This window comes from Nilaparvata lugens, chromosome 4 (assembly GCF_014356525.2).
Source record: "Nilaparvata lugens isolate BPH chromosome 4, ASM1435652v1, whole genome shotgun sequence".
Classification (NCBI taxonomy): domain Eukaryota; kingdom Metazoa; phylum Arthropoda; class Insecta; order Hemiptera; family Delphacidae; genus Nilaparvata; species Nilaparvata lugens.
Genome location: NC_052507.1, coordinates 73,845,369 through 73,989,547, shown reverse-complemented (window position 1 = coordinate 73,989,547; position 144,179 = coordinate 73,845,369). Strand labels below are relative to the sequence as shown.

Below are 144,179 nucleotides of genomic sequence, written 5' to 3'. Positions count from 1 at the left end.
TTGAATAAAATTATTGATTGATTGATTGAATCTGACAATCTGACTTTGAAACTAAATTCCTATATTACGTTACAGAATGAAGTCAAAGTTGGAGTCCGGTTTGTATTCCTCATACCATTCTTAGGGTACAAATAGAACGGTAATTTATTTACAATCACAAACAATAAAATAACAATAAAATACAGATCAGCAAGATAGAGAATGTATCAGGTAATAACTATACAATGGACAATAATGATTGAGCACCGGTATGGTCTATCAGGACAATATTCATGAAGTAGGAATGAAGAATACTACTTTCTGGAAGTATGCAATAATCTTCGTCTGTTAAACGTTAAAACCGTCTCAGTTAATCCAAATATCGGGGACCGAGCTTCGCTCTGGAGTACAAAAGCATAAACAATTTATAAAGAAAGAAGAAATTATAATAACATTCATACAGAAATGTTCTATCTAATCACTCACAGTAAATTGAGATTAATTCCCAGAGGAATGGAAAAATTTCCCTCACAAAGGGAAATTCCCTCACAAATTTCCCTCACGTTGCATAAAAGCCGGTTAAATTTTAATCCTGATTAACTTCACGTGGACCAAATCAGAGAAGACCATTTCGATTAGATGGATCCACTGGAATTAATCAGGATTCAAAATAACCCGGCTTTTTTGCAACCGGCACTAAGTACCTGATAGATTTATTACAAAAGTTCAACAGCTGAGTCATAACTTTGACACAGTCCCACACACCTAAACTCGCTCACTCACTTCCATCATCAACAGACGATTAAATAATTATCAGCTGATTTTCCAAGGATGAATTATAATTATCCTTCTAATGTTCTTCAGCGAGTTTTCCCAGGGATGAGACCTAGTTCGATTGAATCTTTATATTATAAACCTATTATGTTCTGAATTTCGTTAGAATTGTTAGAGCCGTATTCGAGATCCGATGAAATACAAACATAAAAACATATAAACATCTAAACTTCCAAACATCTAAACATATAAACAGAAGTTGCTCGTTTAATAGAATAGGATAATATAACTGAATTCAAATGTTTTTATCATTACACACCTGTTTAGTGGCATCAACCTTCACCGCGACTTACTGTCTTTTAGCTCCTTTGGAATTTGTCATACAGCTATGCATCACTTGAAACTACAAAGCCTCTTCTAATAATATTTAAGCTCTTTCATATTGAAATTCCTTATCAATTCCATTCTTGAGAGATAAATTACACATTAAAACAGATTCATAAACATTATTCTGCTCAACTTTCAGTCGACGTGTGAACCAACAACCAATGTTGATAAAAAGTCGATTCTGTCGTCTGCCCGATACGAAAATACCCCTTTAGACATTAATTTTAATACTCGTATATGACATGGTGTGAAAAATGTTCCTTCCGGACCAATGACCATGTAGCTATTTCACAGTCAGTCGAGCATGTACTAATATTAGTACAGTAAGTACCATCTACGCCTGCTCGGCACAAATAAACTTGATTGATTGATTTTACGCACACTGTCTATACCCTTTTAAATTGTTGGTTTTATCTTATTATTATTTTTTCAGATTGTGATCTGGTGTAGAAATTGAAATGGACATAACCTTTGGACAATTTGAAACTAAATTAGGAAATTGAAGAAGTTTTGGGCAATAGCCTGTTTTTACTTTTCCGATCGTTGTATTGTTTGTGCTAACACAATAAATAAATATTCTCGAATCCTATTATATAAAGCGAGCAATTTCTTTATTTTTATATATTTATATCAGGTTATTTATGTTCAACGGATTTCGATATCGGCTCTAACGATTTTTTACGAAATTTGGAACATAGTAGGTTTATGATATAAAAACTCGATTGCACTAGGTCTCATCCTTGGGAAAACTTGCTGAACGACATTAACAGGATAATTCATCCTTGGCTGAAACAGCTGTGGATAGTAAAAAAGTGAGTGAGCGAGTGAGTATGTAAAAAATCAAAATATCGCATCCCCGAAATTCATAGAATGACATATAGACAGCTGTGAAATACAGTATATCACGATCATTTTACAGTGTTATCTAAAAAATTTCAATTGTGTTCTGTTATCAATAAATTGAAATAACGAGCGAAGCTTGGTGCCCCGATATTTAATATTATTCACCGATAATTAGTAATTATAATATTAAGTAATGTATAAGTTGTATTACAGCATGAAGCCCTCAATATATCACAGCACACTGTTCCTTGCCAATTAGGAGAATTATAAGTATGAAGTTTCAAATTAAGTTGAACTACAAACTGTCGGCTGAAGTTGGAGCAGCAAAACTTTAAGATGAGTTTGTTGACAACTTGTTCCATCACTGAAAAGCATCAGATCAGGGAGGACTTGATCACATCGCCGTAGATCTTTGAAGTGTTCAACATTTTCCAAGATATTACTTGAATTGGAGAATTATATTTAAACGATTTGATATTTCAAACTCATAAAATTCCACATTAATTGGAGAGTATTTTATTTTTCAAACTCATTAAACTCCTCATTAATAGGCTTGTGTATAATATTGTTGAGTAGAAGAACTTCGTATTTTACTCATTTCACTATTTCACAAGTTATGAAAAAAAATCTCATTGCATTGCATCTCCATTTCAGAAATAAAAAATGAGATTCAAATTTTTCACAGAGTATTTATTTTCAAATAGATATAAATTCAATGCAGAAGGAAATTTTCAATTTGTGCATGTCAATGGCAATGACATAGAGTTTATAATTCAGAAACAATGGAAACAACTAGGACAATGAAAAATGATCCATTTTTTAACATGCTTAGTTAATTAAGATTAAATAGAAATACAAATCTCAGTAGCCTTTTAAATTATTTTATTACATGTTTTGGACATTAATGCCATTTTCAAGTGATTTGAGATAAATAAATCCTTATTTATTAGTATTTATTAATGAGTATTTATTTATTTCAAATCACTTGAAAATGTCATATAATGTCCAAGACATGTAGTGATAAAATAATTTAAAAGGGTACTGAGATTTTCATTTCTATTAAAATTAAAAGTAGCCCTAATGAAAAAAGACAATAATTGAGATTAAATGTGTCTTATTTTAATTAGTGAAACACCACTAATTCAGTCTTATCTTTGAAGCAATAGTTGTGGTTCTATCTTCTTGCTATTTCAATTTTGAATATGACCTTTGCTTCCTCCTTCATATCAATGTTTCACTTTGGTTTTTCATTTTTGTTTCATTCATTCTCATATTGTCCATTTAGTTTTGCTAGTTAGTAGTTATTAAGTTTCTCTTAATTTGTTGTTGTTCAACGCTTCTCATGACCATATTTGGAATACTTGGGAGTGTCTAGTCTCGGCCAATGACAGTAGAGCTCAACGTTCATTGGTCAACAGCATATGACCAATCGTAGGGCTTCACCCATTCTACTGCTTTGCTTTCAAGCTACAGCTTCCAGTTAATTCAGAAGCTTCAAGTGAGTTTGCTGTTCAAGCTTCCAGATTGATAGTGGCGTAACAACCAAAACTAATATTCCAAATTTTTTTATTAAATCGGTGATTTTGGAAATAATTATCATTTCGAATGCATTACCTACATAATTTGTTCACTTCTTGTGTGTAATTCAGCTTTTGTTTCCAGTAGTTCTGTGAACAGTAGACCTCACGCAGTATTCTCACCCACAAGTACCTGATTGAAACTATAGACCTTATGGAAATACAGCAATAGACTGGCTTCTCCACAAATCTGAGTAATCACTTGTCAGCTGATTTATGATGAATAATTCTACAGTCTGATTTTTAATCTAATATTGGTGTATGAATGAGGCTCCTTTTTCCTTTTATATTATCCTTGAAATGCAAAATTTCACAAAACCTTGTATATACGTCGACGCGCAATTAAAAAAGGAACATAACTGTCAAATTTCATGAAAATCTATCACCGTGTTTCGCCGTAAATGCGCAACATATAAACATTTAAACATTAAGAGAAATGCCAAACCGTCGACTTGAATCTTAGGCCTCATTCGCTCGGTCAATTATGCTATCTTAATAGCTGGAGACATTATTCTCACTTCATTGTTTCATTCTAGATTGAATATTGGTCGAGTAGTATGGAACAAAGAGTATAAATCCTTCGAAAAAAAATGTTGGATACAATACAACTTTGAACTCAACTCTCATGATTATAAAATGCCTATGAACAACCCATTGTGGGTTTATTATGTGATGACAATAAACTCAAGTTTATTCTGTGAATATTGAAGTCCCATATTCAAAAATTAGTAAGTGAATTCTAACAAGTCTTGGAAAATTTACTTCTACTTGAATATCATTTGCCTATAAAGATGCTCTAATGTGGGTGCTGGAGGTGAGGCATAGGCACTTTAGTGGACTCAGCAAAAATGGAGCTTTGGCAGAATTCCAGGGCACCCCAAATCTCTTTCCATTATATGAAGGGCCAAGCTGAACTCATTAATAATTGAAAAGATTCTCATGCATTGTTCAGCTCAATTAGTTCAGCCTATCACGCTACTGTATTTGCATATTGAATAGCTCACTAATTCCAGCTTAACTGAAACTCGTTTCCTCTAAATTCAAGGGAAAATAATAGCTTTTAGCTTCGAAAAAAATCCGAATGAAGAGGCAATCGCAGTTTTCAAATGTTCTATTGTTTGATTCGATAAAATGCAAACTGTAAAAACTGTAGATGCATAGATATGCTCACTGTGTTCTATATTACAACAACTATGTTGAACAGTTGAAAACATATGAAACTCATAGGCCTAACAATATTGAAAAATTCTCTATTATTATCAATTATGAATACTGTATTGAATATTACAAAAAACTATGTTGAACAGTTAAAAAGTATGAAACATATTATAACACTATGAAACAATCAATTTTTATTATGAATTCTAAATTAATTACTAATGGAGTGATCCGTGATCTAGTGCAGGGCTCTCTAACCTACGACCCGCGGGCCACATCCGGCCCGCGGATAGATTTTATCCGGCCCGCCGAGAGTTATATTGCAACAGATTTAAAAAAAATATATATGTATACACATTTTTGACCTTGAACTTGCTAAATTCATGCATTGCCAAGTTTTCTTATGACCTTTTTATACTCAATAAATTGGACTGTGTATTAAAATGAAATAAATTTGCTTGTTTCCTGTGTTTTAATTAAACCTACTTAAAACTCCTCATATTATTTAAATGGAAATATAATAATTCTACACCCTCCAAATCTCCCGTCGTGTGTCCCCACAAGTCAAATTCACGTACATCCTTGTTATTGGCCCTCTAATCCTCCCAAGAATTAACAATGTGGCCCTTGTTTAAAAAAGGTTGGAGACCCCTGATCTAGTGGATAGAGTGCTTGCGTAGCAAGAGATCCCGGGTTCAAACCCGCTCATCACCACAAGTTTTCGACCAGGTCACACCCACCTCATCGGATAGGCACGTTAAACTGTCGAAGTATGATAAAGTATGATAGTCGTAAGGCCCATTGACGGCTTAAAATATATAAAAAGGCGAGTTTGGACCTACTAGTATTAGGAATAATTTTACAAAATAGACGCAACTGTGCAGTCATTCGAATATACTGCCGCCTGGAAGAAAGTCCAAAGCGATAGACCTACTGGAAATAGAGTTGTGGGGAGGTCAAGAAAGGATGGGTACCGGAACAGGTTAGTTAATAAACCTAATCCCAGAAGTGAAGATGATGAGTTGGGACCTTCCCGCAAGTGACTCCTCACCAAAGAATCAAATCGAATCAATTCATTTGTTGTCAAAAACACAACGTGTCACAACAACGTCAATACAATTTACATCAGTAACATAGAACAATATTCAGATCATGCGTATGGAACATAAATTCAGTCATTAAAATTAGTATTAAAAAATTGATGTACATTATATAGGCACCTCTTCATCAATAAAACTTTCAAATACTTTTCAAAACAGTGGATTTCCATTGTTTTCGCATTTCTCGGAAGAAAATTAAGAAGCCTTATTGACATATTATACTCTCAGTTCTTTTAAAAGTGAGTAGTATAGTCGCACTTTTTGATTCTCAAGTTATTTTTATCTCGTTTGAATTTGAATTTATTTATTTCCATGGAATAATACAACATATTATAGAATATAATACATACACAGTGTATAGCAACTACAAAAATTCAAATTGATTAAATAAAGCCATACATAATAGTGGAAATTATCCCCATTTCTCTGATAAACCCATTATCACTATTACTAAATACTATTATTACTAACTATTATAAATTATAGATCTATTAATATTATACAGAAATTTATTATTACGGTGAATGTGCAGCATACCAATACCCTGATCATGAAATAGTAATCGCCCACATTGACTAAAAAAGTCTGTTTGTGGGTCAATGAGTCCAGCACTTTGCCAATCCAAAATTAATTTTATTGCACTAATTATTAAACTAATGTTCAATGTTGAATTAACATAAACCATCCCTACAAGCTCTCCCCCCAAATCGTCACACACACACTATCTCACCCCCCCCCCTCGTATATCGTAGTTATGTACATTGCGATTGACCTCATATTGACAGATATTCCTCTTCATCATCCATGTCCAATCATCCAATGAGTTTATTTTAATTGCAAATGAATTTCTTATAATCGTGAATTTATTATAATTGGAAGTTGATTGATGGAGCTTACCTGTATCATGGGCAGAAAGTAGCAGAGGAAGCTGCCAAACACCCAGTTCTGCACGAGGAGCACGGTGAGCGATATGGGCAACACGAATAGACACTTGACAAGGTCAGCAAGCGCGAGGTTCACCAAGTAGACACACGTCTGGTCCTTGTAGAGCCGGTCACGGAACACGCTAAACACGAGCGCGATGTTGGCCGACGCGCCACCGAGAACAAGCAGTGCATACAGAGCGACAAACGCCCGGGTAGATGCGCGCGACCGACGGTCGCAGGTGTGGACGACTGTAGTCGCGCGAGTCGTTTCGCTGGCCGTTGATCACGTGGATCATGACTTCGAGCCACTTGTCGGGAGGCATTTCATCGTCGACGCCTCCTCGATCTTCTTCGTCGTCGTACAGACGAAGGGGGAGTGCCCAACCGCCACCGCCCTCCATCCTAAACAAACATACATTTTTTTAAAATTGGGGTAATACAGTAGATTCAATATGTACTCATAATGTACCAATATTGTAGACCCAAATCCGACCGAGCGAAGTGAGGTCTAAGATTCAAGTCGACGGTTTGGCATTTCTCTTAATGTTTAAATGTTTGAATGTTCATATGCTTTTATGTTGCGCATTTACGGCGAAACGCGGTAATAGATTTCTATGAAATTTGACAGGTATGTTCCTTTTTAAATTTCGCGTCGACGTATATACAAGGTTTTTGGAAATTTTGCATTTCAAGGATAATATAAAAGGAAAAAGGAGCCTCCTTTATACGCCAATATTACCGTAAAAATCAGACTAGAATTATGCATCATAAATCAGCTGTCTATACATGTGTTTTGTACTATAATACTACCCGTTCAAAAACATCGAACATCTTGAAAATGTATCTTTCTATTAACGTTAGTAGACAGTTGACTATAATACTACCCGTTCAAAAACATCGAACATCTTGAAAATTGTATCTTTCCATCAACGTTGTAGACAGTTGCAGCCAGACCTGATAACAGCGCTCACACTCACATTCCGGGACGACACGTCACGATACGATATAGGACAGAAAGCTCTATGTTTATTTAGGATTTTTCTAGACATTTTTAATTGATTAATCATTTATTAATTTTGAGAAAACATAACAACAGGTCAATGTAACTCACTGAGCGCGAGGTCTACTGTTCACAGAACTACTAGTATTATTCTATATCCTCAATATTATTTCATTCCTGCTCGCAGACGCAGACTGTTGTACTCAAGCAGTGTGTTTTATTGATGTTGCTTTCCATGACGAAACACTATATAATAACTTTGTTGTTCAAGACAATGTGTTACTTGTAAACAGTTGTCAGCCTCTTAGGCTGATGAAGCTCCTCTTCAGGAGTGAAATGCATTCCTCAATACTCCAACAAAAGTAAGTGTTTTTTAAATATTTACAAGTAACACAGTGTCTGAACTACAACAAATTTGGTATTTTTTAATCCTAATTCACAAAATAGTCCTGGTTTAGCATGTTCGAATCCTTCTCTGAAGTTATTGTTCAATAATTAGACTACTACGTACTTTATAATTGTTAGCTTATTACTCTAATCTTGTTAAGCTGTATGATATTTTTATCTTATGATTTGTGAACATTGTGAATTGGATTGAATAAATTTGAATTTGAATTTTATTTACAATCACAAGCAATAAAATACAGATCAGCAAGATAGAGAATGTATCAGGTAATAACTATACAATGGACAATAATGATTGAGCACCGGTATGTTCTATCAGGACGATATTTATGAAGTAGGAATAAAGAATACTACTTTCTGAAAGTATGCAATAATCTACGTCTGCAAGTAGGAATGATTAATCACTTATTAGTATAAAACAAGTTAAAACCGTCTCAGTTAATCCAAAATATCGGGGACCGAGCTTCGCTCTGGAGTACAAAAGCATAAACAATTTATAACGAAAGAAAAAATTATAATAACATTCATACAGAAATGTTCTATCTAATCACAGTAAACTGAGATTAATTTCCAGAGGAATGAAAAAATTTCCCTCACAAAGGCCCAGTTGCACAAAAGCCGGTTAGATTTAATCCTGATAACTTCACGTGAACCAAATCAGAGAAGACCATTTCGAAAAGATGGATCTACTGGAATTAATCAGGATTGAAACTAACCCGGCTTTTTTGCAACCGGCACTAAGTACCTGATTGAATGATTACAAAAGTTCTTTGACACAGTCCCACACACATGAACTCGCTCACTCACTTGCATCACAAACAGACGACGAAATAATTATTATCAGCTGTTTTTCCAAGGATGAATAATAATTATCCTTTTAATGTCCTCAGCGAATTTTCCCAGGGATGAGATCTAGTGCAATCGAATCTTCATATTATAGACCTACTATGTTCTGAATTTCGTGAGAATCATTAGAGCCGTTTTCGAGATACGGTGAAATACAAACATATAAACATAAAAACATCTAAACATCTAACCATCTAAACACCCAAACATATAATATGTTTATATGTTCATATGTTTCTATTAACATGAACTTTAGTATTAATAGAAATAATCTTCTATTTATATTTCGTTTTATATAAACAGAAGTTGCTCGTTTAATAGTATAGGATTAGGCTAGCTACACACACATCGATATTTGGTCGTACGATTTTTGTCGTCCTTGTGAATTCTATCAGATTGAACAGAACTTGACAAGCATCATCTGTTTAATCCAATAGAATTTATAAAAATACCATAAAAAATCTGGTGTGGCGCACTCACACAACTTTCCTTGCCGTTATGAAAATTCATCACCTGACGCTAGTGTTCCGCGCATCTCAAGTCTACTATTCAAAGATTTGAGCCAGCTGGTGACAGGGCAAAAAACGCTGGAGACACACGAGGTCTGCTATCTCTTCATAGTGAATCATTTAATAGAATCAACACTTGCCAACAGTTTGCAATTGGATAATCATTTTTTTCTCGAACTTCGAGCTTATTTTTAATTTTAGGTGAAAATGTTACTGAACATTTATTGTAGAGATTCTCATGCTGAATCTTTTCCACTCGAATTTTTTTGTTTAAATTGTATCTGAAGCCTGATTATTTAGAATCTAAAATCAAGCTTTGCATAGATGGGGCGGAGCTCCTGAAATTTTTACAGATATGGGATTTGTGGCAGTTGATAGAGCTTATCGATGACTAACTATTTCAGGTATAATTTCAATCAAAATCGTTGGAGCCGTTTTGAGAAAATCGCGAAAAACCCTGTTTTTGACAACATTTTCACCATTTTAGCCGCCATCTTGAGTCGCATTTGATCGAATTTGTTCGTGTCGGATCCTTATATTGTAAGGACCTTACATTCCAAATTTCAAGTCTTTCCGTTAATTGGGAGATGATATATCGTGTACACAGACGCACATACACTCATACACACACACACACACATACAGACCAATACCCAAAAACCACTTTTTGGACTCAGGGGACCTTGAAACGTATAGAAATTTAGAAATTGGGGAACCTTAATTTTTTTCGGAAAGCAATACTTTCCTTACCTATGGTAATAGGGCAAGGAAAGTAAAAATCAAATCGGCAAAATGGTTTAGATGCTATTATTATTCTAATATCAAGTGATACATTTGACACCTTGTGAGACCGGACTCCCCAAAATATCGTACGAACAAAAATCGATGTGTGTGTGTGGTGTGTGTGTGGGGGGCTATACTCGTCCGGAATAGGAGGGTTTCCGTTACAATATTACCGTATGAAAAAGATCATCACTGATCACTCTGTGGTGAAAATAAATTTAATAATATTATGGATTTCATTCTATTTGAATCATCTATATGGTTCCAGAATATATTGCCATAAAACTTGATAATAATCATATCTGTTCCAAATATATAGTCCAAAAATGTATCGTATGTTGCCTTTCAGCCTTGCAACAAACAATGTTATGGTCAGAGTTAATTGTAACCTGTTTAGTGATCATCAATCGCGTCACCACAAACCACAGATAGAGAGCAGCTGGAGTGCCTATTATTGAATATATCAGTCCCTTCCACACCAGCAAACCACCACTAATCATCAAGTGGGTTTAGATAGCATCACAAATGCTCTCTGTGCTGTGACATAACTCTGTGGGATGTTTCCGACACACATATTTTATGTGACTTTCATATCTTTCGATCTCATATTTCTGTTGTATAGTTTTCTCATTCAGTGTTTATGAACACTCTCTCACTCTCAAAATGAATACATTTTTCGGTCCCGGCTGAAGTATGACAGTCGTAAGACCGATTAATAGTTATTTGTGCATCTAGGGACTAAAGTGCAACTTTTTCTCCCTGAGGGAAACTGTTGTCAATTTCCCTGAGGGAGAATAAGTACTTTAGTCCCGTGATGCACACAACATTTTTCCTCACCTACACAATACCTATAACAATGAATAATTTTACTACATCTTCACGCTTTCACACTATTTTTTTAAAAACAAATTTAGCTCACCTCTGATAATAATTTGTTGATAGTTGCTAGTTGATAGTTGATAGTTGATAGTTTATAGTTTCCTTATGAGTCACAAAATTCCATATACTTTATTATACTTATAAATTATACTTTGCTTATACTTTTTTATACTTTTAAATGGCAATATTTTGATATTATTGAAAATGTTTATTTCTTTATTAATAAAGACAAATAATGAAAAGTTATTTAATCAGCTGTTTTAGCACACTTGAAATTTGGACAATATGAATGTCAACAATGCTTGCCGTCGTCGACTGCGGAAAAGTTCGCATAAACGAAAACGTACCTTTAGATGAACGCTCTCGTAGAGATGCCGATGACGTTAGAGGTGTGTACTTTTTCATATCCACCAACGGTTGAACATAACCTAACAATCGAAATAGAGCTACTTATTTCCTAGAGCTAAAATATTCCAAAGATCGAAATAGAGCTCTTTTACTTTTCCTCTACCGACCACGACAGTGTTGCCACATTCCTCATTCTTCAATCGCGGCGTTGTCGGACTTCTTCCCATGTAATCTTATGGGTTTATTTTTACTCCCTTGGGAGTAAAAGTGATCACTTTTCCCGCTGGGAATTATTTTTAGTCCCATGGGAGGAAAAGTAGTACTTTAGTATTCGATTCCAGGGTGTAAAATGAGACTTTTGATAGTAGGTGGAGGAAAATGATATATTCAACTCCGTCAGGAACTCCCACCAATAAAAGCCATACGAATATTATTATTAATACTTTTTGTCTATCCTAAACTCTTCTTAAACGCCTTTCCTCATCAAGTGGGTTTAGATAGCATCACAAATGCTCTCTGTGCTGTGACATAACTCTGTGGGATGTTTCCGACACACATATTTTATGTGTCTTTCATCTCTTTCGATCTCATATTTCTGTTGTATAGTTTTCCCATTCAGTCTTTATGAACACTCTCTCACTCTCAAAATGAATACATTTTTCGGTTCCGGCTGAAGTATGACAGTCGTAAGACCGATTAAATGATACATTCAACTTCCGTCAGGAACTCCACACCAATAAAAGCCATACGAATATTATTATTAATACTTTTTGTCTACCCTAAACTCTTCTTAAACATCTTTCCCATTACTTCTCATGGGTGCGAAAGGCAGGAAGATGTATTTTATGATACAAAAACGCCACATCCAGCTGTTCCACCTCTATGGTTGCCACAAACAATGGCTGAATTGCACTTTACTTTCGTGTTTCATCGAGATATTATACAACGATAAACCACCAACTCTGGCGGTTTATCCGTTCGGGACTCGTGAAGGTAATTTCTATCCCAATAATAATATCATCCACAGACGTCATGTGACCCTGAATTAAATGTGTCATTCATTTCACAGAATGTAGCATATTTGAGTGGTTTAAAGCTGCGTTCAAACCAAAATGATAATAACTTGAACCTTATAGATTATATTAGATATTAGATTGAGCATAATTTATCATACACTTGATGATCATATGTGTTTGTCAAGTTCAATCTAATAGAATCTATAAGGATTAAGTTATTAACATGTTGTTAATAACTTTGGTGTAAACGCAGCTTGAGAGGTTCTCCCCGATTATAATTCCTAAAATTGATTGATCAAATCTAGAACACATTCGTGTTTAGTTTTTTTCTTCCACTAAGTCGAAATTATTCATGAAGAGTGAGCAAAATTTTGATGATTTGAATAAAAACAAAATTGTTTGATATGAATAATCTTGAAGATGTAATGTAATGAAAAGTTATCGGACATATTGGAACATCAGACTCATGAGTTTCTAACTCATGTAATAGTATTAAGTAAATTCTTGTAAGAATGATGTTCACTGATATCACAGAATACAGCTGGAATTACAGTAATTTTCTCTGCTGATACTTATATTTTGGAATTGACATGTTTTGTATATAATACCGTTTCAAACAGCCTCTTCAAAGTTTGCTTATCCTATACTATTAAACGAGCAACTCCTGTGTATATACCGTATATGTTTAGATGTTTGGATGTTCATATGTTTGTATTTCACCGGATCTCGAAAACGGCTGAAACAATTCTCACGAAATTCAGAGCATAGTAGGTTTATAATATAAAGATTCGATTGCACTAGGTCTCATCCCTGGGAAAACTCGCTGAAGGACATTAAAAGGATAATTATTATTCATCCTTGGAAAAACAGCTGATAATTTATTATTTCGTCGTCTGTTGGTGATGGAAGTGAGCGAGTTAACGTGTGTGGGACAGAACAAAAAAGCTTCTATCGAATTCTCTGTGCGAGGCTTATTTAAATGTGTCGAAGAAATTTGGGGGGCTCTAGGGGTACCAGGGGGGTAAAATTTTCGTGATTTGGAGGTTTTCCCATAGCCTCCAGTGTGTTCTCTAACTGATTTTGATGTGGGTTTTCCGAGACATTCAGCCGTATTGGCTGAGAATTTTTCATATTTTTTTGGTTTTTGCAGCTTTAATATAATAAGAATTGAAGCCGGTTGCAAAAAAGCCGGGTTATTCTCAATCCTGATTAATTCCAGTAGATCCATCTTTTTGAAATGGTCTTCTCTAATTTAGTTCACGTGAAGTTAATCAGGATTGATATTTAACCGGCTTTTGTGCAACTGTGCCTTTGTGAGGGAAATTTTTGCATTCCTCTAGGAATAATTAATCTCAATTTCTGTGATTAGATAGAACATTTCTGTATGAATGTTATGAATTTTATTAAAATTTCCCCTTCTTTCGCAATTATTTTTTTATGTTTTTTACTCCAGAGCGAATCTCGGTCCCCGATATTTGTAGATTATTTGGTTCAATTAACAATTGTATTTCCTATTTGATATGTAAGATACAAATTGAGTGAAGTTGATTTCATCAAAATTTGTAAGCTCCAATCAATCTTTGATCACTGATTTCACATTCAAATTATGTTATACTCAGTGATAATGAAGTCAATGGAGAAATAAGTACTACAAGGAAAACTCGAGGACTTGAACAGCAGAAGAATATATATCTAATATATATAATATCTCTGACACGCTTCAACTAACAGAGAGAGTTCAGGTGATTGGATTTCATTTTGTTTTCCCTAATTACTCATACGCCACAGGTTCGAATTCGTTCGGATTGAATTACTAATCAATCGTTAATTTCTAATTAATTGTTGAAGGTGAGTGATATATCTAGTTATCAACATCATCATGACCAGCGAATCAAACAAGCAATGATCACGGTATGAATTGCTTGGACATATTAAATCCACATTCACGTATGTTGGTTGTTGTCTCATCAGCCATGGCTCAAATTAATTCAATTGTGTTCCCTTGTGAAAACTGTTGTCATAAAACTCTCCGTTGCTGAGGAATTAATTCCCTAATTATACTGTGTGCGATCAAATAATTATTTGTTTTGTATTCCGAATAAATTAATATGTTAATGATTGATTCCGTTCCAGGCAAGAGTTTTGAGCTTTGATATTTCAAAAACGTTATTTTATCTCATCAGCTACATTGTATGTATGCGTAATGATATTGAGTACACAAACGATTCCATCTCCAATGTAATTTTAATACAACAAATACTTGCTCATTTTCCAATTTTCCTTATTCTACTTGCTGTTTAATCTGGGATTTGATCATATTGAGAATATTTCTCATTTTCTTTGATTGTATCAATATCTATATTAATAAAATAATATTGACAAAGCGTGACTATGTATGTGAAATAGTTCATTCATTACAATAGATAATACCGTATGTAGACATATTTTATCAGTTGCTTAAAAAGTATTCATCATTTATTGATATTAGTCCAGTCAAGGAAAGGTTATAGAGGGAAAAGTTTGGAAGACAATTTTCGACCCCGCAGTTCTGTTTAGGGTAGTAAGGAGGTAAACATATCAAAAGTCCCCACCCCTACCAATTGTGCTAAGGGGGTAGGGGTGGTTTGAAGGCACCATTTTTTGGTTTCTCACATAAAACTCAACAACTATATATCTTAAGGACTTGACTGTCATATAAAAAATTGAAGCATACATAATTTCCTACAATATTCATTGCACAAATTTTTCTATATCTCCTCTAGTATTCGAGATATCCGCTCTTGAAGGTGTGATATTTAAAAAAAAAACACACACGTTTGCCAACAATTTTTTTTTCTATTTTTGCTCTTATAACTTTTTAAAAATCGATGGGAAAATCCATATTGATTATGAGCTTTTAGAGCATTGAATTTTCTTCAATTTGATGTATAATTTCACACTTTTACGAATTTCCCTACACCTTTTGCAGCAGCTTTAGTGTTGAGTGTGAAATCTCCATTATTGCAACAATAGACCAATTGACAAAGGAATTTGGAGGGAATGTTTTAAACAAAATTTTTGACTTTGCAGCTTTGTTGAGACTAGTTAGGAGGAGAACATATCAAAAGTTCCCATTCCTAACTCATGTTGAAAGGGGATGAAGGTGGTTTAAAAGTATCATTTTTCAGCGTATTGCGTTCACGCTTATATATTGAAAACAATGCCCTCAACGGACATAACTAACAATCCAAAAATGAAGCTTGATAAATTCTTCACACTTTTTGTTCAGTGGAATTTTGTGATATTCTCAATAATTCTCGAGATATTCGGTCTTGAAGGTGTGTAATTGTTAAAATAACAGGGCCTCCTAGATCAAAAATAAAGGCAGTCATTCTTTTCTATTCTATATCTGATAGTTAATTCTGATAATTATTGTTATAATTACACCATATTTGATCAGCAATTGTTTAGTTGGTAAAGAGAGATACGATGGGTGGGTGGTTTAATAACAGTGTAGGCTACTACTATTCTGTTGATAAGGGGTTGATATCGCATTTGATCTAAACAGGAGACAGCTGTTTACAATTTGTCATTTGGGGGAATGCTCGAGGCTACAAATTGAATGTTATTGTTTGTGAACATGTTTGCATGAACATGTATGTGTAAACGTCAGTGTGTGTGCTTGTGTGCTAGTCTGTATTATTATGTTAGATCGAGAGCGAATGATAAAGGATGGGGTACCGGCAAGCAAGCATGATACCCTGCAGTAAACCAGAGACTAGACCTGATTGATGACTGAACTATTATTTGATAGGCTTTGTTTTAACATACATAGAAACCACAATGAGACCGTTGTTGTTGTTGAAGACATGGGGTCTACTATAGTTAGTTAGCTATATTAATGAACAAGTACCTTGACCAGAATTTGATAAGGTTCATATGCACATTATGACGATTGAAACGAATCTGAGCACATACTTATTCAAACACTGTGAGAAAAGTAATAATTGACCGAACGTAGTGATACAACAAGTATGTTTTAACATAACAACAAGTATGTTTTAACTCGGATTTTCTTTTGTCTGTCTGTATGTAACGCGATTACGGCCAAACGCGTTGATAGAATTCGATGAGATTTGGCAGGGATATTCCTTTTTCAACTGCGCGTCGATCTATACACAAGGTTTTTTTTGAAATTTCACCTTTTAAGGATAATATGAAATGAAAAAGAATTCCTCCATACTCTGATATCACTATATATATATCATCCACTTTGAAGATAGGATCAATCAGACTATAGAATTATTCATAATCAATCAGCTGACAAATGGATTATTGATTGCATGCATTACACAGATGTCTGGTCGTGTCTATTTCTATAAGGTAGGATTTCAATATTTTTTATGATGCTTGCTCATCAGTATCAATATTCCCACATTTGAAAAAAAAAATTAGTAGCTGATTGAAAATATATTAAGAAATGTGTTTGTGTGTGTGTGTGTGTGTGTGTGTGTGGTGTGTGTGTGTGTGTGTGTGTGTGTGTGTGTGTATGAGTGTATGTGCGTCTGTGTACACGATATCTCATCTCCCAATTAACGGAATGACTTGAAATTTGGAACGTAAGGTCCTTACAATATAAGGATCCGACACGAACAATTTCGATCAAATGCGATTCAAGATGGCGGCTAAAATGACGAAAATGTTGTCAAAAACAGGGTTTTTTGCGATTTTCTCGAAAACGGCTCCAACGATTTTGATTAAAGTTATACCTACAATAGTCATCCATAAGCTCAATCAACTGCCACAAGTCCCATATCTGTAAAAATTTCAGGAGCTCCGCCCCATCTATGCAAAGTTTGATTTTAGATTATCAATTATCAGGCTTCAGATACATTTTAAACAAAAACTTTTGAGTGGAGAAGATTGAGCATGAGAATCGTCTCTACAATTATTAATACTCAGTAACATTTTCACCAAAAATTAAAGATAAGCTCGAAATTCGAGAAAATGTTATTATCCAATTGCAAACTGTTGGCAACTGTTGATTCTGATAAATGATTCACTAAGAAGAGATAGCAGACCTCGTGTGTCTCCAGCGTTATCGCCCTGTCACCAGCTGGCTCAAATCTTTGAATAATAGACTTGAGATGCGCGGGAACACTAGCGTCAGGTGATCAATTTACATAACGGCAAGGAAAGTTGTGTGAGGCGCCACACCAGATTTTTGGGTATTGGTCTGTATGTGTGTGTGTGTGTGTGTGTGTGTGTGTGTGTGTGTGTGTGTGTGTGTGTGTGTGTGTACACGATATCTCATCTCCCAATAAACGGAATGACTTGAAATTTGGAACTTAAGGTTCTTACACTATAAGGATCCGACACGAACAAGATCAAGATGGCGACTGAAATGGCGAAAATGTTGTCAAAAATAGGGGTTTTCGCGATTTTCTCAAAAATGGCTCCAACGATTTTGATAAAATTTATACCTATAATAGTCATTGATAAGCTATATCAACTGCCACAAGTCCCATATGTGTAAAAATTTCAGGAGATCCGCCTCATCTATGCAAAGTTTGATTTTAGATTTCCAATTATCAGGTCTCAGATATAATCTGAATGGAAAATTTCGAGTGGAAAAGATTGAGCATGAAAATCTCTTCAATTAATGTTCAGTAACATTTTCACCTAAAATTGAAAATAAGCTCGAAATTTGAGAAAATGTGATTATCCGATTGCAAACTATTGATTCTATTGAATCATTTACTATGAAGAGATAGCAGATCTTGTGTGTATCCAGTGTTACTGTCCTGTCACCATCTGGCTCAGATCTTTGAATAGTAGACTTGAGATGCGCGTGAACACTAGCGTCGGGTGATCAATTTTCATAACGGCAAGGAAAGTTGTGTGAGTGCGCCACACCAGATTTTTTCTATTGATTTATCTCGAAACAAGTAACAATTTAATAATATTTCACCGCTGTGTTTACAGTTTGAATCGCCATTTTGTAACGTTTGTATGTACCGCTAATTGTGAAGGGGTTTGCCAGACCAACGGCAGACTTTCACCTTGACACGTCACGGCTTCCACAGCTAATAGCAGTGCTCAACCGTTAGTATGATTACTGCTGCACTTTACTTCAGTATTAGTTTTCCAGAGATTTATAGTGGTTTAACAACCGGAACCGGTAACACGATTTTTGAAAGAAATGTGGTTTGACAATACCTTGACTTTTTATTCAATGAAATTATAATTAGGAACAAGAATGAATTTGAACTGTACTAGGACAGTTTTACACCTTGTATAGAATAAGTTACTCGTGTGAATAGTTGCTTGCAGCCATACAGATAACAGAGTAACAGATAAACAGAGTAAGTTACTGATTCCAGATAAAAGTTTAGATATCCGGTTCTAATATCCTTAATTATTAGAGAAATCAGATAATTTAATTAATCAAAAATACTACATAGTAAATAAAACTAAAACAATCTGGAAGGACAAGTATTGGATTCTGTGAATATTGATTACTATGATGAATAATAATAGATGATAATCAATTCCTTTTCAAATTATTACAAATTCAATAATACATTTAACCGGCTCAGGTCAGGTTCATAAGAGTGGCTGAGGTGGGCCCTCGCATTTTTCCAAAAAGACTTGACCCTCGCATTTTTCCAAAAAGACTAGACCCTCGCATTTTTCCAAAAAGACTTGACCCTCGCATTTTTTGCTATTTATCCTAAGGCATAGATAGTCTATCTATGATAATAATTATTGGATTTCAACTGATTCGAAATTGAATTTGGAATCGTAAATCTTAATCAGAGTTATATAACTATAATACCAACATTTAAGCAGAAAGAAGATGTTCTTATAAAGCGTCTAAAATAGAATCAACAATATTTCTTCAATTTCTAAATATATGTCCGGTTACACAGAAGCCTGTTTGATTTCAACCGTGATCAAATGCCACGATAACTAATCAAAAAGACTTATTTTCAAAAAACCTTCTCTACCGCCCAGTGTTTTTTAGAAGTTTAACTTTGGACAGGAACTGTAAAATCATTTACTTCAAATAATCTCTCATTCTATACCATCCTTATGGTTTCTATATTGGTGGATCAATCCAATCAATATGTTTGATTCTTTTCATTAACAGAGAATTATCCGGTTTCTGTTAATCTTATTGGATAGACTCATTTCCTTTTATTATAAACACCCATTCAAAACAATTTCAAAAACAAACTTTGAACATCAAGTTACCTTTTTCTCTCCTTGGTTTTCTACAAAACTTTTTCAACTTTCAGAAAAACCTTCATATTATCATGAGTTTGAGAAAAATAATCAGTTTTAAGAGCAAGTGTGTGCACTACAGGAGAACAGTGTGAAAACTATTTGCGAGAAATGATATGCCTATCGAGATTAGGTATCGTTTGAAGTTGTCGAAGTTTCGGCTGTTATCATTGTCGAGCGTGTGTTATCGGTTCGCGTCCGTTTCGTCAACTGATAAGCGTCAGGGTAGAATCCGTTCTGGAACGTCTCAATTAAAGACAGCACACCGCGGAGCATGCAGGTCTGCGCAGCTCTGTTACCTGTAGACAACACTCACAAGTCACAAGAGTAACAATGAACAGTTTTATTTGCACCTGTTCCCTGCGGTTATGTAGGGCTGTAAAAACGGTGTGACGATATGGAGCCACGGAAAGTGATATGCTCTCTGGAACTTTATACAGCTGAAACTTTCTTGGAGATTGTGGAAAGGAGATTAATCAACAAGTATTTTTACAAGATTTACTGGTATGACTACATCGGACTTTTTGCGACTCCCACCAGCAGTCAAAGACGTTTCTTTTTGCTGATGGTGCCTGAAAAAATTTTTAGTTTTTAGTTCACGGTAGTTAATTTTATTTTATTTTCTTGTAATAAGTGTTGATTTATTAACCTTGATTTGTTGCATTGTTAAATTCTGGCAATAAAGAATTGAATTGAATTGAATTGAATTGATTTGAATTGGATTGGATTGAATTTTCTATAATCATTCCTCCCAGAAATTATTACAATATTTCCGTCAATAGATAGATTATTATATAGATTATCAATAGATAGGTGGCCGGCCAGGATAGCCAAGACTACAATAGTCTTTATTGAATTATTTGATAATAAATAAATATCTAAATAATTACAAATGAATAAATATCTTATTTGTAAGTGACTTTATTACTTACAAATAAAGTTAAGTAATATAGATTGCTTCTATAATATTCTTTCTTTGATAGATACTGTAAGGCGTTGCGCCCTTCAGTCTGATAGCGCTACCTGCTGATCGTGGGTTCGAATGTTCGAATCCCACTGTAGGCATGGACGTTTGATGCTTTGATCGTCCTGTGTAGGTGTTCTAATCTTTGACGTGATCTTATGCATCATAAAGCTGCGTACACATATACGCGCCTCAAACCCGCACCGAGCACGCTCCGCCCTCGTTCCTCCATCGCACCACAGTCGCAGTCGCCCCCGCTCGGCAGTCGCACCCATCATGAACGTTACGGAAGATGTTAATGGAAACTTGTAATCAATCGCCTATCTAACCAATGCTTTTTATATGACGCCAATACTAAACACGTCACGTGACCTTGGGAAGTTCCAATCCTGGTCTTCTGATTGGCTCGTGGCAGGGAATGAGATCAATTGATCCGGATCATTAAAGTGATCCGAACCTACCATCAATACTATTACAATGCGGCGCTTCCTAACAAGATGGTGGATTTTAGCGTCAGGGTACTAGCCAAGTTTCCATACTGTATGTATACTGTGATGTTAGCTCTTCTCGCGTTCCCCGGTCGAACCACTCTTGCTCGCCGGTCGATCATCAATCGCTCTGCTGGAGTGACGTTCGGTTGCGGAGCAGAGCGAAAGTCTGTACGCACCTTAATATGTCCATGGATCAAGAAATATATCTATCTATCTATTAATCATCTCAGAAAATAACACATGCACTTCCCATTACCCACGCACAAGCTGGAAGCATATGTGAGCATCATCCGCAATAGAAAATTATCAATCGTTTAAAATAAATTGCTAGTAGTTCATCAAACGTCGTGTAATAGTTCTTTAAATAGGATATTATAATTATTATACTATGGCGTTTGAGGGCAGAAGGAAGAAATTTTTTTTCTTGATTGATACAATAATAATTAGTACATCATCAGAATGATAGGGAGAGAAAAAATAAGATAACCTTGTGCTATTCCTCTCCCAATTCAGAAAAGTTTGCACATAGTCCGAAATAGGTTAAGTCTTGTAGTTGTTCACTTCACAAAATTTTCAGTCCTTAACTATTTTCACAACGTAGATTTTCAAATTTAGATGCTTCAAAACCAAACATAGAAGAAATATTTCACATTATTATCACTAAAATAGGAATTATTCACATATGAAGGAAGAAGAAAGCTCAATAGAATTCTAAATTTAGCACATGATTGGTGCTTGGTGATCAGTATGCAACCAAATTGAATTGCTTTTATGATACTGAGCTTATCTCTATAGAAGTGGAATTATTGATTGAAACATGCAATTTGATGCTTAGAATATTGTGGTACCTCACAGATCACAAGCAAATCGAGATCGCAAGGTATTTAAGGGAGCTGGAATGCAGGGTTTCAAGTATAGTCAACTTCTGTCAAAGGAGTAAACCGTGTTCGCTAATTCTACGGTTCGATGGATGGATTGTTCCCTCTAGTCTACTCTATGGTTTCATGCAAATTTTCGATTGTTGCTGTGAGTCTAATTCAGTGATGTTCGATCATTTTGGATTATCCTAATTGCTAATTTATTATTCAACGATATTCATTAACATTGAAAATCTAATTTAAATCGGTTCAATTATTTGAATTGAAACCGATCATTCTTCATTCATTTTTCAACCTTGACGATAAAAATGTGAGGCTGAGTGGTAGAGAGGACTTAACTGTCCTCTCTCCACCAAATAAAAATAATTAATTACAGTTCATAAATTGGTGTAAAGAAACTCTCAAAATTCTCAATCCCGCCTTCCAGTTAAACCTCTGAATCAAATTTTTACTTTCCCAATCTTTTTTCTTCTGGAGTAAATGACAAACCTTATTCGCATTATTAACGTTGGATACACTCCTCAGGCCAATAACATGAAATTGATGGAGGAGTTGCTAAATTACTAGTTCACGCCTCCAAAACCAAGGAGCTGTCTGATTGGTCAATTGGTTGATAAGTCACCATTTTACCTTCACCGCTCACTACCAATAGGAAGCAAGCAGCTTGACAATGTCACAAGCAAGTCATTGACCAATGAGACTGCTCGTTGAATTAGTGTCGTGGCTTACATTAGGATAGCCGGGGGCGCGACAGTCGAGACCGACGACATTCGAGGCCTACGACCGTAGAGGAGTGCACTACGACTGTCGGGAGTGTACGAAAATTAGAGTGGCCTCAACTGTCGCCTAACGCAGGCGACATTCGAGGCCACTTTTTCAGGAGTCCTCTCCCGTCGTAGGTCTCTACTGTCGGGGCTGTACAAAAATTAGAGTGGCCTCAACTGTCGCCACACTCCCATATTTTTTGTGTCTGAAGTTAGTTCTTCCTTCTCCTCTAGAATTATTTTTCTCTAAAACTTTCGAAAATACCTGTACTGTATATTAAAAAAAATTACATTAATAATTATGAAGTTTCATTGTAATATGCATGGTGCTCAAACAATAATTGAGATAATAGGTCGGCTATATATTCCACTTGTACTCCATGTGTAATGTGCGTAATTTCTATTTTTAAAATATGATTTAGAAGAAAAACTCAAACTAGAGTAGTGGCGGAAGAAATTGGGCCTAGGAGTGCCGAATTGCTAAATCCGGTTTTGTTCAATTCCAGAAGCTGTAATTAGTTAATGAATTGAGATTATAATGAAATATTTCAGAATCGAATCTAGCAAAAGTATTCAAACTGAAGTGATCAGCGATCTCTATCAGCAATTCTCTTATTCAGTCACTTATAATCATGTTGAACTCACTAATAAATTATAGGCTTGTATGCTTGAACAATTACAAGAATTTAGCAGAAAATTTTGATGAATCAAGCTTCTCAATCACTACTTCACGTCTCCATTTCCATTTCCATGAACTTAGTTTTCATGATGATAAAGGAACTCAACTGTTCTATAAATAAAAACAGACATGTTACTCTCTCGTGTGACTTTCACTCTTGTTATTTTAGAATAGTACATCCAGTACATCCAACTGCATGGTTGATGGTCCTATCTCCTATGTAGATTTCCAATAATGATAGCGATGATAGGTAGTTGTTGTGGATATCGATTTTGAGCGTGGTGTTCTGAAATAGCAGCTCCTCTGTTCCAGCTCCTGTTCTCCATGCTCCAGCTCGACCATACCCCGACCTCGACGCATCGACTTGAACAGTTCCAATTTAACAAATCGAGCGAGTCGTTCACGAGGCGTAATGATTTCTACTCTTACTGGTCATGTCCAAAGCCAAAGTCAAAATTTTCTTTTAAGTGTCAAGCCAATGCTACGCAGCCTGTGTGTCTTATGTGTTATGTGTGATGTTAGGTGTATATGTATATAAGTCCGTATTTTATTTATTGTTCATGTGTCCAAAACACGCCTATTTGTCTATATGCGAATGTATGTTTTGACTCTATGTATATTCGTGACTATGTCTTGTCTAGGGCCGAATCAATTTTCAAAAAGAATGTGGCAAATTAAGACAAAAAAGGCTACACATGAAGAACTCAAGTAACAAATATAACTGTTTAGTATGTTTGTTGAGAGAAATTTAGTATTGATTATCAACTTTCATTTGTAAAGATTTGGGAGAAGACAGTTTTGGGCTATGCCTGTTGTCTTCTCCCAATCATATTATTGACCGAGCGAAGTGAGGTCTAAGATTCAAGTCAACGGTTTGGCATTTCTCTTAATGTTTAAATGTTTGAATGTTTAAATATTTAAATGTTCAAATGTTTATATGTTGCGCATTTATGGCTAAACGCGATAATGTATTTTAATGAAATTTGACAAGTAGTAGGTGTGTTCCTTTTTTAATTGCGCGTCGACGTATGTACAAGGTTTTCGGAAATTTTGCATTTCAACGATAATATAAAAGGAAAAAGGGGCCTCCTTCATACGCCAATAGGCTATAAGAGTGAAAATCAGACTATAGAATTATTCATCATAAATCAGCTGACAAGTGATTACACAGATGTGTGGAGAAGCCAGTCTATTGCTGTATTTCCATAAGGTCTATAGATTCAAGCAGGTACTTGTGGAAGAGAATACTGCGTGAGGTCTACTGTTCACAGAACTACTAGTCTATTATAATTATGATTTGTGATTGTCAATGAAATAAATATATAAATCATTGAAAAACTAAATCGTAGATCAAGCATGAAGAATTATATTATATACTTAAGATAATATAGTTCGCTTCAAACATAGAGCCTTGTGCACAAAGACCTTATCTCTTTGAGGTCTTTGCTTGTGCACATTAATTGTGCGATGGGGACAACGTCAGTAGAATTTGTGAACTTTTTAATTTCCAAAACGAAAGATTTTTTATTGTACAAATCATACCCAAATAGACTTTTGCTTGGGTGTTACGATGATGAGAGAAAAATGAATATAAAGAGATTCAAAAATAGGATTTTGCAGAATTGGCCTACATCAAGAAAGTATTTATAGTGAAGAAATTAGTAGGAGCTGATAACAAGGTTGGAAAAAAGTACAAGGCGAGCCTCCTTAACCTTTTCCAGGAAAGTTGGAAGAAGATTTGATGGAGAGCTTCGTATCATTGAACTCTGTTCTCCATCATGAATGTTTCATCCCACAATATTGTGAGAGCAAACACCTTTTTCAATAAAGGATAATCCTAGAGGACAGCGCCTCTCATCACAGATAAGATAGCCTGGTGCTACTTTCTCGGATCTGTGCTGTTTTTAGTGACCGGCAAGTGAGCGCCTGCGTTGCGGTTACCATAGCAACCATAACAGCCGATTCGGTTCTACAATGATGTGTGAGGAAGATCTTTTAAATGTCAAATGAAATAGTCCAAAGTAACAGGGAACATTCACTTACGGTTACGCCAAGCACACACGAGCATCACACTCGAATAGCATTGCTGGTGGCTTGTACATGCACATGCAAGGGTTAACCCTTACGCCAAACTTCCCTATTTGGAGTAAGATTGGAATAGTTGAGCGACTCAATCAAGTTCAACTCAATCACATTCGAAAGATGAGTTTATCGAGCCGAGTATTCAGCGGAACCTGATTTGTGGTGGCAAAAGGGTGAAATCAATTTAGGATATGGGGCGCACACAGGAAGCTGCAAACATGACATGTTTTGCACCGAAGGTCATCAAACCACTCACCTAATACGAGTTGACATTTGAGATTTGATCACATCTCGTAGAGAAATAAGATGACTGATCCAGTAGGAATCTTATTGAGGTTTCAAACTCTGTCAGAGAAGAAATCTTCAGAATAAAAATGTCCCTTATTTCTATCAGTATTTTTTGGATTTCCTAGGTTCAATCTCATCATCACCATCTTCACTTCAGGGATTAGGTTTATTAATTAGCCTGTTCCATAGCCTACTATAGATAGTAAACCATGCCTGTTCCGGTAACCAACTCTTTCTTGGCCTTACAACATCTCTTCCAATAGGTCTATAGTTTTGGACTTCAAGGGGCATTATTCCAGATGGCATTCTATTCAAATGACTGCACCAGTTACGGCTATTTTGTATAATTCTTTCATGCAGAGGAGCAACCGATAGAACCTGTCTTATATCAGTATTCCTGATTTTATCAATTATAGTGCAGCCACACTCCTTAGAAACGGAACCTATTTCTGCAGCTTGAATCCGAGACTTTGGTTTAATGTGTAGAGCGTATATTTTTGATGAGAACTTGGACCGACAGATGATAGAATATTATGTAGTGGAGTTCTCGTAAAACTGTCATCAAGGCCAGCAGTCTTCCCCATTTTCTGCAATGTTTGCTTATGAACCTTTTTCTCAGAAACCATTCTAGCTACATACACGAATTTTGACTCACTGTTTCTTAGTTATATTATGGAGATTTTAACCAGTTTATATCACCTTATAGAAAAGTTATGATTTTTTTATGAAAATCCTTATAAAAAGTTAATAATTTTACCCAAAATTGACCATAAAATGTGAATCAATTAGTATATTTCAATAATCTCTAGTTAAAATGCTCATCTAAATCATATTGATGGCTCTGTAAAATGTCATTACTGTGACATGGAGGGTTTTTGAGGAAAAGTTACATAAAGTTAAAAAAAAAGGTTTTTGAGATAATCGCTTGCGAAAATTTCTTTTACTAAAAACTTACATTCAATGCCGGTGCTGAAAAATTTGACACATATGTTGCTTTTTCTCATCAACAAACGATGATAAATACATATTGTTATACATCGTTACAAAGAGGAAAACGTAAGTTATCTACTAAAATCGAAAAGTCTATATTTTTATCGATTTTCACTGGACTGCTGGCCAAATCAGAAGCAACGTTACTGAATTTTTCTTACGATAGGACAACTATAAATCACCATCCGTTTTGATGGGACTATCATCTTCCAGCCGTCTTGAATTATTTAAATATATAATATCATCAAATAAATTGATGATAATGCTATTAGACCTAATAAACTAATAATGATCTTTTTTTCAAGCATGATTCTATTGTTCCTTGTGCATATATTTCCGAATTCCAAGTATATAACAAAAAACAGAAAGGTTTAGAGAAAATATTGTGCGAGCTTTAGAGATATATTATTGGAAATAAATGAGTCTCCACCATAAGTTTTGCAGAGGAAAATGTGGAAATCACCAATTGAATTCCCAATAATGTACCGTACAGTACCTTTCATTTTTATCACCAAAACTCACACAAATCTGGACCTTCAATGCAATATACAATCCCAATTCTTCGGGCAACCGGCGGTATCACGTGAGCCTCATCCCTACACTTCAGAGTGATTGCTCTCAATCAGTCATAGCTTTTGCGGCAATATTTCAGTGTCTGGAATCGACGAATACATTAGATTGTCCTGAGATATTGTCAGTCGAAAAAATCCTCAGACTTTGACAGATGGCTCCCCACCCCTCATCCTAGCAAAGCAAGCTATCACAAGGAGCATATACTGCGATTTCGCCGTGACTGGCACACAATATGTTTTTCACAAAACCGCCGTGATCCAATATCGTATTCCCAAAGGAGAACGCATCAAATTCTGCGCTATTAGTAAAACGCTATAGCAGACCGGGCAAACTCATGTGCTTCATGCTTCATCGCATCCATCAAGATCAGAATTGTTATTGCTTTTTTATATTAGTATTCTATTTCTTCCTGTAGAGAAACATGGATATTTGCTTTTGTTTCGCCGATCTCAAAGCTTTGTGGCTGAGATTGTCTTATGCAATATAACGAGGCCCTTCTCTACGACGGTGAGTACCAGTATTCTCAATAATGATATAAGTTCAAGGTTCTGGTGAACAACTTTACTCTACTTTATCCGGATCTACAGTCCTGGATGGACTTTTTTGGTATTAAGTTCAAGACTCACCTGAATCACATTTAAAAATGGTAGGAATCATTTTCCCTATCGCATACATGAATTCACAGAATCGACTGTATAAAACAGGTCACAAATATTATAGTAAATAATATAGAATTCTATGATTTTACCAAAAAATGATATTCAAACTATGAATATTCATTCAAAAACATTAATGTATTTTGATAGAATTCTGTTTAAAATATAATATTTTTTGAGCTCTCAGGGGGGCCATGCCCACTATTAAGTATACTTATTTTAACTATAACCACCATTATTAATTATAATACCTTTATAAAGGAACTGCCAGATAATGTAGTCAACCTCAATGTGAATATACTATACTATTGAGAATAGTATAGAATACTTATACTATTATAATATAATACTATAGAGCCGTGCTACAAAGTACACTTTTCGAATAACTGATGAATCGTCTACTATATTAACGTGGAATTTCAACTACTAAAAATTATTTTTTATACTGACAGAGCGCTCAAAAATTCCTCCTTATTGAATATCCATATCAATGAAGAACGAGCAAATCTCAGTAAAAATGAATATCTATTTTTAAGAAAATTTTAGAATAATATCATGGAGTGACCTTAGTATGAAATTTGATAAAACCTATAATGATTATTATAAAAATTGGCTAACAGCTGATCTAGTAACAGAATTACACATTTCGTTTATTGGCAACACTGGAACACTGCTTCAAGTTCAACCATCTTGTCTGTTATCTGTTTACTTTCTGTTTCTCTTATCTTTCTAGTTATATTTTTATTTCAATATTAGTAACAGCTCATAATCAGTATATAGATACTGTCACACTTATTATTACAATATGAATTGATAATTTTCAATTGTGATCTTCCAGTTTAACAAACTATTCGTGATATCAACAACATGGCAATGTCAACTTTTGCAATTAGACGCTTTGGAACATCAGCTATGCTATGCAAACCAAATAAGAATATCAAAAGTGGTGATTTTGACGTTATAATATCTGGAGGAGGAATGATTGGTTCATCTACTGCCTGTGCACTAGGTAAGAAATTCTTATCTGAATCCATTACTTTATAGCATTTGTTCTTAAAATCTTTCATAGCACGTTGGGCCACAGGTTGGTTGAAAAACTGTAACACATTTCGGCTAAAGTCAAGCCGGTGACTGTTATCTCAGTTATTACCTATTGAAGGTATCGACTCAATTTTTTAAATGAAAAAGGAAGAAAAAATAAAGTGCTCTAGCCTATTTTGATAAAATTTAATTTTAAAAATAGCTGTCTGAGAACTAACATTAGCTCTTAATATTACCGTAACTTATTTCGAAAAAAAGACAATAAATTCTAAATTATATCGATCACAGTAAATCTTGAAGTTTTTTTGCAATTTATGTTAAATTAATTAGTATTTTAATAAAAAAAGTTGCATTTAAATGTGTTTAAAGTGATAGGCTCCAATTTACAATTAGAATTGATATTATTAAAAATCGCCGTTATATCAGGTTAGTTTTCAAACAGTTATTTTTAATATTAAAATTGGATCAAACTGTATCAAAATAAACTTAACTCCTCTTTCATTAAAAAAATGAGTCGATATCTTTAATAATTACTGAGATAACAGAGGCTGCTCATCGGCTAGACTTTTGCCAAAACTTCTATTATTATGTACATGCTATAACATTGATTGAAGGAAAGAGATGCTATACATTGTTATTTTCAAAATTGAATGGATTGGATTTATTTGACCTGAAATGTTAAGCTTATAGGCCTACAGCCTAACACAGTAATTGCGCATGTACGGGCACAAATAATGTACGTCAGATCATTCATGAGCCAAAAAACAAAATCTTGAATGTGCCAATGAAAAACGTTGTGACTTGCATGTAAGTAACAATCAATGTTCATTTGTTAATCATTCATTTGCACAGAAAATAATTCGAATCTAGATTTAATAAGCCAACAACATGCTCATAGATTGAATTGATAGAGTTGGCAATTTTAGTTTAACCATCAAGAATCAAATTTATGGTTGCAATTTTGTTCTAAATCTGGAGTAGAATAGTGCTTCTTGTCTTCCAAGATTTAAGAACGCCTTCTGATTTAGTAGATTAGTTGGCTAATGAGAATGTGAATGTTTACCTTAAACTCTGCCTTCACTGAGTTTGCTGTTGGATTGTCAATCAAGTAAATTAATTATTTTCTACAATTATTTACTCAATTATTTTCTCCAATAGTCATGATTTGAAGTAATATATCTCTCATTTATAACTTTCACAGCTTTTAAGCTTGGTGGCTCTCCTCAGGGCTTATGACTTTATGAGGGTTTTAGAATTTAAACACTTACCTGAATCTACAATGAAAACTTGATTTTTTTCAGCTAAGTCTCCCTTACTGCAAGATTTGAAAGTTCTACTTATCGAAAAGGCTCCGAAATCCGTTTTTACCAGATCCGAAAAATTTAGTAACCGGGTCTCTGCCTTGAGCCCAGGATCAAAAAGGTTCTTGGAATCTCTCGGTATTTGGGATCACATTGCTGGTATCAGATACAAATGTGTCCGGAACATGAAGGTGAGTACATAATTTATAGTACCGGTAAGCCTAAATCAAAATGTCCCAATTTCAAACAATCGTATTTATTTAAAAAAAAACTTCACACAAAGCAATTTCACATCAAACTACTCAAAGAAACATCAAGTTTGCCCTTCTTCTGAGGCTTCGACACCTACAAAAAAGTAGGGTTCATCATTGTTTTTGAAATTTTTCAAAATCGTTTACTTTATGCTAATCTCATTGATAGCGATGAGGCAACGTATCATGTATGCGAAATGGAGGGTGAATCTCGTTCATACCCTTCTGTTTGATGAGAGCATTCTGTTCCCCATATTTATACAAACATTATGTCGATTGACTTCACCGTTTAGATGAAACGTTGCCTCATCGCTATAAACTAGATTTGCCTAAAGTGAACGTTTTTGTTAGTTTTCACAACCTTGGTGTATGGATCCTATTTTTTTTTTTTGTAGAAGTCCGAGCCTCAAAAGGAGGGCAAATACACCATCTTAAACTTAATGCTTCTGAGAGCAATTTGATACAAACTTTGTTTGCATTGTTCTATAAAAATAAATGTTAAGGTGCTCACTAGCACCTAGTGGTGCTTCTGGCGATATTTCAACTCTAAGGGTGTCGATATTTGGCGATATTCAAATCTTTCGGCGATATTTCAACTGTAAGGGTGGTCTTTAAGGGTTTGAAGTTCGTCTTTTAGCATGTATATTCTGCATTGTTCGAAATTGTTAAATTCATTTTAAATCACTCTGTATACTGCTCGGCTTTTTCAGAAATTCAAGCCTTCTTTTCAAATAAGATAGTGGGTTTTTCCTACACATCAAAAAAAATATATGTCATGATTCACAAATCATAATATGCATAATTACAAAAGAACTAACAGACTGGGCCCAAAACTGTTCCTTTTTTGAATTTTGATAGGAAATAATAACTTTACATAGCCTCTTGATTTTTTTTCTGAATTAAGGTTTGAACCAGTCATGGACATTTGAAAGATGTCCATAGATTAGGTTCGGATAGGGCATCATCTATGTTTTCTGAGTAGTTGTGAAGGTGATATTGTGGTAGCTATCCATGATGAATAGAAATATATAGTCTTTTTATTCAATATCTATGCCTTAGGAATTGAATGTTATTACAGGATTATTTAGTATATTATGTCTTATTAGTAAAGCTAACTTCTTGCAGGAAAAACATGCGTTACATCAATTTACATCTCAAGTATTAAACCTAATCAAATGAAGTAACACTTTTAAAAAGTAGAATGAAAACTATCGTGAGGCTAATGCTTGTAAAAGAATAGATTATAATAATATTATCATTTTTAAATTTGTATTTTGTTATCATTAAAGAAAATCTGGTGTGGCGCACTCACACAACTTTCATTGCCGTTATGAAAATTGATCACCTGACGCTAGTGTTCCCGCGCATCTCAAGTCTACTTATAAACAAAGATCTGAGCCAGCTGGTGACAGGACAATAACGCTGGAGACATACGAGGTCTGCTATCTCTTCATAGTGAATGATTTAATAGAATCAACAGTTTGCAATTGAATAATCACATTTTCTCAAATTTCAAGCTTATTTTCAATTTTAGGTGGAAATGTTAATTGGCATTAATTGAAGAGATGTTCATTCTCGAACTTTTCCACTTGAAATTTTTCGTTAAAATTATATCTGAGACCTGATAATTGAAAATCGAAAAATTGAAATGATAATTGGAAATCTAAAATCAAACTTGGCATAGATGGGGCGGAGCTCCTGAAATTTTTACAGATATGGGACTTGTGGCAGTTGATAATTTGATATAGCTTATCAATGACTATTTTAGGTATGAATTTGATCAAAATCGTTGGAGCCGTTTTCGAGAAAATCGCGAAAACCCCTGTTTTTGACAACATTTTCTCCATTTTAGCCGCCATCTTGAATCCCATTTGATCGAAATTGTTAGTGTCGGTTACTTATAGCTTAAAGACCTTGAGTTCCAAATTTCAAGTCATCCCGTTAATTGAGAGATGAGATATCGTGTACACACACACGCACACACACACCAATACCCCAAATCCACTTTTTTGGACTCCTGGACCTTGAAACGTATAGAAATTTAGAAATTGGGGTACCCTAATTTTTTCGGAAAGCAATACTTTCCTTACCTATGGTAATAGGGCAAGGAAAGTAATAAATCAATAATTGATCGCTTTAAATCTTCTCATAAGCTTTCTAATAATCCATATTGATCCTGATAAAATTTGGGGTTAAATTATTTCAATATTTAAAATAAGTAGCAGTTTAATATAATCAATAACAATGTAACTCCCTGGTGATCAATTTCTGTTTCCCGTTTATTGAAATGTTTCTATTATCTATAAATAAATAAACTCCCTAATGATCAATTCATGTTTTTTCCTTACAGGTCTGGGGTAGCGGATCTGAATCTGCCATCGATTTCTGCTCTAGCGGCACAGATGTTGCCTATATAGTTGAAAACAATGTAATTCTTGCAGCAATTGAAAACGAACTATCCAAATTAACAGACAAAGTTACTGTTTTAAATGGACGAAACGCAATTAAATATGAACTGCCACAATTCGAAACCCATTCTGATGCTTCATCAGTAAACGTTCAAATGGAAGATGGAAACAGATATTCTTGTAAACTTCTGGTGAGTATTACTATGTTATTTATCTATAATAAGAAACTGCATTTGGAGTATTGCGCTCTATGGTTCAGAAATCTGGACTATTGGAAAGGCAGAAGAAAGAGCACTAAATGCCTTTGAAGTATGGTGTTGGAGCACTACCTCCGTAAACAAATTCATAGTGCATTCGTGTGACGTCAGCACAGGTATGGCTCCTACACCAATAAAAATTTGTTGATTTCAGCTGATCTATAAATCAGCTAGTGTTTTTATTTGTGTAGCACACTCTACCTGTTTGTCAGCACACTCTACCTGTGCTGACGTCACACGAATGCACTACGGCTTTGTTTACGGAGGTAATTGTTTGTGTGTATTTCTATCAAGTTCTGACCAATTTTCTTATAAATAGCCGGATTTTTGAATCTTGAGAATATGTTCATTTCTAAGTTACGTATTACTAACTTGATGGATAGTTTGAGCTCAATTTTTCATCAATATGATAAACTTATAAAAACTTACAATATCAAATCATCAATTAGAATAGGAAAGAATTTATTACACATTTGCTTGCGATTGTAACTTATTCTTCAAATAACAGACTTTTAATATTTTCAGCTCGGTACTGATGGTTTCAACTCAAAAGTTAGAGAAGCAATGGGTGTCCAGTATATTTCATGGAAGTATAATCAATCTGCCGTTGTTGCCACATTGAAACTGAAGAAGGTAATCTCATGAAATTTCAATAAATCGCTATTTAAGTCAACTAAATTGAGAAGCCTTCCTCGTTGTGAACTGATAATATCATGTCATTTACTAGCCTGTTGAATTATTCTGAAGAGCCTGCATAAAATTATTGATTTTCGATTGATAGTTCTCTTCAAATCTGTTCTATAATACCTAATAAAGGAAAGAATTGGCTCATCAAAGAATTGGATAGGAAATTCACGAATGACGCATCATCACGGCTGAACTACTGGACTGATTAATTTGTAATTTTTCATATACAGATCCTTAATTTACCGAGGATGGTTATAGACTCATTTTAAATTTTTCAAGATTTCAGCAAGTCAATTTTTCAGTTAATCGAGTCTTGCGAAGCACGGGCTACATTCTAGTTTTATATAAAATAATCATCAGAATAATGAGCATAACATGTCTCAATTAACACTAGAATTAATTTTTTTTTAACAAGAATCAATAACTAATATTTTAAATTATTTTTCTATCGTTATAATTTGTGTTTTTCCAGTGGTTAATTTATTGTTATTGGTAGTGTATTTTATTTTAGAAGCCTCTTGCTGATGACAAAACACATGCATGTAGATACACCGTTAGTGTATACATGTGTTCTACCGTTGGTGGCCAGCCTAATGCCCGGTTGCAGAGTCGTTACATAAAATCAAACATAGCTATGTGAGACATAGTTTAAAATCACTGAAATAAATGGTTGGTCGTTTGCCAAAGCCCATTTAGCTATATCTCTAATTAACATCACACATAGGTCACACTGCATCTCTATTCACTTTTTTCCGTACATGCTTCTATCCAACCAATGTCTTGGCATCGGGCAAAGTTCCAATCGACATCACTGTGAACAGACCTAAAAGACCTCACATAACATTGAGAAACAATATGGAGACTCTTGACTTTTGTCGAGATTTCTCACCAAAGACCTTAAAGATGCATAGACTCACATGCAGCGCTAGTGTCGTACTTGGAATTGAAATCGGCCATTGAGGGGGCAACCCATAAGATTATTATATACCAATGCCTTTGTAATGTATAGTATTACAAATATATGTATATAATATCTCGTGCTAAAATACCTCAATGGCGGCCTTCAATTTCAAGTAAGAGCTATCATTGGGAAGGCATAGGCATTGTGGGTCTATATCTCTTTAAGGTCTTTGTTTCTCACCATATTTAGCGATTTGGAGATAATAAACAACTTGGAAAAACATAGGGAGAAATAAAATAATTTATATACAGATGGTTTTTCCTGAAGATCTTTCAAAAAAAGCTATCACAACGTCTAAAATGCATTTGGCGGGAGTAGATATTGGATTTAACAGCACGACTCCGGGCCCATAACTCAACTGACAGTTTTTAGCTATTGAAGACATAAATGAGCTCTTTCTGACGACTGTGCAACGAAGTTGTCTAATTGAGTGTTTTTAGTGTTATGGAAGCTACAGTATACTTTGACATTTGTGCAACGGAAAGTGAATTTATGGCTTCGTAGATGAGTTAACTGCCTGTTTTTAACTTTATGTGATGATTCTGAGCATTAGAGAGGTATTTACACTGGTTAATATCTTTAATATATCAATATAATACTTGTTAATATACAAGGTATAATCCTTGTTATCACCATCCAGTAGAATAAATTAATTAATTTGAATATCTAGTGTAGTTCTTTGTTCTTGATAGGATGAATCAGAATCGAACAGTACCGCTTGGCAAAGGTTCCTGCCCACCGGACCAATAGCACTTCTGCCTCTCACCGACGACACGAGCTCCTTGGTTTGGACCACCACACCCGACCTGGCGCAAAGTCTGCTGAGAGCCTCCGACGATGAATTCGTGGCCGCAATCAACAAGGCATTTACCGACGCCCCTCTCAAGAACAACCTGATCGAACTGACGCGGCCGGGCGTCGAGTTTGTGCTGAGAAGTGTTGGCCTGGACACCTCGAAACGTGAACCACCCTGTCCACCCAGAGTCGTATCTGTCGACGAGAAGAGTCGTGCCTCGTTCCCGTTGGGATTCGGCCATTCCACATCCTATACCAAGCCTGGTGCTATTTTATTGGGGTGAGTACAACACAATTTATGACTATGTCAAAATTGAAATTGAAATTATCTTTATTCTTCTTCTTAGAAAATACAAACAATATACAAAACTTGAAGAAGATTCTTCACATGGGCAAAGCCTGTGTCCAAGACTTTAAATAAATTATATAGATAAATATAAATATATTAATTGAATTATATAAATAAATTATAGTATAAATTTACATAGGGTGATCATAAAAGGACTTAACAACTTTGAAAGCACATAAATATTTACTAAAATTACTTACAGAATTGAGAAAGGTGTCATTTTGTTACAAAACACTTCAAGTTTAAGGTGTGGGTGTTATTTTTGATCGATGGGACAGCCATTGGAAATGCGACATACATACCACCGATAATCAATTTCTTGCCACACTCGTACCAGCTAATTCTCTAATGTCTAGAAAATCCTAAACTTCTCTGTGGAATTGGATAAATGGTGCACCGTCATGCTAAACAAGATGAACAAGTGCCCTTTTAATTTTAGCATGACGTGCACCAGCTCATTTCCACTGAGAAGTTCGAGATTTTCTAGACATTAGAAAAGTAGTTGGTACGAGTGCGTGGTAAGAAATCGATTATCGGTGGTATGTATGTCGCTTGCATAATAATTATGTATGTCGCTCGTACCAATTGCATGGCCACCTCGCTCGCCGGATTTAACATCGATAGATTTCTTCCATTGGGTTTTCATTAAGGATAAACTTCATGTTCCGTCTCTACCTGATAATCTTAATGACCTCCTAAATCGGATCACATTTGGATCGCTGCGGTGCACAAGTTACGCCTGATATGCTGGTACGAGTGTGGCAAGAAATCGATTATCATTGGGATGAATGGCGCATTACCAAAACGGCTGTTACATCGAACCAAAATAACACCCACACCTTGAACTTGAAGTGTTTTGTAACAAATGACACCTTTCTCAATTCTGTAAGTAATTTCAATAAATGTGCTTTCAAAGTTGTATAGTCCTTTCATAATCACTCTGTATTTATTTATGTCGTTTATATTTTCAAATGAGTGCAGTATTTCTCAAGTTTCCAATTTATAGTTTTCTTTGGTACACTCATTTATTCTATTCATTTAAAGTTGAAAATTAGAATAATAAACCTTTAATATTAAAAAATTTCAAATAACTAATCCTGGACCGAAAATTGAGTTGCGAAGCAGTGTAAACATAAAGAATGAAATTGAATTGAATTCCTTGAAAGTTGGAAATTAAAATATTCAACCTTAAAAATTCAAATCCTGGACCGAAAATTTAGTGGTGAAGCAGTGATGAATGAGTATGATATTGATGTCATAACCTAATAATACATTGGGCAACTACACAGTTTTATTCGGTACACGACAATGGTTTCGTGACCACACCGGTCACATTTTCAAGTTGACTGAAGTCGCTTGACTGAGTCATTGTCAATATTGTAGAACCGTTCCATAATTGAATAAAAACACAAATATGTTGTCAAATTCTACACTGTTTTATTTGGTACACGACCATGGTTTCGTGACCACACCGGTCACATTTTTAAGTTGACTGAAAATGTCAAGTGACTTCAGTCAACTTGGTAATGTGACCGGTGTGGTCACGAAACCATGGTCGTGTACCAAATAAAACAGTGTAGAATTTGACAACATATTTGTGTTTTTATTCAATTATGGAACGGTTCTACAATATTGACAATGACTCAGTCAAGCGACTTCAGTCAACTTGAAAATGTGACCGGTGTGGTCACGAAACCATGGTCGTGTACCGAATAAAACTGTGTAGAATTTGACAACATATTTGTGTTTTTATTCAATTATGGAACGGTTCTACAATATTGACAATGACTCAGTCGAATTTTTACTTTGTTGTGCTTCCTTCAGTGTGACTGCCGGTAGTATCAGGAGCGTTTGTTTCTCCATCATTATTTTCCCTCATTATTTGTGGTGGGAATCGAAGTTGTACCATAGATAAAGGATAAGCATAAGATTATTCTATATTTCTTGTCTCTGGTTGTACTTACATCTTGATGATTTGCCACACTGCGTCTTCTGCTTGCATTTCTTTTCAGTAGGTTTCATTAGGGATCCTATTTGAAATGAAAAATTACTGTGTCTCTTCAACATTTACATTGTCCCTCTTATTAATCCAAATTCATTTTAAATTAGAAGGTTGTCATGTGATGAATGATATCGATAGAGAGTTCCGAGAGAAAATGAATGGCGAAAATCGCACATTGATATCTCAAACCTTCTCAGTTTGTTGATGTATAAGTTGTATATTATGTTGTATATATGTTGTTTAATAACCAGCTGAAATCATGTGTCAGCGCATAAAGGACTGTCTGTGTGATAGCTCCCAAATAGCCTCAGCTGATGTTATGAACGAATGAATAAAAAAAGTAATTTATTGTATGCAATGAATACTCCATCTGATGAGCCGATTAAATGATAAATCACAACATTTTTTTTGTAATGCACTTTCAATGTTATTTGTTATATCCTGAAAAAAGATAAAGGAGTTGGTAAATTATGGTGTCCAACATACTTCATTTGTAAAAAGTGTCGAGGAATATGTGTTCAAAATTTAAAGCTGTTTGATCAAGTCTTTGATAAGTTGTTATTGTCGAACCCACACACAGACGGAAAATGACTTTGGCCTTGAGTCAAAAGTAAAAACTCTCTAAAGCTCGTTCAATGAAATAAATAAAAATATAATTATTAGTTTAATATGAAGCAATACAAAGAAGTTACTTTATTGGGGTAGATATAATATAACATAGCACGGAGTGAAGAACAACGTTCAAAGGACAAGGAGTACTTCTTCATTCCGTGCTTGGATGTTATGTTATAATTTTTGTGTTAACAGAGACCGCCTGGGTTGAAGAACTCGCTCATGAACAATTGTATTGATCTCTGAGATCCGCAACTTGTAATTATACAAAGTTGGTGAGAATTATTATGGAAATGGCTAAATATATATTTTACAAGTATGATATGACAGTAGTAGTATTACATGGGGATCCTATTCCAATTGAAAAAATAATACTTTTTGTCGCTTCAAAAATTTTGTCCGCCATCTTTGGATCCGTCATATGGATCCAACTTCATTTCGAATCCAGCTTGATTTTGAAAACAAATTCATTTTTTCAAATGGTGAGAAAATTTGTGGTCTTGTGATACATGATTTCGATACAGAATTTCACAGGAAAATTAATGGCGAAACTCGCACATCGATATCCCAAACCGTTTCAATGATCGCAACATTTGAAAATACTAATAAATGATTGAAAAATGAAGTGTTAAATGTGAAATGTTAGTGAACACTAATAGTACCCTCTACCATAGAGAAACATTAGCGTAAGTAGATATCCCATGGTATAGGACGTTTATGTTGCAACTTTTTATCTCAAGCCGATTATTGTCGATTTTTACTGTTTTTACTGTTTTATGAGAGACTACCAGTGTCACACAGCTTCACGGGAAAGAACTACGTGGACTATCGGCTTGAGATAACAGTAAAAGTTGCGACATAAACGTCCTATACCATGGGACATCTACTCACGCTATTGTTTCTCTATGCTTCTATTCACAAATTCAACACATTGCCGATTGCACAAAAGCCGGTTAAATTTGAATCGTGATTAATTTCACGAGAACCAATCAGAGAAGACGTCTTATCAAAAAGGTTTTCTCTTATTGGTTATCGTGAAATTAATCACGGTTAAACGTTAACCGGATTTTGTGCAACCGGGCCTTTGAAAAAAAAAATTGTCATTGCAGCTGCTATCACAAGTAGTATTATTAATTACGTGTATGTTACAGACAGACAGACAGACGTTAACGGAAGCGAGCTAATATAGAACTTATAAATTAATGTTGTGTATTATTCAGCTAGAAATCATGTGTCCGTCTGTCTGACAGTCTGTGTGATGATATCTCCCTAATAGCGTCAGCTTTTTTTAAATGAATGGAAAAATTAAAGAAATATCATGCTATTAATTCCAGCTGACTAAATAATAGAATCAAAACAATTTTTTTTCTCATGCACTTTCAATATTATTTTTATATCCTGAAAAAGGATAAAGGAATTAGTCAGTTTTGTTGTCCAACGAACTTGACCTGTAAAAAGGTTCGAAGTATTCGTTTTCAAAATTTAAAGCTGATTGATCAATTCTCTCTAAAGTTATTGTCGAACATACAAACACTTTGGCCTTTAGTAAGTCAAAAGATAAAACTCGCTAACGCTCGTTCAATAAGTTTAATATTCATTTATAAATACCACGACACACATATCTTGTGCATGATCAGAAAAGATAAAATTCACCGAATGATTGGAGATTGAATAAGTTGTTGAACTGTGATTGCAGTGATGCAGCCCACAGAGTGCACCCTTTGGCTGGCCAGGGTGTCAACCTAGGATTTGGAGATGTGGAATGTTTGGCTCAAACCCTCTCAGAAGCCGTCCAACTAGGAAAGCCAATCTCGGCCAATTCATCGCTGTCACAATTCGAGAGCAATCGACAAAAGCACAATGTCCCCACCATGCTAGCTATCGATATGATCAACAAAATCTACTCCACTAATAATACTGCTGCGATGGCAGTTGGGAATCTGGCCATTCATCTCACAAACGCTCTCACTCCGTTCAAGAACTTGATGATCAAGCAGGCATCGGCTTGAATTGGATTAGTTGGAAAACAAGTCGTCTTTCGACCTAGTGATCCTACTCCAAGAAGTTGGAAGATGATCGTTCAGAAACAAATGTATTTAATATAGTTATACTGTGATGATTCTAACTATTTTATAATGTATGTAGAGGATAGAGTGGAAAAATAAAAGTGGAAAACTTCTGATAGAGACTGAAGATGTCTCTATTGAGCTGGATTCTCACACTATTAGTCCCGGTTTCTAGACTTTAAACAGCTGGAGTCAGAAAATTGGCTTTCCGAAACGGGGCGTAGATGTAGTCATTGTCATAGTCACATTTGAATTTAATTTCAAAAAACTAAAAAATTGAACACAATATAAAATAAATAGAAAATATTGTAAAGTTTCAAGTAAGTTATTTTGAATTATTTAGGAATGTTTAATTCCGTCAAGGAAAAACGTTTCCAATTATGAAAATGAGAAAATAAAAACTGCGACTACGCCCCGTTTTGGAAAGCCAATTTTCTGTCTCCAGCTATTTAAAGTCAAGGACTTAGCTAAATCTCGAGCTCGGAACCGGCCCTTATGGAAATCCACACAATTGGATTCATGGCCGTTTCACAATTAAAGCTTGAACTGAATTCAATCAGCTAGTGTCTTAAACCCAAAATGAACCACATTATAACTAGTAGCTCTGTGAACTGTAGACCTCACGCAGTATTCTCATCCACAAGTACCTGATTGAAACTATAGACCTTATGGAAATACAGCAATAGACTGGCTTCTCCACACATCTGTGTAATCACTTGTCAGCTGATTTATGATGAATAATAATTCTATAGTCTGATTTTTACTCTAATATTGGCGTATGAAGGAGGCTCCTTTTTCCTTTATGTTATCCTTAAAATGCAAAATTTTCAAAAACCTTGTATATACGTCGACGCGCAATTAAAAAAGGAACATACCTGTCAAATTTCATGAAAATCTATTACCGCGTTTCGCCATAAATGCGCAACATATAAACATTTAAACATTAAGAGAAATGCCGACATTTAAACGTCGACTTGAATCTTAGACCTCACTTCGCTCGGTCAATGAACAAGACTTGATATGGATTTAATAGAATTTAAAATAAAATTTAGTTTAAACTGAAATTGTGTAACGGTACTTAGAGTTACCAAATTTGCATATATGTTCACATGACTGTAGATGTGACAAATGTCTCTTTGACATTGATGTAACTGCAAGAGTGAACAGTGAAACTGTGGTTCCCACAAATTCAAATTGGACGGTTCACACTCAGAACTGCCGAGTATGAAAAGTCCTACTAGAACTCATAGAACTATATGTTACACGGTTCACTGTAACAGTTACATCAAAGTCAAAGTGGCAAAGTTACATATGTAACTCTTGTAAATTTTAAGATGGATTACCACACAACAGTGTAAGTGAACAGTGAAAATTTATAACGAACTCTTATTGGACTATTCACACTCAGCTCTGTCGAGTGAGTATGAATAATCCCATTGGAAGTTATGGGAATCATATTTTCACTGTCACTGTTGTTTGGGATTCCAACTCAAGAGTTGCAAAAGTTAGAGATGTGATGAATGTGTTTCCTTCGCATAAGGGCCCGGCCATACAGACAGCTTTCTCCAATCCTATAGGTTTCTATATCTAAAATATGCGATCTTCAATTGAATTGAATAATTGCCTAGTTGAATAGTTGTTTGATGTAGATATAGAAACCCGTGGGAACGCAGTTAGCTCTCTGTGTGACCGGGTCTAAAGAGTTGTATTTGAGGACCTCCTAAATACCGGACCTGCGCCTGTGTGAAAATCTAGGTAAAATGGCGCCGATATGTGGTGGAATCTAAACTCAGCTGACACTGATAAGCTGTCATCAGTTTTTATTATTTAGTTGTAGTTAAGTGAAGTTTGTTTACAAATATCATGGGCTTTATAATATTTGCGAGCTTTATAATTATTGATCAATTATCTTTCTATAATTGATTATTTAAGATGTACCGTAATAGAGATTCAAATTAGATTTTTTTAGTATTCAAAGTGTTTTGTAGGTGTTCAATGAATTCAAATTGTGAATAGTAAAGCTTTAAGAATTCAAAATGTATAGTGAGTGTTGAGTATTCGAAGTGCATTCAGTGTTCAAAGTGTTTTAATCAACAATAATTCTATAATATTAAACCGTATATTATTCGCTGTTTATTATCCGCTACTCAACATTTAGCTTTATACAACAACATGCTACAATGAGTATGAACAGTTTTAATTTAACATGCCTAGAAATTGTTGTGTCCCTGGGTGTAAAGTTAAAATTTTTGGGACAGAACATTTCAAATTCGGTAAGAGATAAATCCATGAGACTCAGAGGGTAGATTCTTCATGGTACCTTAATACCTTAATACCTTAATACCTTCAGCTTCATCCATTACCCACAATTGTGGGATCGATGGCGTCAAAAATCAAAACACGTACAAACACATGAAAAAAAAACTGTAACAGTTCAGATGGCAGTGATCCAGTGCTCATGCTCTCAATAAAAATTCAAATTATCACTCATAAATTCGTTCACACTGTAGTATGCCTTTGCACACAGTAGCTTCCGGACGGTTCTCCTGAAGGCGGCCTCATCCAATTGCTTCACACTATTAGGCAGCTTGTTGTAGAATTTCAGGGCTGAAATCCTGTAACTGGCCTGTGATCGGTGGAGGCGTCTCCTGGGGATATCCAACAGCTCACTGCGCCTGGTGTTGTGGCGGTGGATGTCACTACGGGCAGCTAGAGTATGCTGTATCTTCTTGACATACACCAAGCACAGGAGGATGTAATGGCTGAAGACAGTCAGTTCACCAAGGCGAGCAAAGATGGGCTTGCAGTGGGCAAGATGATCGCTGCCTGTTATAATTCTTATAGCCCTCTTTTGCAGTCTCAGCACATCAGCAGCCCCCGCTGAATGACCCCACAGAAGCAAGCCATAGGTAATGTGGCAATGGAAGAGCGCATGATACATCATTATCAGGTACTTCTCAGTCACCAGGCCCCTCATCTTGAGCAGCAGAAAGCAAATGCGGGAGAGTCGACTGGTTACTTGCTGTATATGACTGTTCCAGCTGAGTTTGCTGTCCAAGACAAAACCAGCAGCTTCACTGGATTCTGAGGGTCACGCGGCTCACGTGACAAGCTGCAGATGATCCTTTGGGTCTTGTCCTCATTCAGCTGGAATCGATTAGCCAGGAACCATGAAGTGGCAGACCGAAGATGCTCCGCAGATGCCTCCAAAACCCGCTCAAGCTCAGCACCCGATGACAGTAGAGATGCATCATCCGCGAACATCAGAGAGGAACCGTGGTCGTCGAGGTCATTTATCATGACAAGAAACAGTGTAGGCCCCAGCACCGATCCCTGAGGAACACCAAAAGTTACCGGAAGTGTCCGGGAGTCAGCACCACTGAGGGAGACAAGCTGAGTCCTTCCAGAAAGGTAAGAGCCCAAGATGGAAAGGGCAGAGTCTCTAAGACCATAAAAGCTCAGCTTTCTAAGAAGAATGCCATGGTCCACGCAGTCAAAGGCTCGGCTCAGATCACAAAGAGCAAGAGCAAGAGACTCACCATCCTTGAAGGCAGCATCAATCCGCTCAGCCACATGGTCGACTGCACCCACTGTTGATCTCCCAACTCGGAAACCAAACTGCATGTTGGAGAACAGGCCATTCTCCTCGAAAAAGGCCTCCAGCTGAGGCTTTATCACTGCCTCAATCACCTTGCCAAAGACAGGAGTTATGGAGATTGGCCTGAAGCTACGAAGGTTCTCACGATCACCCTTCTTGAAGACTGGGACAGTTCTTGATGTTTTCAAGAAATCAGGAAAATTTCCAGACCTCAAGCACTCATTGACAGATGCAGAGAGAGGAACTGCAATGGCATCAACAACCTCTCGAAGCATACTCACAGACATGCCAAACACATCTGGACTTTTTGAGGGTTTGAAAGAGCGTATGATCCTCCTCAAGGCAGCTGGTGTGGTGGGGCGAAAGAAGGAGAGATGCTCCTGTCCCGGCTGGATTCTTCCTTCCAACAGATCAATTGGATCAATGGCAGTATCAGGCAGGGAATCCACTATATCCTGAACCGAACCCACAAAGAAGCCATTAAAATCATCCGGGCTTGCAAAGTCGATCTTTTTCCGTGGCATGGATCTGTTTGTATTTATCACATCCCAGGCAGCTTTGCATTGGTTAGGTGCATCCTCGATCTGTCGCTCAGTTGCCAACTCTTAGCCAACTCGATCCTCCTCTTGTAGAATTGTTTAAAGTTTCTATATCTAGCAGAGCTGTCAGCATCACCATCCTCACATCGGTTCTTGAGAGCGAGCATGAGTCCCTTAAGTCTGGCCAGATCATCAGTATACCACTCCCTGTGGCCATCCAGATGTCTAGGTCTCCTCCTTAGTGCCTGGGGCGGTGAGGCCTGACAATCTCAAAAAAAGAAATCGAATCTGTCACGAAAATATTGAAAAAAAGCTGCAAACAATCAGTACCACCTGAGGAGAGGAAAATATCATTCCATGGTATTGTTGATATAGTAAAATAGAAATTTTCTGAAAATATCAATTTTTAAGATAGTTATTCAATTTACTAAAAATAACCAAAAATAACTTTTATTTGAGCTATTTTTGGTAAATTGAATAACTTTTTCAAAAATTGATATTTTCAAAAAAAATTTGTTTAACTAGATCAACAATACCATGAAGAATCATCCTCTTGACAATCATACCATAGAGGATTCATCCTCTAAATCTCATGGATTTATCTCTCACCGAATTTGAAATGTTCTGTCCCAAAAATTCAAACTTCAGGCGCTCATATCTCAAAAAGTGTAATGATCGTAAAAAAATGTTTTCCTGAGAAAACTTTTTCCTTTTGATAGCTTGATGATATACAAATCAAAAAACTTTAAAAAATATCACGAGTAAAAAGTTAATTTTTAGCCTTTGCACAGCCTTAAAGATTCCATCAGGTCAAGGTTTTAATTAGACCCTTTCGGAGCACAATAATGTATAGTTGAATACGCGTGTTCGTAGCGCATAAGTCTGTACACACCTTTATATGAGAGCAATTTTCTTTTCAATTGATTATAACTTACTAGTACTAGGACTAACGATCAGTTTATTTCTATCCTAAATTAATACTTCAAGTCATTAATTTTACAAGAAGAATCTTGTTATAGCTTTTCCTTGAAACCAAAGAGCTATAAGAGGAAAGTTTATTCTCATAGTCATTCATAACATTTTAGATTATCTGTTATTGTGTTTATAGTTTTGTGTATCTATAGTATTGTTCTGTTGATAATAAAATTCTATTTGCTGAACAAATGGAACTTATTCTAATTTTATACTGAAATGCATTATACTTATTCCTGAGTGGTAAAATATTATCTGTTACTAATAGCATAGAGAAACAATAGCGTAAGCTATTGTTTCTCTATGCTAATAGTCTAATCCTCTCTAAACCTCTGTCCAATAGTAAGACCTCTTTCTAATATTTCTGTTGAATAATCAATTAACACTCTTGATTTGTGAAAGAATTATAATTTGCACCAAGCAAGATCATTTTTTATCCAGGATCATCGTAATTTTTACTATACTACGTCTGGTTTACTGCAAACCAGCGTAATTCAAATTTATTATAATACATTTCAATGTGATTAGAGCAAATTCCAAAGCACAAAAGTTGGTTAATTTATTTATTTATTAGGTTAGCACAAACAATACAATGATCGGAAAAGAAAAAACAGGCTATTGCCCAAAACTTTTTCAATTTCCTAATTTAGTTTCAAATTGTCCAAATATTATACATAGGTTATGTCCGTTTCAATTTTCTACACCAAATCACAATGGATAAACAGTCAGGTAATGTCTTCAACAACTTTCGTAAAACTTACTTGAAACTTCATTATTAACAGTAGTTAATGTAGTAACAGCTCATCACAATAGTTCTTATAAGAGAGCTCTTGCGTTGATTTGACTCCTTTTTTAAATCTTGATTCTACTAATTGTCTAGTTGTACAAAATCTTATTCAATAAGAATGTATTGTCATTCCTTATTTTGGTGCTGCATTCATTGAGCTAGAATTTTACTCCAAACATTCCCATTTGGAAACTCATAATCGTTGATGGTCTCGGTCTTGAATTTTGTACTGTAGCCAGGCATCTGCTATAACAAAGAATTACTTTAATACGTTGCGAATTTAATCAATACAGTACTTCTAATTTATTCTACTCTTTGTGTAATGAATTCAATATATGACACAAAATTTGTTGGAGAATAACTGAGAATTCCATTACCTTCCATTGAAAATGTATCATAATCATCATTTTCTAAGGATTCGTTCATTATGCTAGTGACATTATGGCATATATAGCTTGTATAAAAACACTTCACTTATATGGGCTACTTTTGAACAAATTAATAAAAACAATATAGAACTTGTACCGTACCCTTTATTTTTTAAAAACTTTAAAATAGTTCAACGACTAGTTCCCTAGTCGTAGGGAACTAGTTGTAGTACACTAACTTAGGTAATTTCAACTTGAAAAGGGTAACTTGAAAATGACCTAAGTTAGGGTCGAAACTAGTCGTTGAACTATTTAAAAGTTTTTAAAAAATAAAGGGTACTACAAGATTTTTATATTGTTTTTATTAATAGCTTTTATAATATTTTTGACTAAGAGAAATCTTCAAATCTAGCCAAAGAAGAAATCTTAAGTCATATTCAGCATCTTAACTACACTGCGTGTCTCTAATAAGTCATACTAAAACAAACCTGCTTGGTATTTTCCAAACTTTATTAGACACTGACTTCATAAGCTAATAAAACAATTTATTTGTTTATTTATGTTACAAATGATACTGATGTAATAACATTGGTAGACAAAATACTATGAAAATCCCTGTGTAAAAATTTTTCTCAAGTAATAAACTATGGCGAGATAAAATCATAATATTCCTTTATCATTTGCAAGATTGCAAGCTGACATTATGAAGATCCACTCCTAAATTTAGGCCTATGATTTAATATCTTGAAATGGTGAATTTACATAGAAATTTTATAAAATTTTTAAAGTACCTAAATACTGAAAAAGTACATTGAAAAACGGTTCATTCATTCATTTATACAATGACTACATTATCGAAATGATAGGGAGAGGAAAAATAAGGTATCCTTGTGCTATTCCTCTCCCAAATTTAGATAACGTAACACATAGTCCGAAATATGTTAAGGCTGTGCAAAGGCTGAAAATAAACTTTCTACTGTTGACATTTTTCAAAGTTTTGCGATTTGCAAGCTATCAAAATGAAAAAGTTTTCTTGGGAAAACATTTTTTTTCGATCATTACTTTTTGAGATTATGGTTTTTTTGAGATATGAGCACCTAAAGTTTGAATTTTTGGGATAGGACATTTTAAATTCGGTAAGAGATAAATCCATGAGATTTAGAGGATAAATTCTTCATGGTATTGCTGATTGGATAAAACATTTTTTTTTTTTTTGAAAATATCAATTTTCGAGAAAGTTATTAAATTTACCAAAAATAACTCAACTAAAAGTTATTTTTGGTGATTTTTAGTAAATTGATAACTTTCTCAAAAATTGATATTTCCAAAAAAAATCTTATTCAATCAAATACCATGAAGAATTCATCCTCTAAATCTCATGGATTTATCTCTCACCGAATTTGAAATGTTCTGTCCCAAAAATTCAAACTTCAGGCGCTCATATCTCAAAAAGTAATGATCGGAAAAAAATATTTTTCTGAGAAAACTTTTCATTTTGACTGCTTGATGATATACAAATCGAATAACTTTGAATAATATCACCAGTAGAAAGTTTATTTTTAGCCTTTGCACAGCCTTAAGTCTTGTAGTTCTTCAATTATTCACAAAATATGTATATTGGTTCCAAAGAATTTATATTGGAAGGAATCGAATATAGGCTAATTATTGTAAAAGAATTTTCAAAATTTGCTTATTTTATTGATAAAAGGCGGTGAATCTTCACCGTAGTTTCAAACCCTATACTGTATAACTTATACAATAAGTTTCCTTGTAGGGCTTCTACTATTGATAGAATGAAATAGAACAACTACTTTCAAGTACCTTTTGAAATGATGGTGGTGACAATACTTGAGAATTTCGATTTCATTTTTGAAGTATCTCATTGAAATATGGCAGTGACTTACCAAAAAATTGAAAGTATGATCATTTATTCATTTACATTAGTATGAGAGCACAAGGGAAACCCCGTGTTTCAATTATTATTCATAAATTTGTTTATTAATTAATTATAATTAATAATGAACTCACCGTTGGCGCGACATAGTGTGTGAGATGGGAAAACAAGGGAAACCCCCTGCATGTTTTAATTATTATTCATAAATGTGTTTATCATTTATTCATTTTTTTATTATAATTGATAATGAACTCACCGTTGGCGCAACGTAGTGTGCATTTCTCATGAGAATTGTGTCCTCGAAATGATCGTGCTCTTGATCTACATATTCAATGAAGCGATCTTCCTTAGTTGCCGATAGGCTTATGTAGTCCCATGTCTGTAAAAGCTCCAGGAGCTCCGCCCAATCTATGCAAAGTTTGATTTTAGATTAACAATTTAGTTTGGCTTCAGATACAATTTAAACAAAAAAGATTGAGCATGAAAATCTCTACAATTTATGTTCAGTAATATTTTCACCTAATATTGAAAATAAACTCTAAATTCGAGAAAATGTGATAATTCAAAACAAATGCAAAACTTAATGAGAGACGCAACTGTTGATTCCAATGTACCTACTGTAGAATGTATTCTATTGAATCATTCACTGGAAGAGATAGCAGAATATTGATCTATTCAGCTGATTGATTTTTAATTAATTATAATAGGGATTTTCATAACGGCAAGGAAAGTTGTGTGTGAGTGCGCCACACCATATATTTATTTGTTGTTGGTTATCCATCTTGTTTTCACTATAATTATCACTACTAAATTTTATAAAACTTTTAAGTGAAAAAACACTCACATTATTTGATGTGGCGACGTCCGTTTCGTGCTGGTATCGCACATTTTCAAGCCAAACAGGAACTGAAGTGTTTAAGGTTATGAGGGTGAAATTTGGTTGGGGTGGAGGGGAGTTTTGGTGGTTAATGGAGGAGTATTTAAATGAGTTTGTCAAACAGGGTGTGGGAGGAAAAGTTGATTTGGTCATTTAGAATATTGCTTGGCTGTTGTTTGGTGTGTTTGTATATTTCAAACTGTTCTAGTACATTTAATTTTCTGTTTTTGTGGGAATAGTGGAGTATTTCGAGGTTGTTGTCTATGTCAGGGTGTGTGTGGTCAGAGGAGATGATGTGTTCTGCAAAGGTGGAATGGGAGGACGGATGGGTTATGGCTCTTGTGTGTTCTTTGAATCTTATATTGAAATTTCTAGCTGTTTTACCTATGTAGAATTTGCTGCAATCTCTACAATTTAGCTTATAAATTCCTGGTCTATTGTATTGATTTTGAGAGGTGTTGTGTGGGGACAAAAGTTTTTTCAGTGAGTTTTTTGTTCTGTATGCAACCTTGTATTTTATTTTCTTGAATGATGCTGCTATTTTGTATGTTTTATTGTTGTGGTATGTGAGGGTGACGAATGCTGTATGATTATCAGTGTTGTATTTGTCAGAGTTTTGTGGATTGTTCTTGTTGTTTTTAATTTTTTGTAGTAGTTTGTCAATCATTGAGGGTTTGTATCCATTTTGTTGTGCAATATATTTTATTGTGTGCAGTTCAGTGTTGTAATCTGTGGTTGTCATTGGGATATTTATTAATCTGTATAGCATGTGGTTGTAGGCTGCAAGTTTGTGTTGGATAGGGTGATTTGAAGTGCAATGGATTGTGGTGTCGGTTGTTGTGGGCTTTCTGTATATTTTGAATGTTTTGAATGATTGGTTCTGTTTTGTGATGGTGATATCCAGGAAATTTATGCTGTTGTTGGTTTCTAATTCAAGTGTGAACGTCAAATTTGGGTGTATGCGGTTGAGGTGGGTGTGTAGTGTTTCAAGTTGTCGTTTGTTCCCCCTGTATAGTATTAATATGTCATCTACATATCGGAACCAAGTGAGTATTCTATTGGATCAAATCACACATCCAATCCAATAGAATACTCACTTGGTTCCGATATGTAGATGACATATTAATACTATACAGGGGGAACAAACGACAACTTGAAACACTACACACCCACCTCAACCGCATACACCCAAATTTGACGTTCACACTTGAATTAGAAACCAACAACAGCATAAATTTCCTGGATATCACCATCACAAAACAGAACCAATCATTCAAAACATTCAAAATATACAGAAAGCCCACAACAACCGACACCACAATCCATTGCACTTCAAATCACCCTATCCAACACAAACTTGCAGCCTACAACCACATGCTATACAGATTAATAAATATCCCAATGACAACCACAGATTACAACACTGAACTGCACACAATAAAATATATTGCACAACAAAATGGATACAAACCCTCAATGATTGACAAACTACTACAAAAAATTAAAAACAACAAGAACAATCCACAAAACTCTGACAAATACAACACTGATAATCATACAGCATTCGTCACCCTCACATACCACAACAATAAAACATACAAAATAGCAGCATCATTCAAGAAAATAAAATACAAGGTTGCATACAGAACAAAAAACTCACTGAAAAAACTTTTGTCCCCACACAACACCTCTCAAAATCAATACAATAGACCAGGAATTTATAAGCTAAATTGTAGAGATTGCAGCAAATTCTACATAGGTAAAACAGCTAGAAATTTCAATATAAGATTCAAAGAACACACAAGAGCCATAACCCATCCGTCCTCCCATTCCACCTTTGCAGAACACATCATCTCCTCTGACCACACACACCCTGACATAGACAACAACCTCGAAATACTCCACTATTCCCACAAAAACAGAAAATTAAATGTACTAGAACAGTTTGAAATATACAAACACACCAAACAACAGCCAAGCAATATTCTAAATGACCAAATCAACTTTTCCTCCCACACCCTGTTTGACAAACTCATTTAAATACTCCTCCATTAACCACCAAAACTCCCCTCCACCCCAACCAAATTTCACCCTCATAACCTTAAACACTTCAGTTCCTGTTTGGCTTGAAAATGTGCGATACCAGCACGAAACGGACGTCGCCACATCAAATAATGTGAGTGTTTTTTCACTTAAAAGTTTTATAAAATTTAGTAGTGATGATATATTTATTGATAAAAGGCAGTGAATCTTCTCTGTAGTCTCAAACCCTACTGTATATACAATTTTCCTTGTAGGGCTACTGCTATTGATAAAGTGGAATGAAAATTCTCAAGTACTTTTTGAAATTTTTGTGGTATCGGTACTTGAGAACTTTAAATTCATTTTCAAAGTATCTCATTGAAATATGTCAGTGACTTTACCAAAAATTTGAAAGTATGATAATTTGTTTATTTATTTACATTAATATGAGAGCACAAGGGAAACCCCCGTGTTTTAATTATTATTCACAAATTTGTTGATTAATTATTCATTATTGATTATAATGAATAATGAACTCACCGTTGGCGCAACGTAGTGTGCATTTTTCATAAGAATTGATTCCTCGAAATGCTCATGCTCTTGGTCAACATATTCAATGAAGCGATCTTCATTGGTTGCCGATAGGCTTATGTAGTCGAATATCTGTAGATGCTGCACCATCTCACACAGGCCTACGCCTCCCGCATGCGGGCAAACTGGTACTGTAAATCCAATGAAATTAATTAAAATTAATATTGCAGAAACTACAGTAATCAATCTAGATAAATGTATCCAAAAAAACAACCTGCATGGAAACTTGTATTTGGTTTCTGATGTTTTCTCCATAATTGGTTTCTCCATAATATTGGTTTCTCCTTAATATGGTTTCTCCATAATTGAAAGAACACAGTTTGTTTTATTTTTGTCACATCCACATTTATTAGACTTGTACACAGGACTGTGACGTCATCACTACAGCTTCGGTCTCAACTCGAAACTGCAGTCTTATGTACAAGTCTGATAAATGTGGATATGTGACTAAAATAAAATTGTGTTTTCTCAATTATTCGGTTTCTGATGCTAATTTATTTTGTACCTTTACTGACATTGATTAATGGAGAAACGTAATTTTCACAATTTTTAGATCGATGCACTTCTTTGGTGGTTGCATTCACTTTTGAAGAGTCTGGAAAAATACATGAGGATCTTTCCAGCCTCAATTATCTTTTTCAAAACAATTGATAGTTGAACCACTATCATCTCAAGTGCAGAATTCCAAGATCTATACAATAATCTCTCTGATAACCAATAATACATAAATCGCTGCGTCAATTGAAATTGAAACAAATTCATTTATATAAAGATGAAGACTTTCCTCATTCAATTTTCATAGGCCTACATTATTTTTAATATTTAATGTTGTTAATATATTATTTTTAAACTTATTGATGTCTGTCATAATATCTATTAAAAAGAAATGCCATTAATCGGCTAGCGCACAAGTTTATACTTGCTAGTCGAGCCAAAATATGAATAATTATATTTGGCTTTTGCAAACAATGAGAATAATATTATACTGTAGGTACAATTATTCCAATCTCAATTATACCTCTCCCAATAACATTATGATCATTTATTACTGGAATATTCATGAATTGTGCGTTGTAGCATTGTCATTTGTATTGAAACTTTTGGCAAATAAATTTGATTCAATTAGAAATGAAGAAGAATGATAATGTGTAGAAATTTGAATGGACATAACCTATATAATATTTGGACAATTTAAAACTAAATTAGGAAATTGAAGAAGTTTTAGGCAATAGCCTGTTTTTTCTTTTCCGATTCTTGTATTTTTTTGCTAACCTTATAAATAAATAAATAATGCTGCATAAAACTGCCAAAGAATAAAAACTCTGATTTTTCAGTCAAATCCACTTTTATGAATCTAACTTTCCCAAAATAATACCGGTACTTAGAAGTGGTTCATTCATAACAAAAAACACTATAAATCCCATTTTCAATCACTCACCATTCAGTTTTTTGGCCATGAAATAGACAGCGAGGATTTCATTGACACCTCCCAACCGACATGAATCGATTTGACAGAAATGGAGCGCTTTCGTTTGCATGAACTGCTTGAACATAATCCTGTTTGAGCACATCTCACCGGTCGCCACTTTGATTCCAAATTCCTCCAAGCTCTATCAGTAAAAAGAGTAAATACGTAACTGCTCTTTATCTCAAATAGCAATGTGTAAATTGAATTAATATTACTGGTTCCTTTTTATGATTTAGTATTTTATAGTTTTTCCTGATTAGAAATTTAAAGATAAGTGAATCTTGCAAATGAAAAATCCTATGTTATGCGGTATCTGAATCATTAGCAGCTTCAGAGATTGAGTGTAAATTATATTTATGATAATAAACAAAACAAATAATGGGTTGATGAATTATCACTTGAAGATTTTCTTCAAATAATATAATTAGTAAAGTGGTTACCACTGGAAGATTTTTTTCGAATACTATCACATCATCAGTAATATGGTTAAACTTACCTCGGCAATTCTTTTGTGGCCCAATATGTCATCAGGTGAGGTGGGCTCTTCAATCCAATATGGTTTAAACTCGGCTAAACTTTTCATCCATACAATTGCCTCCTCAACATCCCAAACCTGATTGGCATCTGTCATCTGTCAAAATATTGTCTAAAAATAATTCATTCATTCATAGATACAATATCATTCTTAACTCATTGGGAAAGGAATAACAGGCTTAATTTATAATAAAAAACTATCCCATATTTTTGAATCAATCATTCAAACCTGGTTTCTAGGACATTCGAATAGACCATTAAATTCTATAGGTACTCCTTTGATGATCCATCATATTTAATTAGTGTAGTCTACTAGAAACCAGGCCCTTGACTATCTTAAACTTTTGCTCTATTGATATATAATAGTCAAATTCATCTTTATATTGATGGTTTCTATTCAATATTGGATGCATTTCGTCATACCTTCATTTAATTAAAATTGAATTAACGATTAGGATATAATCAGCCCATTGCCATATGTATGCTTAGTGAGTAGAAGTGCTGGTTGCATATTATAGTTTCAATATCGGGGCACCGAGCTTCGCTCGTTATTTTTATTTATTGATAAACAGAACACAATTCTCTAAAATGATCGTGTTTATATTTCACAGCTGGCTATACGTCATCTTATGAATTTCGGGGATGCGATATTTTGATTCAGCCATGGATGAATTATCCTTTCAATATCGTTCAGCGAGTTTTCTGAAGGATGATACCTAGTGCAATCGAATCTTTATATCATGAACCTACTATGTTCCAAATTTCGTAAAAATTGTTAAAGCCGTTTTCGAGATCCGTTAAACATAAATAACCAGATATAAAAATAACCTGATATATAAATACAGAAATTGCTCGCTTATATTATATATATATATATATTATATATATATATATATATATATATATATATATATATATATATATATATATATAATATATATATATATATATATATATATATATATATATATATATATATATAGTTTCATATCTATGACATAGCTATTTATACTATTTTGTGCAGTAAATGCAAGCAACACTAGAGGCTCGGTTGCACAAACGCGCCTGTTAAATTTCAACCGTGATTAAAGGTCACGAGAACCAAACAGAGAAGCCTCTATCTAAAAAAACCTTCTCTGATTGGTTCTCTTGGTATTTAATCATGATTAAAATTTAACAGGCTTTTGTGCAAGCGACACTGAACTAACAACATCGCTGGTGTCTATATATAAATTCACTAATAGCCTATATTTAATAAAATAGTTTATTTCACTGATACCATTTTCTTAGTCCATTTAATATTCATTTTAATCAATTTAATAACTTTTCAAAAATTATGTACATCTATGATGAAATCAGGAACGATTGGAAGAGATACCTGAGGATCTACTGTGTAGCAATCATGAATTTGGAATGAAGCAATAACCATCCGTTTTGGCATATTTATCCAGAGATGATTGGAAGTTATTTAGATTTTTACTGACACATTTACATACGGTAGCCTACAACACTGAAGAAGTTGAGTAAGTAAGTTGTCAATTAGTATAATATTTTTCTAGTTAAAAACAACTTCAGCAGTGTCAAAAAGATGACCAGGTTTCAAAAACTGTCTTTTTTAAGAGGGGAGAGTTATCAAATTGCTATTATAGCACTTGCTACAGTACTCTTGACTTGAAACGCAATTGTAAAGCCCTTCAAGGTAACACAAATTTCTTAAAATTACTAGCTTTGTAATGACATTATTTCTATTATATTTCAGGTTCCATAAAATAAAATCTTTCTGCCAATCTCAAAAGACAAAGAAATAAATATTGTTAAAATCCTCCATGGGTAACGATAAAATTGGTATTTTCCAAAACAAATTATGAGAAATATACGCATTTACCAGAATATTTTCCCAGCCAATTATATTTCGAACCATCTGACATCGCTCACGGTCACTTTCAAGGTCATTTCCCACTTTTATTTTGAAAGCTTTGAATCCCTTATCCATGTAGGCTTTACAAAGCTCTCTCACTTTTTCAGGTTTATAGCCCAACCATCCTGAAAAAGATCAATTATTGTTTTTGAGGATTCATGATAATTTTTAAGTACCGTATTAGTATAGCCTATGCAGTAGCCTGTATTATATTTACATGTTATGTTCTACATATTTTTTAAAATCTTTTGTAAGATATTTTTTGTGGGTATTTTAATTCTCTGAATTATTTCCTTCATCTCTTATTTGCGCCCTCAAAAATGTTGCGCCCTGGGTAAATGCCCAGTTTGCCCATTTATAGACCGGAGCCTGAGCCTATATGTGGAACTGCAAACAGTACAGTCGTATTCAGTGACAGACAATGATAGTAAGATAAAAACACTTGTAGGCAAGCAGTGTACTGAAAAATAGCTTTTATTTTAAAACACTCATTTCAAGAACACTCTCATTCTAAAGGATGACTTTTATTGTCTGTCACTGTTTAATTATTCTCTAGATTTTCTCACAAAATCAAAATATAGTAGGCGAATACCCCTATATGCCTACCTGGCTGTGTAGTATAGGCAGGGTATCCACCAGTTTTCATCTCGTCTTCTCTCTCTTTTTTCATCTTTTGTGAATCTTTCAACATACGAATTGCCTCTTCCTTCGTTACAACATCTGATCTGCAAAGAGAAACTTCTGCCTAAATGAATCATCCTTATTCGAAGCAGCTACTATTAACGCCCAGTCATTCAATGTATAAAACAAAATTTTGTTCCATAGATTTACCCTAGCATTTGTTACAAGCTTATTTTGTTTTTATTCAAAACTTGGAGAAAATTTGCACTGTTTCCCAGAATATCTCAAGAAGTCTTTCTTGTTATTTTTACTTGTTCTACAATTAGAACAAGAAAAAAATTTAACTTGATTTATGGAAATCTCATGGCTTTAAATTTCTCAAATTAGTGAATTATTTTTCAAGTTGCAACCTCTTTTCTTTGGCATATAAATTCATTAAATGAATTTAATGAATTTATACAGGGTGATTCATAATTATGGTAAAATATTTTCATACGTGATAGTAGAGGTAAAAATAAGAAAAAAAGTTCATATAAACATATATCCATAAACGCTTCATTAGCGAGCTATACAGAGTGAAAGATTTCGCCCAGAATTCAGTTCCTCTGGTGAAATACACCGATGCTGAATTGTTTGGGGACTAGTTATGGAAAAACTTATGCTGGATTCATATGGAAAAATATCTGAAAAATTGAATAAAACTAGTCTGGAAGCTGTAGTGTGAGTAGTTTTTGAGAAAAAAGTTGAAATATGCAAAAAATCTAAGCAGAAAAACACAGACTTCTACGTTTGTTGCCCAATAACTTTCTTTAATGACCAGTAAACAAATAGATTTTCGCAATAAAAATCGTAGAGAATTTAATTCTGAAAAGAATGATGTAAGCTGTGTAAACTAAATTCAAATAAAAGTTGAATAAAATGTATTCTTATGTAGTACATTACACCACAAAAATTTGCTGTTTTATGAGGAGAGAACTAATAACTCATAAGTTGTAGCTGATTGCAAATGAAATATTCGGTTTTTTATGAAACGTTTTTTTTTATACGAAAGTAGCATATCTAAATGACATTAAACTTATACTAAAAGACTAGTTGATTATGCCATTAAGCCTGGGAGGAAGCTCGAACAGAAGTAGATGGTCTCCTATGATTCCTGCCCAAATGTTTACTGAAAACTGATGTTGTGGAAGATTAGGATTGATGGCATGAGGATTCTCAGCTGCCCAAATATGTTGGTTGTGGACGTTAACGATAGCTGTTCTTGTAGAGTGTGCCTCGTCGGTAAATAAAACGGTTGTTGAAAAGTTTGGTTGTTTACCCAAATGGTTTTACTAAAAACCATCAGCAAATACCAGCACAGGGAATACAGTCTCGTGGCAATAGAGTATGAACTTTCTGGAGGTGGTATGGATGTAATTGTTGCTATTTTAGTATCCTCCAAATAATAGATTGATTGACATTAAACTGCACTGACAATTCTCTCGTGCTCTTCTCTGGATGCTCATAAATTTCATTAAGAACTTGTTCTTCTAACTCAACAGTCATAGTAGATCGGGGTCTGCCTGCATAAATGTGCTCTTTGGATATCAAAGAATCTGTTTCAGACAGACGTTGATGAATAGTGGCAAAAAACCTTGAACTTGGACATACTCGGTTAGGAAAGTTCTCTTGATACAAACATCTCGCTTCAGTACTATTACAGTTGTGTCCCATTCCATACATTTAATGCATGTCAGCTAATTCGGAGTATGAATAATGTCTAAGATTATCTGCCTTTTTTCAAAAGTTAACACTTAACACAAAAGCGAAGTGGAATGGTTACAAATAACTGGTTAATAGATTAAACAAAAAACACAACACAGTTACAGTAGGCCTAACTTACAGCAGTTTGTTTTTTTTTTTGTCCAACACAGCGAGCTAAAATATTTCTGAAAATAATTTTCAGCTGATAATTTCTTTTAAATATTTTCTTATTTAAAACATAATAAATCAGCTTTTTTGGAACAGCTGTTATTAGAATCCATGTTTTATTTGCAATCAGCTACAACATATGAGTTATTAGTTCTCTCCTCGTAAAACAGCAAATTTTTGTGGTGTAATGTACTACAGAAGAATACATTTTATTCAACTTTTATTTGAATTTAGTTTACACAGCTTTACATCATTCTTTTCAGAATTAAATTCTCAACGATTTTTATTGCGAAAATTTATTTGTTTACTGGTCATTAAAGAAAGTTATTGGGCATCAAACATAGAAATCTATGTTTTTCTACTTAGATTTTTTGCATATTTCAACTTTTTTCTCAAAAACTACTCACACTACAGCTTCCAGACTAGTTTTATTCAATTTTTTAGATATTTTTCCAAATGAATCCAGCATAAGTTTTTCAAAAACCAGTCCCCAAAGAATTCAGCATCGGTGTATTTCACCAGAGGAACTGAATATTCTGGGCGAAATCTTTCACTCTGTATAGCTCACTAATGAAGCGTTTATGGATATATGTTTATATGAACTTTTTTTCTCATTTTTACCTCTAGTATCACGTATTAAAATATTTTACCATAATTATGAATCACCCTGTATATTATTTTAATAAAAATAAATTTTTTTTTATATTCATCAACATTCCAAATTCAAAATAATCAAATTACTTTTCCTGGATCGAAAATTATGTGTTTAAACAGTGATGTGATTTTTAACCTCATTTGGACAATATGAACTTTCGATCTAAATTTGGGAGAGACATATAGTACATGATCAGCCTAGTTTTTTTCTCTCTGATCATAATATTATTATGATGGCAGCATATTGTACAATAAATTGATAAATATACGAATTTATATTAATAAATTAATAAGTATATTGCTTGTGACCATTTCCCTATGCAGAAAAGGAAATTTGGTCCCAGGATAAACAAAATGATTTTTCTTCATCATAATTTAAAACAAAATATATTATAATTCAAGTTTTATTTTTAGTTTATCATGTTCCTTTGCTTTAAAAATATTGCTGCAACTGCTACTTACTCTATTTATCTCTATCTATTTGCTATATTCATTCACTTTAGCTAATGAAATTCATGGTCATGTAACAAGGAGAAACCAGAATATATTCCAGTCAAGAGTCAGATTGGAGCGAACAAGTAGAAGCTTTCCCTTATCTGGTATTAGATTTTTTAATAAGAAGCCTGCCCCTTGTGACTTTCAATAAAAGGTTGTAGCATAGAGAAAAAATAGCATAAGTATATCATGTATCCCATGGTATAGGGCGTTTATGTCGCAACTTTTACTGTTGTCTCAAGCTGATAGTCCACGTAGTTCTCTCCTGTGAAGCTTTATGACGCTGGTAGTCTCTCATATTGTGCCGTTCATACACTCCTACCCGGTCTAAACAGTAAAAATCGACAGTAATCGGCTTGAGATAAGAGGAAAAGTTGCGACATAAACGCCCTATACCATGGGATATCTACTTACGCTATTGTTTCTCTATGGTTGTAGTCATGGTTGATTCCCAACCCCTTCTATTCTACTAATGAATTCAGGGAGGCCAACCTCAATTCGATGATTGCCAGCTCATCTGTACAGTAATTATTTTATCTATTATTTTCGCAAGTTAACCACATTTAATGTTTAGGCTGTTCTAATTTCATTTCTAATGATTAAAACGTATGAGTATTTTGCATGTATATTTCCGAAGACTAAGTTTAGTGCATCGTCTGTGATAATAATTTAAGTTTTACAATATATATGTTATTGTAATAATATGACTTTTAAGAGCCTAATATAGGCTACTTAATGTATTTTTTGGCTGAAATAAATCATTGAATCATTGAATATATATCTCCAATGGCTGTTCATCATCAGACGTCATGAACTCATAGTAATTATCCTCTAAATATTGGGTTTCTTTCAGTAACTTGAGAGTGAGTAAAGCACCTAAGCTAACTTATTCAAGGAAGGAAGCAGGGTGGATTGGTCTCATGAAAACATTTCACATTCAATCGAAAGTAAAGTTACATTTAACTGAGGTTTCAGTTGAAGCTACAGTTTTTATTTTAGATATATTTAACTTGAAGTTATAAATGGTTACTGTATTTGAATTGTTCTAGATATACTTCTAGTTCATTTAGAAGTACGGTTCCCACATTAAGGTGCGTACAGATATACGCGCCGCGAACATGAGCAATTCACTTTCAATCAGCTGACTATACCTGTATTTTTACAGAAACGGTAAGATAATTATAGGTATAAAAATCTTGGCATCAGCTGATTAAAAGTGAATTGCTCATGTTCGCGGCGCGTATATCTGTACCCACCTTAAGATGACTGGAGTCATTCATATCAATTCCAGATTCTTGCCCCTCGATTTTCTTTCTCCTGCTTTTTTTCATTAATTATTATCTTAAAAATTTGATCATTTCCTGCATGCAACAATGGGATACAGATAGGTGTTTGAAAATTCATATTTCTTGTGAATTCTGTGATAAGCCAAGTGTGATTCAACACTCACATGTATCTGAAATCCACTGTTGAAACTATTTTTTCTGGAGGAAGATCGACTAATAGCTTCCAAACAGGCTTATTCTCGAGGCGAGCCCATAAATCCCAAAGTGCATTTACGATGGCTGCAGTCGCCAGATGTATCACGCCTTTCTCTGGTCCAATCTTCCATGAAAACAACAGCATTCAACAAATTCATAAAAAAATATCATATAGGTACGAAAAATTATCATCATTTAACAAATTTATCAAAAAATATTATATAAGTTCAAATAGACATCTTAAGCTGGGTTTACACCAAAGTTATTAACAAAATGTTAATTACTTAATCATTATAGACTCTATTATATTGAACGGAACTTGACAAACACATATATTCATCATATGTATAATAAGTTATGTTCAATCTTATAGAATCTATAAGGATTGAGTTATTAACATTTCATTAATAACTTTGGTGTAAACGCAGTTTAAAGGCTTTAAGGCTTTATAGGCTTTAAGCTACTTTTGAACCAAAGTTGATAACAAAATGTTAATAACTTAATCCTTATAGATTCTATTAGATTGAACATAACTTATCATACACATGATGAACATATGTGTCTGTCAAGTTCCGTTCAATCTAATAGAATCTTTAAGTATTAAGCTATTAACTTTGGTGTAAAAAGCAGCTTAAGGTTTATGCAAGAAATTATGGTCAAGAGATTCTTCTCTGTGATATCAATTCAAATTTTCAAATAAAAGATCCCAGTATTTAAAATTTAACATATTTATCAATAAAAATACGAGTATCAGCTATCGTATCATACACTAGGTAGGAATATAATACAGGAATACTTCATTCTTCTGCTAGTATGCTCAGGGGATTTTTATCCTCTGTATGTAGTGTATCAATTCAAATTTCAAAAGAAGATATTCTTGTATTTTCAATTGTTGTTCGAGTCTCACAATTAATTGGAAATATATCTTATCTCAAATATCTATGACAAATTCATCAATAAAAATATCATAAAGGTAGAAATATATCATACAGGAATACTTCATTCTTTTCTTATAAATTATGCTCAAGAGGCTCTCATTCTCTGTGAAATTAATTAAAATTGCAAAACAAGAGACTAGCCTATTTTCAATTGTTGTTCGAGTCACACAATTCAGAATACGGTATATGTTACCTCAAATATTTTGGAGAGTTTTAGGGCCGGTTTCCGAGCTCGGGATTTGGCTAAGTTCTAGACTTTAAACAGCTGGAGTCAGAAAATTGGCTTTCCGAAACGGGGCGTAGTCGCAGTCATTGTCATAGTCACGTTTGAATTGAATTTCAAAAAGCTATAAAATTAAACACAGAATAAAATAAAGAGAAAATAGTGTGAAGTTTCAGCTATTTTGAATTATTTAGAAATGTTTAATTTCGTCAAGGAAAAACGTTTCCAATTATAGAAATGAGAAAATAAAAAGTGCGACTATACTGCTATAAAGACTTGCATATTATAGTGTGGAAGAGTTCCTCACTGATAGATAAATATTGTTTATTTCATAATGTCTGTAGTATTTAATACACGTGGTTGGATTGCTGGCTGTGACATGCTTATTCATTTGACATTCTTTTGGCTATTTTGAATTATTCTGACGATATATGTTAAGTTTTTGTGATATCTTTATATAGATTTTGTGTATTGTTTTACAATTTATTGTAAATATTGTCTTTTGACTTTTTAAATTATTGTAAATATTGACTTGGCCTGTACTTTCTTGTATTGTTTATGGCTTAATAAATATCTAATCTAATTTAATAAAACTGCGACTACTCCCCGTTTTGGAAAACTGATTTTCTGACTCCAACTGTTCAAAGTCTAGAACTTAGCTAAATCCCGAGCTCGGAAACCGGCCCATAAAGTTTTATAGAAATGCTATTGTTCAACAACTATAAACACTTTAATTATAGCCTATCCGTTTTCCATAAGTTATTATCATCATCTTGATAATTAAATTCTCAAACGTTTCATGTCACCAGTAGAATTGACTAATAAATTGAAAAAATAATAATAGGCGTATATATATTCTCAAGGTACGTATGCCTACTTATAAAATTGTACTTTTGTAGTACCTCTTCGTAAACTTTGCAACCCAATTATCCTCTACAGTTTTTCTTTCAAATTTCACTGTTACTGATAAACTACATCGAATTTTAATAATAATTACAGCATAAATTATAAATAAATAATAAAACTATTATTATTCTAATTTTTACAAGAAACACTGAATGGGAGAGAAAAACTAAGGATACTCCTGCACTATTATTGCATTGGACAATTGACTCACCCAGCGCAATTGTGACTCACTAGTGAGGGTTCTCCAAAATCCAGCAAAGTCATCATAAATATTATCCAAATTCTTACCCACTGCAAGCTGGCTCAGAGAATGTATTGCCTGAGTTACTGAAACAGAGTTCAAAATATATTTTTTTTTCATTAAAAAATAAGAGTATTATAAATAACATACAATAAGTACATACGAGTCTTAGAAAATAGTATAAAATTGTTTAGATAGCCTAAAACAATTTTCTCATTTAATATGAGATTTATAAATAATATTAAACTCAGAGCTAGAGCATTCTCCAAAAATGGATCCAGTCGTTTCAATGGCAATGCAAAAGTTGTTACTACTTCTATCACAGTTACCACAGATACAATTGTTTATTTATTTTATGCTCATATATTTCAATTAGAAATGGATCTTTAAACTATTGAGTTTCCTTATTTCATTGAAAATATTATTAAAATATCAGAAATGGTATTCTCCTTGTTGATACTTAATATTTAAGGAAATATATTGAAATTTTAAATGTATTTGCCAAAAAATTCATACATTACAAAAATTTGAAATAATTATAATAATTTATTATATAATATTCAATATTTGAATTGATTTTGAGGAAATTGATTTATAGACAATGAAGGGCGCTTATAAGTAGGCTCAGGCACATTTGGAATGAAGTAATTAAGACTCGAGTTAATGTGAAGTACAAATAAAAAAAATACATATTTCGAAAATTATATTCATGTTAAATGTGATACTGCAGTAGCTCATAATGTTTTTAGCCAAAGCTAAATCCAAATTTTGCGGTTTATATAGACGAGGCTTGTCCTGGTAGGACGGTAATAATAAAATCAGACAGTAAACTAATGTTTATTGTTTCTTAATACATTTTCTTCTTAATTTGAGATACGAGAAGTTTTGAGCTTGATGCTCTCTTCCAGTCATAACTACATGACTATTATGAATAAATGAATAAATAAATAAACATGGCAGGTTGATTGGTGATTCTAGGCCATTGGAGATGTTCAATAAATGAATAAATAAATAACTTGGAAGGTTGAATGGTGAGTCTAGGCCATTGGAGATGTTCAATAGGGTCACACGTTTATTATAATTCTGGGGGGAAATCAGGTCCTTAATTGGTCAAACTTGAAGCTACGAATACTTATGCCCATATTCGAATTCTCGGTTTAAACGGAGATTGATTGATTAACTGTTGCCTTAAACTAGGAATGTGACACGTTATAATAAATGCATCATATAACTTCATGTAAATCTAGACTAGCAAACGTTGGGGTGCATTTGACCCCATATTATATAAATTTATTACTATGTAATAGTAGTGTATTGGAAAAGGTGATTCCAATAATAATAATACTTGAGGAGACACGGAGTCTCACTGAGAGACTTCAGCAGACTTATATTTGTGATAATATATCTGTGAATTTGACTAACATTTTGGAAGCAGTAGAAAAGTCTTACCTACTTCGGTTCCTCTTCCCAGTGTAAAAGTCAACCCATAACCTTTGAAATCACTGTTCTTTAGATTTATTATAACATAGGCGCAGGAATAATCGGGGTCTCCATGCTGAAAAAAGGTTTTTGAAAAAGTTGCTATGATATGTAAATTCTATCTACTTATACATAGTCAAGGCATTAATTAACATACAAATTCATTAAGATCACTTCACTTGCATGGGCTACTTTATTCAAATTAATAAAAACAATATAAAAACTTGTAGTACCCTTTATTAAAAACTTTAAAATATTTTAACCACTAGTTTTGACCATAGGTCATTTTCAAAAAATTTCACATCATTGTAAAAAAGATAAATTTTAACTTGAAAATGACCTATGGTTGAAACTAGTCGTTAAAATATTTTAAAGTTTTTAATAAAGGGTACAGTACTACAAGTTTTTATATTGTTTTTATTAGATTCATTAAGTATTAATACACATATTCATCTAATTTAACATTATATATTGATGTTATACACATATTCATATCAATATTGATTTGATTTATGAATTGCATTACTACAAACGTGAACTATAGATTTGATTTTTCTCGTGCATGATTATATTGCATTATTAATAAATGACGGGGAAAAGTATTTCGTTATATGTTTGCTTAATACACATATTCATCTATCTACGCAACTTTTAATCCACTCGTCAACATTAATTTGATTGATGAATTGCATTACTACAAACGTGAACTATGGATTTGATTTTTCTCGGGCATGGTTATACTGCATTATTAAATAAAAGAGGGAAAAAGTATTTCTTTATATGTTTGCTTATACTCACCATAGCATCGGATCCATGGGCTTCTAGCGATGTTGGAAATCGGATATCTTTCACATCTAATGACGCAATTACTAGACCATATCCTGCCATAATTTATTTTCCTTTTATCTGTGAAAAATTATGAAATTATTTTGTTTATACACTGAAAATAGGACAATACGTAAGAATAAGAATAAGAATACTTTTATTCCATTAATGAAATGTCTTTAATGAAAATTACAAATTGAAAGTGCATTTTGATTGATGATTTTATTCAAATGTTAAATTCTTCTTGGAATAGCGGATAGGTTATTACAACTTACTCATAATAATTTGAAATCTAACACTTCTGTTATTCCTCAATGAATTCTTCAATTTCAATTTTTCCCAATCAGATAATTGACTTTGTCTTCCTATCTTCTCAAGTGAACGTTCTAATTGATTTTCTTTCACCGATGAAAATGAAAATTGTATTCAATTGAAATGTCTTTAATGAATTACAAATTGAAAGTACATTTTGATTGATGATTCTATTCAAATGTTAAATTTTTCTTGTGGTAGCGGATAGGTTATTACATCTTACTCATAATAATTTGAAATTAAAGCAATAACAGTGCAATAGGAAACGTCAATAAAATATAACAAGTCGATAAAACTCATTAATACTATTACACCATACAAAAAACAAAAAACGAACATTACAAAAAAATGAAATTGGCACTACGAGAATTGATAGAAACAGACCTAATTCATAATAATACGTAAAATACGTACTGAAATCTACGTCTATGGGTTGTGTGGCAGAGAGACTTAACACTGTAGAGGACCTGAAGTTCTAACTCCGTCCTAATAAAGGCAAACAATCAATCAATCTATCAATTTTTATTATAATTAAAAGTAATCTTCTATAACTGTACTTGTAAAATATTTTGTTAAATCCCTAGAAGTCTTCATTCACAGTAATCCTATTTAGGCCAGTTGGAAAGAATTTTGTATTATGTAACTTATAATAAATAACATGATTTACCGTAGCTATGTGAGCACCGCCGGTTTCCTTGATATATTTATTCACAATTCAGTGATTATACCAGTAAAAGTAACCAACACAAGTATAAATATGATGTATTAAATTTATTTTGGCATTCAAACGATATTCACCTTCTTTCATCAGTATATACTGGTGAAACGTGTAGTCAACTCAATATTATTTGCAAGTCATGCAGCATTTATCCTGAAAGTCTACGATTGAAACAAGTTATCAAAGTAGCTATAAAATTGAAATAAAATATTAATATTGCATTTTGAATTAAAAAAAACAACAATTTTTTTCATTCAATATGAATAATTACCACAATATCAACTTCTCAACTATACACAAAAATAAGGGGGGAAAATATTGCATTTCCACTCACCCTTAAGCTCCTTCCTGAATACTTTCTATATCCTTCTCAAGATATCTAGAGACCTTACAGGATAATTCGAATTATATTCATTACAAGTAGGAAGTACTGTTCGTTCTGCTTGATAATGCGTTAAAAAATAATTTCAAAAGCTATATCAAATTCAAATAAATTTGAAAATGAGATAGAGAATGAAACACGAGGTAAAAATACAGGATTATTCCAGTTCCCTATCCATAGACTGACTCTTCTCGAAAAGGGACCGTATTATTAAGGACTCAAGTGTTTTAATTGCATTCCTGAGGATATAAGGCTGTGTAGCAGCTATAAGTTATTCGTATCAAAGATAATTAGGACACTGGTAGAGGCTTGTCCTTATACCATTGAGGAGTGGTTTAGAGCATTCATGTGACTCCAATCCTGAAATGACATGTTGTATGCCACTTGAGCACTGCTCAGAATTTGTGGCTTCACACAACAAAAATAGAATAATAATAATTGGAAAATGTATTCTCAAACTGCTGCATTCAATCGTTGTTTATATCATTTGCCAAAATAATAAAATGTAGACCTATTTGATTCAACACATATTTAATATCTCTTCGATTCCTTTTTCCTCCCTATATAATAAGATGGCAAATTATAATTTTCCATATATTATTTTTGTTGTTAGTATCTTTTAGATAAACAAGTTCAATATGAAAGTAATAAATTCAAGAATATTGAAATTTAAATATGTGATATTATTGAATTTAGAATTGTCTGGATAGTACACCAACCTTTTAAAGTAGGCACTAAAAACGTATTCTCTTGAATAATTATTTTCCTTGCACCTCAAATGTAATATGATAACTAAACAGAAAATTGTAATAGTTGAGCTGTCGTGTTAAAATCCCTATTTATTTTTGTAGCTATCTCACACTAAATTCACATAGATAATAAGTCTTGGAGACAGTGATAAGAATATGGAACTCAGTTTGCTGCACTGTATATTATTTTTCTGGCGTAGAATGCCTTATCCAAACAGTATTCATTTTTATCAGTGTAACTAATTCAAAACAATTTCATTTCAACCTGAAAATTATGAAACCGCTGTACAGCATGCTCTTTCTTTGCTGAATCCAAATGAGGCTGTTCTGTACCGGTGTATTTATACTTGATTACATTTTACCTAAGATTGGAAAGGTTACAAGATCGGTTAAACCTCAAATTATGATATTCTGATTTTCTTCAAAAACATATAATTATTTATCTCTTTTCTGTATAGGGCTACTTGTAATATAAATAGAAATAAAAATAAAAATCTTAGTACCCTTTTTGAATTATTCAATCACAACATGTTTCAACATTGAGGCCTTTTTCAAGACTTGAAAATGGCATCAATGTTGAAATGAAACATGTTGTAATTAAATAATTCAAAAAGGGTACTGAGGCTTTTATTTTTCTTTCTATTTACATATTATTATATTTGGTTCTATAATCCTATAAAATACAGCATTACCTTAATGATATGTTGGTAGGTGAAAATTGGAGAATAATATTGATAGGTTTTTACTAGTTAATAATACAATTTATTGATAACAAATCAAATAGAAAATCTACATAATACAAACACAGTTCAAAGATATCAAATAATATTCACAGATTTTTATGTTTTGAGCAGATATAAAATTCATATAAATATGAACTATGTTGAGCTAATGCTAATTAGAAGCTTATTGTAGAGTAAAAATAATTGTTTCATCAATCTTGTTTAAATGCAAGTGAATGTGGGGCATGATATATTATTCATAGTAATATCATAGAGAAACAATAGCAAAAGTAGATTTCCCATGGTATAGGGCGTTTATGCCGTAATTTTTACTGTTATCTCAAGCCGCTATCAGTTCATGTAATTCTTTCCCGTGATGCTGTGTGACACTGGTAGTCTCTCATATTGTGCCATTCATACACTCTCACCCCAAAAATCAGTAAAATTCGACAATAATCAAGAGTAATCAGCTTGAGATAACAGTAAAAGTTGTGACATAAACGCCCTATACATGGGATATCTACTTACGCTATTGTTTCTCTATGGTTATATTCATGTAATATACCAATATCCTACATCGTAGAGTCATTGCTATAATATCTTATAAGTATTGTTACCTGTATCAATATTGGTTTGTTGGAGCTTCAATTGTTTTCTTGATAAGTAAGTTGTCTTGAATTATAGCACACAACTTCCAAATTTGTTCATAATAATGAATGGTAAACTGATAGTGTTCATTGTTTCTAAGCGATTATTATCTATTATAATAAAAATTTGATTTTCTGTGAAGCGATTGAAATTTTCTAAATATATTAAGCTCTATTTTCAACACTAGAATGCAATGACTAGGATAGTAAATGACACTACTCAACGTTCTCTTTCTTTCAGATTATTTCTCTGAATCAGTCAATATTTTTTGTGATTGATTAAGAATATGATTTATTATACAGAAAATGATTGACTTATATAAAATTGAATCGGAGGATTAATATTTGGATCCCGCTTTAGTGTTATGAATATCCATTGTTCATAATATAGTCACTCTGCTATGGTGACTGTAATATATATATATCGTATGAGATCGAGTACATCACATCATTTTATTTACCAAGTAAAAGTCACACATTTAAAATCAGTGCGTCAAGCCATTGGATGAAATTTGGTGTTGCTTGATGCACCTCGTCAATGTTTCCATTAAATTTGAAAATTGGACATTCTAACATTAAATGATTCATTGTCTGTGTCTCAGCGCCACATTCACATACAGCAGTGTCAGCAAAGCCCCATTTATACATCAGACCTCCACATCTTCCATGGCCAGTGCGCATTCGGTTCAACCGAGTCCATGTTCTTCGTGGCAATTCAAATCCTGCTGGTCTTATGGTTGGATCCAAATTCCAGGCACTGCCATTCTCAGCAAAATTATGCCAATGTTCTCTCCAGGCATTGGATAAGTCAAAGTTGGAGTCCACGGAATTGCATGGAGCATTCCTGGATTTAAGCCGCTGTCTTGGCATATTTTTAAGGTCTTTATGGATGGGTAGGGTCTGATTTTTATTTATTTCAGCAAACAAGCTTTTAAGAGCTTTATGACGTCTCAGTTGTGGTGGTGGAATATTACTCAACACAGGGAGCCACTCTCTAGGAGTTGACTTGACAGTGCCTGAGATCATCCTCATAGTTGAGTTCAAAGCTGTATCTATCTGCTTGGTGTGAGCACTGTTCATCCATACTGGAGAACAGTATTCTGCAACTGAATATACCAGGGCCAAACCAGCTGTTCTCATTGTGTCTGCTGAGGCACCCCAGGATGAGCCAACAAGTTTTTGCAATATGTTGTTTCTTGTATGCAATTTTGCTCTCAGCTTTTGAGTGTGGCATCTGTATGTGAGCGACCTGTCAAGTGTAATTCCTAAGTACTTAGGAGTAAAATTGTGTCTCAGTACTCTCCCATCAAGTGTAATATTCAGAGCAGTACCTGCCTCCTTATTATTTAGGTGACTGTAATAAGATTTGATATTATGAGGTAGGAAACATTCTCAATCAAAATCTACATAGGATATAGTTCCAGTTCATATGAACTCTAAACCTTCTCCTCAATGTCCATATAAAACCTCATTCACTTTATTTAACTATAACAAAAATCAATCAACAGCAAACTATATTCAAATAATGTTTGAACATTTCAGATTCTCTTTTTGATTTGTCTTCGCTCAGTGCTTCATTCAGTCTGTGAATCTCTATTCCACCCTTATCAGTTGACAACGCCTGAAAAGAAAACAAATTTATTTGTAGAAATTTATAATACTGTAATGTGAAATATTTCTTCTATGTTTGGTTTTGAAGCATCTAAATTTAAAAATCTACTTTGTGAAAATAATTGAGGACTGAAAATTTTGTGAAGTGAACAACTACAAGACTTTACCTATGTTGGACTATGTGTAACCTTATCTAAGTTTGGGAGAGGAATAGCACAAGGTTTCCTTATTTTTCTCTCCCTATCATTTTGATAATGTACTTATTGTATAAATCAATGAAGAATCACCCACTTATCATTGAAATGATATTGGAAGAGGAAAAGCATGCGAACCCTTTGATGTAAATTATAATAGCTTAACTTAAAAAGTTAAGCTATATAAACTATATATTATACGGTAACTCATTCATCAACAAACTGATATTAAGTATGAGTGAATATCATTAATGATATGAACACATAATTATAGAATGATTTAAATGAGAAAAAAACTGGCTCTGCTCTTACTATTCTCATTCCTGACTTTTCAGAATTGATAAAATATATAAATAGCCTATATATTTCCCGAGCAATTAGGTTCTACTAATAAATCTTGCATCATTTTAATTATTCTAATCAATATTATTTGTAGTATAAGCATAGATCATCACGATTTTTCCATAATTGAATCTTGTTAATTTTATCCTCCCTTTACAAGTTGGACAATAATTTGATAAATAATAATTATTAAACGAAAATCCAAAATCCATTAAAATATTTAAATTACTGAGTCTCACAAGCTATTCAAACCAATAACTGGAGTGAATAAATATATTAGTGATCAATTACGGCGGTAATTAAGTTTTTCCAATATTCAAATTTTCAATAATGATATTCGTATGGTTCTTGTTGGTAGGGAGTTCCCAACGTTTAGGTCCCACCTTACCTGATATATTATATTTTAGACGTCAATTATTAACCTCTCCACTGCTATGAGGTTTCATTATTCAACATTGTAGCTCATAGCATTTATATAACGGTATTATTTGAAAAAGAGAATTCACTTACTAGTACCTATTTTTATTACTAGTAGATGAATTCTATAAATTGAACCTATAATTGTATCAACAAACATTGAAGTTTATAGCATTTATATAACGGTTTTATTTGAAAAAGAGAATTCACTTACTAGTATTTTAATTACTAGTAGATGAATTCTATAAATTGAACCTATAATTGTATCAACAAACATTGAAGTTTATAGCATTTATATAACGGTATTATTTGAAAAAGAGAATTCACTTACTAGTATTTTTATTACCGTACTAGTACTGTAGATGAATTCTATAAATTGATCCTATAAGTGTATCAACAAACATTGGACGAAGTTTATAGCATTTATATAACGGTATTATTTGAAAAAGAGAATTCACTTACTAGTATTTTTATTACAAGTAGATGAATTCTATAAATTGAACCTATAATTGTATCAACAAACATTGAAGTTTATAGCATTTATATAACGGTATTATTTGAAAAAGAGAATTCACTTACTAGTATTTTCTATTACAAGTGGATGAATTCTATAAATATTCTGTAAAAACTATGCAGTTTTCTACTTACTAGGAGTGGTTCCTCTGCATGTGGAGATATGCTCATTGCAGTGATGGTTGACTCTGTTTTTGGGAGAGTAAAACGCGGGGAAAAGTCGCTGTAGCACAAGTCCCATACATGAATACTGAAAATCATCAAAATAGTCAATATGAAGCCAGGTTTGATAAAATTACATTACATACTTATTGCTTTTAGGACACTACTCATCATCAGTGATTGCATATGCTTACTTATACAAAATTCGCAAAGATCTTTATGGAACTTACTGAAAGATTGATGGATGTAAAAGGAAACATGAATGAATTTGAAACATGGAAATATAAAGAATATGTTTCAGGACAATTTATTTCTCATTAGTTTTATGTTATAGTTACTTACATTTTTTATCATTCTATAAGCATAGTAGCCTACAGCCTACAGTCATTATATTCTACTTTCAAAATGATTATCCAATTTCCAACACGAAAATGAAAAAAACATTACACCGGTAAATTCAACTTGCAAAAAACAACCAAAAATCCAAAATTATTTATTCAGTTTCAAAATCGTTCGTTGTCTTGCTCAGACTATGCTCATAATATTTTAAATGGGTCAACAATATTATATTTTTATTAGGATACCCAAAATAATCAGTTTCAGAATTCAGATCCATATACTCTTTAAAAGCTATCAACTACTACTATAACAACTTCAAACAATTTACTTCTATTTACAAACTACTCAAAATTACTAACTCTCAAAACTTTAAGGAAAATCTAATAAAAGCTGCTATATCAGTCTCATTAAAAAACTTTGGAAAATGCTTGATAATTTAAACAAAGTAGACTTACCTTGATTCTCCATCTAGTACGAAGAAAATGTTCTGCTTAACTGGTGACCAACAGATCGACTTGACTGGAGGCCCTGGGTCATTCACTGTTCCAATCAACTCAATCATTGGATTTCTAATTTTTCTTTGGAATAGATTCACTTTTCCGTCACTTGAGGCACTCTGTAAATAAATCAATATTAAATCCATAAATCCAAAAGTGATTATACATTATATTGAAATTTGTAATGTAATACTACCTACTCAATATTTAAATAATTAATTTGAAAGTATTAACTTTTTTATCCTTCTTTGGAATAGATTCACTTTTCCGTTACTTATATCACTCTGTAAATGAATAAATATCAACTTCATGAATCATCATATTCATAACTAGCAGGTGCTGCGAAAGGGTCTAATTAAAAACTTAACAGACTGAAAACTTGACGTACCTTATAAACTGGAAATAAGCCTATAACCATCTGCAGTAAATTAAGAAACAATAAATAACCTTTGCAAAATTTCAAGTTAATTAGTTGAGTAGTTGAGACTGATGATGCGTCATTCGTGAATTTCCTATCCCGAACATGTAAAAGCCAATTCTTCCTTTTATTATATTATAGAAGATAATTTATTCACAAGTGATGTTCATCACTGTTTCATAATAATTAACAGAATATTGAATCATTTTGAAGAACAACAGCAACAATTAATGAGCTGCTAATTTGTGAACATTCTCCTGCAGAAATGATTTACACATCAGGTAAAATAGGCCTTTTGTGAATTGACAACTAAATTTCCTGAATACAAAGTAGCTAATTTTTCCGTCTAGATATCAAAACAGCAGAATAATAAAAATATACTATTATTAACAAATTTGAATATCATTAAGGTATGGCACAGAGTAAAACTCTTTCTTTTCTGTGGGTATCCTATATACGTTAACATTGGTACGGTACGGTACATTGCATTGCTTCCCATCACAATATTGGACTTATTATCATTCCCCTAGTTACCTATAAACTTCCACTACAAACCTGCTTGTCAGCAACCTGCTTAGCAGCTTGTCTTATTTTACTCATGTAACAGACTACAGTGAGCGTACAAATATCATAATATGACATTCATTCATATCAAATCTATCATATATCTTGTTACCTATAGCTTGGTACAATACCGTACATCATTGCATCCTGCTTCTGTTCTTCCAATGCTAATAACGATTGGACTTAAACGTTTTGAGCTTATTGCTGATTAATTGGAAAAATTAGATACCGTACTCGATCACTAAATAAGTATAGTTTTTCTTTTTTTAATCATTTATGTACTTACTAGAAATAAAGGGTCACCAGTTGGAGAGGCTTCAATGCAACTGATTTCTGAAATTCCTTCTGCAAAAATAGAAAATTGAATTAAATTGAAATTCAATTAGCCATACTATGTGGCAACTGAGTATAATTTAATGAATCATGTTTCTACGGATTGAGAATGGAAAAATTATTAATAATGATTCTATTTTTTATTCGAAATGATATTGAAATCTCCTTTTTCGTTTCTTTTTTAATTTAAGAGAATGTATTTTCTTGTAATTTTAGAAGATAGGTACCGTAATCGAATATACTAGTGTTCTTACCTTTACTTGAGTAGTAACAAGGAGGTTGTCCTTTGCTATTTCCCTTTAAACAGTGAGTTATCATTCCAGTATTTGTTCCAACAAATAGATGGTTGCCACTTACTGAGAGCACCTTGCATTCCACATTCCCTATTAGACTCCTGCAAATAATCAAAGAGTTTCAATAAATAATAGAGTACCAACAATCAATTGATAATTTTCTAAACGATTGAAGCATATCAGTTAATATTTTTAGATTATACGTTCAACGCTTCGACGATTTATTCATATTTACACTAGCAATAAATACCCTGCAGAAGTCTTACGACAAGGATTATAAAGAATAGTATCTTTCATCATAAGGACGGGAAGGGGCCTTTTGCAGACGAGGATGATGTTTCTAGTCGAGGCGTTAGCCAAGACTAGAATTTCATTCGAGCACTGCAAGATACATTCACGTCCAAGTAACGTACACTATTTTTTGTCATAATAATCTTAAGAAGAATAATTGAGAAATAGAAAACATTACCCAATTGTGCTGAAGTTACTACATGCATTCTATAAACATAACCTAGTTTACAAATTCCGAATCAGGAATTTTGTGGAAGTTGATAAAACTTCCACCTGGAGCTCTGAAGGTGGATTTTTTTGTAGCATTTTTGCTGTTCGTATTTTGGAACTAGGAAACATACTCGACTGTAAAGAAAACATAATGGTTTCATTACAGTAGAGCTTAGACCAGTTATAGAATAGACACGCTGGGAAGTCTAGCCTCTGAAGCCAACATCTACTGCCATATCTCCAAATCGTGACGTCATCATCGAATAGAAAACTTTCAGATTGTGTTTATTTCAGAAGGATGTAAATTATTATTCATTAAAATGGTAAACTCCAGCTGCGCTCTCGCTGAAATAGACACAATCTGCTATGGAAAACAATGTAAACAAACTCTACAGAATAGTTTTCTATCTGATGCTGACGTCAAGATTTGGAGATATGGCAGTAGATGTTGGCTTCATCGACTTTCAGTATGAATATACAATAAGCCCTGTCTATTCTATAACTGGTCTAAGCAGTAGAGTATGCTGTAAAGAGAATCATTGACCGAGCGAAGTGAGGTCTAAGATTCAAGTCGACGGTTTGGCATTTCTCTTAATGTTTGAATGATGAATGTTTTAATGTTTGAATGTTTAAATGTTCAAATGTTTGAATGTTTAAATGTTTATATGTTGCGCATTTACAGCGAAACGCGGTAATAGATTCTCATGAAATTTGACAGGTATGTTCCTTTTTTGATAATTACAATAATTATTGTGCGTCGACGTATATACAAGGCTTTTGGAAATTTTGCATCTCAAGGATAATATAAAAGGGAGAAGGAGCCTCCTTTATACGCCAATATTAGAGTAAAAATCAGACTACAGAATAATATTCATCATAAATCAGATGACAAGTGATTACACAGAGGTGTGGAGAAGCCAGTCTATTGCTGTATTTCCGTAAGGTCTACAGTTTCAATCAGGTACTTGTGGATGAGAATACTGCGTGAGGTCTACTGTTCACAGAACTACTAGTAAAAAATGAAATTATTATTAAACGAGGATCCTAATTAAATTATGTAAATCACCCCCGAAGACTTCTGCTACTGCAAATATTGACAACAGGGGTAACAGCTAGATGGAAATTGGATAAGAGCTACTATCCAAGAATTATTTGTCTGTATTCCTGACTAGCAATTAGGAGGTACCAGGTTCGATTCCCGAGCTGGCAAATAATTGTTGTATAGAAGCTCTCATCCAATTTCCATCTAGCTGTTTACCCTGTTGACAATATTTGCAGTGGCAGAAGTCTTCGGGGGTGATTTACATAACTTAATCAGGATTTTCGTTCAATAATTATTCATTAATTATCATTTGAACAAATGCAATTTCTAATTTATTTCCATCTATAAAAAATATAATTTTAATTTATCTAGAGAATAATCATTACCTAGAAGTGAATTGCAACACGTTGATTGATACACTTGGTACCAGCCGCACATGTCCCCAGGGAGCAAGTCCTGCTACGGTTGTGTTTCCCATATTTTCACCACTATATTTCGACAGAATTAGGTGTACCACAGTCCATATAATGATGATGCCGTCCACTTCAAGTGAAGCTATCTAAAAAAAAGGGAGAATCAGACAGATATCCATGAAATAAAACATTCTTTATTTGGCGAAGTTAGGACTTTCCAGTCCTTTTTACCACTTATCCTTGATATTAAAAAATACAATAAAATCAACAGTAGCCTAACTTACTACAATAAATGAAAATACAGTGAATAATGTAGTATCACAAATTAATCTATTTCAACAATTAATCTATATTTATTTAGAAATAAATAATTTAATCATTGAAAAATACATATTTAGTAGCCTGTTCTGCTAATCTAAGAATAGAATAGAATAGAAACTTTATTGCAGCCATATAATAAATTAAATCTTTTCTCCCAAAGCCAATACGGTTTTCAACGAGGAAAATCGACAGAAGATGCTCTTTTCTATTTTTCCAACTTAATTTATTCTAGTTTTAATAATGGCAATAAAACAACCGGGCTATTTGTAGATTTCACAAAAGCTTCTGATCTTGTTAATCATGGAATTTTATTGATGAAGCTCGAAGCGGCTGGGATAAGGGGATTAGCGTTGCGGTGGTTCCGCAGCTTCCTGACTGGTAGGGAGCAGCGGGTGAGAGTGGGCAACTGCCTCAGCGAGCCTCTTCCAGTCACTGTCGGGGTACCTCAGGAATCCGTATCCTCTGCTATTTTATTCATTTTATTTATCAACGATTTGCTTACAAAAAACTTTCATGGTCACATTCAGGCTTTTGCTGACGATATTGCCTTTTTTTATTCCAATAAAAATAAAGAGACTCTACAAAATAATATTATCTATGACTTGAAAATCCGTCAAGAGTGGTGCACAATAAATAGAATGAGAGTAAACGGTGCAAAGACAAAATATATCAATTTCGATTTTAAGGCATTCATTTTTGCAGGCCCAATTATATATCATACACAAAATTGTGACAATCGTGATAATTGTGACTGTGAAGAAATTTAAAAGGTAAAGTCATTCAAGTACTTGGGTTTAACTTATGATGAGAAAATGTCATGGAAAACTCATATTCAAAATTTGCATGTAAATGTTAGAAGAGCAATAAGAAAGTTCTATTTCCTGACAAGCATCTGCGATGAGCAGCTAATGAAAACATTGTATTATGCTCTCATACACTCTCAATTACAGTATGGTTTGGTATGTTGGGGTGGAACTTTTAAAACTATTATTAATAGGTTAAGAATAACCCAGAATCATTATATAAGATTGATAATGTTTAAAAATGTAAGAGAGAGTTCTTTTCCTTTGTATGTAAATTTGAAAATAATGCCTATCCAAAATTTATTCGTTTTTAAAGTTTTAAAATTGTTTTATTTGAAAAGCGGAAACTGTGGTACGGGAAATCTTTATTACAATATGAGAAGCGTTAACCAGCTACTGTGTAGGACACCAAAGGTGAGCAGGGAAATTTTTAGGCACTCGTTTATGTACTTAGGACCTTATATTTACAATAAATTGCCAATTGAATTGAGAAGGTGTGATTCCTATATTATATTTTATGAGAGAGCAAAGAGCTGGTTATTTACAGTGAACGACGTATGGATGGTTAGAAATGTTGTTAGATAATGGTGCAGGTTAAGCTAGCATTGTTCAACGGCACCATTCTCATAAAAATATTATTATTCAATTGAATCACTATTCCACTAAGGCATGTACGGTATTATATTAATTATTACATTTAAATGCATTTCATTTATTCCAGTTTTTGGTTTTATGGGCTGTTTCAATTTATTTGTTTTTTATCTCATGCGCTACAGGCAGTAGTTTCAGTATTGTTTTAGCAATCTTAATCACCTAGACTAGTCTCACAGCTTTTATTTTTATTTTTTTTCATACAAGTTTATTTTTATTTTTATTATTTATTATTTAAGTTGATAATGTTTTTACCTTGTTAATTATACTTTGATTATCTGATCACACAACTGGATACGTGATCAGTATAATTCCCAAGATACTATTTAATTTCTAGTATTTTTGTTCAGAATGTACAAATTATGAGATTCCATTTATAGATCGTACTACATTCAAGTCACGGTCTCACAATTTGATCCCTGGACTGATTTACGAATCACATGTTCCACAGGATCAATACGCTGCAATAACATGCAGTCAACCACCTGAGTTATTGGTATTTAATTCAATCAGCCTATAGTACCTCGTGATTTTATAATTAGGAATTCAGCATTCAGGCATGCGCAGTTGGCTTCCTTCAACATTCGAACGCCCCACACCGAATAAGTAGGGAACAACTTGTGAGACCACATCTGTATGTGTGGATCCAAAAGCTTTACTTTACTATATGTTATTGTACACGTTTATCACGTTTGTTTTTGTACACGATATTATTTTCAATAATATTTCAAGTGAAAGTGACATAACCAACATTTTGATTTGGACAGTATAATATAAATTGGAAATGGGACAGTTTTGGGCATGAGCCTGTTGTGCCTTTCCTCATATTAAGTATTTGTACACAATATAAATAAATAAATAAATAAATAATAAATAAATATCTTGTTCTACTGTATGGTAATGGTTCGTGATTTTCACTTCTGACATATGAAATAATCCCTAAAATAATTTCTTTTTGTGAATTATTCACTCAACAATCATGTGTATAAATCTAATCTCTGTTCAATGTAGTATTTAGGCCTATATTTTCTGATAATATCTGACAAGTAGCCCGGAATCAACAAGATGTCAGAAAATATAAGTCCGGCGACACAAAGATATTTCAGTGTAGTAATTTCAATTTCATAATTTCTGAACAATCACTTACTTGTTATGAATGTTGGAGACCTTAAAGTGTGTTCCGAACCATGAAGTCCAGTACGCTGATGCCAGGCTGATTTCTCTCTCAAGTCCCATACACAAATCGACCTATAGCAAAAGGTAATCTTTTATTGCAATTCATGTATTATATATATCCTCAAAAGCCTTCAGTTTATTGCAGTTTCCTGTTATTTTTCCAGACATTCAGACTTATGCATAAGACTACGAGATGCATCACTTAGATAATATTGAATAAAAAGACAAAGAAATTGTCAACTACACAAAAAAAGACTTAAGACTCTTTGAAGACTTTAAAGACTTAAAAAAAGTCTTAAAAAAGACTTGACAAGTCATCAAAAAGACTTGTCAACTACACAAAAAAAGACTACACTTAAAAAGGGTTAGCTGCTAAGAAAACATTTGATATTTTTTTTAAAGTTCCATTCTCCATATTTCTTAGATGTTCAGGGAGTGAATTAAACTGCTGAATATCTATGTTTCTGGCTCTGCTTTTTATTACTCACTGAATTATTACAATGAATACTGAATAGTGTATGCCTGAAATTGGGTCAATGAATGAACATTTATTATGTATTGATATATAATTGGAAAGATTGTCTAAATTCATGTTCTCCGCTGTTATCTTGAGAAAATTTCAAGAATTTTTAGCAGTTTCCCAATTATGATAGGTACAAATAGCTATGAGAGTGATTTTATGATGTGAATATTATTTATTCAAGAGTTTTTCCATTGAGGAATCAGATTATTCTAGAACAAGCATAATATGCATCAATTCACCATAAATATTATGAGACACTGAATGTAGTGTAGATATGAATATCATGAAAACAGATGATATTATATCATGACTGTTGTAGATAAGAATTGGAACCGTTTTGGACTTCAGCTTGTGGTACTTTTCTGGGAGTTGGATAGTTCTAAATGTTTATTAAAATAAATAAGCATTGAGCTACAGTAGGGAGTGTAGTTGCTTTACCTGATAAGTAGAGGTTTCCTGAGCTTCTTCCTTTGTTTTATTTACACAACACTCAACAGAGACTACTGGACTCGTATGTGACGTTTCATTGAGAACTTTAGCTGCAAAAAAGGAAAGTGAGGATAAGTTTTGTGTTTTGATGTCACCTCAGTAAACTAAAATCATTTCTATTTTGGAATTCATTGCAATAACAGTCATGCGGGTGTTCAATGTTCTCATAGCCACATTTCAAACTACTCCTAAATTTCTAGTGTTTTTGTTCAGAATGTACAAATTATAGGATTCCATTTATAGATACTATAGTACTATAGTCAAGTCACGGTCTCACTATTTGATCCCTTGTCCGATTTAGGATTCACCCCTTCCACAGGATCAATACGCTACAATGCATAGCAATTACATCCAGTCAATCAGCTGAGTTATTGCTATTTAATTCAATCAGCCTAGCCACAGCCTACTATAGATAGCCATGATACTATTATCCAAAGTAAGCCATGCCCTAGCACCCCGTGATTTTATAATAAGGAATACAGCATTCAGGCATGCGCAGTTGTCTTCCTTCAACATTCGAACTAGGGGGATTCAACATCGAGGAACTAGGGATCAGCTTGTGAGACCACATCTGTATGTGTAAATCCAAAAACTTTCTCATACCGTATAATATGTTATTTTATTTTTATCGTTTAATAATATTTTGTTCTAAACAGTATAGTACTGAATCGTGATTTTCATTTCCGACTTATAAAATGATCCCAAAAATAATTTACATTTGTGAATTATTCACTCAACATTCTTTTGTGAATCTATTCAATGTTGTATTTATATTGTCTAATAATATCTGACAAGTTGTCAGGAATCAGTAAGATGTCAAAAAAGTTATATAAGTCGTATAAATAGGTATAGGACTGTAGGTCGTATAATAGAATAGTCACAATAGATATTTTGGTGCACTTTTTAAATTTTATTTTTCAATAATCACTTACTTGTTATGAATGTTGGAGACCTCAAAGTGTGTTCCGAACCATGAAGTCCAGTACGCTGATGCCATGCTGATTTCTCTCTCAAGTCCCATACACAAATCGACCTATAACAAAAGGTAATCTTTTATTGTAATTCATGTATTATATATATACTCAAAAGCCTTCAGTTTATTGCAGTTCCCTTTTATTTTTCCAGACATTCAGACTTATGCATAAGACTACGAGATGCATCACTTAGATAATATTGAATAAAAAGACTAAGAAATTGTCAACTACACAAAAAAAGACTTAGATGATAATTTTCAATGACAGTTGGCCTAGGCCTTGTAATTTTTCTAGTAAAAAATGTTCATTTAATGAAATCAGTTGAATTTAGAACTCTACTGACAATTCCATTGTATGTAGGCCTATATTATTCTCATTTATTCAATTAATTATTATTAATCGTTATAATGTTGTTATTATACATGTATTATAATATTAATGATTCATGAAAATAATCATAAAATGAAATTTCATAGATTTGGAAACACTTTACTTTACTTTGATCTGGTACTATCATACTCATTCTCTAGAATGAGTAGATATTTTTCAGATTCTCATAATATACCAAGAGGAGTCTTGTCAAACAAGCAGTCAAGCCAGTTGCATAGACGTGACACATACCTTATTTCAAATTTCAAGCTTGAAACAAATAATTCATAAATTGAGATCATAGATTAATAGAAGAAGAAGAAGAAGAAGAAGAAGAAGAAGAAGAAGAAGAAGAAGAAGAAGAAGAAGAAGAAGAAGAAGAAGAAGAAGAAGAAGAGTAACAGAAAGACAAGAGATGATGGATGAAAATAGAACGGAATTGAGAAAATGATTGTTACAATAATGTGAAATATTTCTTCTATGTTTAGTTTTAAAGCATCTACATTTGAAAATCTACTTTGTGAAAATATTTGAGGACTGAAAATTCTGAGAATTGAAGAAATACAAGACTTAACCTATTTCGGACTATGTGTTATCTGAATTTGGTAGAGGAATAGCACAAGGTTACCTTATTTTCCCTCTCCCTATCATTTTGATAATGTACTTGTTGTAGAAATTAATTATGAATGAAACAATAGAAGGAAATGAGTTCTTAACCCAATACCTGCTACCATCTATCGTCAGAACTCAGAAATATTCACTTCAACGCATTGACCAATCACAAGCGAGATCCAGACTTGTAAGCCACGCCTCTAAACTCCGCCAGCTCTCTTCACATTTTGAAAAACTATTTGACTTCAATTGTTAATGACTAAACTCCGGTCATTGTCATGGAAAAGACAAGCGCGACTGACGTACGCACTGACGGTCGGCACGCACTTGTGACGGTCGGTCGAGCTCTGTAATAGGCCGGTTACATTATTATTCATTTCATTCAATAATGCGGATTTCGCTGTTTCTCACGTGGATTTGTTTTATTTTGCACTCGGCCTCTGCGCACAGGTTTTTCTACCTTGCAGGAACCCTCCTTATATGATATAATATTACTTATTATAATACCTACTGTATCTAACTATAAAGTAATGTATTTTATACTTCAAGTTTTGAACTTTGTAATAATTACCATTAAGCCTTGTACACACGTCCGTACAGATTCGCGCGAACAATCGTATGTACATATGCCTCAACATTCACTGTACGTCCTTGTGGACGCGATCCACGTATGCCTCAGCATTCAAAAAGCTAACTGATTTGTAGACGACACGAAGACATGGTAGATGTAGATTTTCCACAACATGACAACAATTGCGTCATTCCATCATTGAAGATAGTTATCACAAATTGCAGCAGTATCATTTTATTTCAATGACTTATATAATAAAATCAAAAATAAAACTTGACAAACGATGTTGGTGGGTTGAACAATTGTAGGTTGAAGTAAGGAAATAAATTGCTACATGACATAATATTGACAATTAAATCTTTCTTAGGTTGTCAAAACATTATGTTGTTAATATACTGAATCCAATTCAACTAGTTATCTAAACAAAAAATGATCATATCATCATGAGGGAAGCAATACCTCCACAAGAACGATTGGCTCTAACTTTGAGATTCTTGGCATTAGGCGATTCATTTGTTGGTTTCCAATATCTATTCAGAATCTCAAAAAAAGAAAAATTCTACTATAATTCCAGAAGTTTTGATGACCTAATCAAAGCACTCAACACTGTCTCACAAAATTGACAGTCTTCTTTAAGGAAATTAGATATAAATTGAATCAAATACTAAATTGCTGCCCATTTTAAACTAACTATGCTCATACACATGACAAAACAAGATTCTCCAAAAGATTAGCTTCAAGATTTACCTTCAAGGGAATACTAGTTCAAAGTTTGAATAAACCTCTCTATAGATAGCCTAGCTATCTAAAACGTATTATATCATACAGTATTGAAGATTACAATTTTAATTAACAACTCTGATTGATAACATGAAACAAACACAAGATGATTTGATAGCCACAGTAAAATAATTATTTCAGCTATACTTTCTTGTAGGAACCCTGTAGAGAAGCTTTTTTCACTTAAATTATGCAGTTCTAAATTTGTTAATCATGATACGAATTATATACTCCATGCATGTTTCTATTTAAATATTTGACAATCCACATATCCTACAAAATTACAAAAATCCTACAATTTACAATTAGTTATTGGATCACAATTTGATTTGTCATTCATTAACCTAATTCATTGGAATTAGGTTAACTTAATTTAAAATTTACGCCTTCAATGTTTACGTTTTGCCTCACCCGTATGGCAAAATCGCGTCCACACGTACATTCAATGCTCGCCCGAGGCGCCTTTGAGCACGCCAAAATACCGACAGGGTTCCGGTTCGCCCACATGCCTCAGCGAACAGTGTCCACACGTGCGAATGCAAGCCCATACACGTATGCTCACCCGAGGCAAACGTACGTGTGTACACCGTTTTAAGGATAAATAAAAAAATTGTATTTACACTCTTAACTAGATATCATCATGTAGGTACTAATATATACATATACTCATACGCAAAAAAATTAAAATGAAGATGAAAAAGGAATAGTGAACAGTCAATTGAGTTCCCTTTACAGTTGATGACTATAATAATAGAGAACCAATGGTATAAGTAGATATCCCATGGTATAGGGCGTTTATGTCGCAACTTTTACTGTTATCTCAAGCTGATAGTCCACGTAGTTCTTTCCTGTGAAGCTTTATGACGCTGGTAGTCTCTCATATTGTGCCGTTCATACACTCTTACCCGGTCAAAACAGTAAAAATCGACAATAATCGACAGTAATCGGCTTGAGATAACAGTAAAAGTTGCGACATAAACGCCCTATACCATGGGATATCTACTTACGCTATTGTTTTCTATGCTATAATGTTGTAAATAATGAGAGAGTTATTATTACCCATCATTGAGGCCTGCAAAAACCAGATGAGCTTGAAGTTGTGCTGATATCACGTTGCCGGGTGAAACTAGGATTTTGTGTGGCGTAGAGTGCTTGTAGACGTTCCACACACAAATCATGCATCTGCCGAAGCACTCGTCTCTCAGTGAGCTGGGTGTCTGCTTTAACACAAACAAAACATAATATTTTAACACAATTTAAGTAAAATTTCAACACAAATAAAACATAATTGTAACACAAAAAATACAAAATAATTGTAACACAAATAAAACATAATTTAATGCTGAATCTACTATCTAATTATAGTAGTTTATGAATCTCAATAACTAATCAACACCTCTCATTAATCCAGAGGGAACCATAATCCATAATATAAAAACACTCTTCGACATCATTTTAACACACATAAAACATAACTTAATGCTGATGCTACTACTGAATAGAATCTTGTAGAAGCTACTACTCTTGAATCTTGATTCTTCGATGGATGATATCTTTATAGAGAGGAATCCAAAGAATGTAAAATTTGAGTTTGCCGGCTTGAGATCGTAGTTTTCAAATTCGAGGCGAAGTCAAGAACTTAAAGCTTTTGAGATCCGGCTAAACTAAACATTTTTGTCCGAGATGCTATTTTCCGTAAAAAACTTAAAACTTAATGTACTAAAAAATTGAGAATTAAAAATTTTAAAACTGGAAACTTGACGAACTGAGAACTTGAAACTTAACAAATTGAAAACTTGACGAACTGAGAACTTGAAACTTAACAAATTGAAAACTTGACGAACTGAAAACTAGGAAAATTGGCAATTTCACAAACTGGAAACTTGACGCAAAAATAAATAGCCTACCGTTACGTAGGTTGAAAATATAAGATTTATATCCTTTTTTAGGTAAGATTTATATGATGTAAGATACGTTTTAGAGTCGATCAGACAGATTACGATAGTAGGTAGAGAAAAATTGCATCATTTCGATTGTTTAAAACATTGATATCAGTGAACTCACCAACTCTGATTCCTTGTGTACTGTAATCATCTGGTTTGGTGTGGTCAATGAGAATTTCAAGCTGGTAATTTGACGTCCTTTCAAGAACTCAGCATTTTCAAAGTTTAGAGCTGTGAAACCATCGCTAATTGCTTTCGAATGTGCTGAGAGAACAGACTTTCCATTGGATTTCCTCAGTGATTGCTCCTCTTCAAGGAGTGTCAATACCACCTAACAAAAATTGATAATATTTAAAGAGTTCACAACAAAAACTCCATGATCATTTCAATCAAAAGTCTTATGATCAAGGCAAACGCACACAGCAGTAGATAGACGGGGGAAAACTCCCTCCGCTGATATATATTCGAATGTTGCAATACACACATACGTCTTTCTGTCTGCAGACTTCCGTCTGCATAGACTAAGAATAATAATATTATTCTAATTAGACTAATTGAATTGTTAGTCTTTTCTTCAACTCCCAGATCTTTCTTTGAAAAATTGAATCCTTCATTTTGTATACATTCATTTTCTTTCAATGTAAATATATTTGAGCATTAAGTTTATTCCTTTTCTTCTATATTTATTTATTCATTTATTTATTTATCTATCCATACGTGGATACAATAACAAATCATATAAATATGATTGGGAAGGAACAACAGGCTTGGCCCAAAACTATTCCATTCCCAAATTTTGATTACATGTCCAAAAAATAGGTTATGTTTTTTCTGTAAGAAGTTCAAGCTCAACTTTCGTCCAAAAATAAATATGAGATGCAAATTTTAAATTTAGAAAAATTAAAACACCAAATTATAGTTAAATATTACACTTAATTATCACTGCACATTGTATTAATTAAGATATTCTCTTAAATCGTAAAGTGCATTATGTTCACTTTTAAAAATCAAGAAAATTCTCTTGAAAATTTTTATTTCGATTCTAAATGGATTCATCTATACTTTCAAAATTCTAATCACACTCTCTCACTTACTAAGGCTAGGCGCACACCAGTTAGTCAAGACAAGACAAGACATGATCAGACACGTTCAGTCACAATACTTCACATAGTGTTGCTTATGAAGACATGTCTAATTGCAATGACTAATCAGTGTGAGTTTCATCACAAGCAGCTATGTGAAGTATTGTGACTGAACGTGTCTGATCATGTCTTGTCTTGTCTTGACTAACAGGTGTGCGCCTGGCCTTAAGGTGCGTACAGATGTACGCGCCGCGAACATGAGCAATTCACTTTTAATCAGCTGACTATATATCTGTATTTTCACAGAAACGGTATAAGATATAGATATAAAAAGCTTGGCTCAAGCTGATTGCAAAGTGAATTGCTCATGTTCGCGGCGCACATGATCTGTACGCACCTTTACTGATCACGATTTCTGAAAAACTATTGGATGGATTATAGTCCCAGATGCTTCCAAAGAAATCTTTCTTATGAAATCTCACTAAAATTCCAAATGAATTCATTCACTATAAAGCTATCAATGAGTATGCAAAGATAATCCTCTTGATAGAATAAACTTGCCTCTGATGCAGAAGATAGGAAATTTTGTAGCCGAATAGAATTGACTTGCAAGTTGGCTTGCCACTCCTCATCAGTCTCATTGAACATTCCATCGTCACCAACTCCTTTTCGATCCTGGAAAATGTTTTTTACGTCATCAACACATCACAGATACTTATAATAATTGGATGGGCTACTATTAAAAACATCTTTTCATCAGTAAGACATCCTTGCAATATATATTATAGAATGCAACAGCAGCTCATAACATAATCCTCATAAAAAGCCTGGTTTTTACTTGTAGAGTTAGAGGTTGAGTAACTGGCATAATAACCCTACCGAGCTAACTCTACTCTACTTACTTGGTCGAGTAACTGTTTTCACTACAATTGAGTATAGTAGGTAAAGTGTGTTGTCTAGTGAACAGAATTAACCTTAAAATGTCAATACTCTACTCTGACTCTTCTCTACTAGTTTGAGACTATTTTCATTTTCATTAAAGTAGTAAAGTACATTCAGTATAGTAGTGGTAGATTGATTGATTGATTATTCATTTATTACATGCCAGGTCTTGAAAAACCTATTGCATTAAATAACATTACAATTATACATGTAGTAGAGTACTACAGTAGATCTACATAATAGATCCTACTCTTAGTAGAGTAGAGTGAGAAGCGGTGGTGGGGGAAGGCAAGTGGTAGAGTACTCTCCCACGTTGCTGTCCCACTCTACTCTAATAAAAACTAGTACTCTACCATTACTCTACTCTATGAATGTTTTCATTGGGAGAATTCACAAGATAGTTAGTACTTGCCCAGGGAACTCTACCACTAACTCTACTAATGAAAACCAGGCTTTACGGGGAATTTGTTAAAACATTTTATTAAACTGTTTTGACTACAAAATTACAATTCATTGTCAAATGAATTGAATAATTTCGAAGATGAATTCCATATAATGGAATTGAATAGGATTGAATAGCATAAATAAATTTGAAAACCGCTTCCCGGTGGTTTGGAACCCACCTAAAGCTGTCCACTTATCTCTAATTCTCATCATACACGTCATTAAATAAATGATTACACATGATTAAATGCCATGAGAAGATAAACAGGAAGCAGAAAGAACGAATTTTGTTTTTCGGGATTCTTAAAAATACGATTTTTAATACGTGAATATTTCCTATTTTAGTTATAATAATGTGGAATATTTCTTCTATGTTAAGTTTTGAAGAATCTAAATTTGAAAATCTACTTTATGAAAATATTTGTGGACTGAAAATTTTGTGAATTGAAGAACTACAAGACTTAACAAAACTATTTTGGGCTATGTGTCCACATAGAAACATTATTATCTAAATTTGGGAGAGGAATAGCACAAGGTTACCTTATTTTTCCTCTCCCTATCATTTTGATACTGTACTTATTGTGTAGATGAATAATAAAGAAAGAGAGTGAGTGAGAAAGAGAGAGAATCAATCTGAGACAGATTTCCGAAAATAAGGCTTCTCTGGTTGGTTCTTTAACAGGCTTTTGTGCAACCGGGGCAAAGATTCTAAGTTGAGAATAAATCGAAATTGATTATTTTTATAATTCTCACCAATATAAAACGATTCAGGAACAGCTCTGGATTAGAATCGATTGGATGAAATTTGATTGGATGTTGTGTCCATTTATTTGAAACGTGAATCTCCTCGGTTTGTACTTCCTCACTCAAGCAGTCATCATTTGTTTGTGTTTGCATCTGAAATTGCAACTTATTGATTACAAAAACCAGTATCATGGTACCAGTATCAACCAGTACCATTACAGTATCATGTGCAGAATAATGTAGAAAAATTCTTCACGCTACGTGGTATTCGAATACAAATTCAAACTCATCCACTCGTATTTTGATTGTAAGTTCACTTTTCAGTTGGTAGTTTCAATTTTCAAACCTAAAAATATCATACCGAATAATATATGTACTTATCTATAATAGTGATCCTACTTCTCTGATCATAGATAAGTTGTCTGTGTAAATTAAATTTCAATATGCGTATGCGAACTCACTCACGAACAGACCGACAGGTCCATGTGAGTACAGTTTAAATTATTTTGTGAAATAGTTTAAACATAGATTTAATCTTCTTCAAATTAGTACATTTACTGATGTTTTATAAATCTGAATTTTTTTGTGAAACAATAAATCCAACTCAATATTTCAATCAGACATTTTTCTGCATCAATCCATGTCAAAAATGCGTGTGAAAAACTTCAACCACATCTTGCCAATCGCGACAGAAAATATTCTATTTTAACCTTCAAACACAATGTGCTTAATAGTTTGAACTGGGCTGCCACAGTACTTGGATCGTCAGAAAATCCTCACTTATATATTCCCACAACGCTTATGTCCTGTCCTGATAAGCCATAATTATTATCATTATTGAGTTTGATGTAGGAAAATATAAGATAGTTTTGTCTGATTCTACACAATATAATGATGAGGCAATTGAAATTATATACAGGTCTACAGATAAGCCATAATAATTATTATCATTATCGAGTTTGATGTAGGAAAATATAAGATAGTTTTGTCTGATTCTACACAATATAATGATGAGGCAATTGAAATTATATACAGGTCTACAGATAAGCCATAATAATTATTATCATTATCGAGTTTGATGTAGGAAAATATAAGATAGTTTTTTCTGATTCTACACAATATAATGATGAGGCAATTTAAATTATATACAAGTCTACAGATAAGCCATAATAATTATTATCATTATCGAGTTTGATGTAGGAAAATATAAGATAGTTTTTTCTGATTCTACACAATATAATGATGAGGCAATTTAAATTATCTACAGGTCTACAGATAAGCCATAATAATTATTATCATTATCGAGTTTGATGTAGGAAAATATAAGATAGTTTTGTCTGATTCTACACAATATAATGATGAGGCAATTTGAATTATCTACAGGTCTACAGGAAAATACTATAATTGGGTTAATAACAAATAATAAACCATATAATGAAATTTAAAATAACTAATAAACCCTAATAATTAAGACTTATTTACCTGCTGTGTATTGGATTTTCCATAACACTTTATGAATATATCGTAGGGCACGGAAGGCATGTCCAATAATGAAAACATCATCGTGTCCAAGTTGATCATTTCCATCAGTATAGCACCTCTTTTCTGCACCTTTTCATTCACCTAAAAAAATATATATAAAAATTCATAATCCTTTCACTTACTCCAAGATGTATTGAAAATGAATTCAAATCTCTCATACATTGGAACCTCTTTCAACCTTCAAATTTCCGCTAACGCTGAGTTTATTGAGTCTAATTGGAAAAGGCTTTGATAACTGTACAACTAATGTAATGTACAAAACTATTTTGCCGGTCATTTTTAGAGTGAAAAAAGTAAATTCCTATGGCTTTTGTTGGTGTAGAGTCCCTTGCGGGAAGGTCCCACCGCCTGAATATCATTTAAGTCGTCAATGGGCCTTACGACTGTCATACAGTTTTATTTGGAGTGAAGTATCACGCCGACGCTCTCAATGAGCTTTGTAAAAGAAGGAATATTGATATGTGTCTGAGGCAAAAGCTCATTTGAATCTATGTCGGCAAGAATAAAGCCATATTCTGTAATTTGGATAAAAAGACGATACATTTGAGATACCGTATACAATGTCACTGTATATAATGATTACACATCGTGTCCTTTAATTACTGGCTACAGCTCCTTTATTCTGACTGAATTCGATTACAATGCTCAACCTCTGGAGACATTTCGATCAACGGAAAGAAAGTGCCTTCATGTATTATTTTATCAAAGGGGTTCTGGTTGGGACTTTTGAAAGACATCTGGAATGGACCAGAACTTTTCAGGAAACTGTTCCATTTTGGAGCATCCAAGTAATAGAAAGGCATCTGAAATGGACCAGAACTTTTCAGGTAACTGTTCCATTTTGGAGCATCCAAGTAATAAACTGTTAAAATTTGATGAATAAGAACTGATATTGTGGAGTTTTTCCATAATTGAAAAAACACAATTTTATTTGATTGTCACATTTAGATTAATTATTAATCTTGATACAGAAATAAAACTGTGTTTTTCCAATAACTTTTACTCCGAGATGTCATCTGTACATTCCAGTTGAAGAAGAAGTGATAGTACTGTGCCTTATTGATTATGTACTCTACATATTGGAAACTAATAGTATTGGATAGTGTAACTCTCAATATATTAATATTCATGTGAACAATATGGTTTTCCATTTGACTTACCTTCTGTTTAATCTGCCTTTGTTTAGCGTCAGCAAAGTTGATAAAGATTTTCTCGTTGCTTTTTTCATTGCTGCTCAGTATTGTTTCTTCTTGCTTGTTGATAGAGTTCCTGTTGGAAAAATACTGAAATTAATTTTTATACAAATAATAGAACTATGATACGGTAAAGAATATTCACGTTTAACAAGAATTTTCTAAGCTAAAACTTATGTTTAATCTCTCTGTTTTGCGTCAGCAAAGTGATAAAGATTTTTTCGTTGCCGTTTAGTGTTGTTTCGTCTTGCTTGTTGATAGAGTTCCTGTTGGGAGAATACTGTAATCAATTTTTATACAAACGATAGAACTATGATACTGTAAAGAAAAATTATTACTTCCAGCAAAACCTTCTCAAGCCAAAACCTCTGTTCATGTAAATTGATTGAACGAAACGTGAATATTCATAGACTGCTTACAACTCACTCACAGTTAAGAAAAATATATCTATGAAAAATTCTCAGTACCTATAGTTAGAATAAGATAAGAAACTCATGAGATTGTTCTTAACTGATCACTCTCTGTGTGGTCGGGCCCTAAAACAGAGTAGTGATAAGTCTTCCTAGTTCAACTCAGTATTGAAACGTGATATGCTTGTAGCACAGATCTAACTAATGTTTTCAAATTCAAATGTTTACTTAGTCTATGCTTGTGGGGTGTATGTTTCAAATAAGTTAGGCTACTATAATACTATATCACAGCATACTGCATTTAAATTCAATAAATCCAGTACTGTAAATAATTGTGTACCTTGTAAGCGTGAGAGTTGAGTTTTCTTTGAGTAAGGCATCTTTGATTTCGTTGAGCTGGTGCTGTTGCTTTTGCGTTGATAAATCATAGTTTCCTGAATCAAGTTTCCTCTCTTCCTCCACCACCGGCTTCTCAGCATTTCCTAAACTCGGATACAGATCACTGATGTCGTCGTCTTCATCATCACTGCTGGACGTCAAGTCTTGATCTCCACTGACTCCTGACTCTGTACACTCCTCGAAGTCTGACTCATAGCTCTGAGGAAAATATCGGTTGAACATTTGTTTCAAATTTCACTCAAAAGGTTTTCTACTCATCTACATTTATTTAATCTCTGTTCTGAATAAGTCTGAAAACGTGAAAGTAATGTTTTGTTTGGAATTTGAACATTGAATATAATTTAAAATTAATTTGAAACGTTTATGTTTATATCATTGTAGAATAAAACTTATTGATAGAATAATGTAAATTTATATGTGAATACAAAAGTGCATAATATAAGGCCTACTAAAATTCAAGGAATATGTAGGCCTAATCAGTTTACTTTTTCTAATTAACCTAAAATTATTGTAGTTTAATAAAAACGCTTCTCTGGAAAAAATATCATTTTTACATTGATATTTAATTGAATATAAGGATAGTCAATTTTTCATTTGTCCTGACTCAGTTGCATTCCTCGAAGTCTGACTCATAGCTCTGTGGAAAATATTGGTTCAACATTGGTTCCAATTTCTACTTAAAAGATTTTCTACTCATCTACATTTATTTATTCTCTGTTCTGAATAAGTCAATTTTTGATTTGTTCTAATACAAATGTAGTACCGTATTAGAATACACATTAGGTCTTGCATACCTGGCAATACATTGTGATTTTTTTCGAATCAAAATTGCTATTCAAACTGAAAACAATTGAGGGTCCTGCCAAATCCGAAGGTTTTTCGGCGGGAGCCCATTTACAAAAAACTAGTTAAAAAAGTTAAATAAACTTGGACAAAATAAGTATGACACTTCAAAGATCTCAAGATCAAAGAAAACAAATACAAAGTGCAAAAAAATAAGGAAAAATACATTAGATTTTGGTAGAGAATTAGTAAAAAAAGCCGATAATTTTTTTATCGATTTTGGGAGAATAACGATAATTTATTGGAAAGGAATAAAATAAAAAAGGAAAGGGATGAAGAGTCAACGTATTTAAAAAAAAATGCAGTTTATTTATTTATTTATTTGTTTATTTATTCGTTGATATAATAATTATATCAAATATTTGTAATTATTGATATTGTAATTATTACAAATCATATGAATATGATCGGGATAGAACAACAGGCATTGCCCAAAACTATTCTGTTCCCAAATTTTGATAAATAATGAAATGTCCGAAAAAATAGGTTATGTTCTTACTGAGGAAATTTAAAGTTCAAAGTTCTGTCCAAGAATATATATTAACTGGATATATTTATTATCATGTAATTCCTGGTTTATATATATTTTGAACTCAAAATTGGACAAAAATCATGAAGTGTAAACATAACCTATTTTTGGACAATTTCTATCAAAATTTGGAAAAGGAACGGTTTTGGGCTTTAAGCCTGTTGTTCCTTTTTCAATAATTCATAATTGAGAATTATATTGTATGTATCAATGTATAAATAAATGAATAATAAATAAATGTATGGCTTTGTGGACAATATAGGTTAATAATCTGTATAAATTCGTAGTTTACTAAAAATACAGTTCATAAGTAGTTGAACCAATACCTCGATTGGTGTAGGAGCCCTACCTGTGCTGACTTCACCAGAATGCATTCTAAAAATTCGTTGATTCAAGCTGATCTATATCAGCTAGTGTTTTTATTGGTGTGGGAGCCCTACCTATGCACCATATTGCATTCGTGTGACGTCAGCACAGGTAGCACTCCTACACCAATAAAAACACTAGCTGATATAGATCAGCTGAAATCAACGAATTTTTATTGGTGTAGGAGCTCTACCTGTGCTGACGTCACACGCATGCACTACGGCTTTGTTCACGGAGGTAGTGGTTGAACCCCATTGACAAATTAGTAGTGGTCTATGCTCAGGTAATAAATCCTCTTCCATTGTTTCAGTTTAAAGATTCAAACTATACTCTATTCTTCTCTTCAACAAGTATATCACTTAAAATTGATGTTAGTCATCAAAATGATTGGAAAACTAGTACTGATGTTAACCTTGAGCCATAGAAAAGAGATAGCAGAGATAAAAGATATATCCCATGATGTAGGGCATTTATGGTTTTGAAAGTATATTTATTTTAGTTTTGATAGTATCAAGTCGTTTTGATTCAATATGAACATCTACCACAACATTACCTTCACAACAACACTGAAAGTTGAGATGGGAAAAAAGCAACTCACCTCAAAATCATCCTCATAACTGTCACTTTCTTCCACACTAGCGCCGGCATTTGTTGAACTCGATGAAGTAGCCATTCCAAAAACATGTGGCTCATTGTCTGAATTTGCACTTTCATGCTTGAATGTTGTAGCGTCGCGATTCACAGTCTTCAAATTCGAGGACTCCATTTCCTCTCTCCTATTACTTTTTGACATTTCCTTTTGATTTGCTCCCATTCTGCCATTGATGTTTCGTGATGGACTCAGCACCAGTTTCTCTTCGAGTGATGATGTCAGCTTTCTTATTCTCTCAATCGAACGCTTCGAAGCGATCTCGAATTCTTCTGAGGATGCCATACTGGATATCTTCTTCCTGGTGATGGATTCATGGCTCCTAATGTTTGTTGAAGGTTTCACGGGTTTGCTTGTTTTCATTGATGGTTGACTTTTCAGTTTGGCATCGTCATTTTTCGGCCGTGTTTTTGTTGAACTGTGATGTGGAGACGCTGTTTTTGTTGAGAGCTTGCTTGCTAGAAAACACCAAAAATAACACAGTCAGAACTTCATGTCGAGATATTAAATTTCATCAGCTGATTCAGAATGATGATTACGGGAATCAGTGTGAGGATTAGAGAGTGGAAAATATTCAACATGGAATGATGAAACTATATTAACATAATATCGGGGACCGAGTACAAAAGCATAAAAAATTTATTACGAAAGAAGAAATTATAATAACATTCATACAGAAATGTTCAATCTAACAACAATTGAGATTAATTCCCAGAGGAATGCAAAAATTTCCCTCACAAGGCCCAGTTGCACAAAAGCCGGTTAAATTTTAATCCTGATTAACTTCACGTGAACCAAATCAGAGAAGACCATTTCAAAAAGATGGATCTACTGGAATTAATCAGGATTGAAAATAACCCGGCTTTTTTGCAACCGGCACTGATTGAATGATTACAAATGTTCAACAGCTGAGTCATAATTTTGACACAGTCCCACACACATGAACTCGCTCACTCACTTCCATTACAAACAGACGACGAAATAATAAATTATCAGCTGTTTTTTCAAGGATGAATAATAATTATCCTCTTAATGTCCTTCAGCGAGTTTTTTCAGGGATGAGACCTAGTGCAATCGAATCTTTATATTATAAACCTACTATGTTCTGAATTTAGTGAGAATCGTAAGAGCCGTTTTCGAGATCCGGTGAAATACAAACATCCTAACACCTAAACATATAAACAGAAGTTGCTCGTTTAATAGTATAGGATAGATCTTCTTCTAGTTTTATCAAATTGAATGATTTCATTTAATTTCTCAAAGAGAGAGAGAGAGGTTTTCTCTGCTCATAAAGAAATTCTTGAGCCCGGTTACACAAAAGCCTGTTGAATTTCAATCATGATTAAATGCCACAAGAACCTATCAAAGAAGTCTGTTTTAAAGAAGAAGGCTTTTCTGATTGATTCTTCTGGCATTTAATAATGGTTGAAATTCAATAGGCTTTTGTGCAACCGAGCCTTAATAGACTACAATGAAAGATTCCAAGAATAGTCTGAAGAAATGGTAGAGATTCTAGTGATACACAATCCACATGTCATTGCTGCTATAGTGAAGCAGCAATGGGCCAAGAGGGCGATGAAATTTCATTTATCATCATGAGGGTCTTGTATAATTTTGACTCTCCGCCAACATTTGATGAAGATTTGATAATAACTAATAAGCTTTGACACTACAGTACTAAGATATTCATTTCCAGATATTGATTTTAGTCCAGTAACTATAATTTATACATTGGTGCATGCAATTTATATTGTAGTTCTGATGTTTCTAGCACGTTAGAAGTTTGTCAGAGCAACTAGAATAAAAGTGTTTAAAAAGGGGGTATGCTTGCAATTTGTATTGTAGTTCTGTTTTTTTAATATATTATTTGGGTACATAAGAGAAGTCCAGAACCAATTTCTTCATTCAAAATTTCCTTGTGCTAGATACAGGGTGGCCCAAAAACCTCGTATTTTCGGCTCATTTTCCAGTTTTCAGCTATTTCTGCCAAATCTCGTGATCGGACAGAAAAATTTGCTCCAGTCTTTGTTTCAGATTATAAAATTCTGAATGAAATGAGATCATTCGGAACTCTCTATCTCCAATGAGTACTGAGTTATGATTTTTTTAAAAATAAATGATATTTGAAAAAAAATTTGATGAATTTTAGTTTTTGATCAAGAATATCTTCCGATTGTTACAATTAAGAGCCGTTTGCACAGTTAAAGCTTAAACTGAATTCAATCAGCTGTTGGCTCAAACTCGAAATGAATCACATTATAACAAATGATACTTGATATAGATTTAATTCAGTTTAAGATGAAATTTAGTTTAAACTGGCACTGTGCAAACGGCACTCAGTTGTATAATTCAAAATGAGCCGAAAATACGAGGTTTTTGGGCCACCCTGTATCTAGCACAAGGAAATTTCGCATGAAGAAATTGGTTCTGGACTTCTCTTATGTACCCAAATAATATATTAAAAAATCAGAACTACAATATAAATTGCAAGCATACCCCCTTCTTATGTCTATATTGACTGGACTATTTCCTGCCCGGGGCTTCAAGAGAATAGAATGTTATTATTACCATTGTGATTCTGCATAGTTAAGTTATATCATGGAGAATGAGATAGCATATGCTAAGCTATCTCTTCTCTATGGTTATATCAAGTTGATTTTTCTGAACATAATAAACAATAGAAAACTACGAAATTTACTCTCGATTCATCTTCATGATGATGATTTCAAAAAAAAATTAAGAAATTGGACAACCAAAAAACTCAAAATTAAGAAATTTGATTGAAATTTGTTTGAAACTTACTTTTCAACTTCTGTTGCTTCTCCTCGTTAGTTTTGATCGATTTTTTCTGGGCCTCAGTGGTTCTGATTTTTTGTTTATCAGTGGGTGCTACCTTTTCTTCCTTGCTTGTCTTGCTCTTATCGGTATCTCTCGTTGTTGTATGACTGTCAGGTTTCCTCTGTAATCTGGTTTCCTGCCGGTGTTTTGGAGTACCATGTTTCTCAAGACTCTCATCTCGAACTGGCTTCTTTGTTTTCAAGAGTTCCTTTTTCTTATCTTCTCGGTCAACACTACCTCTTCTTCTAGTAGGTGCTTTCTTCAGTGCTGTTGTTCCCGATTTTTTGTCTGGAGCAAACTGAAATACAAGTAATTTTAATGATAAAATTGTAATCAATTGGAATTCAACGAATCTAGTAATTTGTCTACATTGTTAATATCAGAGTTGAGTTTTCTTTCAGTAAGGCATATTTGATTCCGTTAGATTGGTGCTGTTGCTTTTGTATTGATTTTGGATCTGAATTTCACTCGTAGAAATGGACTTGCCAATGGGAAAGTTTAGTTTCAGTAACCAGTATTATTATTATGTTCATGCTGTTATCATTACCTATCTTTTCTCTTCTATTCATCACACTGACAAGTGAGATTTGACAATGTGTAAAGCTCATAGTGTAAAGTCTAATGGTGAAGTTCAAAGTCCATTGAAGTGCGCTATTGACCAATCAACATAACAATCAATTCTCTCACAGACCTGCTATGCATTATCTCTAAGACTTTCTATGATATTCGAACATCAAAATTTTCTGCTGTCTGATGCCCATTCCAAGCCTATAATTCGCTTTGATGTATTCCATATATTTCCTTATAGTTACCAAATTCCAATGCAAGATAATAGCGCTCAGTTGGGCTTATATAAAACTTCTATTGAATTTTAACAGACTAATGAATAGTAGACTGAGCATTTCTAACAATACTAAAGAAAAATCATAGACTTGCTACATGAAACTAATGATTAGCTTCAGTATCGATCTTCTTAAAATGACCTATTATTTAAAATAATTAAATTTTATTAAAATACTCAATCGGTCACCATTACCAAATGGTAATGGTTATGGTGATTGGTCACCATAACATTACCAAATGGGCTATAATACCATAGCCACCTCTAATTTAGAGCTGGCTATGATACTACCCGTGAAAAGCTCTTTGAGCTGTGAAGCATTCCATTACAATAATATCCTATGTGTCATAGGAAGTGTCTTCCTGTATTGAATTCGATCAAATTATATGATTTCACATGAGCAATCTCTCACTCAATTTTCGTTATACTTGAGTGATTCAACTCCCTATAATTCAGTCATTTTAACTGCGATTGGATTGTCATAGCCTGCAAGGATCAACCTGATTGATGTCCACTTCACATAAGATAGCCACTATTTCAATAATATGGTAGCCTATGAGATGTAGCCTATGTTTTGCTAGCTCATGGACAAATCGCCAATTAAAATTATGTATAGTCTGACAATTCTTTTGGTATCTAATGCATTCATCCCAAACGGGTAATCAACTCATGAAGTTTAGCTAATGAATGACCTCGAATTTAGCTAATGAATGACCTCGAATTTGAGCTCCTAGTTCACACTTCTCAATAATAATACTTTCAAATAATTAGATATTCTGTTTTCAATGGATATAAAGCGGAGGAGCCCGTTGCAGATTCATTCCTCGAATGTATGAAATTATACGTTATTTTATTTCTATTAATGGGATGCAAATGAAACATTAGCATCATTAGGCTCTCGTAGAGGAGTGCCTACTGTGTCTAGATATTTACCAGCTTCACGTTGCACTAGCCAAGAATTATTATTCATGAACTATTATTGCTAGACTGCAAAGTGGATTAGTTGTGGGAGATAGTGAAAAAACTATAGGTTCTTTGCACTTACTACTCACGTAGTAAGTGCATCATTAGGCAAAACTAATTATGTCAAGATTCTAAATGGATACTTTTCTATTGAAAGAATAAAGCCGCGTTTACACCAAAATTATTAACAAAATGTTAATAACTTAAATCCTTATAGATTCTATTGGATTGAACGGAACTTATCATCATGTTATGATAAGTTATGTTCAATCTAATAGAATCTATAAGGATTAGGTTATTAACATTTTGTTAATAACTATAGTGTAAACACAGCTTAAGACGTTGATGTTGTCAATACCAATTATATTTGTTCAAAATCAATTTAAATTACAGGGTCCTGTTTCATGAAAGTTACAAGTCCAGTAATACAGGAGAATCACCATTCCAATTACATGCTCAATGTAGCCGATAAAATCAGCTGCTCCTGTATTACAGGACTTCTAAGTTTTTATGAAACAGGCCCCTGAACCAGGTTTCATGGCAACATCTGCTACATCATCTTCAGCTGAACTTTTATTGACAACATCAACGTCTTTGAATTATTCTTATACTTATTATACTTTAAAAAAAACACAATTCAATTTATTATAACACACAATACAAGACAAAACAAAATAACAAAGAAAAACATATATTGACAACATTAACGTCTTATATTATTTAACGTCATAATATTATTCATCCAATTATGGAGAAATACCACAACATCTCTCCCGATACAATCATAATATTTTCCACTCAAAACTATAGATCCTCAATCAATACTGTTCACTCACAATGATTATAGACTCTCAGTTAATAGGTACATTATTCTACTCACAATTATAGGACACTCTCAATCAATACTTTTTATATTCACAATATTATAACACAATACAATTCAATAATTACTACTCACCGATATAAAACCATTCACTTCCGTGTTACCACCGCGTTTCGCCATGTTTGTTGTATCATTCGCTCATCACACTAATTCCAAAGATGTCACTCAGTTTACAATTCATGATTTCCGTTGTTAGTGGCAAGAGTTGATAGTGGGCTCGGCTGCTATGACGTGGAAACGGTAACAACTCAGCCATAACTATGGCCAGGTGCTACAGTGGGGGGGCAAGGGTTTAGGGGGGGACAAGGGTGAACAGGGGGTCGATAGGGGTACCTACCTGAAGGCAACGTCGATCGATGAAATTACCTTCCGTTCTAGAAGCGGTTCTTAGCAACCCAACAGACGTTGATGGCCGACCAGACATGCGAGCTCTAAGCTACGTTTACACTATGTAGCTGGAGAGATATATAGCAGAGCTATATAAAATTTGAGCTACATATAGCCAGAGAAAACTCCTATAATCATTTCTTTTTCCTATAATCATTTGTAATTATGTGATATAGCTCTGTCAGCTACATATGGCTCTGCTATAAGTAGATTTAAGTTTAACGCTAATTTTATAAAACAGAACTATATGAAGCTCTGCTAGATGTAGCTCTGCTACATGTCAACTTTTGTTTATAGCAGAGCTAGATGTAGCTGCTCTGTCCTTGAAGGAAGGTTGTCGCAGCTGTTTGCAGCTGTTTAGTGCCTGCTTGGTTTACACCAGATATACTGTACTCATTAATTTGTTGTCAGAGTGCTAGTAGGTTACTGCATATGGCGGGCATTTCTTTTTGATTTATATATTATTGTGCAATGATGGAGAGTGAATTTGGTTGGAATAGAGACAAAATTATCCAATATTTTCGTTTTCTTCTCTGTGCTGCCATTTTGATGCCATTACTTGTAGCAGAGCTACATATAGTTTGGAATAAACCAGTATTCACTGCCCAGTTCCCAGCTAGATGCCGGAGAAGGTAGTTCTTGCAGCAGCCGCTGCTTTCGCCGCAGCTACTGTGATATTTTCAGCAGAGAGAAGAGAAAGAATATATTGGATAATTTTGTCTCTATTCCAGTCAAATTCACTCTCCATTATTGCAAAATAAAATATAAACCAAAAAGAAATGCTCGAAATGCGCAGTAACCTACTAGCACTCTGACAACAAATGAGTACAGTATATCTGGTGTAAACCCAGCAGGCATTAAACAGCTGCAAACAGCAGTAAACAGCTGCGGCAGCCTTCCATCAAGGACAGAGCACCTACATCTAGCTCTGCTATAAACAAAAATTGACATGTAGCAGAGCTACAAATAGCTCAGATTCTCTTTGATGTTTACCGAAAATTTTGGATAGCTCATTTTCTGCTATAAGTTATAGCTGAGAAAATAGGCTTAAAACTGCTACCTATATAGCAGATCTCCAGTGTCACTTTTTGAGCTTGTAGCAGAGCTATATATCTGAGCTACATGTAGTGTAGTGTAAACCTAGCTTTATCATGCATTTCCCACAATAATGCTGCCTCAAAACCTTACCTCCGAAATGGACGTTGCATTCGCCTCCCTAGAAAAGCTTTCGGTCGATATTGTTTGTTTACTTAATGATAATTGAATATTATTGAATTTTCATACCATTTATTTTATTCAGTTTTTTATTCTTTTTTACAATGAAGCACAGATCGAGAGAGAAAAACTAAGAATACCTTGTACTATTTCTCTCCCAAATTTAGGTAACATGAAAAGTCCAAATGAAGTTTTGTCTTCTAGATTTCCACAAAATGTTCTGTCCAAAAATATTTATACAAACCATTCTTTTGAATTTGGATGTTCCAAATATCAAAATAATAATAAATGACTTGTCTACAATAATGTTGCCTCCTACTACTTAGGTACGTTCGAAATAGAAATTGCATTCGACCCCCCCCCCCCTAGAAAAGCTTTTAGGTCGATATTGTTTACTTGATGATAATTTGGATAATTTTCATATCATGACTTGTCCTCAATAGTGTTGTCTCATACAAATTACCTCCTGAATCGACATTGCATCCGCCTCTCTATAAAAGCTTTCAGGTCGATATTGTTTGTTTACTTGGTAATACTGAATTTCTGGCATGCTTTTCCTCTATAAAAAAGTAAATTCGTATGGCTTTTGTTGGTGGGGAGTCCCTTGCGGGAAGGTCCCACTGCCTGAATATATATAATTAAGCCGTCAATAGGGGCCTTACGACTGACATACTTCAGCCGGGACCGACAATTCAACGTGCCCATTCGATAACACGGGAGGGATCTGGTTAAAAAACGTTTGCTTATGAGAGGGTTTGAACCCGGGATCTCTATGCTGCTACGCAAGCACTCTATCCACTAGACCACGGATCACTATAATGTTGCATTCAACTATTCACCTTCAAAATGAATTTTACATTCGCCACCCTAGTAAAGCTTTCAGGTCGATATTGTTCATAAAAATTATTGGATAATTGATGAACAAACTTCATGATACGGGCGGGAGCTAGGCTTGGGAAAGTCTTCCCGTTTTCCCTACAACTTAGTTACTCACTGACCACGCTTTTTTATTTTATTTATTCATTCATTTATTGTACAAAATACTACAATCATAATATAATTATAACATTGAATGAAAAACTAGGCTGAGCCTGTACTATTTCTGTGCAAAAATTTTGATAATAAGTTAATGTTGTCCATACGGTTGATATCACATACGGTTACTTCGTCACTTGATTTTTGGTCCAGGAATAATTATTTGAATTTTCAAGATTGGCATAATACTCCAAATGATTCACAGAATGTATCAAAATAAATAAAAAAACTTGAGAAATATTGCTCTTATTTGAAAAATTTGAATACACTATCTCAAACCTACCCACTTTTAGTAAAATACAGCTTATTTAATGTGTAGTAGTCAGTCAATTTCTGAAAGAATTTTTAATGGAAAATTGATATCACACGTCAATGCTAGACTCAAAAACGTGTGCAAGGTTTTGAGTTCCAATAGTAGGCCTATATTTTAGATGCATGATTCATTTCTATTGAACTTATAAATTCATATGCTGATCTTTTAATCTTTCACCTAGACTTTCACGTAGCTCTTAAGATACGGTTCTCTTGACAATCGGCCGGGTGATAAAAACAAGTAGGACAATTGAATTCTTGATCAGAATCAGAGACAAGTATACATAAATTTTATAAGATTCATCAGGATCATTAGGAACTCCCTTCTGAATACCCCCCGGAAAATTGCGTATCGGAACCTACATTGTTACAAAACAGCAATCAGAACGGAGAGGAGAAACTGTGGGAAATCCTGGGTGATCACACGGACACTGTACTTGCGGCGATGAGGGATACAAAGCAACTGTTAGGCCCAGTTGAACAAAAGCCGGTTAAATTTTAACCGTGATTAATTTCGCGAGAACCAATCAGAGAAGACGTTTTTGAAGAGACGGCTTCTCTGATTGGTTCTCGTGGAATTAATCACGGTTAAAATTTAACCGACTGTTGTGCAACCGGCACATAGTGATGAAGTTGATTGAGCCAAAGCCGTTAGCCAGGAAATAAGAGAGTGTAGTGAATTGGATATATTGGTATAAAAAAAATTGTAAAAAATAAATTCTTTATCTATCTATCTACAAAACAGCAATGTACATCAATGTTTATAGATAATAAGTAGGACAAGCCAAAAAATACGAAATGTTGTTGGTCATTCTGTCAGGGATACAGACATAGTAATTTGAAAGCAAGTACGCCACAAAGTCACTTCAGTCACTTAGCTACTATGTTATAATGTAGTGACTAAGTTATAGCAAAGAGCAAAGATAGTATAAGAAGATATTCCAAGGGTTTATATGTTTCAATTCCCACTGGTAACTCAAGCCGTTACTCCTAGTTGTTTTTGGTGAAGCATGTGACGCTGGTAGTCTCTTATACTGTGCCGTTCTCACACTCTCACCCCAACGAAACCGATATAACAGATACTGTGATCTGTTTACTGAAACCGATATCACAGTCGACAGTGATCGACTTGAGTTAATAATAATCGGCTTGAAATTTGGAACATAAACTACCTATACCATGGGATATCTTCCTATGCTATATTTTCTCTATGCTATACTGTCACTATAGTGATGGTGTCGCGTTACGTCGCGTTGCGTTGGAGTCGTCATTTAGCCTGTGAAATATTGAAGACGCAGATCGATAGTGCTGACCTCAGCTCAAGTCGATTTTTGCCGCCCTTTGACCCACTCTCAACCCTCTCCCCTTATCAACACCCCTCCCTTCTACAACTTAGAATCGCTTTTATTGATTAGTTCCACTGGAATTGAGTCAATGGAACATTTCACATTCCACATTGAATATTACTTTTTCTGAGTTTAATACAACTTGAAAAATTAAGACTCAAATGAAGTTTAGTGACTGAACAATTATATGATTCCATTTTATTTTAAGAAAGTGTGCATTTTACAATACATTCTCATGGAAATTACTCCTCTAATATGGAGCACGTTTGTTTCTTGAGGAGGAGTCAATACAACAATTAACCGAGCAAAGTGAGGTCTAAGATTCAAGTCGACGGTTTTGCATTTCTCTTTAATTTTATATGTTTTTATGTTTGTCTATATGTTTTGCATTTACGGCGAAACGCGGTAATAGATTTTCATGAAATTTGACAGGTATGTTCCTTTTCGAATTGCGCGTCAACGTATATACAAGGTTTTTGGAAATTTTGCATTTCAAGGATAATATAAGAGGAAAAGGAGCCTCTTTCATACGCCAATATTAGAGTAAAAATCAGACTATAGAATTATTCAACATAAATCAGCTGTCGAGTGGATTATAAGTGCAATTCAATATCTCAATGTAACTTATTGAAAACACAGCTGTTGTGTGGACTATTAATTGCATGCAGTGAGGCATGTAATTGATAATTTGAAGTAGTATAGTATTTTCTCCCGACTTTCTTCTGCTCTCAACTAGGTAAGCTTTTGATAATAGTAGCATAGCTGTTTACATCAAATTATTAGCATTGTCGATACAACCCAAACAGCCATTAGTCGTTTATACACCGATATCTCGCCGACACGACAGGACAGAACAAAATTTACTCTGATGGACAGTATTGGAAGAGACTGTGGTTTATAACTGCGCGAGGTCTATTGTTCACAGAACTACTAGTCTAGAATTTTTTTAGAAATTGAGAAAAAAATTAGTAATGTAAACTCGAAAATGTAGTCAACTATCAAAAATTTGACTTGATATTGTCAATACAAATAATCTATTAAAACAGTTCGAGATACTAGTTTCGGTTGTTACACCATTATCAATCTCTAATAAAATGGAAGCTTCAACATTGAGAAGTGGAGTAGGTGAAGCCCTACGATTGGCCATTAGTTGTGACCAATGAACATTCAACGTTGAGCTCTACTGTTATTGGCCGAGACTTGGAATACCGTAATTGGGCGTGTCGGGTTGTTTATATTGGATACGCTTCTATCCAATGGTCTTATCATGGAGATTCTCTTCCATGAAACATTATATGTTCATGAAGCATTACATGCTTCCATGAAGCATTATATTAAGCATATATTGAGTATTGTATACTCTTCTATTGGAATGGTGAAAATTATACTGTAGATTAGTAGGCGAATAATCACTGCAGATAGCCTATAGTGTAATTTGAAGGAGACTGTGGAAAGTGCAATTTTTAATATTTTCTCTGTACGTTTCCATGAGATGTCATTATGATGCATTGATAATCTGAATGTCTTGAGTACCGTAACGTACTTAATAATACCATATAACATTGTTCATTTGATCATGTGTTAAATAAAGAATTAAAAATAATAATTGACATTTTATAAAAACACTTCATTCACATGGACTACTTTTTAAATCATTAAAACAATATAATAATTTAAATTTAAACTATTTAATAATAACTATAGTTTAATTATGTTAAACTATTTCAAAGTTTTTTAAAAATAAAGGGTGCTTTAAGATTTTTTATATTGTTTTATTAATAATAATGGCATATATCATCCTTGTGCTCTCATATGTGTTGCAAAATAAATAAATATTATAACTGTAAGATTCGTCAACTGTAGCCCTATGTATGGACGAATGTATAGCAGAATCACAGGAAATATAAACTATTGTTTCTTTAATCCGAGGTCGAACTTACCTGTGAGTGCTGATATATTTGTGGTGTCAGTCCTTTCTTTAGTCTATTTCTCCAGCTTTCCCAGTTCACTGCCAGGTAGCGCTGGAAGGGACTTCGTTGCTTAAAATTAGCTAAGTTGTAAGTCGCCAAGTTTGTCCTTTGATGCTCTGAATGCCCATTGGTGTCTTATGCAGAGAATGTATCCCATCCTTTACTCTCTAAACTTGAGCTATATTCTCTCTATGGAAAGACTAGAGTTTTCATACTAAAGTTCATAAACGAATAGAGTAAGCCTCTAAGAAGGTTTGGGTCAATTGTTCCAATGTTTTTTATAGTCAATAATTTATTATAAACGTAAGATGAGAAGGTGATCAATAATTATTATCACACTGAGAAATATAGTATGATTCCCCAGTTAAAGTTTGCAGGAGGAACTGTTCTAAAATATGTATATGTTTCTTATTTCAGCTAAAGTATTTAGTCTCATATTAAGGAGTTCTAGTATGGAATTAGATCTTCGTTGCTAATCAATTTGGAGCATTAATAGTTTTCATCACTCCAATAGAGATGTAGGGAGTACAATAACGAATCATTTTTTCAGTTTTCTAAAGATGATTTTAGAAAATTTAAAAATAGAGTTGTTCATAGTCCCATGAGTCCGTTAATCCAGTCGTTATCAGACTGTATAAATAGGATCGTCCTGAACAAATTCACGGATCTTTTTAGCTCAACCCTTGTACATGTATTAAGCGTTTTACTCGTTCAACAACCCAATAATGGTTTTCATGCAAGTACGATCACTCTTCAATTTGCCCAAATATTGACTTTGAACATTTTTATTTCTTTCCAGGTTTCCTAACTAAGTTGCAGCCTAGTACCCTGCATATCGGATCGGTGAGTGGATTTTATCAATGATTATATTCACTAGTAGCAGTAGTAAAAGTTAGAATTACCTACCAAACTTATAAACTTCTTAACTTTACGAAGTGGAATTAGCTAACTTCACTTTTCTTTCTTATCAATTGCCACCATTTTGGCTCCATACTTGTGAAGAAGAACTCCGAATTTTCAGTTGAATTGATTGAATATTTTGGAAAAACGAACAAAATTCTCACAAAAAGATGAACAACATTATTTCCCTTTGAAGTGACAAACATTTTTCTATTTCGTATAAATCTATAACGGGGATCAGGAGAAATGAATATTTTTCCAAAAGTGCCAGCTACATTCCCCGTATAAATCCTATTATTCACTTTAACCAAGTATCCATTATTTTTATTCATTGATTAGCAGAGCCACAAAACATAATATTATACAATAATGATCGTGGAATGACAACAGGCTCTAATTTTATCAATTATTAATATTGATATAGCATTTTCAATACATCAATACCCAAGTTATTTCTGAGTAGAAATGACCTTGGCAAATAGTTGGCTAAGTAAGATTTACTAAAGTTTAGTTGCAAGATTTGAAATTAAAATACACATTGTGAACTTTATTAATATCACAGGAGTGAGTACATCCACACTATTTCACTTTCATCTAGTCTCCAGTATTTTTATTAGCATAGCCACACATCATGATTTCATACAATTTATGATCGTGAAAGGACGACAGGCTCTAACAATCAATCATTAATATTGATTGATAATATTGTACCATTATTAATAGATCAATACTCAAGTTATTTCTGTGTGAAGAAGACTTTTGGCAAATATTTGGCTAAGTAAGATTTGCCCAAGTTTAGCTTGCACTTGGGTCAGATGTTGCCTCAGTGGCTCGATGATCTAAGTGGACTGTTTGTAACTGTGATGGAAGATTTGTAGAGCAAGTGCAGTGGTAACCGCTGTCCCCGGAAGAGAAGGCGTTTGCCACCCCCGGAGGCCTTGTGCCACCCCCGGAGGCAGCGATGCGATCGAAGCTATCAATACCCAATGCCAATTTCCGTTCGTCCCTTGCGAGCGTTCCTCGCCCGCCGGCTTTATCGCATCGCCTCAGCCAATATCCGCGATCCCTTCACACCACCTTATTCAATAACTGCTGTAACGCCTCACCTATGCAGTCTGTCCAGAAAGTGGTCGGTTATGTGAGACTTGCTTGCCAATAGAATAGGATAGAATAAATTTTATTTCCACATACAACAGTATAGAATAAAAAATTAAAATGCACTTGAATTTTGAAAACACTTATGAAGTGAAAATACACTCATTATTGGTAGTGACGTTTGTTTCGACCTGGTGTAGGTCACCATCAAATGACCAGACACTCCATGGAGTAAGTTCCTACAGTCTGACGATGACCCACACTAGGTCGAAAAGATCGTCACTACTAATAGTAATTGCATTTCCAATTCATAAGTGTTTTTAAAATTCAAGTTTTACTTCATAAGTGAAAAAGTATGGATATACAACAGAGATAAAATACACGCTGTAAACGAGATGGCATTATCACAGGGTCATCACCCCTCCCCCAAAGCCAAGGTATGCACCCCCCTAAATTAAGAAGAAAAGTATACTTCTAGACTCCCACATGAATTGAGAACCTGAACAAAAAATTGGAAAAATGTCGTCATTAGTGATTTTAAACACTGCTTTTTGGGACCCCCAAGATTTGATTTTGAGCCCTTGACCACTCCCCTCAAGAATTTCCCCCAATCCTTCTTCTCTGTACTATCCTCCTTCACCCCTGACTATCAAATTAACAAAAAATACCGTGAGTCCAATTGCAATAATTCTGTATAACAATTTTAATATTGTACTATAATAATACATTCATGATAATATACTGTAAGTGGAAAATATAATAATACAGACAGATTCATTAGACAAAGAGTATATTGATAAAAGAAAAAGGGAATAGACAAGATTGGAAGTGTACTAACAGTTGAATTGGTTATCAACACAGAAGAAACTCTATTCTCATTGATAGTAACGAACCATTCGTTTTTTAATTTGTTGACGAATTGAATTGGAGTGAAAGTTCTCATAAATTAATCATTTTAGAGATCGTTTGAAAATGTAGCTCTGTTTTGTTTGGGAATTGTCCAAAGAAATCTCAAATCAATTGACTTCTCCATGATTTAAATACTGAATTATGATTAATTAACACAAAATACTATTATAATTGACACCAACAAGGCTGGTTTTCCCGATAGGCCCAGGGCTTTAGGCCTACTCTCCCAGGGGGCGTAAGACTGGAGATAGAAAAAAACGACAAGAAAAATGAAAATGAATAGTCATAACTGAACATAATTCTGGATCGACTGAAATATCAGTCTGATAAGACATTCCGATTTCAAAAATAATTTGAACCTTTCCAGTTTAGTCGTTTTTGTCATAAATGAAAAACCCCTTTTCTTGCATTCTTATCGTTGATTATTGTACCATTGTTAATATATCAATATCATTAATATTGATTAATAATATTGTACCATTGTTAATAGATCAATACTCAAGTTATTTCTGTGTGAAGAAGACTTTTGGCAAATATTTGGCTAAGTAAGATTTGCCCAAGTTTAGCTTGCACTTGGGTCAGATGTTGCCTCAATGGCTCGATGATCTAAGTGGACTGTTTGTAACTGTGATGGAAGATTTGTAGAGCAAGTGCAGTGGTAACCGCTGTCCCCGGAAGAGAAGGCGTTTGCCACCCCCGGAGGCCTTGTGCCACCCCCGGAGGCAGCGATGCGATCGAAGCCATCAATACCCAATGCCAATTTCCGTTCGTCCCTTGCGAGCGTTCCTCGCTCGCCGGCTTTATCGCATTGCCTCAGCCAATATCCGCGATCCCTGCACACCACCTTATCCAATAACTGCTGTAACACCTCACCTATGCAGTCTGTCCAGAAAGTGGTCGGTTATGTGAGACTTGCTTGCCAATAGAATAGGATTGAAAAGAGTTCATTTCTACATACAACAGTATACAATAAAATATTAAAATGCACTTGAATTTTAAAAACACTTATGAAGTGAAAATACACTCATTATTGGTAGTGACGTTTGTTTCGACCTGGTGTAGGTCACCATCAGATGACCAGATACTCCATGGAGTAAGTTCCTACAGTCTGATGATGACCCACACCAGGTCGAAACAATCGTCACTACCAATAGTAAGTGCATTCCCTCTTCATAAGTGTTTTTAAAATTCAGGTTTATTTCATTAGTGTAGAAGTATGGATATACACGTTGTAAACTAGATGGCATTATCACAGGGTCATCACCCCTCCTCATAAGCCAAGGTATGCACCTCCCTAAATTAAGAAAAAAGTATACTACTAGACTCCCCCATGAATTGAGAACCTGAACAAAAAATGGGAAAAATGTCGTCATTAGTGATTTTAAACACTGCTTTTTGGGACCCCCAAGATTTGATTTTGAGCCCTTGATCACTACCCTCAAGAATTTCCTCCAATCCTTCTTCTCTGTTCTATCCTCCTTCACCCCTGACTATCAAATTAACAAAAATACCGTGAGTCCAATTGCAATAATTCTGTATAACAATTTTAACATTGTACTATAATAATATATGCCTGATAATATACTGTAAGTGAAAAATATAATAATACAGACAGATTCATTAGACAAAGAGTATATTGATAAAAGTAAAAGGGAATAGACAAGATTGGAAGTGTACTAACAGTTGAATTGGTTATCAACACAGAAGAAACTCTATTCTCATTGATAGTAACGAACCATTCGTTTTTTTTTTAATTCGTTGACGAATTGAATTGGAGTGCAAGTTTTCATAAATTAATCATTTTAGAGATCATTTGAAAATGTAGCTCTGTTTTGTTTGGGAATTGTCCAAAGAAGTCTCAAATCAATTGACTTCTCCATAATTAGAATACTGAATTATGATTAATAAACACAAAATACTATTATAATTGACACCAACAAGGCTGATTTTCCTGATAGGCCCAGGGCTTTATGCCTACTCTCCCAGGGGGCGTAAGACTGGAGATAGAAAAAAACGACAAGAAAAATGAAAATGGATAGTCATAACTGAACATAATTCTGGATCGACTGAAATATCAGTCTGATAAGACATTCCGATTTCAAAAATGACTTGAACCTTTCCAGTTAAGTCGTTTTTGTAATGAATGAATAACCCCTTTTCTTGCATTCTTATCGTTGATTACTCGTCTCAGGGCAATAACAATCAATTGATGTAGGCTAGAAGTAGCTGAATTAGTAGTACACGCCTCTGAAGCCAAGGAGCTGTCTGATTGGTCAGCAAGTTGAGTAGTCGCCATTTTACCTTCACAGCTCACTACCAATAGGAAGGAAGCAGCTTGAGAAAGTCACATGCAAGTGTGATTGGCACAAGTCATCGTCCAATAAGATTGCTCGTTGAATTTGGAGCATGTCTAACATTAGCATAGCATAGTTTTTGTGCTGGAGTTAGCTGTGCCCTTCTTCTTTAGAATGTTTATTCTTCAAAACTCTTGAAGTAAACAAACCTGTAGGCCTATATCATTTGGAAAAATTACAATAACTATGAAGATTCAGCGTGATATGGTGTTCGAGCACTTTCTTATCAACATCAAGGCCTGCTACAGTGATTTTGAAAATTATTAGAAGAAACACTCGAACTAGGTTCAATATCACTAGGAAAAATATCGGGCTTCGATTTAAATATCGGCTTTTGAATATCGGATGCTAGATTTTTAAATGTTTATGCGATAGCTACTTGATGCGAGAGTTCTGTATCAACAAATTTTGAAGTATTGGAATTCATGATTTTTTTCATATTGATCAGATTGTTCTTAAGAAGAATACTCACCATACGTAATAGGTCAGATTCCTCATAAACTCCCAGTATGCAAAATTGGCCGGTTACGAATATCGAAGTCATTCACTCTAAATTACTGATTTCGTTCTATTAATCTCAACCACTGTTGTAGAATAAAATTTGGAATAGAATTAACATAGAATTTTACAAAACCTCTTCTATGTATAGTCATAGAGAAACAATAGCTTAGTAGATAACCCATGGTATAGGGCGTTTATGTCGCAACTTTTACTGTTGTCTCAAGTAGATTACTATCAATTATTGTAGATTTTTACTGTTTTGGCCGGGTGAGAGTGTATAAACGGCACGATATGAGAGACTACCATCGTCACACACCTTTTTGGGAAAGAAATACGTGGAATATCGGCTTATAGCCGTGAACAGTAAAAGTTGTGACATAAACGCCCTATACAATGGGATATCTAATCAAGCTATTGGTTCTCTATGGTATAGTTCAAATGAAATTGAGGCCCTGAAATTGATCAGTTGCGACCTGAAAACTCTGACACCAGACCTGAGCCAGCCAGGTCACTCGACATTATTATTATTATTCAGTTCAAATGATTTCGCATACTTAAAAATAAAGCAAAGCAAAGTTGATTTGGCAGCATATAATTCAAAATGTAGCATTGGAGGTGAATTTTCTCAGGAAAATTCCAAGAGCCTATTATTAGCCTCTACAGCATATTCATTATGAATTATGGAATCCACGGCTCTATGAAATTTGGAGTTCCGTGGAAAACTCTTCAACGGTCACAATACGATATTGTTATTCAAAGAAATGTCAACCTCCACGAGCAAGGGAAAGGGGGATGGATGGATAGAAAATTACAGAATAATGTATTATCTAGATGGGATACGGAGAGAAGGTGGGAAGGAGTAACTGAATAGTGAGATGGGGTTAAGAGAGAGTGAGAGAGAGTGTGAGAGTAGTGTGGTGAAGAGCTTGTCACGGCGTTTTGCACTTTGCATCTGTCAAGGTGATATTCGCGAGTTAGCCCGCGAGGGACCACAAAAGTACGTTTCCACACCACAATTTCCACTCCTTACTCACCCATTTCCACCTCTAATTCCACCTTCCTACTCACTCCTCCATTTCTGCCATCTCTTCTTCCTCTGATCATCTCCTACAATCCAAACCAAGGCTTTTAGCAGCATTCTCACGACTTTTTCGTCAGTAATGTAAACGGGAATCTCTGGAGACTGATGCTCCTGGAGGTGATATCAAGTCAATACATCACCAAGAAGTCTACTTAGGGAACTCAACCATCTTTCCTGTTGCTGACAGAGAAGTAAACATTTGAGGATATTGTCATATTCTCCAATACCAATTCCATACATAAATTTGATACTGTACTTTTCTCTGAGCATGATGCCTACATGAGTCAAATAAACATATTGTGCTACATAAATGCAAAAGATTATTCAATTCCATTCATTTATGACTAGTACGTAACTCATGATCCGAAAGGGTCTAATTTAAAACTTGATCTTGAAGTATTTAAAATGGGCTTATAACCATACACAGTAAATTCAGAATGTATATGCGAAATTTCAATTCTTCAATTCTTCAATGTTGTTTTCCATCACGAACTGCTTATTATTAAAACACTTTTCGCTATTAGAAAAAACGACTAGCAGTCAGATATTTTACAATAGATGAATTAATCACTCTCTGTGACATCGAGATCTTTAGGCAGGTCCGCCATCTTCTTGGTTGTACTCATAGACAAGTAGAAGGATAGGATGGCAATTTTTAGTGTCATTACCATCTAAAAATTGATCATTAAATCATAAAAAGCAATATCATAATCAATTAATCATAAAAATCATTGCACTAAAAATTACCATCCTATCCTTCCACTTGTCTATGAGTACTACCAAGAAGATGGCGGACCTGCCGAAAGATCTTGTTGTCACAGTGATTGATTAATTCATTAATTCATTAATTCATTGAACAGATCTAACTATATGCAGAAGACAATTCAACTATACAACAAAAAAGCTTATTAATTTTATGCCAGAACATTTCATTGCAGGAAAACCTACAAAAGCACTTAAATTAAAAATTGAAAGCTGGATAAAGACAGAAGATATTATACCTAAAATATTTTAATTTGATGTACATATACTGTCTTCCTCAGTTCCTCTGAATTTATTATTAGTAGGGCTATACTCCCAGATTAATTTTTCTCTCTCTGAGTTTAAGTTTTATTTTTTGTGTCATGTGTACTGTATTGTATTGTTTTCCTCTTTTGCTTACAAAAGGAATTGCATATATGCTACAAATGAATTACATTATGTTACTAAATGTTACTATAATTACATATGTACAGTGAATTGTAGATTAATAATTACATGAATCATCTCTTTTTCTTTTGAGTTTTTAAATTATTATGAATTCATTCTAGTTTTTCTACTCTCTTAGTATTTCACTCTTAGTACTTCTTCTTTTCGGATTGAAATTTTATTATTTTTTTTCTAGTTTTTCATACATTCCATATGTTTCTTTTTTCTTTATTATATTTTTTCTATTTTCGACTGAATCTCAAGCCACTAATTATAGCCGACTGATTACTCGTTGCCATCGCTCAAACTATTTAGTTTTGCTGGTAACGCCAATGATAATATTATAATCGATGTTTAAATGGAAAATATTTTAATTTTAAGTTTTTGTAATGTATTGTATATGAAAATTTTTATATTTTTCACATTTGTAAAGTTGTGTTTAATGATTTTGGCAATAAATATTTCTTTCTTTCTTTCTTCTTTCATTTATTGTAAAATATCTGACTGCTATTCGTTTTTTCTAATAGCAAAAAGTGACGAAATATCAAGTTAATCAGTACAGTAGTTGAGACCTGATGATGCGTCATTCGTAAATCACTCATCACGTACGTGTATTTCTTGTATCTATTGTAAGCCAATTATTTTCTTCATCATATTATTGATTATAAATGAGAAGTGGATGTACCCACAGTTGGGTACTGAAGGGTTATGAACCAAACGGGTAATTTTGAAGTTGATAACAACTCATTGTTATTATAAAAATTCATTTATAATAGCTCAATATCGGGGGACCGAGCTTTGCTCTGGAGTGTAAAAGCATGGAAAATTTGTAACGAGAGATTGAATTTATAGTTAATATTATTTTTTTAATTTTTTCAGTCGTACAATTATTTTTACAGTTATATGAGGAGGCACAACAGGTTTATGCCCAAAACTGTCCCTTTTCAAATTTATACTACAGTCCAAATCAAAATCTAGGTTAAGCTACTATCACTAATCAAAATAACAATTCATTCACACTTCAAAAAACAAACACATAAATTACAAAATAGATATACTATGAATCCGATTTAGAATGATATACTATGTTTGCTACAATATTAATTTTGTTAATATACTATTTCTACTATTCTACACTAACAGCATCTAGTGGCTAAAGTGCACTTCCAGTGCCAACATACCTGTCATCAAATTTTTGGTTGGGATCGATTAAGTATGTTATTTTCAGCACAAAATCACAAAAATTAAACGGCGCTCACTATTGTTTTTAAATAAACTAAGTTCAAAGTAGCAGAACTTTACATGCATTTAACCTATAAGTAGCAACCATAAGTAGCTAAGGTTAGGAAAAGCTGTAGGTTAGGAAAAGCTGTAGGTTAGGAAAAGCTTTATGTTAGGAAAGCTTAGGTTAGGAAAAGCTTTGGGTTAGGAAAACTCAGATTAGGAATATCATAATTTGATGATTTAAATAATCAAAATGGCTGCTACTCATAGGTTAAATGCATGTAAAATTGTGCTACTTTGAACTTAGTTTATTTAAAAAACAATAGTGAGCGCCGTTTAATTTTTGTGATTTTGTGCTCAAAATAAAATACTAAATCGATCCCAACTAAAAAATTTGATAATAGGTATGTTGGCACTGGACGTGCACTTACACCGCATCTAGTTACTATTTTGGACTTTCTGAAGTAAACATGTTTTCTATAAAAAAGAGAAATAAACGAAAATAAGTTTTTGTTGTTGAATTTTTCTTCTCGTGAGATCAGCTGGATGATCCCACACATGCACTCGTTCACTCTCTTCCAAATATCTTATCTCTTTAAGGTCTTTGCTCTCTTCCATTACGGTATTGACAGACGACAAAATTTCCAGCTGTTTTTCCAAAGGCGTATTTATCCTTTTAACTTGCCTTCAGCGAGTTATCCCAGGGTTGAGACCAGAATTTTCATATCATAAACCTAATTTGTTCCAAATTTCGTGAGAATCGTTGGAGCAGTTTTCGAGATCCGGTCACATACAGATATATATTAAACAGAAATTTCTCGTTTAATAGTATAGGATTGTAGCTGTTAACAACTCTCTACTTACTAGAATAAATTGATTGGTTCCCTATTTTTGGTTGCGACCAAAGTATGATTGACTGAAGGGACTATCAGCAACAATCATTTTTAGGACTGTCTAGCAGTTTAAACATGGCTTGAATCCAGGAAAATGATCCATGACTTAATCAAGCTATTGACGATTTATGATGGTGTCAATTAGGTCAGATGATGGTTCAAACTTGGATTATAATTAAACGGCTATTGAGCATAGGATCCTAGAATAACCCAATTTTTTCGGTAATTTTAAGAAGATTCTAGATTTCTATGAAGTTTTGAAACATGAACTCTCATCTGCATTTCAAGTCATTGCCCACATTACCTGGTCAATGGACGTGGAGAAATCGTGAGTTCTTATTTTGGGGAATTATGTATTCCAAGTCATTGCCTACATGTCGATTTACATGGAGAACCACAGATTGAGCAATAATTATGATCAATGTCAATCAAAGAGCAGTCAATACACCATGTAATTGTCATTAGCACTTGGGATTAGGACCATTAATATTGAGGAATTGTGACATTTGGTGGAGCCCCGCTTGACATTAGTCGGTGTGTGTTGTGGTTGGTGGAGGGTTTAGAAGGGATGTTCTACAGGTGTAATTAATCAATCCAGCTGTTCATTCGTCTCAAGAAACTCGTGTCTAATTGAATATCGTTGACTTGCAAGTCGCAGCAAGGATGATTCATTGCCCTATCTTACGGCAGAATTTAGACAAATAGCTACCCAAGTCACTTACTCATATTCTTCATACTGAAGTTTGATTATACTGGCGTCTACGCAAGTTTGTTATCGGAATTGAAATTTCTGACAATCGACTCGCAATTTCTGGCTGGTAGAGTTGTCAGTTAGTCATTTATGTTTCTTCTAAAATAGTAGTTAATTGATGAAAAATCATGATCCTGGCTTTTATTTAGCTTCAATTCTCTTCATTAACTAGTAGCTCTGTGAACAGTAGACCTCGCGCAGTTATAAACGACAGTCTCCTCCAATACTGTCCATCAGAGCAAATTCTGTCCTGTCCTGTCGTGTCGGCGAGATATCGGTGTATAAACGACTAATGAGTGTTTGGGTTGTTGTATCGACAATGCTAATAATCTGATGTGAACAGCTATATGCTACTATCATCAAAAGCTTACTGAGTTGAAAGCAGAGAAATGTCGGTAGAAAATACTATGCTACTTCAAGTTATCAATTACATGCCTCACTGCATGCAATATTAATAGTCCACACAACAGCTGTTTTTTCACTAAGTTAGATTGAGATATTGAATTGCATGCGTCATTGTATGCAATTTATAATCCACTCGACAGCTGATTTAAGGTGAATAATTCTATAGTCTTATTTTTACTCTAATATTGACATATGAAGGTTGCTCCTTTTCCTTTTATATTATCCTTGAAATGAAAAAATTCCAAAAACCCTGCATATACGTCGACGCGCAATTTGAAAAGGAACATAGTCCTACCTGTCAAATTTCATGAAAATCTATTTCCGCGTTTCGCCGTAAATTCGGAACATAAATATAAACATAAAAGCATAAAAATATAGAAACATATAAACATAAAGAGTAATGCAAAACCGTCGACTTGAATCTTCGATAACCTCACTTCGCTCGATCAATTAATTTGTTTCAATTCTTTTCAATATTTGATTCATAAACGAAGAAGATATTATGTAAGTCATGATACACGGTACTGAATTCCATATTTGGAATACTTGGGCGTGTGTCAAATCTCGACCAATGACTGTAGAACTCAATCTTCATTGGTCTACAGCTTCAACCTTCAACGGCCAATAGTAGGTCTTCACTGACACAATATAGTCTGCTGCTCAGTTTTCAATCTAATAAATTTTATAAAAAACATTGCCCAATTTTTTTATCCAATAGTTTTTTGCGGTAACTATACGTGTCAATCGATCCTTGATGATAATTATGTTTAAATAGGTTAATGAATAAAATTAGTAGAATTGATGGTGATGTTGTGAAATCTCGCCATAATAAGAAAACAAAGATATTGTCAAGTTTCACTATTATATAATTTTACTATATATGATCTATTTCACTATATTATAGTGAAATTTGACAATATCTTTGTTTTCTTAATATTAAGATTAATAAATTAATTGACCCATTTTAACTATGAAATTAATTACTAGAGGTCACTGGAGATTGATAATGGTGTGACAAACGGAATTAGTATCTCAAATATATTGCTTTAATAATTAGTGGTTTTATCAATATCAAGTCGTTTTCAATTAATATGGATATTCACCACAAGAACACAAAAATATGAATTTTAATTGTCAACTTATGGTTCAAATAATTAATAATAATGCTGTCGAGTAACCTAGCTGGCTCAGGTCTGGTGTCTGAGTTTTCAGGTCGCACCTGATTAATTTCAGGGCCTCTGACAAGACTTAACGACGGCTTTTTAGGGTGCCGGGACCGATGACTTGTGTCCATCTGAAACACGGTTCAAGTGATACAGTAATATTGAATAAAAACTGGATTAAACGGGAAAATATAATAATTTATCATCAACTCTACCGAATTGCTTGAATAAAAACTGGATTAAACGGGAAAATATTATAATTCCGCATCAACTCTATAAAATTGCTTAAGATTCACTTTTTTCTATGTATTTAAACACGACATACAGTCAAAAATGTTCATTTATTACATAGCAGCTCGGAATGGATCAAGAAACCATCATCTTTGCTTATGATTGTTTGAAAATTTTGATTTGATCCATTCTTGTTGATAGACATCTTTTTTGGTGGAGTTATTATTAAACTACATTTAGCAAAGGTTTATTAGAATACAAAATTGAACTCTTTGACTGCAAGGAAGGGTGGAAGTGAAATAGAAAAAGGGTCCTTTTGTTTCTCTGCCGGCAGGAGATCATCCCATTGTTATGGTGCGGTACCATATACTCTCAACAAATAAAGCAAAAAATTGTGCACGCACTCAATAAAGTTACTTGCGTCAAAAGTTTTTGCCTTTTCATTTTTCCCCTTTTCGTATGAAAGGAGTGGAGTATTTTGTTTTTGTGTATTAGTCGCTGAAAGCAGAAAGAGTTTGATATCATGCCATAATCTTTTCATGCTTATTTTGGAAGTTTCCAGGTTTAGTAACACAGATACCTGGTTTCAAACTTTGAAAACCACTCTAGTCTGCAAAATATCAAAACTCTAGACCACTCTAGGTGATATATACAATTATTATTGATATCAATATCAATATTCAATTAATAATATCATTTTATTGATATGAACACAATTATTGTGTTAAACAATATATTTTGATTTGGTATTGTGTTATTTTTATAATTTATTTTGAATCGGTTTTTTTTACTCCCACCAGCGGTCAAAGACTTACTTCTCTTTTGCTGGTGATGCCTGAAACAACTTTTAGTTTTTTTAGTTCTGGATAGTTAATTTTATTTTATCTTATTGAGATAAGTGTTTGATTCATTAACCTTTGATTTGTTACGTTGTTAAATTTTGGCAATAAAGAATTGAGAATTTTCCCCAAATCTTCCTAGTTCTGTGCTGGGAGTGGCCATACCATCAACTTTATTACGAGTACGAGAAGCAATGATTCTCTCAAGAATTGGACATTGAAGTGCAGGATCTTTATTTATGTAGGAAATGTTTGATTTTGGAGTTTGGACATGCAATATCAATGTGGAGAGGAACATTCATTTATCATTCATTTATACACGAATTATTGGAATGATTGGGGGAGGACCAATATCAATATCAGTATCAATATCAATTGGGAGAGTGGAGGAACGATCAAGCTGTGATAAGATATTATGAATTCGTAGGGAAATGCTTCTATTTTTGAGGGTACTGAGCTGAATTATCAATATAACATAATGTTGTATTAAGCTTATCATCAATCATTGATTTTTGAAATTATAGTTTTTTTCGATGCGTCGGTAAAGGTAGAGCAAAACTAGTTTCCCGTTACGTACGTTAATTTACAAACGATAACTTTGGAAACAGCACAAACTTGTTCAGAGGGATCTCGAAAATTTTATCGTTTCTCCAAATTTTTATGTCTAATCTAGATAATAAGAGAGAGAAGGGTTGTGTTTGTTCACATCAAAACATGTTAACTTGTGGATTGCATATTGGTAAAATGGGACTGATTTAGATCTCCAAATTTTGCACATAGATTCTAAAAATATCAATCTCGTGCACCTCGAAGCCCAAATTTCAATTCTCCTTCTAGATTTTTCAGTATCAATGTTCAAATTTCATTCATGAGACATGAATGCATATAATTATGTTAATATAGAACTATAGTCCAGACTATATAGTCAAATTTTGCAGATTGGCATCAAGATGAGGAAGGTTTCTAAACAAAATTTGAGTTTTTTCACTTTATTGGGTTAGCACCAGGTTGAAGAACTTTTCTATACTATAAAGGAAAGAACTGGCTCATACACATACGGGATAGGAAATTATGTTTGACGCATCATCACGTCTTAACTATTGGACTGATTAACTTGAAATTCTGCATATAGATTCCTAATTAACCAAGGATGGTTTTAAGCCTATTTCAAACTCTTCAAGATTCTACTCGGTCAAGCTTTCAGATTGTCCAGTTTTACATGATAGACCCTTGCGGAGCACGGGTTACCTGCTAGTATAATATTAATGATATTGTAAGTCAATTGAGATCTCTGAGTTGAAAACGTCAACGAAAAAATAATTATTATTGTCAGATTGAAAACTAAAGGTACAACGACCATTCTTGAAATCATTCGTGAAGAGGCTTCCAGTCAATGAAGAGTTCTAGGTCACTTGAAAATAATCATTGATGTTGGAAATGAAGGAGTAAGTTTTCTACTAACATAGAACAACTCATCTAGAATAGTAATAGTTCATCCATGCTTCTTCCTACTACGTTGCATCAATCAGCATTACTATTATAACTTACATTACTAGTAGTTCTGTGAACAGTAGACATCACGCAGTTTTCTCATCCACAAGTATCTGATGCCACCTGCTTAAAATGTTAACAAACTGTGCTCACGTTTGAATTTTTATTCCATATGATAATATAATTCATCCAGTTCCGTGATAATCTTTCCATCTAATGAAAATTGATTTTTTCAATCAAAAATATAATAATTTCTCCAGCATTATCTAGTTCATTTGTTTTTTTTAATCTCCTATCAAATTAGTTTTTTCAAATGTGAGAATATTGATACTGATGGGCACGCATAATAATACCATGACTGCAAAACAAAATATTGAAATCAAAGACCTTAAAGATGCATAACTCTTAAAGGTCTTTGATTGAAACGATAGACCTTATACAGTAGAAATAAACACAGCTTCTCCAGAACATCTGTGTAAAACTTGTCAGCTGATTGATTATGAATAATTCTATAGTCTGATTAATCCTATCTTCAGATATGATAATATATAGTGATATCAGAATATGGAGGAATTTCTTTTCTTCTCATATTATCCTAAGAATAAAAAATTTCAAAAAACCTTGTGTATACATCGAAGCGCAGTTGGAAAAGGATATTCCTGCCAAATCTCATCGAATTCTATCAACGCGTTTGGCCGTAATCGCGTTACATACACACAGACAAAAGAAAATCCGAGTTAAAACATAGACCTCACTACCGTCGGTCAATTAGCGTTCCAGAGAATTCTAAGAGGAACCATCCATATCATGGCATAGTGTTATTCATTTTCCATACCTCAAATCTGGAACGGAAAAATTTCAGATTTCACCAGAAAGTGGAGGATAGAAAGTGTAAAGATGCGTGGGAAGATCCACTCCACACGATATCTTACTGGTAGGGAAAACCATTACTGCTGTTTTTTATTTTGAGACTTTTCTTTTCGAGGTTTTCTTTTCTTAGATTGCTTGGTATCATTGGTTGCCCAACCTCGAGAAACCTTCTTCCCATCCTACCCCGAACACCGTCGCCCTCACCTCCTCCCCACCGTAGCACTCGACGTGTTCTGTATTTTTAATTCTCCACTGGGCCTCGGCCAGCACGCGACTTGCGGGGGCGCCATCGCTCGCCCCCTGTTCAAAATTCGCCCCCCGGTCATTTCTTAGCCGAAAACCTTGCTCTACCCCACCACACCCTGTGGCCTAGGATCGATACACTAGTCGAGCCTCACAGTCGAGGACTTAATCTTTTTTCCATTTGAGTTATTGCCATTCCAGTTTGCAGGTCGCATTCTTGTAAGCGTAACGCGTTCTTCCCCCCCCCCACCACTCAGACACTTCCAACCAGAATGAGTTACTCTCTGGACAGGTGTACAACCACCCTTACCACCCTACACTGATCTCTTACAAATAAAAATGTTTCAGGGAGTTTGACCCCTTAGGGATCAAGCAAATAAAGATAAAAAAGTGGAATGTTCTATAATATTTAAATATCAATCAGACATCAAGTTTGAGTTTCAGTTTAATGAAGTTATTGGCATCGGTTATATATTGGTTATTGGGTGTTGAAATGAGAGAGATTATTTAAATAGGTGGAACTTGATTCAAACCAATGAAGCTCTAGCTTACTGAAGTTTCTACTCTGCAGACCAATAGGCTATGCCACCTCCTTGTTTCAATCGGATTAGAAGGTATTGACATCGGTTATATATTGGTTATTGGGTGTTGAAATGAGAGATTATTTAAATAGGTGGAACTTGATTCAAACCAATGAAGCTCTAGCTTACTGAAGTTTCTACTCTGCAGACCAATAGGCTATGCCACCTCCTTCTTTCAATCGGATTAGAAGGTATTGACATCGGTTATATATTGGTTATTGGGTGTTGAAATGAGAGATTATTTAAATAGGTGGAACTTGATTCAAACCAATGAAGCTCTAGCTTACTGAAGTTTCTACTCTGCAGACCAATGGGCTATGCCACCTCCCTGTTTCAATCGGATGAGAAGGTATTGACATCGGTTAAATATTTGTTATTGGGTGAGACGAGAGATTATTTAAATAGGTGGAACTTGATTCAAACCAATGGTGCTCTAGCTTTTCTGAAATTTCGACTCTGCAGACAAATAGGCTATGCCACCTCCCTGTTTCAATCGGATGAGAAGGTATTGACATCGGTTAAATATTGGTTATTGGGTGAGACGAGAGATTATTTAAATAGGTGGAACTTGATTCAAACCAATGAAGCTCTAGCTTACTGAAGTTGGGACTCTGCAGACCAATAGGCTATGCCACCTCCCTGTTTCAATCGGATGAGAAGGTATTGACATCGGTTAAATATTGGTTATTGGGTGTTGAAATGGGATATAATTTAAATAGGTGGAACTTGATTCAAACCAATGAAGCTCTAGCTTACTGAATTTTGGACTCTGCAGACCAATAGGCTATGCCTCCTCCCGGTTTCAATCGGATGAGAAGGTATTGACATCGGTTAAATATTGGTTATTGGGTGAGACGAGAGATTATTTAAATAGGTGGAACTTGATTCAAACCAATGGTGCTCTAGCTTTTCTGAAATTTCGACTCTGCAGACAAATAGGCTATGCCACCTCCCTGTTTCAATCGGATGAGAAGGTATTGACATCGGTTAAATATTGGTTATTGGGTGAGACGAGAGATTATTTAAATAGGTGGAACTTGATTCAAACCAATGAAGCTCTAGCTTACTGGAGTTTCGACTCTGCAGACCAATAGGCTATGCCACTTCCCTGTTTCAATCGGATGAGAACAAAATTTTGAAGACTTGAGGTTTTGTCAATATTCCACTTTTTATTTCAATAAGAATTATTATTTTACAGGAAATAAAGTGGAATATTAACAGAATCTCAAGTCTCTTCAATCATGAAAAAGTTCCATAACATCTACAAATTCACTCATGGATGAGAGTAATAAAATTATCCACCAGTTCCACCAGTGCTTTAACTTACTCACGTAGCGCTACAGCCCTGCGTGGACCTTGGTCTCCTCAACAATTCGCCTCCATTCATCTCTCTGATTAGCCAGTCTCCTCCAGTTCCTCACTCCTAGGCACGCTAGATCTTTTTCCACATCCTGCAGCCAACGTGCTCTCGGGCGACCTCTTTTCCACGTTACTTCCATTCTTCCAACAAGCATCTGCCTCTGCATCCTATTATTATCCATTCTTTGTACATGTCCTAGCCAGCTGATCCTTCTAGACTTCATGAATCGTACTATGTCATTTCCCTACAGAATGTTACTTATCTCCGCATTGCTTCTGATTCTCCACTCTCCATTTTCGCATGTGGGGCCATGAATTCTTCTTATTACTTTTCTTTCGAAAATCCTCAATGAGTTCATATTTTGGGAGTTGAGAACCCAAGTTTCACAGCCGTATGTCACTACTAGTCCTGTAATACTTCTCTTCAAATAATACGTGAAATTATTGTTGCATGAAAACGACTTGATATTGTCAAAACCACTAATTTATTAAAAGTATTCCACATACCATTCCCGGTTGTTACAACACTATAAATCTCTAGTAAACTGAGAGCTTAAACAGTGAGAAACTGAGTACATAGTATGAGTTAAGCCCTACGATTGGCCATTAGCTGTTATCCAATGGAGGTTGAGCCACTACCTCCGTAAACAAAGCCGTAGTGCATTCGTGTGACGTCAGCACAGGTAGGTCTCCTACACCAATAAGAATTCGTTCATATCAGCTGATCTATATTAACTAGTGTTTTTATTGGTGTAGGAGCCCTACCTGAGCTGACTTCACACGAATGGACTACGGCCTTGTTTACGGAGGTAGTGGTTGAGCTCGACTGTCATTGGCCTAGACCAGTCACCCTCTCTACTGTAATTGAATAAAAACACACATATGTTGTCAAATACTACACAGTTTTACTCTCTACTGTATTTCAGACACTGCCATTGGCCGAGAGTAAACACGTTAAAGTATTCGGTGTACCTTTTGAGTCTACTATTTTTTTTATTGGCAATATACCTATAATAATTCTATCAAGGTTTATTAATTTTGTTATCTTGAAAGAAATATGAAAATTTAAACAATTATTTTAGCACTAGCTGTTACTACTCTTGAAATATGAATGCGATTTCAGTACTGAATCAAACGAGTAGGCTACAATATTACAGTTATAGTAAGGCGATTGAACAATCAATGTTTTCAGGAATGCTCTCAAAATGAATCGGATTTGTATCAGACAAACTTCTTCAAAGACATTTATAATGTTTTGTTCCAAGACTGTATAGTATTGTATTGTGAATGTGTAGAGTATAAGTTTCTTGATTGAATTAATATAGCTTATGTAAGCTCCACATCAATAAATTATTCATTTATTGACCGAGCGAAGTAAGGTCTAAGATTCAAGTCGACGGTTTGGCATTTATCTTAATGTTTAAATGTTTATATGTTGTGCATTTACGGCGAAACGCGGTAATAGATTTTCATGAAATTTGACAGGTATGTTCCTTTTTTAATTGCGCGTCGACGTATATACAAGGTTTTTTGGAAATTTTGCATTTCAAGGATTATATAAAAGGAAAAAGGAGCCTCCTTCATACGCCAATATTAGAGTAAAAATCAGACAATAGAATTATTCATCTTAAATCAGCTGACAAGTGATTACACAGATGTGTGGAGAAGCCAGTCTATTGCTGCATTTCCATAAGGTATATAGTTTCAATCAGGTACTTGTGGATGAGAATAGTGCGTGAGGTCTACTGTTCACAGAACTACTAGTCAATATTAATCCAATGTCATACTTGAAGAATATCTCTATCTCTCTATATCATTCCAATACAATACTTGAATGAATATCTCTAATAATTCTCAGTTCTGTAATGGTTGAAAATGTATTGGTATAGCAAGATTGCTTTATTGTTCATGAATCAAATACATTCAATACATTGCTTAAATAATATAATATTATCAGTATAATGTGGTAGGAATAAAATCCTAATAGAAGGTGTGTAGAAGAGGACTTAAAAACAGGCTTATAGCCCTTACTATTCCCAATTCACTTATTACTAGTAGTTCTGTGAACAGTAGACCTCACGCAGTATTCTCATCCACAAGTACCTGATTGAAACTATAGACCTTATGGAAATACAGCAAGAGACTGGCTTCTTCATACATCTGTGTAATCACTTGTCAGCTGATTTATGATGAATAATTCTATAGTCTGATTAATTTTACTCTAATATTGGCGTATGAAGGAGGCTCCTTTTTCCTTTCATATTATCCTTAAAATGCAAAATTTCTAAAAACCTTGTATATACGTCGACGCGCAATCAAAAAAAGGAACATACCTGTCAAATTTCATGAAAATCTATTACCGCATTTCGCCGTAAATGCGCAACATATAAACATTTATTGATTCAAACATTTAAACATTAAGAGAAATGCCAAACCGTCGACTTGAATCTTAGACCTCACTTCGCTAGGTCAATTATTATTCTTATAAGGTAAAGTTCACACTACACAAGGAGCGTTTCGCATTTCGTTGAGCTTTTCGCCGTAAATGCGCAACATATAAACATTTATTGATTCAAACATTTTAACATTAAGAGAAATGACAAACCGTCGACTTGAATCTCAGACCTCACTTCGCTCGGTCAATTACCATTCCCAATTTCTGTTCTCACTTAACATATTTAATCAATCACGTTACCTTCGGATATCATGGAAATAATCATTTCTCCAAGTTGATTGAGATTGAGATTAGATTCCCAACTATTTGAGATTGCAAGTCGATATGATTTTCCAGTTACGACCCATATTGGCATCATTACCTGGCATGCAATCAACGTTGCGCACTGTATATTTTTTCGTTTGCGCACTATATCATATTTTTGCGTGAGGTTGCACTGGTACTGTACTGAAACGATTCTTCCGGCTTGATATGGCCGACTACAAAAAGTACACGCTATTATTTATATCGTATAATAAGCTCTTATTGCCGGAATATTATTCATTATTCAGTTAATTTGAGTCACGTTACAAGTGCTTCTGTTGTGACCCAACGCTCAGGGTTTCGAGGAGTTCTGGTGCAGTACATAACATCAACCGGAAAATAACTATAATCTGTGCAATACGCACTAGTACGCATGTGCCATCATTAAAACTAGAGTTAAACTATGGTTTCATATGTTGACGTAACACTGGGAAGTTGGTGTTATCGAATAATAATCACAGGACAAAACCTAAGTTAAACTTACAAAATACTGTTGTTAATGGATGGGTTTATTTGATTTGAGAAAGCATCATCTAGCGAAAATCGTTTATTTATCAATTTTTGTCATATTAACCAACACCATATGTACACCATAATGTATACTAGACATAAATTTAAATTCCAAATTAATTTTTTTTCAATTAAATAACTAAAATTGACTCAACTTCCAGCTTGTCTCCCATTAGTATCTCAAGAAATGGTCTAAATGAGTACTTGGTGAACTGAAATCTCGACAAACTGAAGCTGCGTTTACACCAAAGCTGTTATTAACAAAATGTTAATTTATCCATCCTTATAGATTCTATTAGATTGAACGGAACTTGATACACACATGTGTTCATCATGTGTATGATAAGTTATGCTCAATCTAATAGAATCTATAAAACATTTTGTTAATAACTTTGGTGTAAACGCATCTTCAGACCTCTCATGCGACATCATGTTTTGCGTAAAGGCATTTGCCCTTGAAGACTATTTTCGTATAAGTTATAAGTGTATTAATTATTTTTTGTTTTTTTTTCTCTGATACTATGTTCGAGTAGGCTTTTATAATCTCTAGTGTAACCTACATAAGGTTTTTTATTTTGTAATTTCCATTTTCTTTGAAATTGATTTGTTTGTTTGTTTTTAAAGCTTTCCAGAGACTCTAATCAGAGTATAGGAATTGTCAAAAATTTATAGTAAATATAGTATTACAGAAAAAAAATAAAAATAAACAAAATAAAATCACTCAAAGGAACCCTCTCTACACACAACTCTTCTGTGGTATAGAATAATCCATCAACAAACTTTTTAAGTCCTCAAAAATATCGACATCTTCACAATTTTTCAAGTGAGTAGGAAGCTATCTAATAAATATTTAAGGTCCATATATGTAGGTTTTTTCTCAAAAAGAGCTGTTCTGTGATACAGTGAAGCATAGTCTCCTCTATTTCTTGTATTGTATCCATGCGAATCAGCATTTCTAGTCATTGTCTTTCTTCTAACATGCATAATCACCTCATAGATATAAATAGAGGGAACGGTTAGTATGCCGAATAATGCCTGATGCCTGATAGTATGCCTATTAGTATGCCTGATAACATTCGGTCTGTCTGTTCACTATCGACTAATGATGAGATTCGTTTTCAAATTCAAATTATTTATTTGCAAAATAATATAATAAATATAGTTTTAAGGCTGATCGAACACAAGCGAATCTACTGCCAAAAATGCATCGTGATGCGGATGCATAGTCAAAGTTGAAGTTTCCGTTTTCTTCTTCTGTGTTTGAAATTATCAGAAAATTTTGAATGATACCAGCATATTGCCATTGAAAAGCAAAAACTAAACCCTCTAACCTTCAAAACATCGAAAACACAGTACCACACACACAATAACGAGTAACCACATTCATCCTAATCCTTCTTACCATTTAGGTTAATACTGTATCGGGGACCAAGCTTCACTCTGGAGTACAAAACCATAAACAATTTATTACGAAATAAGAAATTACAATAACATTCATACAGAAATGTTCTATCTAACCACAGTAAATTAAGCAGCAAAAATTTCCCTCACAAAGGCCCAGTTGCACAAAAGCCGGTTAAATTTTAATCCGGATTAACTTCACGTGAACCAAATCAGAGAAGACCATTTCAAAAAAATGGATCTACTGGGATTGATCATGATTGAAAATAGCCCGGCTTTTTTGCAACCGGCACTAAGTACCTGATTGAATGATTACAAAAGTTCAACATCAGTCCCAAACACATGAACTCGCTCATTCACTTCCATCACCAACAGACGACGAAATTAGCAGCTGTTTTTCCAAGGATGAATAATAATTATCCTTCTACTGTCCTTCAGCAAGTTTTTCCAGGGATGAGACCTAGTGCAATCGAATCTTTATATTATGAACCTACTATGTTCTGAATTTTGTGAAAATCGTTAGAGCCGTTTAAGAGATACGGTGAAATACAAACATATAAACATCTAAACATCTGAACATATAAACAGAATTTGCTCGTTTAATAGTATAGGATATTATGTTACTATGGGCAATCGATCCACATCAGTTCGAACCAGTAAGCGCAAAGTGAAGATCTAGCAGTCAGGTGCCAGAAGAGGCAATTATTGCCAGCTTGCCATGCCACCGCCCACTTACACTCAACATATAAATTCGGCACTCCGGCCGCAACGCGCTTTTTTAAAGTTTAATCGACTCCAGTCTACCGCCATGCATTGCATCGGTTTCTCAACGGCGAGCATCAAAAATTGAGACGAAACACCAGCTACCCGAATTTATTTCTTCTTCCATTTCTTCTCCTCTTTCATCTTCTTCTTCCTGTTTTCCTGCTTTTTCGTCGTCTACGATAAACTTTACAGCCACCTTCCGCTTCATTCGGCAAGTACTGTTTTGGTCTTGAGTATTTCTTCCCATTTTAACGTCTTTCTGCAAGAGTACAGCCACTGAAGCGTCTACGATGAAACGGTTTTACGGCCGAAAATTTTTGGCCAAGTAAAAGATGCAGTCATTTCTTCCTACTTAAATTCTACTCTTACATATTGCTCGGGAAAGGAGTGCTCCATAATTGGCTCATTCATAATTTGTGGTGAATTAGTTTATAGATTATAATTATTAGTTTATAGATCATTAGTTGGTGGATTCACGGAGGATCGGCAGCCTTGATTGTGGGTTGATTAGTTTGTGCTTTCCTCCCCTCAACTAATTGAAGGACATCAATGATCCTAAAATTCAATCTCAATTTTTGATAAGAAGCATATCTATTGAAAATACTGTGAAAGAATATTCTGCACTCTTAGATGAAATCAATGAATTATCTATTCAAGTTGAACCTACTAAAGAACCTGAATATCAATCACTTACCGTTATTGATAATTTATCCTGTGCAATAATAAATGCTCGTGATAAATTGAATCAAATTAAAAATGAGAAACCGAAGGAGGAAAGTGAACCCTCAACTTCAACCTCTCATTCTCCCCGTTTGAACATGATATTACCTCCAACTGAAATAAAACCGTTTGATGGCTCTGATATTTCAGACTGGCCTAGATTCAAAAATATCTTTTCATCATTGATTGTGGATGATAAATATTATTCTCCTGTTCATAAATCTCATATTTTGCATAATTTGTTGAAAGGCGAAGCAGCCAGAGTAGTGAAATCTTTTCAGATAAGTAGTGATTTTGATTTGGCATGGAAAACTCTATGCAAGCGTTATGAAAGTGATAGGGTGCTAGCTAACTACTACGTAAATGAGATTTTGCAAACTAGTTCAATCCCATTTAAACCTTCGTTACAATCGCTTCAAGATTTTCTTGTTAAAGTAGGTGATAGTATTACCACTCTGTAATCGTTGAAAGTTCTACACCATTAGTCATAATTGGTGTAGAATTTTTGGCGATTTTTTTCTCAATTGTCGTATTTATATATTGTCGTATTTCTGATCGAGTATTCCCATTGCAGGCTCTCGAACTCATTAAAACACTACTATAGTGAGGTCCACGTTATAATGGCAGTGGAGAAAGATAGGAGAACAACGATGCCGATCCTCTGTCTTGTCAATGCCTTCTACAGACAGTAGCAGATACAAGTTTATTGATGTAATAATATTAACTGTTCATTCTAGTTCAAAATAATCAATATATTTTATTAGGCAAGAAATTATATTTTTTAATATTCCATAATGAATTTTCATAAGATTTTGTTAATTAATTATCAATTCCACATTGTTGAAAGGCAATCTGGCAACAGAGCAAAGCGAGAAAGGGATAGCGCTACCCGCTTTGTTGAATGATAGACTAGGATAGAAATACCATTGCTAATCAAATTCTGCCATTATAACTTGAACCTCACTGTAGGTTATTCTTCACAGAATCTTTCTATACAGTTACCTAACGTGTATGAAGTCCACTTCGGAGATCAATTGTTATTTAAACCCTCAAATCTTTATTTAGTAAATAACCTGATCGTTATTTCAGATAAGAGGTGATCGGCGAAGAGGTAAATCCACTCGGCTCTCAACCGAGAGGTATCGGGTTCGATTCGCGGTCTGGGCCCAATATTTTGAACTGTTCCATTCAACGAATTTCCTTTTGTTATTCAGCTCCTCCGTCAATATTTTCAGTAGGAGGAGTCATTAGTTACATTTATATAGATTCCATTGGATGCTCGAATTGAATATTATCATTACAACCGTTATTTCTTTATAATTATTCTTACTACTTAAACGCATCAGAAATCATATTTAATATCAACGACATAGTACTGTATATATAATGGCTAAATGTATTTGAATTTTAATATGAACATTTTTAATGATATATGTACTGTGATGAATTTTTCAAATAGACCTCATGAGAAGAGAGAAAAATTGTGATTAACCTTCTTAAAAGGAAAGAATTTGCTAAAGGAGTAGTTAGCGACCGAGCGATAAAAACTTACTTATCAGTAACTGTATATTAGATAAGAGTACCGTTCTGTACTGAATATTTTCTAGAAAATTATTTAATAAAATTATAATTATTCTGCAAATAAAGCACGAATTATTTATGAATTGCTCATTGAATTTTGAGGTTACACTTTGTTTACTACCGATCAGATGTTTAAAGCAGCTCGAACACAGCTGACTGATTCAAAGTATTGTCAAATGTCATGCCGGTTTCATGCAAGGTATAATATCATTTCTAAAAATTAAAAAAAAAAACTATCAATAAAGGACCAAGAATTTCGAATAAAAAAATAAAATGTTATATTATTGTTGAAATTATTAAATTTATTACTTAAGAAATTATATTATAATGTCAGGTCTTATTGTAACTAACTAGGTCATAGCATGAACTTATATTATTGATAAAACGGCAGAAATTAATTATAACAGTCTCAAACATAATAAAAATTGTATAAGAATATTAATTATTAATTATTATTTCAACTGAACCACATGGTGATCGAATCTCTTTGGCAAGCCTAAGCCAATCATAGTGCATAGAAATAGCACCAAAAAGGTGATCGTTTGAAAACAACATATGTTAATCTACTATCAGACAACAAACCTGCCTTATCATATACGCTAGCACATGTACATTGTATAAGAGGAACTATGTCTAGAAGATTGAGCAGTTTTAAGAATTATATAAACTGAGTTATTATTGTAATTAAAGGAATTATATTCTACTGCCTGCCACTGACGTCACATCTACGTCATAATCGTTCTACCAATGGCAAATTTTTATGCAAATTTATTACACCGAGATTCTGAGAAGAAAGGTTCTAGCCAAGAAGCTTAGAGAAAAGACGGCACTTCCCTTTTGAAATCCTCACCGTTCAGATCTCTTTATAGTTACCAAGACCTATTCGTAAAAAATTCTCGTTCGATTTTATATGTTTTATTTGTGAGCCAATATTTTAGGCTATTCTATTTGTTATTCGTAAATCTATGTTCATCCATCGATAAATTAAAAGTTTAAAGTTAATTTATCCCTTAATTAATTTGGTGAAGAAGATATTTAAATTAAAATTCCCTAAGCACAAGAAAATTTTTAACTCTTTTGTTAATGCTAAATTATTAACGACCTGTAAATCAAATTCTGAATCTGCACTGTATGATCATATATTTTATTATAATACATTCCAATATACAGAGTGAGTCATATGTATGGGTACCCTTCAATAAGTTGGAGACTGTTGTAGATATAATACTGTAACTTTCACTGTAAGTTATTGGTCAAATATTGGTCAGGTAAGGTAAGTTAGGGGTTGTAACTCGAATATTTTGAATGTAAACACCCATTGTGTGATACATCATTCTAAAGGCTTTCTAAAACGAGAAAGATGATATCAATAAAAATGCTCTATGATTCTTTGATCCAAAATGGCGGCTGATTAAACTTTATCAATTATTTCCTTTAAAACTAAAACTTCAATCAGCCGCCATTTTGGATAAAAGTATCATAGAACATTTTCATTGATGTAATTTTTCTTCTTTCAGAAATATTTTAGATATGATGTACTACACAATTAGTGTTAACATTTAAAATATTTGAGTCACAAACCCTCATTTCCTTAAATACTAGAACTTCAATCAGCCGCCATTTTGGATACAAGTATCATAGAAAATTTCAATTGATGTTATCTTCCTTTATTAAAAAGGCCATCAAAATGATGTACCACACAATGCGTGTTGACATTTTAAATATTCGAGTTACCCCTTATGAGGGGGTTGAAATTCAGTTGTACGTCAAAAGGTAGAGTATTTGGCCAATAACTTATCCTGAAAGTCACAGTATTATATCTACAACAGTCTCCAATTTATTGAAGGGTTCCCATACATATGACTCACTCTGTATATTATTTATAATGATATTATATTCAATGTCAGTTTTCATCTTGACCAGAAGTTCTCAGATAAATATCACAGCAATCCATTTTCTCGAGTAGAAAATTAAAATAAGTTTAATGTTTCTTTCAGTTTCATCAATTTTGCAGGTTCTAGATTTGGTCACAGTTTATTTATTTATTTTACAATTGATTATCATCCGTTTCCAGTTTTAATCGTTTAGTATCCAATATTTTAGCATCCGCTAAACCAGTTTAGTCAGTCTAGTACCAAGTCTAATAAATAATTACAAAGCTTATGCGAGTGAGAATGTTTTCAAGAGTGGATGTATGGTTCTATTCAAGATCATTAACAATGAAGATTGGTATACGATCGTTCATTATAAGAGAGAAACAACCACAACGAGGAAAAGTGAATTGAAATGGACAGAGTTGAATTCAATCAAGCGAGTGCAAAAGCTGCTTCTAACGCAGCAAGGAAATTTAGTGGGCAGTGGATCCAATTAAACCGATAAGATATTAATCGATAACTCTTTCATTCTATTTTTGCAATTCGAATGCAGGGGAGAGAAATGTGAAGTCGTGCAAAAAAGACCGGAAAATATTTTCGGGAAGGGTGAATTCTGTTTTCCAGAACGTCAAATGATTAGTCGCCATAATTTTCAATGAATGTCAAGTGGAAACATGGAAACGAGGCAGCTTTTCCTCCCTGTGGACGGTGACAGTAGCGTGGGAGTTATTGAACGTAGAGGGAAGACGCTCACTCGCTCTCTCTCTCACTCCCCCATTCTCTCTCATCCTCACTCTCTCACCCTCTATCTCTATCTCTCTCACATAAATTTCCCTGAATAAGAGAGAGGAAAACCGTCCGTATTTATACACGTGAATCCCTTTCTTTTTTCATAACAATGACAACAGACTCTCGTATTCAACCTCTAATGAAACGATAAATCGATACATTAACACGTGTAATGGAGCTATAAATAAAAACATCGACAAAGGTCGTTTCCATTTATACTTTGAACAATAATTATGACACTCTCGATTTTATTATGCTTTGAGTTGAAGTCACCTCTACAATAATGATGAGACCTGATGGTGAATAGTTGATTGAAACAATTTGAGAGACTGCCAGCGTCACACAGCTGCATAGGAAAGAACTACGTGAACTATCGGCTTGAGATAACAGTAGAAGTTGCGACATAAACGCCTATACCAAGGGATATCTATAACTTATGCTATCGTTTCTCTATGATTATATCCACAACAGCCTACAATTTATTGAAGGGTTCCCATACATTTTGCTCACTCTGTATATTATTTTTAATGATATATTCAATGTCAGTTTTCATCTTGACCATAAGTTCTCAGATAAATATCACAGCAATCCATTTTCTCGAGTAGAAAATTAAAATAAGTTGAATGTTTCTTTCAGTTTCATCCATTTTGTAGATTCTAGATTTGGTCACAGTTTATTCATTTATTTTACAATTGATTATCATCCGTTTCCATTTTTAATCGTTTAGTATCTAATAGTTTAGCATCCGCCAAACCAGTTTTGTCAGTCTAGTACCTAGTCTAATAAATAATTACAAAGCTTATGCGAGTGAGAATGTTTTCAAGAGTGGATGTATGGTTCTATTCAAGATCATTAACAATGAAGATCGTTCATTATAGGAGAGAAACAACCACAACGAGGAAAAGTGAATTGAAATGGACAGAACACGAGTTGAATTCAATCAAGCGAGTGCAAAAGCTGCTTCTAACGCAGCAAGGAAATTTAGTGGGCAGTGGATCCAATTAAACCGATAAGATATTAATCGATAACTCTTTCATTCTATTTTTGCAATTCGAATGCAGGGGAGAGAAATGTGAAGTCGTGCAAAAAAGACCGGAAAATAATTTCGGGAAGGGTGAATTCTGTTTTCCAGAACGTCAAATGATTAGTCGCCATAATTTTCAATGAATGTCAAGTGGAAACATGGAAACGAGGCAGCTTTTCCTCCCTGTGGACGGTGACAGTAGCGTGGGAGTTATTGAACGTAGAGGGAAGACGCTCACTCGCTCTCTCTCTCACTACCCCATTCTCTCTCATCCTCACTCTTTCACCCTCTATCTCTATCTCTCTCACACAAATTTCCCTGAATAAGTGAGAGGAAAACCGTTTGTATTTGTATACACGTGAATCCCCTTCTTTTTTTCATAACAATGACAACGGACTCTCGTATTCAACCTCTAATGAAACGATAAATCGATACATTAACACGTGTAATGGAGCTATAAATAAAAACATCGACAAAGGTCATTTCCATTTATACTTTGAACAATAATTATCACACTCTCGATTTTATTATGCTTTGAGTTGAAGTCACCTCCACAATAATGATGAGACCTGATGGTGAATAGTTGATTGAAAAAATGTGTATTGCTCTCAACTCTGAACCAAAAAATGATAACCTGGATGAGTAATTAAATGGAGATGGTAAATGGTAAATGATAGTTGCGGAGAAAAGATGGAAGGAAAAGAGTAGGAGTAGAAGTAGATAATTATGAGAGAATCTTGGGCTCAATTTAAGATATAATGTTGAGTCTATTATTCTTCACAATCAATCTGTAATGAGTCTTCTCATATGGATTCATTTTCATGTATGAAAACTTTATAGAATTAAAGCCGAAAAAGCTTTAAAGCCATTCATTCATCTCTTGATCTTAAAATCCATGGATCGAAAAGCATTGAAACATTGAGAAATTTGGAATTCTTCTAGTAAAAGTGTTGGCCGACCCTAGCATGACAACTCAAGTAGAACGAAGTGGGATATTGTCGGTTGACTAAACTAGTAGTTCTGTGAACAGTAGACCTCGCGCAGTTATAAACCACAGCCTCCTTTGTAGGCTACTTATACTGTCCATCAGAGTAAGTTCTGTGTGTCGGCGAGATATCGGTGTATAAACGACTAATGGCTGTTTTGGGTTGTTGTATCGACAATGCTCATAATGTGAACAGCTATTTATTATGCTACTATCATTAAATCTTACCGAGTTGAAAGCAGAGAAAAGTCGGGAGAAAATACTATGCTACTTCAAGTTATTAATTGCATGCCTCACTGCATGCAATTTAATAGTCCACACAACATCTGATGTTTTACTAAGTTAGATTGAGTGATATTGAATTTCTTGCGTCATTGCATGCAATTTATAATCCACTCGACAACTGATTTATGATGAATAATTCTATAGTCTGATTTTTACGGTAATATTGGCGTTCGAAGGAGACTCCTTTTCCTTTTGTATTATCCTTAAAATGCAAAATTAAAAAAAAACTCATATATACGTCGACGCGTGATTAAAAAAGGAACATACATGTCAAATTTCATGAAAATCTTATGTTGCGTTTCGCCTTAAATGCGGAACATAAATATAAACATAAATAAAGAAAAATTCAAAACCGTCGACTTGAATCTTAGACCCCATTTCGCTCGGTCAATTACCTGTGAAATCTGTAAACCAATTGAATAAAATACATTGCGATAAACACATTTGTTCTGCAAACTCGGAGATTCAACGGTAAAGAGTTCCACTACAACATTATCCAAATAAATCATGTGATATATTTCTCAAATTGCCGGCCAGATTGGCCGAGACGATTAATTATGGCGTTGCACCCAGCGCTGCCTGGTCGTGGGTTCGAATCCCGCCGGTCATCACATTATCATCTCTTCCAATTACTCACGCACAAGCTTAAAGCTCATCTGCGATGGAAAAAACATCCATAGTTGAACATTATCATTAGACTAAATCACAATCAATAACAAGCTTCAAAACTCTGAATTCTTAATTGGAATTTTCCAAATTAATTTTCAAAAATGTTGTTTGGAGGAAATCTGGATGAGATCTTAATTGCTGGGTTCATTTCTATTGTTTGGTAGAATTCTTTTCATAGTGTTGAAGAGTGAAGAGATAGAGGAAACCGGGATAAGATTATTGTATGTATTTCAATTCATTTTTGAAATGTGATTGAATACTTATTCTGAAACAATGAAATACTGCAGAATTCAATCATATCCTATTATAATGATTTGGTATATGATCATACATCACAATTCTGTGACATGTTGTAGATTTCTGGCGACTCTCAACTCTATTTGAATAATTGTTATATCAGTCAATTAATTCAAAGTATGATGAGGTGAAAAAGTGATTACACAATTTTTTCAAATCCACAAAAATAATAAGTTTATTTGAAACCAGACTCGATCTTCAACGCCATACTTGACATCATCTTCAGTGGAAACTCACCATGGAGAAGTTTCACAACATTTCTGAAGACAGTGTAAATTCAAAATATCATTGGAGCTCCAGTACTGTTGAGTGTTTTGATAGTATATAAGAAGATTTATGAAGAATGGGAATCATCCTAATGACGATTTTCTGTTTCCCATCAATTTTCTCGACTAAATTGAGAAAAGTATCAAGATAAGGATCATGCAATCATCGCAAAAGCTTCCATACTCATAAATAATTCATGGCATTAAGCTTAAAAGCTCACAGCCTTTTGTGGAAATGGAAAGGTTTGTCTCATACATATTTTTGCAAAATCGATATCTTCCACAGAAATTTCAAAGAACTCCGCAATACATTTTTGACACACTAAAATAATTCAGAAGTATAGTGCCCCCCAGCACTCTTTATCCACCTAATTTCTGTATCGCGTGACCATTGCACAATTCAATATTTATGAGATATAACAGAATTATCCATCCGGTTCACAATAAAATTGCTCGAATATGAGAATAGTTTCATAATGCGACACTGAATTCTACTGACGAAAAATTCTGATTTAATTTTCCCCAAACACAGCGGAGTCTTGCACTGCACAAATTTCTGTTAAATATATGAGTTAACGGCAGTTTTAAATATTTACCAATAAAAATAGCTGAGACCGATAAAAAAGGACCTGCGTGATAGTACTTTATCATTCTATGAATAAGTATGTGGAATGAATTTGAAAGCATGAATCATAATAATCGGTATGAGTCATGAATAAAGTTATCGTTGATTTGGAAGCTTACGTGTTGACTGTTTTATTATACTGGGGACTTTCAACTCTTGAATGGATTTGAATAAATTAGCTGACATGAGGAATTTCATCCTGGATATTATTTCCCCTAAATTCATATTTCACTCCTTTGATGCCTGCCAAACTAAACTAAAAACAAACTAAACAAAACTAAACTGTATACAATAAAACTGTAATTTACTCGTAATATCATGGAAATTCTAGATTTTTTACACTAGGGCATATGAGTCTAGAAAATGAGTCAGAGATTGAATGTGAGGAGTCAGAGATCTTGATCCCAACGGTACAATCTCAAATTTAATATTTTCAGCTATGAATCCTAAAATGTCATGAATCCTATATTGAGGCTCTCGTTATAATGTCAGTATTTGATTAACATCGGTGCTGCTTGTCTATTGGTACTTGCTGATTGATTTTCTTGTCTATCATTCGACGGAGCAGATGGTACTATCTTTTTTAGCCCCGCAACTTTGCTGGATCTTTTTCTAATAATCTAGATATTCAATCTATGAACAAAATCAATTCAATCTCAATTTTGAAAATTTTTTATTCAATCATTGGAAAATATTTTTGGTTGACAAATAAAATGTAATTGATTATTCTAAATCAGAATGAACAGTCAATATTACATGAAATATACCAGTATCAGAATAAGCTATTCTCAATAGAAGGCATGGCAGAAAATCGGCAACGCTGTCCTTCTGTCTCTCTTAACTGCCATTATCACGTGGACCTCTCTATACAGTATGTCTGATAACTCACTCCCTATTTTTATACAGCTATAATTTCTTTATTTCTGAACCAATTTTTTTAGAACTACATTTGTTAGATAGAGCACTCCTTGAGGTTGTTTTTAACACCAATTTTCATTTGTTCCAGTTTGAAAATGCCCCCTCTCTTGACTGTGGAAGAACGAGCCGAAATAGCAGCTTGTTATGAGGTATGAGGATCTGTGGTGCGAGTACAAAGATGGTGGAGGGCTGAACGAGGGATCCATGCAAAACTGGATGCAAAAACTGTTAAAAATTTTCATTCCAAATTACTAACAACAGGGAGTGTCGCAGATACAAGACGATCAGGAAGACCATCAACGTCAAGTACTGCAGAGAATGTTGACAGAGCTCGTGAAATGTTCATGAGGAGCCCTAAGTAATCACTGCATCAAGGATCTCGTAAAAGTGGTCTGTTGCAACGATTCTTAAGAAAGATCTCAATATTTTTGCATCCAGTGTTGCATGGATCTCTCGTTCAGCCCTCCACCACCTATGTACTCGCACCACAGATCCCCAGACCTCATAACGAGCTGCTATTTCGGCTCGTTCTCCCACAGTCAAGAGAGGGGGCATTTTTAAACTGAAACAAATCAAAATTGGTGTTAACAACAACCTCAAGGAGTGCTCTATCCGACAAATGTAGTTCTAACAAAATTGGTTCATAAATAAAGAAATTATAGCTGTATAAAAATAGGGAGTGACTTATCAGACACTCTGTAGACAGAATTACTTCTAATATAGATTTTCAAGGACACGCTTGACTGTAATTGAGAAAGGCAGTTCCAATAATATTCTGGTATCTTAAGGTGCGTACAGATTTACGCGCCGCGAACATGAGCAATTCACTTTTAATCAGCTGACTATATCTGTATTTTTACAGAAACGGTAAGATACAGATATAAAAAGCTTGGCATCAGCTGATTAAAAGTGAATTCATGTTCGTCTATATCATGTTCATGACTATATCTGTATTTTTACAGAAACGGTAAGATACAGATATAAAAAGCTTGGCATCAGCTGATTAAAAGTGAATTGCTCATGTTCGCGGCGCGTAAATCTGTACGCACCTTTTGATATCGAATAGATATAAAACTTACAATACAGGCACTATACAAGAACAGTCCATTAGAGCCGTTATTTATATTAATAATTTTCTACTTTTGAAGAAACTCTAGTAATAGGAGATTTCATTGTCTATCGAGGTCTGTTTTTGAACCCACTCTATTCTCATTATTAGAACATCAATGATGCACAACCCATCTGAAACCACTCTCCAATTATTTATGCATGATCTTTGCTGCCTGATAGTGAAATACATCACGCGACATGAATAGGAGACGTCGAACGCTTCCATCATGTTTCCAAACTAGAAGTCCATTCTATTGTGAATATTCAATTTTATAATTCAAAGTGGAAGTCTTTTGTGGTGGTACTTGTTCGTATTAGCGATCGCTCGTCTTATGGTGATTGCGTGATGGGATAGACCCTCGTGACTGGCTAATGCAGATGAATATTGTATGACAAGTCGGTCAGTTTGTCGATGCTATTGTTTATATCCAATATGCCAGCACGCTATTCATGTCGTCATGTGAGCTTCAGCATAAAACAAATCAAACGCTTTTACTTTTTTCTAGTTCTGTTGAGAATATTCTCATCATTTTTTGGTATTCTGAGTTTCTCAGAGTTACCTTTTTTATCATTTTTCTTCAGTTAATAATTTTTCTTAGAAGGGAAATTCTGTAATAAACTGCCCTCATCCATTGTGCATAGTGTCTCACCGCAGCTGTTGAAACGTAATTTGAAGACTTTCCTGTTGAATCTTAATAAAGAAGATGTAGAAAGTATGTATTTGTATAATCCTTCTATAGTTTTAGCTTTGGATTTCTGATAAGAACTGATTGATGGTTCCCAATTTGATAAATTTTGAACAAAGTGTGAAAATAGTTTATAATTATTCATGAATATCATTGTTCTGTTGTGATTGGATGCTATTTTTATAAATTTTCATTCAAATTTCCATTCTAGTGCAAACATCAAGTGAATGTGTCATCTTTTATTTCCATTATTATTATTTTCTTAATTGGTAATGTACTGGTATCAAAAGGAATATTCTTTTATCTTGTAGATACTCCCATATGCGGTCAAGCTTTAAATCCTAGCATTATGTGTAATTTAATCAGAAGGATTTATTAATATTAATTTTTAATTTATATTATTTGTGTATTGTATTATGAGTTTTCTGATAAATAGAATCATTGATTCATTATTTCATATTCCATTTCTCAGAGCTGGATTTTTTGCGGCCAAAACATTTTCAAGCAAGTGATTTAAAATAATCTTTCACATAGAGTTATTATCTCCTTGCTGTCAAGCTTTCTAACTGGTATATTCTATTATTGATTTTTTAAATCATTTTTCCTTTCATTCATTTTTTTATTGATATACCATGTTCAATCTATACTGCAGGCTGTTAGTTGCCAATATTACGAAATAACACTTTGAAGAGCATAATATCTCCTTAAACCTAATCCAACGCGTTGTTACAGAAGAATTACTGTATATTGCATGCATACCATATATGAATCTTCCTCATCAATACCCAACATAAGAATGTTCTATTGCATCAAAGGTAGTTTTATTCATATTTTTAAATCTCAAGCATTTAAAAATCCATGAATTCTAGAATCAAGAGAGATTTGAGAATGCATCGATGAATCACTTGAAGTAATAATATCTTATTTCTAAAAAATCATTCATGACCTGTATGAAATAAGAAAAGAAAACTTATCCCACTTATTTGCATGGTTTGGTGCCCAAGGTCTATAAATAAAGAGGTCAGTGCACTATCCCATGATGCATTGAGAAAACTAATCCTACTTAATTTGTTGACCGAGCGAAGTGAGGTCTAAGATTCAAGTCGACGGTTTGGCATTTCTCTTAATGTTAAAATGTTTATATGTTGCGCATTTACGGCGAAACGCGGTAATAGATTTTCATGAAATTTGACAGGTATGTTCCTTTTTAAATTGCGCGTTAACGTATATACAAGATTTTTGGAAATATTTCATTTCAAGGATAATAAAAAGGAGAAAGGAGCCTCCTTCA

The 144,179-nt window shown here is 33.9% G+C and overlaps 3 protein-coding genes across 7 annotated transcripts; 1 reads left to right on the top strand and 2 right to left on the bottom strand.

The window, feature by feature from the left end:
- The first annotated feature begins 28,822 nt into the window (after positions 1 to 28,822).
- Positions 28,823 to 43,207, top strand: LOC111048784 (ubiquinone biosynthesis monooxygenase COQ6, mitochondrial). The gene is made up of 6 exons (XM_039426418.1): positions 28,823 to 29,170; positions 30,504 to 30,694; positions 33,105 to 33,353; positions 33,945 to 34,052; positions 35,760 to 36,142; positions 40,522 to 43,207. The coding sequence occupies exons 1-6, from the start codon at positions 29,029 to 29,031 to the stop codon at positions 40,832 to 40,834; spliced, it is 1,386 nt and encodes a 461-aa protein (XP_039282352.1). The 5' UTR covers positions 28,823 to 29,028; the 3' UTR covers positions 40,835 to 43,207.
- A 3,615-nt stretch (positions 43,208 to 46,822) lies between these two features.
- Positions 46,823 to 68,566, bottom strand: LOC111048783 (mitochondrial enolase superfamily member 1). 4 transcript variants are annotated; one of them, XM_039426420.1, is made up of 12 exons: positions 68,365 to 68,564; positions 66,207 to 66,314; positions 65,379 to 65,484; positions 63,900 to 64,015; positions 61,591 to 61,745; positions 57,066 to 57,184; positions 56,427 to 56,584; positions 54,504 to 54,638; positions 53,978 to 54,149; positions 52,600 to 52,670; positions 49,306 to 49,416; positions 46,823 to 47,033 (listed from the first exon to the last, which is right to left on the bottom strand). In XM_039426420.1, exons 2-12 carry the CDS (start codon positions 66,294 to 66,296, stop codon positions 46,938 to 46,940), a joined length of 1,329 nt encoding a protein of 442 aa, XP_039282354.1. In that variant the 5' UTR covers positions 66,297 to 66,314; positions 68,365 to 68,564; the 3' UTR covers positions 46,823 to 46,937. The 4 variants fall into 4 exon arrangements, with proteins under 4 accessions (XP_039282354.1, XP_039282356.1, XP_039282355.1 ...); XM_039426422.1 differs by having other exon boundaries at positions 46,823 to 47,030; XM_039426421.1 differs by lacking the exon at positions 49,306 to 49,416 and having other exon boundaries at positions 46,823 to 47,030; positions 52,489 to 52,670; positions 68,365 to 68,566.
- Positions 68,567 to 71,262: 2,696 nt separating this feature from the next.
- LOC111048782 (cytoplasmic dynein 2 intermediate chain 1) lies at positions 71,263 to 101,507 on the bottom strand. 2 transcript variants are annotated; one of them, XM_039426416.1, is made up of 18 exons: positions 101,358 to 101,507; positions 98,560 to 98,893; positions 95,707 to 96,215; positions 93,312 to 93,568; positions 92,529 to 92,637; positions 91,309 to 91,449; positions 89,836 to 89,979; positions 88,258 to 88,371; positions 86,736 to 86,945; positions 85,731 to 85,891; positions 82,298 to 82,398; positions 81,315 to 81,415; positions 77,376 to 77,548; positions 75,408 to 75,547; positions 75,107 to 75,165; positions 73,797 to 73,957; positions 72,976 to 73,090; positions 71,263 to 71,384 (listed from the first exon to the last, which is right to left on the bottom strand). In XM_039426416.1, exons 1-18 carry the CDS (start codon positions 101,400 to 101,402, stop codon positions 71,265 to 71,267), a joined length of 2,994 nt encoding a protein of 997 aa, XP_039282350.1. In that variant the 5' UTR covers positions 101,403 to 101,507; the 3' UTR covers positions 71,263 to 71,264. The 2 variants fall into 2 exon arrangements, with proteins under 2 accessions (XP_039282350.1, XP_039282351.1); XM_039426417.1 differs by having other exon boundaries at positions 85,731 to 85,888.
- Positions 101,508 to 144,179: the final 42,672 nt, after the last annotated feature.

Coding starts and splice junctions, on each gene's coding strand:
- LOC111048784 (XM_039426418.1), top strand. CDS start 29,029: ATGGCAATGTCAACTTTTGCAATTAGACGCTTTGGAACATCAGCTATG. Junction 29,171..30,503: donor ATCTACTGCCTGTGCACTAG/GTAAGAAATTCT, acceptor GATTTTTTTCAG/CTAAGTCTCCCTTACTGCAA. Junction 34,053..35,759: donor CCACATTGAAACTGAAGAAG/GTAATCTCATGA, acceptor TGTTCTTGATAG/GATGAATCAGAATCGAACAG.
- LOC111048782 (XM_039426416.1), bottom strand. CDS start 101,402: ATGGCGAAACGCGGTGGTAACACGGAAGTGAATGGTTTTATATCG. Junction 89,980..91,308: donor GAAAATCCAATACACAGCAG/GTAAATAAGTCT, acceptor TTGCAATTTCAG/ATGCAAACACAAACAAATGA. Junction 75,166..75,407: donor TTGTTACTACTCAAGTAAAG/GTAAGAACACTA, acceptor CTATTTTTGCAG/AAGGAATTTCAGAAATCAGT.
- LOC111048783 (XM_039426420.1), bottom strand. CDS start 66,296: ATGGCAGGATATGGTCTAGTAATTGCGTCATTAGATGTGAAAGATATC. Junction 57,185..61,590: donor ACAGTGGATTTCAGATACAT/GTGAGTGTTGAA, acceptor TTCTCTTTGCAG/ATCAGATGTTGTAACGAAGG. Junction 56,585..57,065: donor TGCCTATACTACACAGCCAG/GTAGGCATATAG, acceptor GATCTTTTTCAG/GATGGTTGGGCTATAAACCT.